This window comes from Saccopteryx bilineata, chromosome 7, assembly GCF_036850765.1.
Source record: "Saccopteryx bilineata isolate mSacBil1 chromosome 7, mSacBil1_pri_phased_curated, whole genome shotgun sequence".
Taxonomy (NCBI): Eukaryota; Metazoa; Chordata; class Mammalia; order Chiroptera; family Emballonuridae; genus Saccopteryx; species Saccopteryx bilineata.
In genome coordinates this window covers 57416923-57553956 of record NC_089496.1, presented here as the reverse complement: position 1 = coordinate 57553956, position 137034 = coordinate 57416923, and the positions used below count along the sequence as shown (strand labels likewise).

The 137034-nt window shown below is 59.1% G+C and overlaps 4 protein-coding genes across 5 annotated transcripts; 2 read left to right on the top strand and 2 right to left on the bottom strand.

Annotated features, from left to right (window-relative positions):
* The first annotated feature begins 51813 nt into the window (after positions 1 to 51813).
* Positions 51814 to 93970, top strand: ADCY1 (adenylate cyclase 1). Of its 2 annotated transcripts, none has more exons than XM_066238704.1 (20): positions 51814 to 52470; positions 57135 to 57284; positions 62148 to 62266; positions 64003 to 64114; positions 71802 to 71929; positions 73421 to 73579; positions 74660 to 74801; positions 76034 to 76189; positions 77991 to 78185; positions 78269 to 78366; positions 79241 to 79325; positions 80197 to 80286; positions 80618 to 80874; positions 81155 to 81281; positions 82071 to 82187; positions 82720 to 82866; positions 83297 to 83395; positions 86398 to 86512; positions 87965 to 88089; positions 89376 to 93970. In XM_066238704.1, the coding sequence occupies exons 1-20, from the start codon at positions 51814 to 51816 to the stop codon at positions 89712 to 89714; spliced, it is 3417 nt and encodes a 1138-aa protein (XP_066094801.1). In that variant the 3' UTR covers positions 89715 to 93970. The 2 variants fall into 2 exon arrangements, with proteins under 2 accessions (XP_066094801.1, XP_066094802.1); XM_066238705.1 differs by having other exon boundaries at positions 51845 to 52470; positions 80618 to 80856.
* Positions 93971 to 95027: 1057 nt separating this feature from the next.
* CCDC201 (coiled-coil domain containing 201) lies at positions 95028 to 96764 on the bottom strand (the record flags this gene model as incomplete). The annotated part of the gene is made up of 2 exons (XM_066240379.1): positions 95028 to 95127; positions 96279 to 96764. Coding segments are annotated over 2 exons (573 nt in total), but the record flags the coding sequence as incomplete, so codon positions are not given.
* A 12131-nt stretch (positions 96765 to 108895) lies between these two features.
* Positions 108896 to 113609, top strand: IGFBP1 (insulin like growth factor binding protein 1). The gene is made up of 4 exons (XM_066239570.1): positions 108896 to 109385; positions 110636 to 110790; positions 111948 to 112076; positions 112945 to 113609. Exons 1-4 carry the CDS (start codon positions 109028 to 109030, stop codon positions 113065 to 113067), a joined length of 765 nt encoding a protein of 254 aa, XP_066095667.1. The 5' UTR covers positions 108896 to 109027; the 3' UTR covers positions 113068 to 113609.
* Positions 113610 to 114974: 1365 nt separating this feature from the next.
* Positions 114975 to 122546, bottom strand: IGFBP3 (insulin like growth factor binding protein 3). Its single transcript, XM_066239893.1, has 5 exons — positions 122004 to 122546; positions 118723 to 118949; positions 118144 to 118263; positions 117127 to 117261; positions 114975 to 115862 (listed from the first exon to the last, which is right to left on the bottom strand). The coding sequence occupies exons 1-4, from the start codon at positions 122410 to 122412 to the stop codon at positions 117136 to 117138; spliced, it is 882 nt and encodes a 293-aa protein (XP_066095990.1). The 5' UTR covers positions 122413 to 122546; the 3' UTR covers positions 114975 to 115862; positions 117127 to 117135.
* Positions 122547 to 137034: the final 14488 nt, after the last annotated feature.

Here is a 137034-nt window from a genome sequence, read left to right as displayed (position 1 = left end):
GGAGCAGATGGGCGCTTCTCCTGTGTGCCCTGATGGGGAATCGAACCCAAGACTTCCACATGCCCGCTGATGCTCTACCACCAAGCCAACCAGCCAGGGCCGGGTTTGAGTTTTTATTTAATTTTTTATTTTTATAAATAAATTTTTATTTTAATGGGGTGACATCAATAAATCAGGGTACATATATTCAAAGAAAACATGTCCAGGTTATCTTGTCATTTAATTCTATTGCATACATTTAATCCAAAATCAGACTGTCCTCCGTCACCTTCTATCTAGTTTTCTTTGTGCCCTCCCCCACCCCCTCTCCCTCCTTCCCTCCCCCCCTCCCCCGTAACCAGCACACTCTTGTCCATGTCTCTTAGTCTCGTTTTTATGTCCCACCAATGTATGGAATCCTGCAGTTCTTGTTTTTTTCTGATTTACTTATTTCACTCCGTATAATGTTATCAAGATTCACCATTTTGTTGTAAGTGATCCGATGTCATCATTTCTTATGGCTGAATAGTATACCATGGTGTGTATGTGCCACATCTTCTTTATCCAGTCTTCTATTTTTTTTTTTTTTTTTTTTACAGTGGTTAAAGCCTTTAAGCAAACTCTTGGCCAATTCAGCAAGAATCCATAAAAAGATTAGGGTTTGAGTTTTTTTTTAATTTTATTTATTTATTTATTTTTTACAGAGACAGAGTGAGTCAGAGAGAGGGATAGACAGGGACAGACAGACAGGAACGGAGAGATGAGAAGCATCAATCATTAGTTTTTCATTGCGCGTTGCAACACCTTAGTTGTTCATTGATTGCTTTCTCATATGCGCCTTGACCGTGGGCCTTCAGCAGACTGAGTAAACCCTTGCTGGAGCCAGCGACCTTGGGTTCAAGCTGGGGGGCTTTTCCTCAAACCAGATGAGCCCACATTCAAGCGGGCGACCTCGGGGTCCCGAACCAGGGTCTTCTGCATCCCAGTCCGACGCTCTATCCACTGCGCCACCGCCTGGTCAGGCTAGGGTTTGAGTTTTTATCTGTTATCCGAGCACATGACAGGTCCTCAATCTAAAAGTTCATGTCTTCCATCAGGGAATTTGTTGTTTATTTTATTAGGTCTTCCCATTCCTCTATGTTTTCTATTCTCTCTACAATTTTCACATTTGAATATTGGCTTTTCTGGGCTGATACCAGATTTTCTCTGATTTTCCCATCTTGTCTGTCCTATTCATCTCTCTCTTTCTCTCTTTTTTTGGGGTGTGTGTGTGTGTGCTCTACTCTTTGAGAGATTTCCTCAACTGTAGTTTCCACCGTCTCCTGAAAATTCTACCAAGACCTCCTTTTGGCTTTTGAATGTTCCTTTTTTGTGGTATATGTATTTTCACGATTGCAGTAATTTCTTTTATCTCTGAGTATTTTTTTTTTGTGTGTGACAGAGACAGAGAGAGAGGGAAAGATAGGGACAGACAGACAGGAAGGGAGAGAGTTGAGAAGCATCAATTCTTCATTGTGGCGCCTTAGTTGTTCATTGATTGCTCTCTTACATGTGCCTTGACCAGGGGGGCTACAACAGAGTGAGTGACCCCTTGTTCAAGCCAGCGACCTTGGGCTCAAGCTGGTGAGCCTTGCTCAAACCAGATGAGCCTGTGCTCAAGTTGGCAACCTCGGGGTTTCAAATCTGGGTCCTCCACTCCCAGTCCGATGCTCTATCCATTGCACCACCCCCTGGTCAGGCTCTGTGAAGATTTTTGACGATCTGGACTTTTTTTCTTTTTTCCTTGTGTCATTGCTGTTATTTTTTTCTCTTGCTATTTTTATTGTTTTGGTTGCTATCTGCAGATATCTGTTCATATTTAAGCAAGATGGGGAAGGAAGGAACGCTGATGGGAATGCAAAATAGTACAGCCAGCTTTGAAGACATTTTGGTGGCTTCTTATCATCTAAACATACTCTTATCCTATGTAATGGGATGAATGTTTATGTTCCCTCCCCAAACTACTATGTTGAAACCTAGTGCCCAGGGTGATGGTGTCAGGAGGTGGGGTCTTGGGAAGGGATTAGGTCAAGAGGTTAGAGCCCCCATGATGGGATTAGTGCCCTTATGAAGAGATCTCAGAGGGCCCCTCGCCCCTTTTACCCTGTGAGGGCTCAGTAAGAAGTCTGCAGCATAGAAGAGCCTCTCGCCCCACCCTGCTGGCTCTCTGATCTTGGACTTCCAGCCTCCAGAACTGTGAGAAATAAATTTCTGTTGTTTATAAGTCACTGAGTTGATGATTTATTTTTTTGTCATGTTATAGCAGCCTGAATAGACTCAGATACCATGTGACCCAGCAGTCATGCTCCCAGAGAAGCTGGAAGCTTTTATTTTTATTTTTATTTTATTTTATTTATTTTTTTTTTACAGAGACAGAGAGAGAGTCAGAGAGAGGGATAGATAGGGACAGACAGGAATGGAAAGAGATGAGAAGCATCATCATTAGTTTTTCATTCCAACACCTTAGTTCATTGATTGCTTTCTCGCATGTGCCTTGACCACAGGCCCTCAGCAGACTGAGTGACCCCTTGCTCAAGCCAGCGACCTTGGGTTCAAGCTGGTGAGCTTTTTGCTCAAACCAGATGAGCCTGTGCTCAAGCTGGCAACCTCGGGGTCTCGAACCTGGGTCTTCCGCATCCCAGTCTGATGCTCTATCCACTGCGCCACCGCCTGGTCAGGCGAGAAGCTGGCAACTTAATGTGCACACGGAAACCTGCACAGGGATGTTTATAGCAGCTTTATAATTGTCCGAGCTTGGAAGCAGCCAAGATGTCCTTCAGTAGGTAGTGGATAAATCAACTCCGTGTGGCTGGCTGTGTGTGGACCTGGAGCTCAGCACCTCTTGGGGAGTCATGACCGACTCCCTGGATGTTCTGCCAGCTCATGCAGAGCGGCTGAACCCGTCTGAGGCCAGGTCCCACAGACTGCTGGAGCTGAGACAGACTCACCCTGCACTGAGACCCCAACCCACAAAGTCCAGTTGCTGCCCTGGGTGAACTCACAGAACGTATGGAATCCACACTGCTTCTGATGCCCCAGGTACACCTTCCCTCTGTGACTGTGGGCACTCCAACAGGGCAAACCCGCCCACAGCCGCACTGCTCTTACTGGAGAGTGAGGCCCCAGAGGGGGTGCGACCCCTACCCTGTTTGGGAACCATGGTCACTGTCATTCCTCCAGGCTCTCCCTGGGTGGAGAAGACACCCTCCCTCCTCAGAGCTTGTACCTTAGAAAGCATGCAGCTGCCTGTGTCCTCCTGTCTGAAATGAGTGTGTGGTCTTAGGAGACAGCACACACATCTTCTATCACCTGGACTGGAAATGCTACCAGGACGGGGCCATCGCTCTGAAGGGAGGTCATGCCCATCTTCCAGTTTCGTGGGAGGTGGGAGCCTAACTTAGAGCCCAAGTCTACCTCCAGTGGTAAAGGTGTGAGAGTTCGTTTTCCCTTCTGATAAAGGCAGTGAGCACACCCAGGCGGCCCCCCAGGGCCAGGGCAGGTGAGGGGGAGTGAGTGAGATGGGGTGTGAGGGACCTCGATCCTGAGCCCCTGCAGGTTCTTGATTTGCTCCTGTCCCACGTCCAACAATGTTCTGAAAGCTGCCAGACCCTAGGGCCTGTGGCCGGGTCCCTCCGACAGACAGACAGATGTGAAGTGAGTGGGTTCTCATTAGCAGCAGGTACCAGGCAGGCATCTTTTGGGTCCCGGAGAGGAGGCCGAGCAGCTTCGGTGGTCACTCCTGGCACTGGATTCCCAGGGACCCCCTCACTGAACCGAGTCCTCTGCAGAGGACACGCAGGTCTTGGAGAAGGCATCACCACAGTGGGGCAGGGGAGCTGGGTGCTGAGGGCGGGGGCTTACGCTGGGAGCAGGGTCTGTGAGCCCTCTGCACCCATGTTTTCACTGCCCGCCCGCAGGTGGGCAGGTGCAGGCATCAGCTGGGACCACACCTCCAGGCTCGTAACCCAGACCTCCTCCCATAGTCGGGGGCTCAGCTGTTCTCCAAGGTTCAGGGTCAAAGACTTGAGCCTTGTCAGACCAAGTCCTACCCGGCAAGTCTTGGGCTTCTCTGAACCCGCTTTGCTCCCCTGACACCCACTCTCACCCCAGAGGTCACCGCAAGTACCCATGGAGGCCAGGAGCCCTGGTCATGCTGCAGGAGCCCCCTCCCTGCACCTCCCTCAGGGGCCTGGGGAGTGGGACACAAGGAGAAGCCGGGGCCTCCTCCACAGGGCATCCTGGGCAGGTGTCCTGGGTGCTGGGTCTCGGACACTCACCTACTGTGGGGTCCACACATCTCATGGCTCAGCAGTGAGGGGCTGTCAGGCACGTGGACCTGACTTCATCCTGAGGCCAGGAGACTGTCCGGAAGGTGTGTGTGCCTGCGTGTGCTGGTGTGTGTGTGGGAACCTGTCCTATGGCCGGGATGGTGGCTTAACGGGACAGACTGAAGTTCTGGGGATGACGGTGCTGACGGTGGCACCAGTGTGGGTGTACGCAGGACCAGGGAGCTGCACACTTAGTACAGGCTAAGCTGGTGAACCTTCAGGGTACTTTGTGGCGATTGCAGCAACACTAACGGGACACTGATTGCTGAGAGTTCTGGCCCCGGGCAGCTGGGACACCGAGCAGGGCCAGAGCCCCTCCCTGCCTTCACTGCCGCCTTCGCTGCGGATGGAGAGGCCATGGTCTGCCGCCTGTCGGCAGGGGGAGCCACAGAGCCGCACGCCTGCCCGCGCTTGCCTCCCGAAGGCTTTGTGAGGAACCTGCCAGAACCAGTGCCCTCGGCCTCAGCGCCTCCACGCAGAAGCTGAGCCCGGGGTCTCCTGTCCGCGCGCGCCCCCTGCTGGTGGACAAGTCCTGCGCTCACAAGCCCCCCCCCCTTAGAGGAAGGTTACCTTAGTGTGAGGAAATGTTATTTTAAAACTATTGACAAGTAAGAAAAATTGCCAAACAAATGCCAAGCTAGGAGTGTGTCTATCGGGGCTGGATCAGGAGGGGAAGCCCCACGGCAGCTGACACAGGAATGTGACACAGAGAGTGGGGAAGGGGGCTGCAAAGGAGCAAGGGCCACCACTGCGGGGGGTGGGGACTGCACTGTGGAGTGAGCAGGTGCCCGTGCTTCCCAGGGCACACACTTGGGGGGTGGGAGTGGCTGTCCCTCCCTAGTGAGGGGCACAGGCGCAGGGGAAGCTGCCTCCCTCTGGATCTCAGGCAACCCTGGTGGGATCCAGCAATGGGGCCTCCCCCACCCCCTGTGACAGCCTCTGAGCTGGCCTCCCACAGCGGGCAGAGCTCTTGGGCTCAAATCGCTCACCGCACCGCCCACCTCAGAAGTTCCTGCAGGTCCTGGAGAGCGACCCCAGCACCTCAGAAGTTCCCGCAGGTCCTGGAGAGCGACCCCAGCACCTCAGAAGTTCCCGCAGGTCCCTGGAGAGCGACCCCAGCACCTCAGAAGTTCCCGCAGGTCCCTGGAGAGCGACCCCAGCACCTCAGAAGTTCCCGCAGGTCCTGGAGAGCGACCCCAGCACCTCAGAAGTTCCCGCAGGTCCTGGAGAGCGACCCCAGCACCTCAGAAGTTCCCGCAGGTCCTGGAGGGCGACCCCAGCACCTCAGAAGTTCCCGCAGGTCCTGGAGGGCGACCCCAGCACCTCAGAAGTTCCCGCAGGTCCTGGAGGGCGACCCCAGCACCTCAGAAGTTCCCGCAGGTCCCTGGAGGGCGACCCCAGCACCTCAGAAGTTCCCGCAGGTCCTGGAGGGCGACCCCAGCACCTCAGAAGTTCCCGCAGGTCCTGGAGGGCGACCCCAGCACCTCAGAAGTTCCCGCAGGTCCTGGAGGGCGACCCCAGCACCTCAGAAGTTCCCGCAGGTCCCTGGAGAGCGACCCCAGCACCTCAGAAGTTCCCGCAGGTCCTGGAGGGCGACCCCAGCACCTCAGAAGTTCCCGCAGGTCCTGGAGGGCGACCCCAGCACCTCAGAAGTTCCCGCAGGTCCTGGAGGGCGACCCCAGCACCTCAGAAGTTCCCGCAGGTCCTGGAGGGCGACCCCAGCACCTCAGAAGTTCCCGCAGGTCCTGGAGGGCGACCCCAGCACCTCAGAAGTTCCCGCAGGTCCTGGAGGGCGACCCCAGCACCTCAGAAGTTCCCGCAGGTCCTGGAGGGCGACCCCAGCACCTCAGAAGTTCCCGCAGGTCCTGGAGGGCGACCCCAGCACCTCAGAAGTTCCCGCAGGTCCTGGAGGGCGACCCCAGCACCTCAGAAGTTCCCGCAGGTCCTGGAGGGCGACCCCAGCACCTCAGAAGTTCCCGCAGGTCCTGGAGGGCGACCCCAGCACCTCAGAAGTTCCCGCAGGTCCTGGAGGGCGACCCCAGCACCTCAGAAGTTCCCGCAGGTCCTGGAGGGCGACCCCAGCACCTCAGAAGTTCCCGCAGGTCCTGGAGGGCGACCCCAGCACCTCAGAAGTTCCCGCAGGTCCCTGGAGAGCGACCCCAGCACCTCAGAAGTTCCCGCAGGTCCCTGGAGAGCGACCCCAGCACCTCAGAAGTTCCCGCAGGTCCTGGAGAGCGACCCCAGCACCTCAGAAGTTCCCGCAGGTCCTGGAGAGCGACCCCAGCACCTCAGAAGTTCCCGCAGGTCCTGGAGGGCGACCCCAGCACCTCAGAAGTTCCCGCAGGTCCTGGAGGGCGACCCCAGCACCTCAGAAGTTCCCGCAGGTCCTGGAGGGCGACCCCAGCACCTCAGAAGTTCCCGCAGGTCTCTGGAGGGCGACCCCAGCACCTCAGAAGTTCCCGCAGGTCCTGGAGGGCGACCCCAGCACCTCAGAAGTTCCCGCAGGTCCTGGAGAGCGACCCCAGCACCTCAGAAGTTCCCGCAGGTCCTGGAGGGCGACCCCAGCACCTCAGAAGTTCCCGCAGGTCCTGGAGGGCGACCCCAGCACCTCAGAAGTTCCCGCAGGTCCTGGAGGGCGACCCCAGCACCTCCACTTGGTTGCGTTCTCTTGTGGGTTGCACAGAGTGTCGTCTCTCAGGAGGGTTGCTGTCGGTATAGATGTGTGTCCGGCGAGTCTTGTCCGGCGTGTCTTGTCCGGCGAGTTGTCCAGCGAGTCTTGTCCAGCAAGTCTTGTCCAGCGAGTTGTCCAGAGAGTCTTGTCCAGCGAGTCTTGTCCAGCGAGTTGTCCAGAGAGTCTTGTCCAGCGAGTCTTGTCCAGCGAGTTGTCCAGTGTGTCTTGTCCAGAGAGTCTTGTCCAGCGAGTCTTGTCCGGCGAGTCTTGTCCAGAGAGTCTTGTCCAGCGAGTCTTGTCCAGTGAGTTGTCCAGCGTGTCTTGTCCAGCGAGTCTTGTCCGGCGTGTCTTGTCCAGCGAGTTGTCCAGAGAGTCTTGTCCAGCATCTCTTGTCCAGCGAGTCTTGTCCAGCGAGTCTTGTCCGGCGTGTCTTGTCCAGCGAGTTGTCCAGAGAGTCTTGTCCAGCGAGTTGTCCAGAGAGTCTTGTCCAGCGAGTCTTGTCCAGCGAGTTGTCCAGTGTGTCTTGTCCAGAGAGTCTTGTCCAGCGAGTCTTGTCCAGCGAGTTGTCCAGCATCTCTTGTCCAGTGAGTCTTGTCCAGAGAGTCTTGTCCAGAGAGTCTTGTCCAGCAAGTCTTGTCCAGAGAGTCTTGTCCAGCAAGTCTTGTCCAGAGAGTCTTGTCCAGAGAGTCTTGTCCAGCAAGTCTTGTCCAGAGAGTCTTGTCCAGCAAGTCTTGTCCAGAGAGTCTTGTCCAGAGAGTCTTGTCCAGCGAGTCTTGTCCGGCGAGTTGTCCAGCGAGTCTTGTCCAGCGAGTTGTCCAGAGAGTCTTGTCCAGCGAGTTGTCCAGAGAGTCTTGTCCAGCGAGTCTTGTCCAGCGAGTTGTCCAGCATCTCTTGTCCAGTGAGTCTTGTCCAGAGAGTCTTGTCCAGAGAGTCTTGTCCAGCAAGTCTTGTCCAGAGAGTCTTGTCCAGAGAGTCTTGTCCAGCGAGTCTTGTCCAGAGAGTCTTGTCCAGCGAGTCTTGTCCAGCGAGTTGTCCAGCGAGTCTTGTCCAGCGAGTCTTGTCCAGCGAGTTGTCCAGCGTGTCTTGTCCAGAGAGTCTTGTCCAGCGAGTCTTGTCCAGAGAGTCTTGTCCAGCGAGTCTTGTCCAGCGTGTCTTGTCCAGCGAGTCTTGTCCAGCGAGTTGTCCAGCGAGTCTTGTCCAGCGAGTCTTGTCCAGCGAGTCTTGTCCAGCGAGTTGTCCAGCGAGTCTTGTCCAGCGAGTCTTGTCCAGCGAGTTGTCCAGCGAGTCTTGTCCAGAGAGTCTTGTCCAGCGAGTCTTGTCCGGCGTGTCTTGTCCGGCGAGTCTTGTCCAGAGAGTCTTGTCCAGCGAGTCTTGTCCAGAGAGTCTTGTCCAGCGAGTTGTCCAGCGAGTCTTGTCCAGCGAGTCTTGTCCAGCGAGTCTTGTCCAGTGAGTTGTCCAGCGTCTCTTGTCCAGCGAGTCTTGTCCAGAGAGTCTTGCCCAGCGAGTCTTGTCCAGAGAGTCTTGTCCAGAGAGTCTTGTCCGGCGAGTCTTGTCCGGCGAGTCTTGTCCGGCGAGTTGTCCAGCGTGTCTTGTCCAGCGTGTCTTGTCCAGCGAGTTGTCCAGCGAGTTGTCCAGCGAGTCTTGTCCAGAGAGTCTTGTCCGGCGAGTTGTCCAGCGTGTCTTGTCCGGCGAGTTGTCCAGCGTGTCTTGTCCAGCGTGTCTTGTCCAGCGAGTTGTCCAGCGAGTTGTCCAGCGAGTCTTGTCCAGCGAGTCTTGTCCGGCGAGTTGTCCAGTGTGTCTTGTCCAGCGAGTCTTGTCCAGCGAGTCTTGTCCAGCGAGTTGTCCAGCGAGTCTTGTCCAGAGAGTCTTGTCCGGCGAGTTGTCCAGAGAGTCTTGTCCGGCGTGTCTTGTCCGGCGAGTCTTGTCCAGAGAGTCTTGTCCGGCGTGTCTTGTCCAGCGAGTTGTCCAGCGAGTTGTCCAGCGAGTTGTCCAGCGAGTTGTCCAGCGAGTCTTGTCCAGCGAGTTGTCCAGCGAGTCTTGTCCAGCGAGTCTTGTCCAGCGAGTTGTCCAGCGAGTCTTGTCCAGAGAGTCTTGTCCAGCGAGTTGTCCAGCGAGTCTTGTCCAGAGAGTCTTGTCCAGCGAGTTGTCCAGCGAGTCTTGTCCGGCGTGTCTTGTCCGGCGAGTTGTCCAGCGAGTCTTGTCCGGCGTGTCTTGTCCAGCGAGTCTTGTCCAGCGAGTCTTGTCCAGAGAGTCTTGTCCAGAGAGTTGTCCAGCGAGTCTTGTCCGGCGAGTCTTGTCCGGCGTGTCTTGTCCAGCGAGTCTTGTCCAGCGAGTCTTGTCCAGCGAGTTGTCCAGCGAGTCTTGTCCAGAGAGTCTTGTCCAGCGTGTCTTGTCCAGCGAGTCTTGTCCAGCGAGTCTTGTCCAGAGAGTCTTGTCCAGCGAGTCTTGTCCGGCGAGTCTTGTCCAGAGAGTCTTGTCCGGCGAGTCTTGTCCGGCGAGTCTTGTCCAGCGAGTTGTCCAGCGAGTCTTGTCCAGCGAGTCTTGTCCAGAGAGTCTTGTCCGGCGTGTCTTGTCCAGAGAGTCTTGTCCGGCGAGTTGTCCAGCGAGTCTTGTCCAGCGAGTCTTGTCCGGCGAGTCTTGTCCAGAGAGTCTTGTCCAGCGTGTCTTGTCCAGCGAGTCTTGTCCAGCGAGTCTTGTCCAGAGAGTCTTGTCCAGAGAGTCTTGTCCGGCGAGTCTTGTCCAGAGAGTCTTGTCCAGAGAGGCTTGTCCGGCGAGTCTTGTCCGGCGAGTTGTCCAGCGTGTCTTGTCCAGCGAGTCTTGTCCAGCGAGTCTTGTCCAGAGAGTCTTGTCCAGAGAGTCTTGTCCGGCGAGTCTTGTCCAGAGAGTCTTGTCCAGAGAGGCTTGTCCGGCGAGTTGTCCAGCGAGTCTTGTCCAGCGAGTCTTGTCCAGAGAGTCTTGTCCGGCGAGTCTTGTCCGGCGAGTCTTGTCCGGCGAGTTGTCCAGCGTGTCTTGTCCAGCGAGTCTTGTCCAGAGAGTCTTGTCCAGCGAGTCTTGTCCAGCGAGTCTTGTCCAGAGAGTCTTGTCCAGCGAGTCTTGTCCAGCGAGTCTTGTCCAGAGAGTCTTGTCCAGCGAGTCTTGTCCGGCGAGTTGTCCAGCGAGTCTTGTCCAGCGAGTTGTCCAGAGAGTCTTGTCCAGCGAGTTGTCCAGAGAGTCTTGTCCAGCGAGTCTTGTCCAGCGAGTTGTCCAGCATCTCTTGTCCAGTGAGTCTTGTCCAGAGAGTCTTGTCCAGAGAGTCTTGTCCAGCAAGTCTTGTCCAGAGAGTCTTGTCCAGAGAGTCTTGTCCAGCGAGTCTTGTCCAGAGAGTCTTGTCCAGTGAGTCTTGTCCAGCGAGTTGTCCAGCGAGTCTTGTCCAGCGAGTCTTGTCCAGCGAGTTGTCCAGTGAGTCTTGTCCAGAGAGTCTTGTCCAGAGAGTCTTGTCCAGCAAGTCTTGTCCAGAGAGTCTTGTCCAGAGAGTCTTGTCCAGCGAGTCTTGTCCAGCGAGTCTTGTCCAGAGAGTCTTGTCCAGCGAGTCTTGTCCAGCGTGTCTTGTCCAGCGAGTCTTGTCCAGCGAGTTGTCCAGCGAGTCTTGTCCAGCGAGTCTTGTCCAGCGAGTCTTGTCCAGCGAGTTGTCCAGCGAGTCTTGTCCAGCGAGTCTTGTCCAGCGAGTTGTCCAGCGAGTCTTGTCCAGAGAGTCTTGTCCAGCGAGTCTTGTCCGGCGTGTCTTGTCCGGCGAGTCTTGTCCAGAGAGTCTTGTCCAGCGAGTCTTGTCCAGAGAGTCTTGTCCAGCGAGTTGTCCAGCGAGTCTTGTCCAGCGAGTCTTGTCCAGCGAGTCTTGTCCAGTGAGTTGTCCAGCGTCTCTTGTCCAGCGAGTCTTGTCCAGAGAGTCTTGCCCAGCGAGTCTTGTCCAGAGAGTCTTGTCCAGAGAGTCTTGTCCGGCGAGTCTTGTCCGGCGAGTTGTCCAGCGAGTCTTGTCCAGAGAGTCTTGTCCAGAGAGTCTTGTCCGGCGTGTCTTGTCCAGCGAGTCTTGTCCAGAGAGTCTTGTCCGGCGTGTCTTGTCCAGCGAGTTGTCCAGCGAGTTGTCCAGCGAGTTGTCCAGCGAGTTGTCCAGCGAGTCTTGTCCAGCGAGTTGTCCAGCGAGTCTTGTCCAGCGAGTCTTGTCCAGCGAGTTGTCCAGCGAGTCTTGTCCAGAGAGTCTTGTCCAGCGAGTTGTCCAGCGAGTCTTGTCCAGAGAGTCTTGTCCAGCGAGTTGTCCAGCGAGTCTTGTCCGGCGTGTCTTGTCCGGCGAGTTGTCCAGCGAGTCTTGTCCGGCGTGTCTTGTCCAGCGAGTCTTGTCCAGAGAGTCTTGTCCAGAGAGTTGTCCAGCGAGTCTTGTCCGGCGAGTCTTGTCCGGCGTGTCTTGTCCAGCGAGTCTTGTCCAGCGAGTCTTGTCCAGCGAGTTGTCCAGCGAGTCTTGTCCAGAGAGTCTTGTCCAGCGTGTCTTGTCCAGCGAGTCTTGTCCAGCGAGTCTTGTCCAGAGAGTCTTGTCCAGCGAGTTGTCCAGAGAGTTGTCCAGCGTGTCTTGTCCAGAGAGTCTTGTCCGGCGAGTCTTGTCCGGCGAGTCTTGTCCAGCGAGTTGTCCAGCGAGTCTTGTCCAGCGAGTCTTGTCCAGAGAGTCTTGTCCGGCGTGTCTTGTCCAGAGAGTCTTGTCCGGCGAGTTGTCCAGCGAGTCTTGTCCAGCGAGTCTTGTCCGGCGAGTCTTGTCCAGAGAGTCTTGTCCAGCGTGTCTTGTCCGGCGAGTTGTCCAGCGAGTCTTGTCCAGCGAGTCTTGTCCAGAGAGTCTTGTCCAGAGAGTCTTGTCCGGCGAGTTGTCCAGCGAGTCTTGTCCAGAGAGTCTTGTCCAGAGAGTCTTGTCCAGAGAGGCTTGTCCGGCGAGTCTTGTCCGGCGAGTTGTCCAGCGTGTCTTGTCCAGCGAGTCTTGTCCAGCGAGTCTTGTCCAGAGAGTCTTGTCCAGCGAGTTGTCCAGCGAGTTGTCCGGCGTGTCTTGTCCGGCGAGTCTTGTCCGGCGAGTCTTGTCCAGCGAGTTGTCCAGCGAGTTGTCCAGCGAGTTGTCCAGCGAGTCTTGTCCGGCGAGTTGTCCAGCGAGTCTTGTCCAGCGAGTCTTGTCCAGCGAGTCTTGTCCAGCGAGTTGTCCAGCGAGTCTTGTCCAGCGAGTCTTGTCCAGAGAGTCTTGTCCAGTGAGTTGTCCGGCGAGTCTTGTCCAGCGAGTCTTGTCCAGAGAGTCTTGTCCAGCGAGTCTTGTCCAGCGAGTTGTCCAGCGAGTCTTGTCCAGCGAGTCTTGTCCAGCGAGTTGTCCAGCGAGTTGTCTGGCGTGTCTTGTCCGGCGAGTCTTGTCCAGCGAGTCTTGTCCAGCGAGTTGTCCAGCGAGTCTTGTCCGGCGTGTCTTGTCCGGCGAGTCTTGTCCAGCGAGTCTTGTCCAGCGAGTCTTGTCCAGCGAGTCTTGTCCGGCGTGTCTTGGAAGAGCTGGTTCCGCCCCCAGCGCCACCTGGGACCCCTCGGTCATCATTCACCGAGGCCTGGTGAACACCCACGCATCGTTGCTGTGTGCCCTGTCAACGGTCTCCGTTCCTCGCCGGGCCCAGCTCCCCCTGCTGGGACTTTCCTTGTCTGCATCTCCCACAGTGCAGACTGCTGCAGAGACCCTGCCTGGGAAAGTTTTCACTTCACCTCTAGTTCTGAAAGATACTCTTTTTGGGTAAAGAATTCTAGGTTGACGTGTTTTTCTTCAAATGTTTCTTCACTCTCTTCTGTCTGCTGGCATGAGCCTCAGCTCATTCTTACTTTCCTTCCTCTCTGTGTAAGCGTCTTATTTCTCCAGCGGCTTTGAAGGTGTTTTCTCCATCAGTGGCTTTGGGTGACATGATGTGACGTAGTGTTTATCCTGATTCTTGGGACTGGGGTTCACGGAGCCTCTGAACCTGGGGGTTTATACAGCTGTACTGATGGGTCTTGGGAAGGTTGGTCTGGACGGTCATGGGAGTAGATACATTGTAGAAACTGTCTGCATGGCGATGAGGATTTTGATGCTGTCTGAGATGGGCCGCAGACCGAGAGCAGAGACCGCTACCAACGTGGTGGGTGGGTGGGCCCATCTCTCTCAACGGCCTCCGCCTGTCCGGGCGGGCCTCCTACCTGCCCTGCAGGCCAGCAGCTCACCACGGCTTTCTGTCCCACTGAACCCAGGTTCCGGGTAAGAAGGGAGTTAGAAACTCAGCAGAAGCTGTTCCAGGCGTGGGCTCCGTGAGGAGAGCGAGGGGCAGGTGCGCCACTAGGCTTTCTGGGGGTGTGTCTGGAGGAGGGACTCGCGCCCACTCGTGAAGCTGCCCCCACTGATAATACCGTAGACATGGACATTAGGTTGTGGGGTGCCCGGAGACGGGAGCTAACTATAGCCCTCTCTGGGGGGGCCTGCCACATTGGAGTCATGGTCACAATTCCAGTGTGTGTGGGATTGATTCACTGGCGTTTTTAACTTCTACACTCGGCGCGACAATAGATTTACACAATGAACATTTGTCAAGGGTTTCAAGTCCTGGCTTTTATAGGTTTCCAGCTTTTCATGAGAGAAGACAGATTCTTGGAGTGTTCTGATCCACAACAATGTTGGCCGGTCCTCATGGACAGTTGGGATGTTCTGGGGACAGGCCTTGTTCCGCCAGTCTCTGTGTGAGACCTCTGAAGTGGCCTTAGGACTCCTTAGGGTCTGGAGCGTCATGCTGCTCACTTGCCTTACAATTCACGACAGTACAAAACATGCAGAGGGCAAGTAGGTGAAAAGACCTGAGTTTGAACCACAATTTTCTCACATAAAATAAAATAAGAATGTTGAGGCCTCGGGCCTGGGCAAGAGGGCTTATACCTACCCTCCCTGCCCCCCCCCCGAAAATAAAGCAAAAGGCAGCTGGGGGGAACTCTGAAAGCTGGGAGGAGGGAGGTGGACTGCTCTGGGGCCCAGGACCTGACGAATGATTTAGCAACAGGGGTCTTATACCCCTCACTCCCAACGGAGAAAGGTGACCAGGCCTTCACCCCGCAGCGGAAGGCAGGCAGCGGACGGCACATATGTTCCCCAGATCCAGAGGGAGACTTTCCTGTGAGAGCAGGTGGGAGTGAACCTGCCAGAGCCCCACTCAGAGGTTAGTGGCCCGTGGAGACGTTTTCCCTTCCCTCAGACCAGACAGTCCCTCCCCGCTGAGAACCACTGCCCGGCTGGCTGGCACTGGCACTGGCCGGGGTGCCCTCACCTGGCTGTGGACACCGTGCTGCGCAGTAAGCTTTAATGAGCTTCTGGGACACCTACAGTGATCCAGACAGTGTGTCTCAGGGGTGATAGATGGACGATCGATGAACAAACAGAACCCAGGACCAGACCCTTGGAAGTGAGCCCAGTGGGTTTTTTTAACAGAGATGCAAAAGTAGTTCAGTGGCTAGGAGAGCAGATCCCGCATATATATATATTTTTAATTTTTTTATTATTTTTCTGAAGCTGGAAACAGGGAGGCAGTCAGACAGACTCCCGCATGCGCCCGACCGGGATCCACCCGGCACGCCCACCAGGGGCCACGCTCTGCCCACCAGGGGGCGTCGCTCTGCCGCGACCAGAGCCACTCTAGCGCCTGGGGCAAAGGCCACAGAGCCATCCCCAGCGCCCGGGCCATCTTTTTGCTCCAATGGAGCCTCGGCTGTGGGAGGGGAAGAGAGAGACAGAGAGGAAGGGGGGGTGAAGAAGCAGATGGGCGCTTCTCCTGTGTGCCCTGGCTGGGAATCGAACCCGGGACTCCTGCACGCCAGGCCAACGCTCTACCACTGAGCCAACCGGCCAGGGCCACATATATTTTTAACTATATGGGGTTATGAGAGTGAGAACGAACCGTATCATGGACATTATATTACATTGTGCATCAAGTCATCAGGTTGGAAACCTCAAGCAAACATCATGTTGTGTGTCAATTTCATTGAAATAAAGCTGGAAGAATGAATAAATGAATGAATGAATGAATGGCCTGTGCTCCCTCTAGCCCTGAAGAAAGCCAAGTGTTTGTTACATAAAAAAATAAAGCATGGGGCCTGTTGGCTCAGTGGTAGAGCGTCGGCCTGGCGTGCAGGAGTCCCGGGTTCGATTCCTGGCCAGGGCACACAGGAGAAGCGCCCATCTGCTTCTCCACCCCTCCCCCTCTCCTTCCTCTCTGTTTCTTTCTTCCTCTCCCACAGCCAAGGCTCCATTGGAGCAAAGTTGGCCCGGGTGCTGGGGATGGCTCTGTGGCCTCTGCCTCAGGCGCTAGAATGGCTCTGATTGTGGCAGAGCGATGCCCCAGATGGGCAGAGCATCGCCCCCTGGTGGGCATGCCGGGTGGATCCCGGTCGGGTGCATGCAGGAGTCTGTCTGACTGCCTCCCCGTTTCCAGCTTTGGAAAAATACAAAAAAAAAAAAAAAAATAGAGCATGGCCCTGGCCAGTGGCTCGTGGATAGAGCGTCAGCCCGGTGTATGGACATCCCAGATTTGATTCCTGGTCAGGGCACACAGGAGAAGTGACCATCTGCTTACCCCCCCCACCTTCTTCTCTCTCTTTTCCCCTCCCACAATCTGTGGCTTGCTTGGTTCAAGTGTGGCCCCAGGTGCTGACGATGGCTTTGTTGGAGCAGAATAGTCTCAGGTGCTAAAAATAGCTAGGTACTCAAGCATCGTCCCCAGATGGCGTTGCCAGGTGAATCCCGGTCGGGATGCAAGCAGGAGACTGCCTCACTATCTCCCCTCCTCTAACCTAAAAAAATAAATAAAATTAGCCCCCCAAAACAAACAAACAAACAAACAACAGAGCAGTGTGGCTTCACAGATGTTTCTGAAACTGAGTCAATATATCAAATGGATTTATCAACCATGACTTTCGGATCTGGGAGTGCCTAATCAAGCCCTTGCTGAGACATTGGGGCTCAGCTTGCTTTCTGGGGCCTCGCAGCATGGGGAAGGCAGAGGTGAGAAACACAGCGTCTCTTGTTTATCTGTGAGACCTGGGGGGATCTCACTGCCAGTGCATTTGATTGACCAGCCAAGCCCCAGGTCTCTGCAGATAAAGAAAAACCAGAACATGAGTGACTGAAGGTGAGCTCCTCAGCCGCCATGCCGGCTCCTGGCCGCAGAGAGCAGGGGTCCTGCTTCAGGATGGAGCCTTGCTCTCCGAGCAGCAGCGGCTGGGCTGGAGGCCACAGGGGAGCTTTCTGCACAGCGCTACATGGGAAAGAGATTCTATTTTCAAACGCTGGCACCAGCCTCTTCCTGCTGGCAGTGCCTCTAATTAGTCTGAGAAGAGGACCAGCTCTTCCATCAGGGAGAAGTTTTGAGCAGCAGCCAGTGATCACCCTGTGGTCTCAGCGGCTGAGCTGGCCTGGGGCATGTGTGTCCTGCCCTCTCCTGGCTGAGAGCCTTCAGGCCTCACGCTGTACCTGTTGGCTCCAGCACCTGCTTCTGTTTACAGGTACCCTTACCGCCTCTGAATCAACTCAGAACTGGGAGATGGTGTGATGAGTAGTTTCTGTGTCAGCCTGGTTAGGCCACGGCACTCAGATGTGTGTTCAAACACCAGAGTAGATGATGCTGTGAAGGTATTGTTTAGGTGAGATTCACATTTAAATCAGTAGTTTTGAGAAAAGCAGATTATCCTCCACAATGTGGTGGGCCTCACTAATCAGTTGAAGAACTTATAAGACTGGAGTCCCTCCCAGTTTTGAAACCCTGAAGTTGCCAGCTTGAGTGCAGGCTTATCAGCTTGAGCGTGGGATCACTGGCTTGAGCGTGGCATCATAGACATGGCCTCATGGTTACTGGCTTGAGTCCAAGGTTGCTGGCTTGAGCAAGAGGTCACTTGCTCTGCTGTAGCCCCCCGTCAAGGCACATATGAGAAAACAATCAATGAACAACTAAGGTGCTGCAATGAAGAATTGATGCTTCTCATCTCTCTCCCTTCCTGTCTGTCTGCCCCTATCTGTCCCTCTCTCTGTCTATCTCTCTGTCTCTGTTGCAATAATAATAATAAAAAAATAAGACTTGGGTCCCTTGAGCCAAAGGGAATTCTGCCTCCAGGTGTCTGTGGACCTGAGATGCAGCACCAGCTCTGCCCTGGGCCTCCGGCCTGCCATCTGCCCTGCAGACTTCAGATGTGCAGTCTCCACAATGGCGTGAGCCAATTCCTTAAGATCTCTCTTTCTCATTCTCTCTGTATATGTGGTGTGTGTGTGTGTGTGTGTGTGTGTGTGTGTGTAGACCACACACCTTTGACCCATTTGTTCAGGAGTATCTTGTATTATTTACACATATTTGTGCATTTCCCAGTTTTCCTCCTTTTATCGGTTTCTGGTTTAAAACCATTGTGCTTGGGGAAAAGGCGTGGTAGGGTCTCAATCCTTTTAAGTGTTGTGGCCTCACACAGTCTGTATGAAGCGTGTTCCAGTTGCAGCTGAGAAGAGTGTGCGTTCTGCTGCTGTTGGCTGGCGTGCTCTGTAAATGTCTGTTAGGCCCACTGAATCCGAAGTGAGGTTCAAAGCCAATGTTTCGTATTGCTTTTCTACCCGGGTGATCCCTTCCCCATTGAAAGGAGGGATCGAAGTCCCCACTGCTATTGTATTGTTGTCTGTTTCTCCCTTCAGAACTCTTAGTGCGTGTTTGTTTGTTTATTTATTTATTGTTTTGGTATTTTTCTGAAGCTGGAAACGGGGAGGCAGTCAGACAGACTCCTGCATGCGCCCGACCGGGATCCACCCGGCACGCCCACCAGGGGGCAATGCTCTGCCATGACCAGAGCCACTCTAGCGCCTGGGGCAGAGGCCAAGGAGCCATCCCCAGCGCCCGGGCCATCTTTGCTCCAATGGAGCCTCGGCTGCGGGAGGGGAAGAGAGAGACAGAGAGGAAGGGGGGGGGAGAAGCAGATGGGCGCCTCTCCTGTGTACTCTGGCTGGGAATCGAAGCCGGGACTTCCGCACACCAGGCCGACGCTCTACCACTGAGCCAACCGGCCAGGGCCAGTGCGTGTTTATTTAGGTGCTCTCACGTTGAGGGCATATGTGTTTACAATTATTTTATCCCTTGACAAGTTGACCCCTTCATCATTATTACATAATGACCTTCTTTGTTTCTTGCTACCATTTCTGGCTAGAAATCTGTTTTGCTTGATACAAGCAGAGCTACCCCATGGGCTCCTCTGGTTTCTGTTGATGTGGAATAACTTTTCTCTCCCTTCACTTCGAGCCTGTGTGTGTCCTGCAGCTAAGGTGAGTCGTCCCGCCTGTGCCGGCCACGGGGTCCTTCCTGCCTCAGCCTCTGGTTTCCATGGCGCACCCCCGGAGGTGCGTCTCCATGGGGTCCCAGCATCCCTGTGGGTGGCCCCTTGGGGGTGGGCTCTGCAGTGGCCCCACTCCCGTTTCTCTGGTTTGAGACCAGCTTCTGGTTCACGGGAACATTCCCATCGTCTTTATTCCTACAAAGTTGGGGTGTGCAGAAATGCTCCCCAGCTCGGCCACAGCGACACCTTTGCCAGCACCCCCAGAGCACGGCAGCATTCCTGAAACTTTTCTCCAGGGTTTCACCTGTTCAAAGGGTGTCATTTCATTTTGTCCCAACCGCCGGGATCAGAGGCGGCAGCGGTAGGTAATGTGATGTGTGGATTGTCTCGGGTCCCCCTGAGGTCTTGGGAGAGCACAGGGCTTCCCTGTTGAAAAGTGCGGGCCTCCTTGCACATGTCTGAAAAGCGTGACGTCTAGGAGCTCCTGTAGCATCTGACACGTTTTTCTAGTGCTGTATTGTTCACATTAGATGTTTTTCTGGTGCATTGTAATGTTCTGGCCTCTTAAAAACCCGTTCTGTTTGGGAGAAACTGCCTCTCCCCGGGGTGGTCAATTCTTAGAGGCAGTGAATGGCCTGCTGATTGGTACCCCAACCCCCCCCCCCCCAGAGCCAGACCCCTCTCTGTTGTGCACCCAAGGGGAAGCATTCCTTTGCCTGAGTCATCAGGGCCAGGTGCCAGGTGTGGGGAACCAACCGACAGTCCAACAGCTTGCTGCTGAAAGCTATCCAACTTGCGGATCCCAGACTGCGCCCCCGGCCCTGCCTTTGCCGTGGAAACCCTGGCAATGCCGTGTCTCTGCCCCTCACAGCCCCTCTGCCTCAGGAGCTGTTTTTGGGGGTGCTGCATGCTGGGGTTTCTTGAGCCTCTCTGCCTCCTCTCCTGGCCGCACCGACTGACCGTCATATAATGGAACACAGAACACGTGACGAGACCAGAAGAGACAACTTCACCTGCTCCATGAAGGTCATTTCTAAGTGATGCTTCTCAAGAGTTTCGAGAGGATTTTGACAGACTGGGACATTTCTCTCCACCCAGGGGCAGTAGCTGTCACTCACGGCAGTTGGGTTCCGTGCAAACAGACCACACTCTCCTTGCAACTCAGCCTGATGTGTGATAAAGGACAATGAGACATTTAATAAAACTTGATTACAACCTTCTGGGAAGGGAGCCTGGCCTCTCTGCCTCCCTGACATCTCCTCTGTGTCTCCGGGTCTCCCCTGGGTCCCACCAGGCGAGGCGTGCTTGTGCCCACACAGAGCCATGTCCGTGCCCTTTGGAGAATAGGTGATATTGTGTCATAAACAATTCTGTGGTCTTTTTTTCTAGTTGTAACACCAGTGCATGCTCAATGAAGAAATATGGACACAAACCAGAAAGAAATGAAAGTCCCCTGTCGGCCCCTATCCTGAAGGAACCCTGCTGACCCTAAGTAATGGTCAGCATCCACAGACCCGTGCAGCTGGCTCTCAGGACAGGGTTGCAGCGTGCACAGGAAGTCTCTGCAACTTGACCGCATGTGGGAACTCGTTTCTGCTGCTACGACATGTCCAAGTTCTGCACAGTTATCCCAGGGAATGAGCACTGGGTCGTTTACTTAACCTATACCATATTTTTTTGACAATAAGTGAAAAATTCACCACGTGTAATGTTTATTTGTCATAAACAGACCTGTGGTGAGAAGCCTCGCATGTCCACTTTGAACACATCCACCATTGCGCCTGAAAACTACCTGTCTGTCCAGAAGCTCTCTTAGGAGGCGCTGTTCAAAGGCTTTGATGGATCTCTGGTACCATTTGATACCATGTTGCTTTCATAAATATTGTATCAGTTTGTACTCCTCCAAGAGTATGTCAGATGCTTCCTCACCTGCTGTGTTAACAGGGGATTAGCCACGCTTTTAATCTGCCAATTCAATAGGTGGGCGGGAGTGGGGGGGGATCATCTCATTATTAAATGTCTCGGTAATGTTTTGGGTGCTATGGAGGCCAAACATACAGTGGAGATTATCTTTTGAAGTCATCAACCATCTAAAATGTCCTTGTCCATAGTATTTCCTATTATAATTTGTAACTGGGAGGCTCATAATGAAGAACTAAAAAAATACTGATGCAGGGCATCCAACTTCAGCCAGAAGACAGCTCTCTGAATAACACCTCCCCCCTCCCATCATTAGGGGTGAAGCCAAGGACTTAGTGTTTTGCGACAGAAAGATGAACGGTCCAGGCAGACGGTTGGGTGCTGCAGTGACCCCAAAGTAAAGGGTGAGTGATTCGTTATTAAAACAAGAACATATTCCAGTGAATAGGCAGTGTGCTGATTCTCTAATAACGTTGTAGCAAACAGCTCAAGCTTGCTGGTTGCTAAAAGTTGACACGTTTATGTTCCCTGTCGATTTGACTTTGCTATCCCGGTGAGTGACTTTACAGATCACAAATTTCAATGCCACCATCTCTAGGCGGAATGGAGTTGCTACATTCTTCCAATTAATTAACCAACAAATTTAATTTCACACTACAGAGATTTGGAATAGCTACTGTTTACTAAAATTACTGTTGCAAATAATGAAATGGAATGTCTAAAGAACCAACATTTAGCATTGTCAATTAAGTGGGCTAAACGTTAATAAACGTAATACAGTGTGGAGAGCCATCTGCCGGGGCCTCGGCTTGCCAAGGGGCTCTCACCTGGAGCAGCCAGGCCCGGTGGCAGGGGACAGGGACGGGCCTGTCCTCCAGGAAGCAGTTGGCGATGGCAGCCACTTGTCTCAGAGAAATGCTTCCGCTTGAGTCTGTGTTTTTTTTTTGTATTTTTCTGAAGCTGGAAACAGGGAGAGACAGTCAGACAGACTCCCGCATGTGCCCGACCCGGATCCACCCGGCACGCCCACCAAGGGGCGACGCTCTGCCCACCAGGGGGCGATACTCTGCCCATCCTGGGCGTCGCCATGTTGCGACCAGAGCCACTCTAGCGCCTGAGGCAGAGGCCAAGGAGCCATCCCCAGCGCCCGGGCCATCTTTGCTCCAATGGAGCCTTGGCTGCGGGAGGGGAAGAGAGAGACAGAGAGGAAGGAGAGAGGGAGGGGTGGAGAAGCAGATGGGCGCTTCTCCTGTGTGCCCTGGCCGGGAATCGAACCCAGGACTTCTGCACGCCAGGCCGACGCTCTACCACTGTTGAGCCTGTGTTTGAAGGGAGCGAGCACACACCCTGGGACCGGACGATGACAAGAGAACCAGCTTTCCTTTTTGAATAGGTCGCACATCTGTTCGTGTGTAGACTTGTGATTCCAGAGGATGAATTTCTCTGTTGTTCAGCCTGTGGGCTTGGCTCTGCACTTTAGCATCCAGACTCAGGATGGGTCTGTGTGGGGCGGGACGGTCCCCGCCCTCTGGCTGTCAGGACGGACGCTGGTACGAGGCCCCTTTTGGGTCTGTGTGCCTCTCCTCTCCTCAGTCCACTCCTCCCCCACCCAGCAAGCCACCTACACGCCTCCTTGGACGCCGGGAACACTGGCTCGGCTGTGCCTGTGCCGCCCTGTGCCGGGACTCTCTTCTGTCCTGCGGATTCTGTGGCTCTGACTGCACCTCAGGGCTCAACCTGAGACCCGCCTGCCCGATGGGAAGCCACAGGACCATGTCACCAAGGGACAGTCCCTGCTCTGCAGCATGCCGGTGCATGAGCCTGAACGACAGCTCCACACGGCTGTGGGCCTCAGGGTCCCTGACGGAAAAGGAGACAGCTCCCGGGACCAGTGCAGAGATCCTGTCCTGTGCTAAAATCAGTGCATTCTCTGTTGCAGGGCTGGGGGCCGGGGGGGGGGGGTCGCCGGCTTCATCCCACGACTGGGGGACCAGCTCCCCCCCCCCAGATGTGGGGACTGCTCCAAGCACAGACATCACTGGTATTCCCTATGTGGGTTCAACTGACCTTTTTTTTCCCTTTTCTTTCACTAAGAAAGACTGGAAAATGTAAACGAGGTCACCTGATTTTAAACGCAGGCGATGAGGCGTTTCAGGGCCTTCCACTCACACCCACCCACGTACCAGCGGCCCTCTGGACGCGCTGACTTGAGTAAAACGATGAATTACAATTGCTTTGTCCTGAAACACAGACCTCGTGGCACCTTTGCTCATGGCCCCGTCAGGGAAAACAGGCGAGACACGTATTTTTGTGAAGGGGCCGCGCGTCTGCTCAGCAAACGCTCCACCTCCCGTCTCACCATCACGGTGCCGGGGGGAGCTCCTCGAATCCGGAGCGGGAGCCTCACCTGGGTGACTGGGCCTGAGTGCTCACCTGTGGCAGCACAGAGAGGACAGGAACCTCAGGGACTTGTGCAGAGCTGGCCCGGAGCGCATGCCCTGCAGGTCGAGAGGCTCTGGGTGCCGCGGCCCCGCGGGGACACGGGACATCAGGCTCCCCTTGCTCTGCCCCTCACTGGTCATCGCGCAGCTGGGTGTGGCTGCTCAGTGCCAGGCAGGTGGACAGTGTGTGCAGCAGGAGCACCTGGGGGCCCAGGGCGCTTGGAGGAAACCCCGCCGGTCTGTAGGGGTGCGCCGTGTGGGTCCCACAGATCACGACACCAGCAGCATGGTGGCTCATCTCTGAAGAGTAAGTGTCCACTGCAGGAGAAGGTGGGCGCTCCCCTCCCCAGGGACGTGCCGGGCCAGCCGCTCTGCTCGAGGACGCAGGACTCCAGGCTCAGGCTGCTCGGTGGCGGTGTCACCGGGACACCGTGTGGAGGCGAGCGATGTCGGTTACCTCCCGGCCACGCCCATCAGCCCCCTAGCCCGGGAGCCGCTGCCCACACTCACTCCGCCTCTTCTTTCCCCGGCTCTGGGGACGCCCTGCTCCTCCTCAGCTGGGGCCCAGAATAGTTGACGCTCCAGATGGCTGTGTGCTTGGCTCAGGGTCCTTCCATGTTTCTCTCCCAGCCTTCCTCCCCCGGCTCACGGAGAAGCAGCCTCGTGCAAGTGCAGCCCCCGGGCTGGGGCTGTGCCCCCAGCGCCTCCGCCCTCCCCTTTGCCCTCTCCTACATCTCGTCTTCTTCCTGCCCCCTCTGCAGCCAGGGGGCCCCTTGTCCTGGGCTGACCAGGCTCCTCCCAGCCTTCCTTGTGTCACGGACTCTGTGCCCCTACTTGGCCCGGTTGCTGTTTTTGTCCTGTGCAAGGTGAGAGGTGAGGAGCCGTCTCCTGTTTAAGCGATGCCAGATAAGACAGAGCAGGGCGTGAGGTCCTCAGTCCAACACGCAGGGCACGCTGGTCACACGGGCTTTATCAAAGCAGGCTGGCTTTCCCTGGGAAACAGCAGGAGTCTGAGGAACAGCCCTGGGCTCTCCGTGCTGTGTTCACACCTTCCCGCTCTGCACACGATCCTGTTTGTGGAACCCGGCAGCCACACTGGGGAGAGGCAGGAACACGCTGCGAGCCAGGGAAGACATGTCTCTCTCTGGGGAGACGACTAAAGCACCATCCACCTGCGTGTCCCCCGGACAAGCCGCGGGGACAGGGCAGGCACACCCACGGCTGCGCACAGGAAGACAGCGCGTTTCTGCCACGTCCGCCCAGCGCCAGGGACTTGCCTCCAAGTTGGCACACGAAGTGCAAAGACACTTCTCACTTGCTTTTCACTCCGAGGCCGCGGTGAGCTGATACCCGGCCACCTGTCCTACTGTTTCTTGTCTCCTCTGCGTCATCGTCAACGGGTCAAAGCGTCAGGGGCACAGACCGCAGGAGCGCCAAGGAAGTTGCTGGTGAGCGTAGGCAGAGCCACATGAGCCCTGGGGGTGGCGTGGGGCACGTGGCCGGTGAGGGGCAGGCGGAGGACCAGGTGGGCTCCCTGCCCGATGGTGGGGGCAGGTGAGGACCCCGCCTGGGGCTCCTCGGGTCTCAGTCCACACGCAGGGCCTCCTGCCCGTCCCCTCATGGCGCTGCTCACACACACAAGGGCCCACAGTTCCGTCTGTGAAGACTCTTTTCTTCACCTCATCGTCACAAGGCCCCTGGGATGTGGGCAGGACAGGGGACACCACCTCCCTGCCCACAGCAGACGAGAGGCGCTGGAGCTCAGCGGTCACTGAGGACGGAGCCCGGGCACCCATCCCTGCCCTCCGCCCAAACCGACGTGTTTGCCTCGTGTCCCCAGGGGCTCTTCAGCCGCTTGGTGAGCACGTCACCACGTGGGGGTCCCGTCCGGCCCCCGCCTCTGCCGCTTCTGCTGTCCGAGAGCAGTGCTGCCTGCCACTCGTCACAGGGGTCAGACGCAGCCCAGGGGTCAGACGCAGCCCAGGGGTCAGACGCAGCCCAGGGGTGACCCGCGTGGACGCCCCCGCCCGCCACAGCAGCACCACGCGATGCACTCGCTGTCACTGCAGGGTCCTGCCAGCCGCCGCCGCTGGGTCGCGGGAAAGCAAACAGGGGACAGCGTGGGTGTCAGTTCCTCTTTCAGGCTCGGGGAGGGTCCGGGACCTGGAGAGTGTGTGTCACTGAGGTTGGCTTGTCTGTGGGGTGGACGGGCTCCTGTCACGGCGTCCCTGGTGTCTCTGCAGCCGTTCTAGGCGGGCGAGGAGCACGGGCGTCTCAGGACGTGCCTGCCGTTTGGAATGACTTCTGGCTCATCTGTCCTCTCTCCTCGAAGGGCTTCCCACGGAGAAGGCGGCGTCCTTTCATTCCGGTCGTGGAAACCAGGAGGACGGCCCGACGTGCATCCCGGGCCGAGGCAGGTCCTGGGCGTGTGTTAGCCGTGCTCCTGTGCCCGTGAACCGGAGCTGGGTACGTGTCCCCATGTGCACATGCCGTGCTCCTGTGCCCATGAACCGGAGCTGGGTACCTGTCCCCATGTGCACATGCCATGTTCCTGTGCCCGTGAACCGGACGGAGCTGGGTACGTGTCCCCATGTGCACATGCCACGTTCCTGTACCCGTGAACCGGAGCTGGGTACCTGTCCCCATGTGCACATGCCACGTTCCTGTGCCCGTGAACCGGAGCTGGGTACCTGTCCCCATGTGCACATGCCGTGCCCCTGTGCCCGTGAACCAGAGCTGGGTACCTGTCCCCATGTGCACATGCCATGTTCCTGTGCCCGTGAACCAGAGCTGGGTACCTGTCCCCATGTGCACATGCCATGTTCCTGTGCCCGTGAACCAGAGCTGGGTACCTGTCCCCATGTGCACATGCCACGCTCCTGTGCCCGTGAACCGGAGCTGGGTACGTGTCCCCATGTGCACATGCCGTGCCCCTGTGCCCGTGAACCAGAGCTGGGTACCTGTCCCCATGTGCACATGCCATGCCCCTGTGCCCGTGAACCAGAGCTGGGTACCTGTCCCCATGTGCACATGCCACGCTCCTGTGCCCGTGAACCGGAGCTGGGTACCTGTCCCCATGTGCACATGCCACACTCCTGTGCCCGTGAACCGGAGCTGGGTACGTGTCCCCATGTGCACATGCCATGTTCCTGTGCCCGTGAACCAGAGCTGGGTACCTGTCCCCATGTGCACATGCCATGTTCCTGTGCCCGTGAACCAGAGCTGGGTACCTGTCCCCATGTGCACATGCCACGCTCCTGTGCCTGTGAACCAGAGCTGGGTACCTGTCCCCCTGTGCCCGTGAACCAGAGCTGGGTACCTGTCCCCATGTGCACATGCCGTGCCCCTGTGCCCGTGAACTGGAGCTGGGTACCTGTCCCCATGTGCACATGCCACGCTCCTGTGCCCGTGAACCGGAGCTGCGTACCTGTCCCCATGTGCACACGCCATGTTCCTGTGCCCGTGAACCGGACGGAGCTGGGTACCTGTCCCCATGTGCACATGCCACGCTCCTGTGCCCGTGAACCGGAGCTGGGTACCTGTCCCCATGTGCACATGCCATGCTCACATATGCACATACATGCACGTGCACACACACACGCATGTGTATGCAGAGAGGTGGAGCCCCGATGGGGTCCTTGTGGGCCTACTGCTGCCCCTGGTGGGCCTCACGTCCCCTGAGTCACAGGAAGCTGCGTGCCAGCTGCCAGGTGGGCCTCGCACTCACACAACCTGCCTGGAAGGCACACGCCCCACCCCCGCGCCAGGGGCACCTGCCTCTGTGAATGTAACACTTAACAGCAGGATCTACTGGGGCGGGTGTCTAGCATTTGTTCCCTGCTCCTCCAGGAGGTGTGACGGGGTGAGCGGCACTCACAGGGCGGGTCTGGGGCTCCCGTAGCCGCTGCCCGGTTGATTGCCTGTGGCCTCCTGGGGAGTCTCAACACCTTCCTCCTGTTGCCACTGGGGACACACTGAGAGCTGGATGCACAGGGACACTGGGCACAGGGCCACTCACGCCTGCCCTTCACCCAGGTCTCAGCCCCAGGGAGAAAGGGTGTCCCGCCACCTCACAGAGCTAGGCCCTGAGGTCCAGCAGGCCACACAGGAAGAGGAGGAGGTGAGTACAGCTCAGGCCCCCACCCCCACCGCTGGCACAGGCTGCCGTCCGGAGCCCCGTGCCTTGTAGCTGCCGCCACCCCGGAGCGTGGAGACAGACCACAGCCCCAGCACCCTGGAGACCCACAGGGACATGTATTCAGAGCCACGGGGCATACCCTGCTTCCAAAGCCTCCAGTCTTGGGTCTCATTAGCGTCACTGTTTATTTCTATGGCAACAGAAACAAGCCTCCAAAAATCAAACCCCACAGCCCAGTGTAATTGGTGAGGCGGTGTTGAGTCTTTGGGAGTTTTCTCTCATTCTCACTGTTCGTTATTGCAGCACACCCTCAGTAAGCCTGGGCTGAGGGCAGCGGCTGAAGGAATCGCCCGATGCATCCCTCGTGTCCGTTGTCAGGAGCAGTAGAAATATTCTCGGCAGACAGTGGGATGAGTCCCGCGTTGGCCTGACTCTGAACCAGGGAGGCGGCGGGCGTTGGGGTGTGGGCGTTGGGGCGTGGCCTCTGACAGCCGGTGGCCTCGGCGATGTCTCGTCTCATGACATGCGCTTCCCCGTTCTCCTCAGCCTCTCCCCAAAGGGTCCCCTGCACCCTGGCTTCTGTGCTGACCGCTCCTCTCTACCCTGTGGTTGACCCCTGTGTCGGTGGCCCTGGGCAGCACACAGAGCCGCTATGTCGGCTTTGAACCGTGAGGGGACTCGCACGGCTCTGGTTGTTTTGTGACCTGCTTCTCCCTCACACCTCGTGCCTCTCGGACCCCCCAGGCTGGTGCTGGTGGCTGCTGCTCATCCGGTTTCCCTCCAGGACAGTCGTTTCTGCTTGGAGACGGGCCGCTAAGCCCAGGGCCAGCTGTACCCAACTGCGGGGACACCACGGGGTGCCTCGCTGCGGGTCAGAACCGCTTCCACGCAGAATGACACCAGAAAGTGCCCAGTTCAAGAGAACAGTTGGCATTACCTAAGAAGTTAGAGGAAAGGGCATTGTTTTGTTGGATGGAAAAAAAAAAAAAGAAAACCATTAATAAATATTATGACATTTACATTTAACGAATCCCAATACTTGCCTAAATGATGTTTGTCAAAATCTGGAGTTTGGGCCCTGGCCGGTTGGCTCAGCGGTAGAGCGTCGGCCTGGCGTGCGGGGGACCCGGGTTCGATTCCTGGCCAGGACACATAGGAGAAGTGCCCATTTGCTTCTCCACCCCCACCCCCTCCTTCCTCTCTGTCTCTCTCTTCCCCTCCCGCAACCAGGGCTCCATTGGAGCAGGGATGGCCCGGGCGCTGGGGATGGCTCCTTGGCCTCTGCCCCAGGCGCTAGAGTGGCTCTGGTCACGGCAGAGTGACGCCCCCGAGGGGCAGAGCATCGCCTCCTGGTGGGCAGAGCGTCGCCCCTGGTGGGCGTGCCGGGTGGATCCCGGTCGGGCGCATGTGGGAGTCTGTCTGACTGTCTCTCCCCATTTCCAGCTTCAGAAAAAAAAAAAAAAATCTGGAGTTTGAAAGTTAATAAAAACTAGCAACAATAAGCTAATTAAACATGGCAGTTCAATAACAGTATATGAGACCGAGCTGGTAAAAGATATGGGAATAGGACAGTTTTGTAAGGATCGGAACATTTTAAAGGTGGTCGTTCTGCAACGGAAGTGGGTCGGCACACGAACAACTCTATGATCTGAGGAGCAATCATCTCCTGTCTCTGACTCTGAGCCCCCAGATGACTATCAAGTAGGAGGGAAAACTGGTCAGTTTGGATAACGGGTCCTGAGTCACATCGTCGCATCATCGTAAGAGCTACATCCAACACAATAGTGAACAAGTCATTTCTTTACAAGTTAGAAACCACAACGAAATACCACCTCACACAAGAAAACAGGGCTGTGTTTTCGGGAACAGGAAACAGCGCAGCAGCAGGGGACACGGTCCCCGAGCACCACACACAGAGTGACCATCAGATGCACCTCCCTCGCCCGGGAGGTGTGCTGCTCTTTTCATTTTCTTTTTTGCTGTTGATGTCTAGCTGAATGGGACGGTGGTCAGAGAGTGCGGTTTGCCACTCGAAATGCGTGGACACTAACTAGCAAGTGCTTCACAAGAATGCGTCTTGTCGAGTTGGTGGGCGCCATGCTCGGCAAATGCGCATTAGATCCGGTGTTGGTTCTGCCGTCTGTCCACATCTTCCACGTCCCCCGACTTCTCTGGTCCGCTTGACCCGCCTGTTCGGGAAGGAAGTGTTCCCTCAAAGACAGTGCGTCTGTCAAGCGCTCCGCATGCTCCGATCACCTGTCCCTGGGACAGTTTGAGGCTCCTCTGCCGGCACTCGCAAGCTTCGAGAGGTTACATTGTCTTGGTAACTGGAAACTTTCTTCATCTAAAGGTAATTTGATATTTAAATAGCAACATCAGCTTGCTTCTGGTCAGCATAGTCTGGCCTCTTCCCATTCCTGGTTCCTGAGGACCATGTGGGTGCCCTCCGATTTTTTTTTTTTTTTCATTTTTCTGAAGCTGGAAACAGGGAGAGACAGTCAGACAGACTCCCGCATGTGCCCGACCGGGATCCACCCGGCACGCCCACCATGGGGCGACGCTCTGCCCACCAGGGGCGATGCTCTGCCCATCCTGGGCGTCGCCATGTTGCGACCAGAGCCACTCTAGCGCCTGGGGCAGAGGCCACAGAGCCATCCCCAGCGCCCGGGCCATCTTTGCTCCAATGGAGCCTTGGCTGCGGGAGGGGAAGAGAGAGACAGAGAGGAAAGCGCGGTGGAGGGGTGGAGAAGCAGATGGGCGCTTCTCCTGTGTGCCCTGGCCGGGAATCGAACCTGGGTCCTCCGCACGCTAGGCCGACGCTCTACCGCTGAGCCAACCGGCCAGGGCTGCCCTCCGATTTTTGCCGTGTCTCTACAAAGCCGGCGATGCGGGCAGCGGTGCCAGTGCCTCACCCGGAAATTCCAGGACGTCAGGACTTCAGCCCCTCCCAATGTTTGTCATTTTTATTTTTCATTTTTATATTTTATCCAGCATTTTAGTTGATTCAGTCGGAAAGGCCATTAGGTACTTAATCCACTGGAATCAAAACTCAATTTCCTCTTTAATCCTTGCTCCTAGGACCTTTCTTTGGTTTTATAGAAAAAAAAAATCACATGAAATCCTACAAACTTGTATTTCTCTTAGCGGCCACTTCCTGGCAGTCTGCTAATGCAGCGCCCTGCTGAGCGTGCGCGGGGGTGGTGGGGGGGTAAGGGAGGGTGGACCTGGGAGCGGCTGGCGGGGGGGGGGTGCTTTGTGGTCATTAGTACACTTCCCTTGAATCTGTCTGGTTAACCTTACAGCGCCAAGTGGCGTATTGTTATACCGGTGTCATTGTGGTTTATAATTTTCCAATAAAGAGGCTTAGGACTCGTACCAAGGTCGGCCGTGAATCACCTGTGCTCTCTCACTGACAACACGTGGGGGACGGGTCCGTGCCTCTCCCCTCCTCACCTGGGCAGCGACTCAGCTCCCTCAGGCTTCAGTGGGCGCGGGCGGTGGGGCCGTGAGCTGTTTGTCCCACTCACGCCGGAGACTCTGGTGGGAGGAGGGACGGGAGAAGGTCCATCCAGCAACTTGGTTTCCCCTCTGGATTCACACAGATAACAGGTGACAGCAGACGAGCTGCCTCTGAACAAGACCTGAGCTCACACTCACCCACCACGAGTGCGTGTCCACGGCTGTCACGCCAGGACCGAGGCCTGTGTCCTTGACTGGAGTCCCAGTGTCTGCCCTACAGGAATTAGTGTTCCATCGGCAGTGAGATTTGGGGGCAGCCACGTGGATGAGCGGTGCTTGTGGTGACACTGGCACAGACTAAGTGCAGACCCCCTTTCCTGAAGCTCAGGACAGAGCCTGGCCTGGGGGTGGGGCCGGGACAAGAGCGGGTCTGCTCAGCCACACGGCCTGGACCTTGATGGGACCTCAGGTCTAGCAGGTCCCAGGGCCTTGGCGTCCCCTGTGGGACCACTATGGTGGCAAATGTCACTGGTTTCAGACCGGCAGACGCAGTGTGGGTAATTAAAACAGTGACCTCCAGACTCTGTGGCTGATGGGCTCTCATGGCAACGCTGGGTGCCAGGCTTTGTACATCCCACGCCTCGGGCTGCGGCGACCGGCCCATGCTCTGCGACCTTGTCCCCGCCTGCGCTCGTCCGGGGCCACCTCGGCCACAGGGAGGTGGAGAGGGCTGAAGGCTCACTCCCTGCAGCACCCGCCCGTCATCCTTCCACGGGTGGTCCAGCCAGGCCATTTTCTAGAAGCTTCCAGCTCCAGCAGCCCACCCTGTCCCCACGCCCTGCTCGCACACGCCCTGGGCTGGAACTGCCCTCCGTCCTCGGCTCTGACAGGACCGTGAGTCTCTTCAGGGCCAGGACCCCGCCCAACCCACGGGGACCCTCAGCTCCTGCCCGAGGCTGGTCCCAGTGAACACTCCGTAATGCTCGTCCAGTTGAGCCGGGGTTGAGTAGTTGCCCCGGAAACCGGGACGGGTCGCTCTGAGGTTTCTACCCCGACAGGGCGGCGTCTGTGGGGAGGCCGGGGGTTCCTGAAGCTGCGTCAGGGCAGCCACCCCCAGGACACTGGGCGGTCAGGACATGCCCCCTCTGAGCGCCAGCCTGACCCTCTCGCAGACACACCGCTGACTGCTCACATCAGCTCTGCTGAGCTTGTCTGTGAACAACAAGCGAGTGAAAGACTGCCCCTCAGAAGCAGAGCGAGCGTGTGACCGTGCCAGGGCCCGCTGTGTGCCGCACTGCCCCTCGCCGTGCTTGTGAAACGCCGCTTCGCTGCTCGCTGACAGAGGACGAGCTGAGACGCCCCCTGACCTGCACATGAACGTTCACAGGAACTGGGAAGGGACCCGCACTCCGCGCTCCACCAACTCACACAACCAGCTCATGAAGTATTTACGTCCCCATCAAAGATGGAAGTCTACTTCCGAGCCTCTCGGAGATGGAGTTCCCGCTGGGCAAGGTGACCCAGCTGCCCGGGCACGTGTCCGCTCAGCGTGCACATGTGTGTGCTGTGTGGTCCACAGACATGGGCCACCCCTCCCTGCCAGCACTAATGGCAAATGACAAGCCCTGGCGGTCTATTACGAACAGCGGTAAACACAGTCACCGAGCAGGGGGAGTCCGTGGTACCATCTGTCTTGACAGGTGCGAGCGAGCACGCGGCCTGGCACCTCGAAACCACAGACCGGCCGTGTAAACTCGACACTGCCCACAGACGGGCGAAACCTACTGTCCCCGTAGTGCTGTCCCTGGCCTGGGGGCTCAGGACAGGTGGTGGTGGTGCTTGGAGGCTTGAACCCTGGAAGGGGAGGAGCAGGGCGAGCCCTTCCCGCTCTGGGTGGGACGGGGCTGGAGACACGAGCACACATTAACCGACCACATCTCCAAAACAACCGTGCGAGCGTGTGTAAACAGGGTGACTCTGTGCCCCAATTTCCTCAGAACGGCCCTATTGTCCTGGAGTCCCATACAGCTTGTTACTTACCTTGAGTTTTAAGGTTTCAATTGTTCTGTTACAAACAACCACACCGCAATGTGCTGGGTGAGTGGGCAGCCACTGTGCCGCCCGTCCCGCGGCTGCTGTGGCTCGTCCACGTGTGGGGCGAGTGGGCAGCGAGCGATCTGAACCCCCGCTCATGGCTGCACGGGCCGGAGGCACAGTGGGGCCCGGACACGCACTGGCCCCGGGTCACCAGCCTCCGGAGGAAGCGTGAGCGTGAGCTTCAGGACTTGGTGGTCGTTCTCAGGACGTGGAGACTGAAGGAGGAGAGTTAAGATGGAGAGCGACAGGGGCTGCGTTCAGAAGTCACTGCGAGAAACGGGACCCTGTAGACCGACGGCCATCGTTCCGAGGGAATGTTCCACTCTTATTTCTGGGTCATTTGCACGGATGAAAAGTCAAGTCGAGTCAGTTAACACGTGACCTTCGTCTGCAGGAAGAGAACCTCTAAACCAGTTAAACCAGGTTCTGCTGGAGACGGTTCGCCCTCTAACTAGAAAGTTAATTCAGAGTGACTCTATTTTTTTCTTTTTCTTTTTTAAAGACTTTATTTATTTATTCATTTTAGAGACGAGAGAGAGAGAGAGAGAGAGAGAGAGAAGGGAGGAGCAGGAAGCATCAACTCCCATATGTGCCTTGACCAGGCAAGCCCAGGGTTTTGAACCAGTGACTTCAGCGTTCCAGGTCAATGCTTTATCCACTGTGCCACCACAGGTCAGGCATTTTTTTTCCATCCAGTTTGTGGGATCAACATAAGCCTTTTTGAAATGTATGTCACAGGAAATAAAACATTTGACATATTTGTACATGCAACTGTAAGTCTAATTTAAAAGTTGATATTAGCCCTGGCCAGTTGGCTCAGTGGTAGAGTGTCGGCCTGGCGTGCGGAAGTCCCAGGTTCGATTCCCGGCCAGGGCACACAGAAGAAGCGCCCATCTGCTTCTCCCTCCCTCCCCCCCTCCTTCCTCTCTGTCTCTCTCTTCCCCTCCCGCAGCCGAGGCTCCATTGGAGCAAGGATGGCTCCTTGGCCTCTGCCCCAGGCGCTGGAGTGTCTCTGGTCGAGATAGAGCAACGCCCCAGAGGGGCAGAGCATCGCCCTCTGGTGGGCAGAGCGTCGCCCCTGGTGGGCATGCCGGGTGGATCCCGGTCGGGCACATGCGGGAGTCTGTCTGACTGTCTCTCCCCGTTTCCAGCTTCAGAAAAAAAGAAGAAAAAAAAAAAGTTGATATTGAAGATAAAATACATTTTTTTGTGGCGATACTATGAACACACATGTTAGTGGCGTACCAGTCATAGAAAACCAGTGTTCTGACTAAAACAAGACAACAGGGCACAGGAATGTGCAGAAGTAGGCAAGGGTGGCCCACAGTTAGGACATGTATGTGGTCATTGGACGGGGTCGGCTGGGACTTGGCGGTGTGTGGGGGAAGCACCGAGTCCACGGGACAATTCAAATGTAGCGAGCGAGCCCCTGAGAACTGGAGACGAAGCCAGTGGAAACTCTAGGACCAAAGATACCATAGCTCAGGTCAGAGGGTCACTGGGGAGAATTAGCAGAAGACTGGGTGCAACCATGACCGAGTGACCCCAGAGGCCATCGGTGGGAGCCGTCAGACGGATGTGTGGGGACCAGGAAGATGAGGAGTCACAGAGCTGCCACGACAGAACAGAAATGGGAAGGTTTGAGCTCTTTACAGACAAGGACATCGACTTGGGCCCGTTTCACGGGATACCTGGGAAACGCAAACTCAGATGTCAGGATCAGATCGTAGCTGCATGCCCACGGGGGGGTCTTGCTTTTTTTTTTTTTTTTTTTTTTTTTTAGTGAGAGAGGAGGGGTGACAAAGACACAGATTCTCACATGCACCCCGACTGGGATCCCCCAGGCAATCCCTGTCTGAGGCTGATGCTTGAACCAATCAAGCCACTGGCTGTGAGAGGAGAAGAAGGAGAGAAGGGGAAGAGGGAGGGAAGGAGAAGCAGATGGTCGCTTTTCCTGTGTGCCCTGACTGGGGATTGAACTTGAGACTTCCACACACAGAGTCAATTCTCTATATACTGAGCCAACTGGCCAGGGCCATGGTTTACTTTTTAAAAATTTTTTATTAAATTTTTTTTCTTTTCTGAAGTGATAAGCAGGGAGGCAGTCTGATAGTCTCCCGCATGCACCCAATCTGGATCCACCCGGCACGCCCACCAGGGGGTGATGCTCTGCCTATCTGGGGTGTTGCTCCGCTGCAGTTGGAGCCATTCTAGAGCCAGAGACGGAGGCCATGGAGCCATCCTCAGCACCTGGGCCAACTTTGCTCCAGTGGAGCCTCGGCTGTGGGAGGGGAAGAGAGAGACAGAGAGGAAGGAGAGGGGGAAGGGTGGAAAAGCAGATGGGCGCTTCTCCTGTGTGCCCTGGCTGGGAATTGAACCCAGGACTTCCACACTCCAGGCTGACGCTCTACCGCTGAGCCAACTGGCCAGGGCTACGGCTTACCTTTCAATAGCAAATATTTGAAGCAACCTGAGTTTTCCCCTCTGGAGGAAGTTGCTAAGGTTGCCGCATTCCCATGTAACAATGTTGCACAGTTAACCATGCAGATTTGTCAAGGGAAGAGAAACAGCACCCGGTGTTAGACCTGGGCTCAGCGACCTTGGTACTTGAGTTCTGGCTGAGAAGGAATTCAGAGGCAGGACTCTAACTACAGGAGGTTTATTGGGAAAGGTGCAGAGGGAGGAGAAGTGGCTCAGGAAAGGAGGCACAGAAGGGCCCTGGAGCGGGAGGGAGGGAGGGAAGGAGAGAAGGAGGGAGGAAAGGAGGGAAGGAGGGAGGGAGGGAGCATGCCCTGGGAACCCTGACTTCTGACTGGGGGTTTCGGGGGAGGGGCCCACCCCAATAGAATCTTCACCAGCTCTCCAGGTGTGTCCTTTCTGGGTCGTGGGCTCCACTGGTCAGTCGGTGCCAGGGCGGGGCGTCATGGGTGGATGCAGCTTGTCCTGAGATCGGCTGTTTGCTGCCTCTTTGGGCCTGGGGTTGAAACACAAGTGAGGTCTAGACGTCGTCTCCAGGGCTCAGTGCCCACGGGCACGGTCGTGCAGGGCTTGTAGTTCTGCCCGTTGCTTGGCACCGGGGCTCTCTGCTCTGGTCACCCTCTGCACCTGGCCCCTCGTTCCTGCTCCGCGTGTGCCTGTCTGTGCTGGTTTATTTCATGGAGAGAGACCGGTTCTCTGCTGGTAGCATTAGAAGTACCTTGTTTTCCTTTATCTTTTCCCATCTCACGATTCATCCCATACGCATGACTACTTTTATTTTTAAAATTTTTACGTGTGCTGCTTTCTGAAAAAGAATGGTAATTTTATCATTCACATTTTTTTTTTTTCCTAACTGAGGGAGCTATATCTGACTTTTCTTTTTATGCCAATAGCCAGTCTGGGCACCTCTGCGGGTGGCTGCTGGCACAGAAATTACTTTTCCTGATGACGATTTAAAATGCATCGTGAAACATTCTAAATAAATTCCGGAGGGAAAAGTTGCATCTCATTTAAAGTAAACATCCCACTTCTGTGTTGTAATTCTGAACAACAAAGAGCTCACCGCAGGAGTGGGGAGACAGCCTCAGCCATCCGCTGACAATTACCTGGTGACAGGCCTGGGTTTTACTGTGACGCGTTATCGGCAGTCAATACCCACCTCTGTCCTCGTAGGATGCAGAAAACACAGGTTTTGAACATTCAGACTCCTGATCATCGCTGTTGCTATGGGAGATGTTGAGAGAAATAATTCAGTGGGACAAAATAATTCAATGGGACAAAATTCAAGTCTCTGGACTTGAACTGCAGGTTACAGACACTGACCACCACAGTCTCCCGTGAGGCATCCAGGTGTCCGCGGGTCGCACATAGGACAGATGGGGCCCTGAGCGGCTAAAGTGGAGAATGCCTGGCTCCAGGCCACCTGGTTGCCAGCCACAGGGCCCCTGGGGCCTCCGCGCCACATTCCTGATTGACTGACCAGCAGGGACCACCTTATGGCATCCTGTGTGGGGCGTCTATGGACACCCACCCTGGGGGGACGCTCGGAAGAGGAGCGTGATGAAGGGCCCTCCCAGAGTGGCCGGGGCCTGGACAGGGGACCGCGGCAGAGGGGACAAGCAAACGGCACCTGCTGTTTCCTGAGAGAACAGAGGTGAGGTTGTCGCCGTGCCCTGTGAGTGACGGGGACCGGGAGGAGCGTGGGCGTCCACAGGCTGTGGAGTTAGGGAGGGGGGCTGCACAGCCAGCTCCTGGGGACCAGACTGGGCCTGTCCCCCAGGTTCCAGTGTGGTGGGGATTCTGCTGGGGCCCTGGCGCGGGGGCCTGTCTGCTGCCCCCCGCCCACCACCCGAGACACGGACTGAGGACCGAGGGCTTTGACGTCGAGGGAACAACGGTCGCTCAAATCGCTCCCGGAGGCCGACTGGCCACAGAATGAATTCTACCTGAACTTCCTAACGTGTGAGCAGGAATGACTCTTACCGTCTCTGATTTAGGGGAAATTAATTAGGAGTTTGGCAGCCTTTCCCCGAGTTCCACACGTGGAGGCCTTCCTTCTGCTCCCCCGTCAGCACACTCCCAGGGCTTTGAAAACGCTCCCCTCTGCCAGCAGACAGCTGTGCCTCTGGGCCCAGGCTCGCCCACCGGAGCCGGCCGATTGGACCGCAGGTTGTGGCGGTGAGAAGCCCGGTGCCCAGAACGGGCCCAGGCCAGGCTGTCGCCACGGGAAGCCTGCTTCTCACGTTGGGGTCCGTCCTCGGCTCCTCTCACGTTGGGGTCCGTCCTCGGCTCCGTCTCAGACCTGGCGTCACCGACGTGTCTCTCCAGCCTGGGACTGCGGCCCGGGATGCCCAGGAGCACGGGCTGGGCAGAAGTCAGTCCAGGTGGTGGCAGTGACCTGGCCGGGATTGGGTAGGAGACGCCCTGAGAGCCTTCATCCCTTCTGCTCGGGCCAGGGGCTCGGGCCTCACTCACGGTGCTGACAGATGAGCTCTAACTGCCGAACTGTGCATTGTTGAGAAAAGCTGAATACAGAACACGTAGGGAGCAGTGGTGGGCGACGTCCGTTACCCGTGTTTACTCTCTGGGGTGAAGGTGGCTCAGAGCTTTCTCCTCTCGCACTGTTTGGAGACAAACGTGAGGTGTCACAGCGAGACGGGCTCTGCTTCAGACCCTATGGGGCCTCACGTCAGACACTGGGGGGGGGGGCTCTGTGTCCTCAAGTGGATGGTGCTTGTGGGACCTGCTGGAGGTGGGCAAACCCCGATTAGGGTCTCCTTTCTCCAGCTGCACCCCCAGGGGTCAGCCACACTCCCTGGCTGGTGCGGTCACGGTCACGGTCACGGTCACCTGGCCACGCTGGAGTCCTGGCTGTGCCCAGGGAGCGCAGGGCCTGCCGGAGGGCGCTTGGTGGCAGGTGGTGAGGAGCAGGTGTCTGCACGGTTTCTACGAGACAGAGAGACTGCACAGGAGTTTAGTAAAAAAGAAGAGCTTCCCAGCAAATACGCTCGATAAAAAGCACTCCCGGTCCTGGCCGGTTGGCTCAGCGGTAGAGCGTCGGCCTGGCGTGTGGGGGACCCGGGTTCAATTCCCAGCCAGGGCACATAGGAGAAGCGCCCATTTGCTTCTCCACCCCCACCTTCCTCTCTGTCTCTCTCTTCCCCTCCCACAGCCAAGGTTCCATTGGAGCAAAGATGGCCCGGGCGCTGGGGATGGCTCCTTGGCCTCTGCCCCAGGCGCTAGAGTGGCTCTGGTCGCAAGGAGCAACGCCCCAGAGGGGCAGAGCATCACCCCCTGGTGGGCAGAGCGTCGCCCCTGGTGGGCGTGCCGGGTGGATCCCGGTCGGGCGCATGCGGGAGTCTGACTATCTCTCCCCGTTTCCAGCTTCAGGAAAAAAAATAAATAAATAAAAAGCACTCCCCTCCCCGGGAATACCTGTCAGCTTGGTGGAATTAAACAGAAACACAGATGTGAGAATGATGTTAATGAGCGCCGTCCAGCTCCAGGGGCCTCTGGCCCGTCCTGGGGTGGGGTGGGGAGGAACCCACGGGCAGGGTCAGTGACAAGTTCACGCATCAGCAGGCGGAATTCTGCAAATGTGATTGCTCCCCGGGTTCATCTATGTGCTGAACGCTAATCCAACTCGTAAAAGGATTTGGGAGCGAGTGGAATATTCCAGGAAAACCCGCAGATAAGAGGAAAACATATGTGCGGCCGTTGCGGGGGATGGGAGACAGGCCCCTTACCCTTCGCTTCTTCCGCCTGGTCGAGGAAGGCGGATGACCCACAGCAGATGAACAGAGGAGTTTACATTCTAGGACACGTGCCCAGGGAATTCACGGAAGCGTGAACACTCCACGGGCAGTGAGGCAGAATGCGGTGTGAGTGGCATTCGGGACTGAGGACGGCCACCAGAAATGACCTCCTGAAGCAGGGGTCGCGCCTGATTCCCTGTAGGCAGGCGAGGGGGAGGTAGGAAGGCTTCCTGAGTTTGCTGGGCTTTAACTGTTTTGAGATTGAAATGATCTGCGTGTCGGTGGTGGTGGGGGTACATGCTGGGGAGACTCACTCAGACCCTGCAGGACGCTGGGGCTCTTCCCACGGCCTCTGCCCCTACACAGGAACCCTCAGACGCCAAGCACGGTGTTGGCGGCCTGACTCAGTGACCAAAGCACCCCCAGGACAGGCCGTGCTGTGTTACCCCGACCCTGGAGGATGCTGTCTGCTGGGCACTCAGGGCGGGTGTGACTTGAGAGATGAGGCTTCATCCTCCTTGTCTTCAGAGCATCCGCTTTAGCAGGTTGGAAGTTCTTTGTCTGCTCCGGAAATGCGTGGACAGCTGTTTAAAAGCAAAATGAGCCTCTCGCCAGCATGACCACCCAGGCGTGTCTCTCCCAAGGGCCCGGAGCTCCGCTTTGGCTTGTGGACTCAGGGCCCATCTTCCCAAGGTGTCCGTGGGAGGGAGACCTCGCTGGGCACCTGGCTCCAAGGTGCAAAGCTCCCCCCCCCCTGTTGTAAAGAGAGGGGACGTTGATTCTTCTCCTGTGTAGACCCAGCTAGCTGGCCCCGGTGGCCAACCCCACGACCAGGTGCGTCTGGGAGGGACTGTTGTGGGAAATGGTGCCGTCCAGGCTCTTGCTCAGGACAAGGGGCCGTCTGTCCCCGGGAACACGTGTGGCACGGGCTGTATCTGCATGGCTTCCGTCTGTGGGGCCTGTTGGCGCGTTCCTGGGGTGCGCGTCCCGCTCGGTTTCATCGCTTCTTCGATAATAAATGGTTTTCTTTTCTTTTTTTTTTTTTTTCATTTTTCTGAAGCTGGAAACAGGGAGAGACAGTCAGACAGACTCCCGCATGCGCCCGACCGGGATCCACCCGGCACGCCCACCAGGGGCGACGCTCTGTCCACCAGGGGCGATGCTCTGCCCATCCTGGGCCTCGCCATGTTGCGACCAGAGCCACTCTAGCGCCTGGGGCAGAGGCCACAGAGCCATCCCCAGCGCCCGGGCCATCTTTGCTCCAATGGAGCCTTGGCTGCGGGAGGGGAAGAGAGAGACAGAGAGGAAAGCGCGGCGGAGGGGTGGAGAAGCAAATGGGCGCTTCTCCTGTGTGCCCTGGCCGGAATCGAACCCGGGTCCTCCGCACGCTAGGCCGACGCTCTACCGCTGAGCCAACCGGCCAGGGCATAAATGGTTTTCTTAACCACCTCTGTGAAGAGCTTTTCTGGGTTGGGGAGGTTTTTGTTTTTGTTTTCACAGTAGGCAGTGGTGTCGTGGGCAGAGGCTCGGTCCGCGCTCCGCGTCCTGCAGGGGACCTCAGCGTGCAGACGGGACCAGAGGAACGGGTGTCCTGGGCCTCCACTCTGGGCTGCCTGGACAGCTGGACAGCATCTTCCGTGTATGTTTCTGCTGCCCTCAGGCCCTGTGTGCCCCGTGTGCTAAATAAAGGGGGGAGGTTTGAGGAGCATAGATATTTTGGGGTTCTTTATTAGCAAAGCTAAAGGAATTGCTGATTTTACAAGGAAACTTGGCTCTCTGAAGATTTTAATGCTAATTTTGCACATTTAGAAATCTTGGTCAGGCAGAATTTAAAGCAAAGTCCGAATTTCTGGGGCTCACTGAATCACAAATGTCCAGGCTCATGAAATTTGGACAAGACCCATGGGACCAGATTCCAGGACCCAGGTGGCTGCTGGTTATGACCCGGGGACTCAACCTCCTATCACCCAAACTATTTCCGACCTGCCCTCCAGCATCAAAAAACGGGAAGGCAAGGGCGTGCCTGCGAGGAGTGTGCTGCTCTCCAGGAGTGGATGTGAGACCCCCTCCCCCGGGGCCCGAACCCTGAGGGGGGAAAACCTTAGCAGCCCCCGAGGTGGAGAAGAGAGCCCCGTGCCAAACACCGCCCGGGGCCCCGCTGCTGAGCCACTGTTGGTGGAGGACACGGCTGCCCCACCATCAAAAAGACAGCCTGGAGTCTCTATTGAAAGAGAATTTTCGAATAAAGGAGAGCGGAGAACACAGCTTCTGAGAGACAAGAAAGCTGCCTTTAGGAGAGCAGGAGCCGGCAGGATGAGCTTGCTGTTCTGAAGGAAGGCAGGTGACATTGAGGGGAGGCGAGGACCGAGGGCCATCCTGTCCCCTGCAGCAGGCTGGCTACAAAGAAAGCAGCTTCCTCTGTGTGCTGAGTTGGCGGGGGAGGGGGCGGTGAGGATGTGGGGGAGAGGCTGCCTCAGACCGCAGGGGGTCGGGGACCAGAGGCCGGGAAGCCAGTGCTCCTGCAGCGTGAGGATGTTAAGCATCACTCGGTTGCTCCTGCAGGTGCTCGAGCCTCAGGACCGTGTCCGGATGGCAATGGCGTATTGGCAGAATATTTCGGCAGAATGCTGAGGGAGGGGGAGGGGCTGTGGGGTTTCCAGAGACTCTGAATTCAATGCACTGTAATGTTTGCAAAATGCAACACGTTTTAAAAGGTTGAGAGCCGCCGTGTCAGGCATTGAGTTGTAAGTGGCATTTTTCTTTCCATGCTGAGTTCACCTCTGGCGACAGGGAGGGGGAAATGTGGTGTCAGCGGGGGGGCGAGGGACAAGGAGCAGTGGACACGCTGTGTGGCCGCTGTTTAATTCGCCTTTCACACTGAGCACCTCCCCCCCACGGATCAAATATTCCCCTTCCCTTCTCAAAGCAAACCAGGCATCCCCGAGTCAGTGAAGGAAACGGATGCTGCTTCTCTGACGAGGGGAGGGTAGTGTGTCGTGAGCCGTGGGTCTTCCAGGCACGTTCGCCACACGTCTCTGGGAGAGCACAGCGGTTATGGGGTGACCGGCTCATTGCTGTCCTCTAAGAACGGACACCCTGAAATGACTGGTGTGGGCCTCCAGGCTGGGCCTCCCCGACAGGGCTGTTCCCTGCGAAGGACCCTCATTTACTTAGGGGCCCCCGGCTGGCTCTGCTGTCTGCCCCAGAGAATGGCCCTGGTTCAGAGCGGGCAGCTGTGCACACCACGCAGCCACATCCCCGCCCGCACTGGGCGAGCTCTCACTCCTCACTGCTTTCCCGTCCCCGGGCTGGAGTGGGAGCCAGGATGCTGGAGCTGTGCTGCCCACGAAGCCCGTGGATAGTGGGCCCGCCACCTGCAGCCCCGAGCTCCGTGTCCCCACCTGTCCCCACCTCCTGGACCGCACACTCACAGTGTAAGGCTGTCGCTGTGACCTTCACAGAAAAAACAGGTGTTGTCTGTGACGGACAGCATGACCGTCTCCACAGCTCAAGTTTCTCCCCCGATTTTGTAAAATAAGGTTTTCAAAAAAAAAAAAAGTGTGTGCCTCTCTACCTAATAAATAGTTTCAATTTGCTTGATTTCAAGCTTTATGGAAACAGCATCACCTTTTTCTGAGTCCTCCACATTGTTACATTGTTGCATGCACCTTGGCTGCGTTTGCTTGTTTACTTATTTATTTCAAAGAGAAGAAGAGGAGAGAGACACACACACACACACAGAGAGAAGTATTTATTAGTTGTTGCTCTTAGTTGTTGTGTAGTCATCGGTCACTTCCTGTGTGTGCTCTGACAACCGTGGATTGAACTTGCAACCTTGGTGTTTCGGGATGACGCTCTAAACCGCTGAGCTAACCTCTCCAAGGCCCATGTTTATTTTTATTATAATATTCCACTATACTGAAGCATCGTAGGAACCTCCCTTCTCCCGGGACTGGCTGTTAAGTTGACTGCTGTCTCTCTTGACTGCAGACGTCACCGCCCACACTGTCAGGTGCTGTGTCAGGTGTGTGTGTGAGACCCGCTCAGACTTTTGAAACCCAGGAGAGCCCGTCTGGGTCACCAGGTACGCAGACATTTAAATTGTACACGAGGATATTCAGTTCTTTCCCAGAAAAGACTGGGCCAGTGGGGGGAGGTTCCTTTTCATCATGGTCTCCATCAGACTTAGCTTTATTTCCAATCACTGTCTCTCTCCCTGAAAGTGCTTGTCCCATCTTTTTCGCGTCTGCAGGGCAGAGATTGTTGGTCTTTCCTTATCGGTTTGCGAGAATGTCGCGTATAACTGGGTCTTAGCTCAGCTCCAGGTGGTCCACGACCTTCCCAGTCTGTGACCGGTCTTTGACTTTTCACAGTTTCCTCGGTGAGCAGACATCTTTAAGTGCGATGTCGCCCAAAAATTTATGCAGTGAACATCTTGCTTTTGGGCATCTTGTGGACACAATCCTTCCCTGCCCCTCCTCTATTTTCTCTACAAAGGGCTTTCCTGTTTGCCTCTGTCCCAGGAAGATGGGCGACCATGGGCACCATGATGGGAGGGCCACCTTCCGGTTCCCCAGCATCAGTCATCGGATGCCTGTCACTTCCCCTGTGATCGATCACGCGACCTTTGTCACGTGTCCATTTCCCTCCTACAAGTGGGTCTGTTCCCAGGTCAGGCTCTTCCCTGGCCGACTGGTCATCCCACCTCATTCCTCAGCAGTTCGCTGTCCCCGGCTCTCCGCTCTTTTACAGAGTTTTAGAATCAGCTGGTCAGTGTGTTTGGGGACTGGATGGTGTCACCCTCGCTTGGCAGGTCACCTGGCAGAGAGTGCTCATGGGTGAGGTGTTTTCTTACCCCGGAACGTAGTGTTCCGTCCACTCATTCGGGTTTCTGGGGCAACTCCACAGTTTCCTAGTCTCGTCCCTATGTGTCATTAGAGGGTCCTAGGCACCCGTAATTTTTGTTGTTACTGTAAATGGGGTCCTATGGAAAGTTCTGTCTCTGTGTGTTTCAGAGGTATACATGTGTTGTTAGGTTTTTTTGTTTGTTTTTTTCTGAAGTGAGAAGCAGGGAGGTGGACAGACAGACTTCCGCATGCACCTAGCTGGGATCCACCTGGCATGCCCACCAGGGGGTGATGCTCTGCCCATCTGGGCCATTGCTCCATTGTAACTGGAGCCATTCTAGTGCCTGAGGTGGAGGCCATGGAGCCATCCTCAGCGCCCGGACCAACTTTGCTCCAGTGGAGCCTTGGCTGCGGAAGGGGGAGAGAGAGAGAGAGAGAGAGAGAGAGAGAGAGGAGAGGGGGAAAGGTGAAGAAGCAGATGGGCGCTTCTCCTGTGTGCCCTGGCCGAGAATCGAACCTGGGACTTCCACAGGTTGGGCCAATGCTCTACCACTGAGCCAACCGGCCAGGGCCTGTTGTTAGTTTTTGATACTGGTCTTATATCCAGGCACCGAGTTAAATGTGTGTCATTTCTAATAAGTATAGAGTTTGTTGAATTTTCTAGGTTAGAAACTTCATAATATTCAAGCAGAAACAGTTCAGCAGCTCCTTACGACTTTCTAATGTTTAAGCTTTTTGTTTTTTAGATGTACAGACTGTTTCCTATACTCTGCTCACTGGTGTGCACAGGTGTGAGTAAGTGTGCTCAAGTGTGTGAGCTGGTGTTGCAGGGGCTGCTCGCTACCACCCTTGGGGACCGGGCCCACACCCCTCGTGCCCCACAGCTGTGAACCACGCAGGTCTTCTGTCGGCCGGGGCCCTGGGGTGCAGGCACCTCTTCCTGGGAGCTGTAATTAATGTGCGATACGTGCACATCGGTCCCCGCTTGCTGACGCAGCAGGAGCCGCCTGTCCAGAGGAGGGGCCCGGGAGGAAGGCTTGTTGCACGTCCCAGCTCTCTCCGGAGGACAACAGACGGGGCAAGTGTCTGTGGACCAGACTTCCCGGGCAGCCCAGGGCTCTGGTCGGCTGTGACTCCTGTGGCCCTGGAGGCAGGGGCTTAGTGAGTGTGGAGCGAACGGAGGTGTGAAGGGCTTGCTTTTCCCTGGTCGGTGACCATCTTCCCAACCTGGAGAAGAAACCTCACAGCAATAATGCAGACCCTGTGCGTCACAGTGGCCAGATCCCTGTCCGCTGGGCAAACCTGGACTGAGGCGGGTTTCTGCCAAACCTCATCATATTGAATTATGTCCCTCTGATGATAAAAATCTGTCATAAACATTGTGTAACCTGCAGCAACGTGTAGATAAGAGGAGGAACACACTGGTGTTGCCCCCACTGGACGTGGATGCTGGCCCTGCACAAGTCTGCGGCGGAGCCCAGGGACCACGGGCGACCGAGCAGCCCACCCTGACCCTGGCCGCTGCTTGCTGCTCTGAAACTCTGGGCCCCTGGCACCGAGACCCCGAGAACCCCACCCTCGGGCACCTGCCTGTGGGAGCTGCACCCTGGGCTCAGGGCAGAGGGGCCTGGGAACGCATAAGAAGTGGCATGTGCACACACAGGAGCTGCCTGATGTTCCGGTCTCTCTCCCTGCCTCTCTCTCTCTCTCTAAAAAAAAAAAAAAAAAAAAAAGACAGTCACTGAATTTCGGGCTTCTGCAAAGACCTGATTCCCAAACACAGTCACATTCTGGGGTCCCAGGGGGACATGTGTATGGGGACTCTCGCTGGTGTCTGGAAAACACGGTTGGGGCCTCAGGGACCATCAAAGGTGCACAAGAACCAGCCCCCCCCCCCAAGCCCACCGCCTGGGCTTCCACTCTTTGGGCTGCAGCTGGAAGGTTCCCGGCTGCCTCAGAAGGGAGGCTGAGAGGTCCGGCCACGCGGGGACCGGACCGGATGGCGGGAATGCGACAACCAGCAGGGCGGGGCGGGCAAGCTCCTTCCGCTGGCTGAAAAGCTGCCTTAAGCCAACGAGAGGGCTCCCGCCTGCAGCTCTCAGCCCCTCCACACAGCGCTGCTCCTCCTCCTCCCGGGGTTCCCCGGGGTGCGGGGGTGCTGGGAAGACATGCTGTGGGCGGGGAGGAGGGAGGCAGGGGGAGGCGTCTGTTTTTAGAGCAAGGAACGGGTCGGGCCCTGTCCATTTTAGGGCACGCGCGCTGGGCGGGTGTGTGTGTGGGTGCCCCACGGGTCCTGGCAGGAGGCCACTGCAGTGGGCTGTGCGCCACGCGCAGCAGGGAGCTATTTCGAGTGGATCCCAGCACTTGGGGACAGATGGGACGTGGGGAAGGAAGGGAGGCGGGCGGGGAGGCGGCGCCTGCGGAGCCGGGGAGGCGCGGAGCGGGAGTGCTGGGTTCCGGCTCACGTTCCTTCCGCGGCGGGGACCGGCGCCGTCCCCCAGCGCGGAGGCTCTTCCGCGGGAGGAGGAGCCGGCGCAGCGGAACCCGCGGCCGCACCTGCCGCGCCACCGCCCTCGGCCGGAGCGCCGTCCCAGGTGCGCGCTGAGCGCGCAGTCCCTCCGGTCGCGGGTGCCGGATGCCTGGCCGGTGCGCCGGGGTTTGGTTTTCCTCCTAATCCCACACGGCCTTCCCAGCCTCACGCCTATATTTAACCAGTTTAATGAGATTTCTTTTCCAGTAATTCCTGAAACTGGTAATCTCTAATTGGGTCAAATTCTCTAGCCACAAGCCAGAGATCCTATTTTTAGCACAAATCCTGGGCTGCAGCTCCCGCCTCTGGGGCGCAGCCCACTGCCCCGCTCCCCGCAGACCTTATTTTCGGCTCACCTGGTACGTGCAGGGTGAGCCCCTCGGCCTCGACCCCCCAGGGTGGTTTGCACAAATCCACTTAATGCTGGCCAGCTTAGGGCCCTGTGTCACTATAAATAACTGAGCCCGCAGCAGCTTTGAGGCTGCGGCTCTGTCCCCATTGCGGATGGTCCCCCAGGGGGAGTGAGCACTGAGTGGGTTGTTTCATGAACTGTAAGGACCCCACGCATCCCTGGGGGATTCACGGAGAATCCCGCCCTTGACCTCGTTTGGCCAGGGGACCCCACCGCCTGCACAGTGTGAGGCCCTTGTCCGTGCTGACCGCCTGTCCCTGGCCTCCTCATGGCAGAGTGTCTCTGCCCTTCTCCCCACTGGACTGTGAGCTCCTGGCAGGCAGGGAGGGGCCTTGTCATTGCGCCTCTCCTGGGTGGTCCTGAAGGAAGCACGAGTGTTTCTGTCTTGAGTCAGGAGGTTGCTCACACCAGGGAAGGTCACCCACCAGTGCTGGGGGTCAATGTGCGTGTCCCTGGAGTCCATCCTGGGGACTCAAGGCCAGGAAAGCCCAACCCTGTGTCCTTACAAGCTGAGGGAGAGAGAAGTCCATGGGGAGTGGGCGCAAAGCACCCGGCTGCCACCCCACCCCCACTCACCAGGCTCCGGGCTCAGCATCTCTGCCCAGCAGGCCGCCCTGGACAGGAGGGTGGTCAGTCCATGCCCACCCTCCCTGGCTGTGAGTCTTTCTCTTTTTCTTTTTCCATTTTTCTGAAGCTGGAAACAGGGAGAGACAGTCAGACAGACTCCCGCATGCGCCCGACCGGGATCCACCGGCACGCCCACCAGGGGCGAAGCTCTGCCCACCAGGGGGTGGTGCTCTGCCCATCCTGGGCGTCGCCATGTTGCGACCAGAGCCACTCTAGCGCCTGAGGCAGAGGCCACAGAGCCATCCCCAGCGCCCGGGCCATCTTTGCTCCAATGGAGCCTTGGCTGCGGGAGGGGAAGAGAGAGACAGAGAGGAAAGCGCGGCGGAGGGGTGGAGAAGCAAATGGGCGCTTCTCCTGTGTGCCCTGGCCGGGAATCGAACCCGGGTCCTCCGCACGCTAGGCCGATGCTCTACTGCTGAGCCAACTGGCCAGGGCCTGGCTGTGAGTCTTGATAGGGTCATTCCTGACCTCAGTTTCTCGTCCACAGACCTCCACCTGTCTGGTCCCTTTCAGGCCCAACTCCCCAGTCCGACTGATTCCAGAGTGACCACACAGGGTCCTTCCCGAGACAGCCACGTGGGAGTGGCTCTAACCAGGAGCGAGGTGCTTGGGCAGCATCAGGGTCACGGTCTGTCCCCACGTGCTCTTGGGCAGTGCTCAGCCAGGCTCAGGGCCTGGCACCAGCCTGCTCCGGTCCACTCCTTCCCTGCACTTCCCGCACCTGGCCACGGCTGACGAGGACACCCAGGCGAGGACAGTGGCCACCGTGCCGCTGGTGAAGTTGTCACCCGAGATAACCAGGGACAAGTGAGACTGCTCAGTGGCGATTTCCCCGAGCGAGAGCTGTGCCCTCCGCAGCGTGGCACAGATGGGAACTGGCACAGTCCCATGTGAGCGATGTCCCTGTGCCCAGCCCGGGACAGGGCACGGACTTCCACTCTTGGAAATACCCAGAGCACACCTGCCCAGAATCTAATTCCTTTTGACTTTAGTAGAAAGAAGTTGCAACTTAGAGAAAACGGGAAGGGAGAGACATGCTCAGGCTCATGGGTGGTCGGGCGTGTGGCCACCTCGGGGAGGCGGCTCTTTTTTTTTTTCTTGAAGCTGGAAACGGGGACAGACAGTCAGACAGACTCCCGCATGCGCCCGACCGGGATCCACCCGGCACGCCCACCAGGGGCAACGCTCTGCCCACTAGGAGGTGATGCTCTGCCCCTCCGGGGCATTGCTCTACCGCGACCAGAGCCACTCTAGCGCCTGGGGCAGAGGCCAAGGAGCCATCCCCAGCGCCCGGGCCATCTTTGCTCCAATGGAGCCTTGGCTGCGGGAGGGGAAGAGAGAGACAGAGAGGAAGGAGGGGAGGGGGTGGAGAGGCAAATGGGCGCTTCTCCTATGTGCCCTGGCCGGGAATCGAACCCAGGTCCCCCGCACACCAGGCCGACACTCTACCGCTGAGCCAACCGGCCAGGGCCGGGGAGGCGGCTCTTGAGTGGGTGCCCACACAGCAGGGTCCACCATGGCCTCCATCCTGGGTCATCTGGACCCTTCTACCCGGCCCATGGCTGGCATTGACTCCTCACGGGGCCACTTGTTCCACCGATGACACAAACTTCCCAGGGACCCTGGCTCTGTGCAGGAGAGGTGGTGGCTCCATGTAGTTGCAGCTGTATCCGTGGCAGCACAGTGGTTCTGAGCCTTGAGAGCTTAGGCACCCGGTCTTCCTGCTGTGGCCATGGGGCCTCGGCCACCAGCCAGCTGCCTCCAACTGAGGCCAGATTTTGGCTTGAGGTGCCCCGTGCCCTGCATTTCAGCCGATTGGGCAGCGCCCCCCCCCCCCCATGCTTGGAGCAGAGCACATTCCACCAAGTGGCTCTCCTAGGCCTCCGAGCCTGGGCGGAGGCTGCAGCCACCTGTGCTGCTGAGTGTGGGCCTGTGTCAGCCGTCCAGGCTCTCAGTCAGGGGAGGGGCCACAGCTCCCGGGTCCAGGCTGAGGCAGCCGAGAGGACACTCTCTGTCCCTCTTGACCAGGCAGGTCTACTGACCGTTTGTAATCGTCGTCCACAAATTTGTGTGTGTGGCCCTGCACGCCCCACCACAGGCCCACCAGGGAAGAGCCAGGGGACACTGGGGCAGGGGGCCTGCAGCCTGTGTGGAGCAGCATGTCTGGCTTCCAGGGGACAGGAGCCAGCTGAGTCCGTGTGTCAACCGGCTTCACGGTTTCTCCCTTTCAGGGGCAAATCAAGCCTGCTGTGCGGGTGACTCGATGCCGGGAGAGCTTTGGCAAAGTTACCTTTACTGAACGTAGTTCCCGTTGAATACCAAACGCTTCTTTTCTCAACCAGCCTTTCGTCTCCACAGCGGCTCAGTCCCTGCACCGGGGAGCTCTGTGCCGAAAGAACAGGGCGGCCGTGGGGAGAGCTCTTCCGGAAGCCAGGTCTCCGCCCGAAGAGGAGGGAGGGAGTCTGGGTGCTCTCCCGCACCGAGGCCCTGTGGGGCGACCTCCTGGGCAGTGAGGGTCTCTGCCAGGTGCCTGACATTCAGTCGGCTCAGCGAGCTTCGCCTGCCCATCCCTGTGCGCACAGTGCCGTCGCGTTAGGGGCAAAACCATCTTTTCTGTGTGCACGGAGGCTCTCCTCCCACGAGAACCCCATGAGCCAATCCCAATCTGAGAGGGAAATGAGGCACAGAGAAGCTGGGTAACCTGCCTAAAGACACACAGCTAGGAGGGGGTGCTGGAACACCAGTGCGGACATGTGACGCAGGGGCCACACTCAGCCATGACGCCACACGTCCCCCGTGGTGGCTTGCCAGCGATCCAGAGAAATTGTTTTGACTTCTCCGAAGGCCAGGGCCCCTGACAATGGTGAGGCTCAAATACTGAGACACACAAGATAGTCAGTGACGAGAAGACAGAGGGATGTGGGAACCACGGCAGCACGGTCACACACGTATGTGGTGCATGTGTGGTGACGGGCAGGTGACCGAAAGTCCATTTTCCCAGTCTGACAGGCTCCAATGGGACTGATGACTTAATACTTGAAGAGAAGAATCCTGCAGACATTGTTACCACGTGGGAAAGCCGGGAGACGAGATGACAGAAGATGGCACTTTGCCACATCGGCCAGAAAAAGAGGTGGGGGCAGGTGTTCTGGTCAGTCACTCCCTTCCAGGGGCACCAGTTCCAAGAGAGGATGAGGACAAATGACCAGGTGACCAAATAGAGTGGAGGGCATTAGGGGGAATAGGGCCTGGGGGTGGGGAGGGGAGGAGGAACCCGGTGACCACCACGAATTTGCTGATGTGGACTGTTGGGCAGGGGCAGTGGACAGAAGTCCTGGCCCGAGTAAAGACTGAGCTGCCCCCTCTAGAACTGTCTGAGCTGAGATGTGACCAACCACACTGGACCTGTCACAGAAATGGCAACCTCGGCTTAACTGATACCAATTCCAGAGGAAACTTCAAACACATCTTAAGTTCTAACCCTCAGGCCCACCTAACAGGTGGCACGGTGGCCTCACGGAGATCCTTGGGGCACCCCATTAAACCCGGGTGTCTGGAAGTGGGAGGGAAGGAGCTCCCCCAGGGGGCTAGCTTCTTGGTTTCTGGTTTCACAGGACCCCAGTTCCTGGTCCATCTACATGGAGGAATCAGGGCCTCTGTTGAGAGTTCTCACCCTCGGCACCTCTCCTGGTGGAACACTGACACGGGGGGCCTCCTGTGTGGGGGTGGGACGGAGGCACGCATCTGAGAGCTACTGTGAGCAGCAAAGGAGGGAACAGATGAAACTCGGGTACAAAGCCCTATCCCACAGCGAGGGTAGTGCCGCCCACGCAGGGTGAGCACCCCGCCCTGCACGGGTCGCCTGGAAGGAGTCAGCTCACCATCACTTGGGTTCCTAGCTCAGTCTCGGGGCAGACTGCAGCGCCCCTCTCCCTTCCTGTCCCCCCAACCCCTGCACCAGCCTCACATCTGTTCCCAAACACTTCAGCACCGGCTCCCTGGGCACCCGGGAGGCACCGCCCCGGGACCCCTGCCTCCCTGGACCGGCTTCTTGGGACCTCAGCTCCTCGCTCCAGCGCCTGAGCTCCATACTCGCTCCCAGGGTTTGGTGGAGCCAGGGTCGGGCATGTCCACAGCCCGCCGCGGGGAGGGTTCCGCGCGCGGGGGGTCCGTGGGGCACGGAGCAGGAGGCCACCGCGGGCCGCCGCCTTCTCCCGCCCTCGGGCGCGGGCAGCGGTTCGAGCTTCTCCAGAATTGAGGGGCGTAGTTATTTTGGGAGAAGGGAGACATACATTCGGCAGGATTACCCCCCACGGGGAATAGCGCAGGATTTCAGCATTTTTAACGCCTCGGAAAGACGGCTCCAAAGGCGACACAGTGGGTCGCCCTGCTCACGGGTGGGGAAACGGAGGCACGGAGAGGCCAGGCGAGCGCCCAAGGTCACGCGGCCTGCCTTGCGGCGGGGGGCGCGGAGGACGCGGTGGGGACGCGCGTGGGCTGTGTGCGCCCAGCCAGGCGGCTCCGGGCTCGGCTGTCGCAGCGCGGTCGCCCGAGGACCGCGGCGGGGGCGCGGGCAGCGCCAGTGCGCAGGCGCGCGGGCGGGAGGGGACGCGCTCGGGGCGCGCGCGCGCGGGGTAGCCGGCGCCCCAACTCGGCCCGCCCGCCCCGGCGCCTCGCCGCCCGCCCGCCCGCCCGCCCCGGCGCCCCGGCCGGTGAGGGGCGCGCCCGCTGCATGGCGCTGGGATGGCGGGGGCGCCGCGCGGCCGAGGCGGCGGCGGAGGAGGCGGCGGCGGCGGCGGCGGCGCGGGCGAGCCCGGGGGCGCCGAGCGGGCGGCCCGGCCGGGCGGCCGGCGCGGGCTGCGGGCGTGCGACGAGGAGTTCGCGTGCCCCGAGCTGGAGGCGCTGTTCCGCGGCTACACGCTGCGGCTGGAGCAGGCGGCCACGCTGAAGGCGCTGGCGGTGCTCAGCGGGCTGGCGGGCGCGCTGGCGCTGGCGGAGCTGCTGGGCGCGCCGGGGCCCGCGCCGGGCCTGGCCAAGGGCTCGCACCCCGTGCACTGCGTGCTCTTCCTGGCGCTGCTCGTGGTCACCAACGTCCGCTCGCTGCAGGCGCCGCAGCTGCGACAGGTCGGCCAGCTGGCGCTGTTCTTCAGCCTCACCTTCGCGCTGCTCTGCTGCCCCTTCGCGCTCGGCGGCCCCGCCGGGCTCCACGCCGGGGCGGCCGCGGGGTCGGCGGCCGCGGACCAGGGCGTCTGGCAGCTCCTCCTGGTCACCTTCGTGTCCTACGCCCTGCTGCCGGTGCGCAGCCTGCTGGCCATCGGCTTCGGGCTCGTGGTGGCCGCCTCGCACTTGCTGGTCACGGCCACCTTGGTCCCCGCCAAGCGCCCACGTCTCTGGAGGACTGTAAGTGCCGCCGCGCGTCCCTCCTTGGGTCCGGGACACACCTGCCCGGGAGGGACCGGGAACCGCGCACGCGTCTACCTGTTGGGCAGCTGGGGAAACTGAGGCCTCTGTTTTGGGGCGAGCGTTCAAGGTCACTCAGCGAATTGGGGACACAGTGGAGCCGGCACCCTGGGGCTGGGCTCTTTTTCGAGTTACGGTCCACACGGCGCCTCTGGGTGTGGAGTGTGGAGACGGGAGACGGGCGTGGAGGGGCAAGGGTTGCCCCAAGGTCAGGCAGCTGGTGAGCGGCCAGGCGGACTGGGGTCGGGGTCCGCTGCCCTGGATGCACCCGTTCCCGCAGGAAGGACGGGGAAGGGGCGGAGAGCCGGCCCAGGCGGCAGGGTCCTCGCCCGTGGCGCGCGCAGCCCCGGGCTCCTCTCCTGTGCGCATCGGGGGCGGGGGCGGGGCTCGCAGCGTCCCCTCCTAGCCCCGAAGCCCCCGGGGACGTGGGGAGGGGAGAACGGTTTTGGATCTTCCCAGTCGCCATGGCGCCCTGTGGCGGACCCCTCTCGGGTCCAGAAGAACTGGGTTTGCCGAGGTCGCACGGGGCTCTGGTCCCTGCCGCCCCGGTTCCGCGGGGGCTCTAGTCTCGCTTGTAGCGCCCGAACTTAGACACCGTCCGCCGGGTAGGGCGGGCGGAATGGTGGCGGGACCCGGCCCACTGCCCCTTCCCGCTGGCGCTCTTTGCCGTGTGGGGCTTTCAGAGCTTCGCCAGCCCTTTTTTTTTTGCGGGGTGCAGCCCGTCTCCCCTGGGCTCCGCTTCTGCTCGGGGCTGCGTTTTTGTCAGAGGGTGGTGAGACCCGAGGCGCGGGGGAGAGAACGCAGCAGATGGAGATGGGGGGAGGGGTGCGGAGGGGAAGCTAGACGACAAGACGACCGGGGGAGGGTGGGAGTCAGACCGCCCAGGGAGGTGGGGACCGAGAGGGGGAGGCTCCCCCAGCCCGCCATGCCCTGGGCGCAGGGACGAGCCCCAGTTCCGGACCTGCATCTCAGGGTCCAGACAGGGGCGGATGGAGTACCTGGCAGCGGTCTGGGTGGTGGTGGGGGAGGGAGAGAGAGGGAATAGGGTGGAGGGCTGCAAGCCTCGGGGATGAGGAAGGAGAGGGCAGGGTTGGGTCAGGTTCAGAGGCCCTGTTCTTGTGCTGCTTCCGGTGGGGGCACCTGGCCCTGCTTGACCTTTGGCCGGGTCACTCCTGCAGCCCCCCCCCCCCACAACCCTCCTATGGGCTGTGTGTTTGGCGCCCACAGCCAGCGGCAACCCCCTCCCCCCAGGACAACCTCCCCAGAGGACCAGAAGGGAGGCAGCGAGGCCAGGTCAGCTGCGGGCAGGGGGGGCCACCGTGCTGGTTCCATTCAGGGCTCACTGTCGGCCGCCCCTTCTCAGTCCAGGCCGTTCCCTGCAGCCTCCACTCGTCTCTTTTAGAGAATTAAAAGATTAAAGGAGCGAGGGGACCGTCTGTCAAGGAGCCTCAGGCGCAGAGCTCTGTCCCGTTCCCAGGAGCAGGGGAGCCCCCTGTTCTAGGGGAAGGACCCACCCTGGGAGCGGGTCCTGAGGGAGGAGCCATCTGGGAGTCGCTGCTCCTGGATGTGCCCTCCCGGCCAACGCAGGCCCTTCCCTCGCTGAGTCCTGGCTTCCCCACCTGTGTAAAGGGCACCAGATGCCCTGAGGGCTTGGGGCGAAGGTGAGACACTCATGCTGGGAAAGCTCACTTTTGCAATCTCCTTCCACTTCTTTGAAACGCGTTCTGGTTCATAGCGGATGCAGGTGGTGGTGACAGGGACAGACAGTGCAGGGACGGGTGCAGAGGGGCATGTGGTGAGGGGGCTGGACGATGTCCAGAAAGTCCTGGGAGCCTGTGCCCATCCTGAGCAAGTGGAGAAGATGGCACCCACGTTTAGGAAGCAGGTCTGCCGCTCCTTCCTGCCCCCCCCACCTGCTGTCCGGCACTGCGGTCACTTTCTGACACCACCCTTCCCAGAGCTGGGGTCCTTCGCTGCCTGTATGCTGTCAGTGACCCAACACCCCCGTCTCAGCCACAGCTGCTGGCAGGGGACCTGTGTCTAGGCATGCTGCTCTGTGTTGTCACCCTCATCCCCGCCTAGGCCCCTGATCATGGGGACGTGTGCGCCAAGGCCAGGGAAACAGGTGTGCAGACAGCGTCTGCCTGGCTGTAGGCAGGCGGGCGGGGTGCGGGAAGCCCGCTGCTGTGTGATGTGAGCGCAGGCACCAAAGAGGAAGAGACCACACCCTTGCCCACTGGCTGCTGACCCTGGGGCAGATAGTGGGGCTCCTTCTCCAGCTGGACAGCTCAAACGGTGTTGACTGGGCAGCCGGGTTCTCAGTGGTCACCTGGCTGGGCCTCGTGTCCCCGGGAGATCATCCCGGCTGGCGTGGAGGGAAGGTGCAATGAAGGTGGGTGTGGAGCTGTGACAAGGTGGGGCTCCCAGGTGGCCCACCCCCCACTCTTCTAACAACTTCCTCCTTCACCAAACTATCCCGCCTTCCGGTGCGCCCTGTGCCCCCTCCCTGGTTTGTCCCTTAGCCCCCCTGTCCCACCCTGACCACAGTGGGGATGCCTGCCTTCCTCTTCCCTGCTATCCAGCCAGCGGGGGTCTCGCTCTCCGGAGGAGCCACGTCTGCCCGGCCCACGAGCAGACCTCTGGTGTCCTGAAGCCCTGTGCTGGGCTGACCTGGAGGCCTCGGCCCTCCCTCCGGACCTCTTGTCCTCCACCCGACCACGCACATCCTGCAGAGATGACAGCTGGGAACTCCAGTGCGGGAGCCTTCGGAGACGGGGTGCTGGGCGGGGTCGCTGCTGCCCCCTGGGAGGGAGGATGTCCCATGTGTCGTATGTTTTGAGTGTTCGAGCCGTTAAACGGAGGCCCAGAGCACAGTGGTTACGTGTCTGCTGGGGCTCCGTGCTCCGTGCAGTGAGGGTGCCCCCGCCAGGCCTGTGGGCGTGTTCCGCACGCTCCACACAGTTCAGATATTGACTGCAGAACGCACGGTATTGTTTCAGCCGCGCTGGTCTCCAGCTGCCACCAGTGTCCTCACAAACAGACTGGCATGAATGAGCATATGCCCCAACGCGGCAGATGGTCTCTCAGCAGACAGAGCGCTCCCTGATCATCACGGGGACCCAGCGCAGGCCCTCGGGCACAGCCGCCCAGCCCAGGGAGAGGCTGGTGCAGGCGTCACATGTGGGGTGACCAGCTAAGAGGCCGTACCTGGGCTGAGAGCGACTAGAGATGTCTAAGGTGACAACGAGAGTGATCGGGGTCAGATAGACATGACCAGGGTCACATGGGAATGATCAGGTCGTGTGGGGTATTCAGGGTCAACGTGGGCACTGTGTTTAGAGGGCTTCTGGCCACTCCTGTGCGCCCACCACAGGGGATAGCTGTCCCCCTCTCCGGCGGGCAGAGGGCATCCGTGCAGCTGTCTCCCCTTGTGTCTGTGGAGGTGTGTGCTCTGCACACTCTGACAGGTGTGTGTGAGACGCGGTCGGCTCTGCCCAGCTTGCTGCTGACAGTTTGCCCCCCAAGTAACAGGCCTGTCGAAGTGAGAGGCAACAAGCCCTTGTTTGAGATCAGTAACAATAGCGAGTTGGGAAGCCCTGATTCAGGCAGAAGCCCAAGTAACTGGACTAGGAGGCAAAGGTGAGAGGAGTTTGTGAGAGAGGCGAACAGTTACACCCACAGCAGGAGGGCGTTGCTATGGTGCAGATGGCATAACACAGTGATACAATTTCTAAACAGTGTTTCTAATTTTCAGTCCTGTAGTCATCCTATCTCTTTCTCCTTATCCTTGCTAATAGTTCTTTGGAAAACAATGTTGCTCTCTAGGCCGCATGCAAAGGTTACTTTGCCCTGTTTAACACCCACATTGAGAAATAAGACAGGCCGAGCGGTTCTCTGGGAGGGGCCGCTCGGGCTCCGTTTCCAAGTGGCTCGGTTCACAGTGTTTGCACGAGTTCACTCTTGTTTTCTGAGGACGTCAGTTGAGTGCTGAGGTTTGTAGACTCATGTCCCCCGGTCTGTCTCCTGCTTCCTTCTGTGGACAGCTCTACGGCCTCTAGATAGAAGTCACTGCCGACTGCAGCCCTGCATGCCCGTCCCCCAAGGGGCTTGTGTTTGAGCCTGTCAGTCACCTGAGAGCGGCAGACCTCCATACTCCCCCCCTCCATCTCCTCCCGCTGCCCCCCCCTGTGGTCCATGCCCAGGTGGTCCTCTCTCTCCCCTGTCCTTGTCCTGTAGCTTACCCCTGTCAGGCCGCCCTGCCCTCCACGCCATGGCCTGTGGCCCGGTGGCCACTGTGCTCATATTCTCCCGTGGAACCAGTCGTGAGCGGCGGGCTGTCGGAGTGGGGATTATTCTGGTTAGCCCGGGGGGAGCAGCGGCCCCGGAACTGGCCGGAGGAGCCCGAGTTTAACCGGTCGCAGGAGCCCTCCAGGTCTGCAGGGACGGGACGGACGGACGGACGGACGGATGTTGGGACAGCTCTCCTGAACCCGCAGGAGCAGGGGCCTCTGCCCCCCTTCCCTTCCCAGGCTGCTTGTCCAAGGGGGCGCGGGCGTGTCGGCCGGGCCGGGCCCCGCCCACCGGCTCTGTCCTCTCCCTTCCAGCTCGGTGCCAACGCCCTGCTCTTCGTGGGCGTCAACATGTACGGGGTGTTTGTGAGGGTCCTGGCCGAGCGCTCCCAGAGGAGGGCCTTCCTGCAGGCCCGGACCTGCATCGAGGACCGGCTCAGGCTGGAGGACGAGAACGAGAAGCAGGTGGGTGTGGCCGGGCCCCGGGTCCCCTCCGTCCCCCCGGCTTGGCCCGTCTCCATGGAGAGGCTCAGGCTTTCCTGTTTGCACACGGACGGGCCATGCTCCTCAGTGGTCTCACCGGCGGTCTCACTGTAGAGCTGCTTCAGTGTGAGACGGTGAGCGAGGGCTGGTCCTTTCCTACGAGTTCACTGGCCAGTCCCGAGAGTGGGCTAGTCAGTGTCCTGACCTGCTGGACCGTGTCTGTGGACAGAGGTGCAGCCTGCGGGGTCAGGCACAGGGCAGCTGTCTCCCGGGGTGGCACTGTCACTCCTCCTCGGCTCTCGGGTCCACTCCCGGCCGATTCCAGCCCAGGAACCTCTCTCTCTCGGGGACGGCTGGGGAGCATTCAGGCTCGGACGGGGCTGAGCCACCTTCGGGGCTTTTTAGCACCAGCGAGCACAGGTCAAGGCTCCCTGAGGATGGCCTGGCAGGCCCAGAGCAGCCTGGAGGGGCCCTGCACTGTGTCAGTGTGAAAACAGTCGTCCCCGAGTTACAGGTGAGGGACACCCCAACCATACAGTGTTGTCACCATCTCTGTTTTTATGTCTCAACTCATTAACAGAGCAAATCAACTCAGCTGCCGCTGCCGGAGTCTTCTCCGGGCCTGACCCAGTGAGGCGCACCCCAGTTCTGGGGAATGGGAAGAGGCTACCAGAATACACCCCAGTTCTGGGAGGAATTACGATAGATGCACCGTTTCTGTCTGGGGTCCTGTGGGATGCACCCAGCTCTGGGAGGGGTCCTGGGGGCCCAGCTCTGGACTGATCACGGTGTGGATGGGAGCCCCGTGGGCTTCTGTAGGCAGCAGGAGATGCTGAGCTGGGGCGCAGGGGCTGGGAGTGGGGCTCCTGCTCAGTCCAGCTGGGGATGGGCAGGAACAGGGATGTCTGGGGAACATGTGCTTCCGGTTGAGGGGAGGCCTTTGGTTTGTTGTGGCCGCTGGGGAGAGAGTCAGGACCTTGCACAAGTGGGGGGTGTCAGAGGCAGGTGTAGGGGTCGGCAAGGCGGGGAGAACTTGCAGACGGGCGGGCAGAAGTCGAGTGAGGACCTACCCAGAGGCACAGAGGCTTTGAGGGGTGGGGGGAGGTGACTGTGCTTCAGGGCGCAAAGCAGGTGTTTTGCAAAGCAGGCTGGGGCAGGGTTTGTGGGAGGGGGAAATGAGGGACCCTCTGAAATGCAGACATCCAACATTAGACCCCGCATCCGCCCCAGCTGCCGAGCCGTTCTGCGTGGGGCCAGGACTCTGCGTCCCCAGCTGGGTTCTTCCCAGCACCTCTGGGGCCTGCCTTGGCCGACTCCGGGGTAACCCCAGGAGGAGGGTCCTGTCTGCTGCCGTGCTAGGAGAACCCCCCTTCGTGGTTTAGGACTAAGAGCTCTGCTGCTGAGGGAGGTGGTTTTAAAAGAAAGTGCGACCTCTTTGGCTGACAGATCTGAGTTCTGACTGGTCTCCTGCCTGGTCCCCCATGGACGTGGACGGGCGTGCCTCCTGCAGCATTTCCCAGGGGACGTGTCAGTGTGACACCCTGGGCTTCTCGGTGCCCACAGGACTGGAGGGTCGGGCTTTTCTGTTCATGGGGCATTGACTTCTGGAAGGTTTTCTGCTCCACTGTGAGAAAGCTGCCAACGTCGTCAGGGTCCCTGAGGCTGGCCCTGTGACCGGCCTTGGGAAAGGAGGAGTGGCCGCTCCTCCAGGCAGCCCAGCCGCAGGACAGGGTCCTGGCAGGACGGAGGTGTTCTGTGAGGTGACTGGGACCTCTGCTCCACAGCTGAGCTAAAGGGGCTTGGTTCTGAGAATGGGGGCCGGCTTGGGGGATTTCACTGACTTGGGGAGGAGAATGAAATGAATGACAAAGTGGCCAGTGGCAGAGGGGGACGGGGAGGCTGGGGCGCAGACCCCACAGTCTCCAGCCTCCGCACCCTGAACAGGTTCACGCAGGGGTTCTGGGTCGATGGACACCCCTGGGAAGTGTCCCAGAGGCTGTGGCGGTCTGGCAGCCGTCCGGAACAGAACGTCAGAATCAGCTCTTTGAGATGGAAAAGCCTGGGACCCCGGATCAAGAAGAAAGAGCAGAAAGAAGAGTCCTGGGCTGGGATAAAGGCGGGTTAAAAATAGACAACCGCGAGATACTGGGAGTGATCAGAAGCCAGAATATTTGAAAGCTTAGACAAAATGGATAGATTCCCAGAATGGTGTCGGTTTCCGCAGCTGATTCCGGAAGGAGAGGAGGGCCCGGAACAGCCGACGACCGTTACGCTGACTCAGGAACTGAGAGCTGGTGGGAAAGGAAGCCCCAGGCCCGCTGGCGCTGCGGGGGTGGGGGGCACACAGGACTCCCGGGGAATGTGGTGCCACTTCAGGGATGCCCGAGTGGCGGAATCACACAGGACGCAGGCTTGCGGGATCGGCCTTGGTCACAGTCCAAGGGGTGGTCGGGCCGGACCGCCCTTTGCGTAGTGACCCCTTTCCCCGTCACATCCTGACGGGCACGTGGGGGGCCGTGATGAGCGAGGTCGCTGTGAACATTCGGGTGCGGCGTTTGTGGGGGCACACGGCTCCCTTCCTGGCGGGGACGTCTGGGGCCGCAGTTGCTCGGGAGCACAGGGGTTGCGTGTTTCGTTTGTGGAGAAGTTGTGAAGCCGTTTTCCAGAGTGACTAACGGGTCTCCTTCCCGACGGGTCCCGTGGGTCCGTCTGCACCCTGGCCGGCAGGCGGCTGCGTCACTGTCCTTGGTTGTAACAGTCCTGGCAGGTGTGCTGGGACATGTCACGGTGTCCCATGTCCCACGGTTTAATGTCCACTCCTTCCCTGCACTGACCGGACCCTTGAGGGCCGTGTGGACTGAACGAGGAAGTGGTCGGTGCTACACCGTGGGTGTGACGTTAGCTGGACAAGGAGATGTCCTTCTCTCTTCCTAACTTCCTGAGACTCTTCATCATGAGTGGATGTTGCAGTGTGCCCAATTTTTTCTTTTTTTCTTTTTTTTGTAGCGAGAGCTATGTGACTTTTTGTTTTTGTGCTGTTGACATGTCGAATGACACCGACGGACGTTTTGATTCTGAACTAGCGCTGCATCCCGGACCAGGGGCCCCGAGGCAGGTTGTCCTGTGTTGCTGATAATCGTGCTAAACATTTTTACATCTGTGTTCCTCAGGGGCACTGGTCCGGCGTTTTCTGGTTTTGTCCTCATGTGATTCTGGGGTCAGGTAACACTGACTTTATAGAATGAACTGGGATGTGTCCCGCGTCTCCTGAGGGAGATTTACTGCAGAATTAGTGTGAATTCTTCCGGAAGTGCTTGGCGTGTAAGTCCAGTGCTAGAGTCTCCTGGCTCTGGGGGCTTCTTTCTTATGAGCTATTGGAGGACGAATTCCGTTTCTTCAATAAATATGCATATTCACGTATTTTATTCAGAGGATTTATTTCATATTTGCTGAGTTGTTGCAGTGTGTGCTTTTCGAGAAACTGGTGTAGTTTTTCTAAATTGTCGGGCTTGTGCGTGAGGAGCTGTTGTGTTCCCTTCAGCCTTGTGATGTCTTTGGGGTCAGGAGTGACGTGTTGCTTCACTCCCGATCTTGTTCATCTGTGTCTCTCTCGCTGCTGGTTCTGCTAGAGGTTTGTGAGTTTTGTGGAGGGGCCGCTGGAGGGGCAGATGAGGCAGGGGTGCTTCTGCCCTTCACCCACTCTGGGTCCACCCCCTCCGTAGGATGGCCTCATTAATTCCTTGAGGGATTTAAACTCCATTCATCTTCTTTTTATTTTACAGGGACAGAGAGAGAGAGAGTCAGAGAGAGGGATAGATAGGGACAGACAGGAATGGAGAGAGATGAGAAGCATCAACCATCAAGTTTTTCGTTGGGACACCTTAGTTGTTCATTGATTGCTTCCTCATATGTGCCTTGACCGTGGGCCTTCAGCAGACCGAGTAACCCCTTGCTCGAGCCAGCGATCTTGGGTCCAAGCTGGTGAGCTTTGCTCAAACCAGATGAGCCTGTGCTCAAGCTGGAGACCTCGGGGTCTCAAACTTGGGTCCTTCGCATCCTAGTCCGACGCTCTATCCACTGCACCACCACCTGGTCAGGTTAAACTCCATTCTTTGATTTTCTTCCCAAAGCAGGTGGGAGGGGGTGTGAGAGAGACAGGGGGAGTGGGCCTCAGAGCTCGTGCGGCTGGACCGCCGAGGCCAGCAGGGTGAGGTCAGGGGAGGGCCCTGGGAGGGAAGAGGTGGCAGCGTCCGTCCGGATGAGGAGGCCGAGGCCTCGGAGGGCGGAGGGGGCCCCAGGGCAGGCTCCTGTGGGGAAGCCCGATGCTCATCCTGTCCTCCCGAGGAAAGAGTGTCCGGTCCTTGGAGACCAGGGCGACAGTGGGAGCCGAGACCAGGAGATGCCGGTCGCCTCCAAATCCGCTTCCTCTGCAGGGACAGGGGCCCCTGGCTGTCCTGGGACAGAGCCCCTCTGAGCCCAGCTCGGTAGCTCTCTCTCAGGGTGGGAAGTCAGGTAAGGGACAGGGCTGGCAGCCTGGGTTCCCTGACTGTGACCTGCCTGGAGAAGCTGGGGTACACGGGGGGCCTCCCAGCGGACAGGCGGGGACGTCACAAGTGGCTGGGTGTTCTGGAGGCACCTGCCCAGTGTTGTGGGATCGAGTGACCTGCACGGTGACCGTCCAGGCCTGGGCACCACCCACCAGGACTCAGAGGCTGGGCAGGGGCTGCAGGACTGGTCCACATGCGGCCGCAGATCAGTAGGGTCCACAGCCCCTTGCTTTGGGCGGATGCCCTCAGGCGGCGCAGGGAGGGCCCCGTGTAGCACCCACCTGTTTCTCTCACCCAGGAGCGGCTGCTCATGAGCCTTTTGCCCCGGAATGTTGCCATGGAGATGAAGGAGGACTTCCTGAAGCCTCCTGAGAGGATTTTCCACAAGATTTACATCCAGAGGCACGACAACGTGAGGTAAGGTGCGCTGGCCAGAGGCTGTGGGCCTGGGCGCTGAGGTGGAGGTGATGGAGGTGGTGATGGAGGTGGTGATGATGGAAGAGGTGATGGAGGAGGTTATGGAGGTGGAGGTGATGGAGGTGGAGGCGATGGAGGTGATGATGGAGGTGGAGATGATGGAGGTGGTGATGAAGGTGGTGGTGATGGAGGAGGTGATGATGGAGGTGGAGGTGATGGAGGTGGAGGTGATGAAGGAGGTGATGGAGGTGGAGGTGATGGAGGAGGTGATGATGGAGGTGATGGAGGTGGAGGTGATGATGGAGGAGGTGATGGAGGTGGAGGTGATGGAGGTGATGGAGGTGGTGATGGAGGAGGTGATGGAGGTGGAGGTGATGATGGAGGAGGTGATGGAGGAGGTGATGGAGGTGGAGGTGATGATGGAGGAGGTGATGGAGGTGAAGGTGATGGAGGTGGAGGTGATGATGGAGGAGGTGATGGAGGTGGAGGTGATGGAGGTGATGGAGGAGGTGATGGAGGAGGTTATGGAGGTGGAGGTGATGGAGGTAGAGGCGATGGAGGTGATGATGGAGGTGGAGATGATGGAGGTGGTGATGAAGGTGGTGGTGATGGAGGAGGTGATGATGGAGGTGGAGGTGATGGAGGTGGAGGTGATGAAGGAGGTGATGGAGGTGGAGGTGATGGAGGAGGTGATGATGGAGGTGATGGAGGTGGAGGTGATGATGGAGGAGGTGATGGAGGTGGAGGTGATGGAGGTGATGGAGGTGGTGATGGAGGTGGAGGTGATGATGGAGGAGGTGATGGAGGAGGTGATGGAGGTGGAGGTGATGATGGAGGAGTTGATGGAGGTGAAGGTGATGGAGGTGGAGGTGATGGAGGTGAAGGTGTTGGAGGAGGTGGGCAGAGGACCCAGTCTGAGGGCAGGGGGAGGCAGGTGTGGGTCAGCAGGCCCAGTGAGCACCTGCCTGGCAGGGAAGCAGGCCCCCGGGGTGGACGGTGGGTCTCAGGTGATGCTGGCCACAGCTGCTTCTTCCACTGCTCAGTGCCTCCCCTTCCTGTGTTGCTCAGAGAGGCTGGACTCTGTCCCTGAGCTGGGCTTGGGCATGGCCTCTGGGCTGGGAATGTCCTGTGTCAGGCTCCTAGCTGAGCACTCTTGCCATAGGTCCCGAGTCTGGGGCAGGGGTCTTCTTCGTCCGTCTGTCCATCTCAGGACAGATGTGGGGTGGGGCTGTTGCCCTGTCTTAGAGGTGAGGAGTGCCCTCAAGTGAGCTCGCCCCGGGCACCAGTGTTGTCATACTAGAGAGGGGCCACAGGGGACCAGGAGGGTGAGGGCCCATGGTGCGGGGTCCACAGTCCAGTCTGGGTGGCATGAACCTCACCTGGGGACACTTGGTTCCATTTAGTGTCATTGTGTCCTTGTGACCCACCAGCGTCACCACCTTGGCTCTGCAGACGGGGAAACGGAGGTTCAGCTAGTCAGGCGGGTGTGCAGGAGCCCAGCCAGAGTGAGGGGGCTGAGGCTGGACCAGGGTCAGCAGGGGCGCCGAGTGACTGCCAGCAGTCCACACCCCGACCGCAGTCTCCTCACCTGTCAAACGGGCAGAGGGGAGCCTTGTCTCCAGCCTGGGTTGAGGCAGGAGCGGGGACATTTGCTGGAAGGACACTGCGCGGCGGCGGGAGCGGTCCTCACCTGAGGCGGGCGCCGGGTGGACAGGCTCGCGCCCTGTGCCTTGCAGCATCCTCTTCGCGGACATCGTGGGCTTCACGGGCCTGGCGTCGCAGTGCACGGCCCAGGAGCTGGTCAAGCTGCTCAACGAGCTCTTCGGCAAGTTTGATGAGCTGGCCACGGTAAGTACAGCTGCGTCCCCCGCCACGGGAGCCGGGTCTGGGGTCCTGCGAGGGCTGTGGTCTAGACGACGGGAGTGGACTAGCCCCTGTGGCCACCCCCGAGCCGGGTCACTGCCCACTGACTCGTTCCCGGGGTCGTGTGCTGGGTCCGCAGAGGAGGAAGCATGTGCAGGTGTCCCGCCCGGGCAGGGAGGCCGCAGGGACCGACTCGCAGATACTGCTGGTCATCACAGCCCCCGGCCGCACGGGCCCTGGCGGAGGGCTGTGGCCGGGCCGGAGCCGGCCCTCCTCTCTTGTTCCGATCTCAGCGGGGAAGCGTCAGTCCTCCAGAAGAGTGACGTTCACGCTGCCGTGTCTGGGATGCTTTTTATTCTCATTTTGTAGCCTTTCTGTCCGACCCAGAGGTTGGCTTCTGTCCAGCATGTGGCTGCGTCTGTCAGGGTGACCGTGCAGCACTCACGCCACGTCTGGTCTGCCGCTGTGACGGTGACGCAGGCTGCGGTGAGGGCCCAGCGGCCGCCTTGCCGAGACGAGCCGGCTTGGGCGCCCTGTGTCGTCGTGATGTGCTGCTGGCTGGGGGTTGCTGAGGTTTTATTTAGAACTCTTCCACTTGGGTTCCTGCAGGATGTTACTCCGTGGTCTTCCTGTGCTGTCCACGTGATGTCAGGGTGGTTCATGCTGACCTCACGGGAGAGCTCGGGGGTGTTTCCCCCTGGACAGTTTTCTGGGAGAGTTTGTGCAGAATTGGTGTCATTGCATCTTGACGTGTGACGAGGTTCGGTGCAGAGTCCATCTGGGCAAGGAGTCTTATTTGTGTGGAGGTTTTTAATCACAAATCCGGTTTCTTTACGTAGGGCCACCGAGGTTGTTTTTTTTTTTTTTTTTTTTTAATTTTCCTTCCTTGTATGAGTTTTTGGTACTTCTCTTTATTTTCTAAGGAATCTGCCCATTTGATCTAAGTTGTCAGAATTATTAGGATAAAGTTGTTCACAATGTTTCCTGTCACCCTCAGATTTGTGTAGTCTGTGGTGACGTTATCCCTCCCCTTCCTGTTTTAGGTCATTTGTGTCGTCCATTTTTTTTACTGATCATTCTGGGTACAGCTTGGTCCCTTTTATCAATTTTTCTGAAAGATGTTGCTTTGGGTTTCATTCGTTTCTCTATTAACCAGTTCTTGTCTATTTGCGTTATTTTGTTTCCTTTGCTTATTTTGGTTTTAAGTTCTTTTTGTGGTTCCTTAAGGTAGAAACTCAGGCGTTGAGATTTGTCTCTCTCCCCCTCGCGCTTTGTGGAGTTAGCGGCATCCCCAGGTTTCTGTGCTGTTGTATTTATTTATTTTAAAATTTTATTTTTTGTATTTTTCTGAAGTTGGAAACGGGGAGGCAGTCAGATAGATTCCCACATGCGCCCGACCAGGATCCACCTGGCATGCCCACCAGGGGGCGATGCTCTGCCCCTCCGGGGCATCGCTCTGCCACGACCAGAGCCATTCTGGCGCCTGAGGCAGAGGCCAAGGAGCCATCCCCAGCGCCCGGGCCATCTTTGTTCCAATGGAGCCTTGGCTGCGGGAGGGGAATAGAGAGACAGAGAGGAAGGAGAGGGGGAGGGGTGGAGAAGCAGATGGGTACTTCTCCTGTGTGCCCTGGCCGGGAATCGAACCCGGGACTTCCACATGCCGGGCTGACGCTCTACCACTGAACCAACCGGCCAGGGCTGTGGTTTATATTTGTTCAGTTCAAAACACTCTCCACTTTACCTCTCCATATTTTTTAGGTCTATGGATTATTTTAGAGGTCAATATTTTGGGGGGGACTTTTCAAAGGCTCTCTGTTCTTTAACTTCAAATTTAGTTCTATTGTTGGTAAGAAAACATATTTTTAGATTTGAATCCTCTTAAATTTACGCCCGGAAATAGCCTACTCTGGCGAGTGACCCATGTACGCTTGAAGATGACAGTGTACTGCCCTTCCCAGAATGCGTGCTCTGGGGTGTCCCATGTCCGTGGGGTCACGTACATCTCCCACACCCTACGGCTTCCCGGTGGCTCGCCCTCTGCCCAGCGCGGCCGGAGTCCCCCTTCCTTCGGTTCTGCTGATTTTTGCTTCACACGTTCTCAAGCTCTGTTACTAGAGTTGGAAACATTTCGGACGGCCAGCTGCTCTGGGTGAACTCACTCTTTCTTCATGAGGAGACTGCCCCCTCCTCCCCCCATCCTGGTCATAGTCTCCACCCTGTAATCTCATTCGTCTCTTCTCAGTAGTCATTCCCGCGTTCCTGGGGTTCCTGCCAGAAGGCATGGCTTTCCCATCCTCTTTTATTAATTAATTAATCTTTAGTGAGAAGTGGGGAGGCAGTGACAGACTCCTACATGTGCCCGACGGGGATCCACCCTGCATGCCCACCAGGAGGTGATGCTCTGCCCATCTGGGGTATGGCTTTGCTGCAACCAGAGCCATTCTAGTGCCTGAGGTGGAGGCCATGGAGCCATCCTCAGCTCCTGGTGACAACTTGCTCTAATCGAGCCCTGGCTGCAGGAGGGGAAGGAGAGAGAGAGAGAGAGAGAGAGAGAGAGAGAGAAGCAGGAGGGGGAGGGGTAGAGAAGCAGATGAGTGCCTCTCCTGTGTGCCCTGACCAGGAATTGAACCCAGGACATCCACATACTTGGCCAATGCTCTACCACTGAGCCAACCAGCCAGGGCCCCATCCTCTTGTCTTTGATCTGTTGGCGTCTTTTAATGGAGACTGTTTAGAGTGTCCGTTTTGCTCTCTGATCTAATCGGACACCCTCCGCTGTAAGGGTGGTGCCCCCACGGCCTGCGTCATCCACGTGGTTGGGCTCAGTCCGTCTGCTGTCCACTCTGCTCCGTCCACCGCATCTCTGTTCCTTCCCCCTTCCCTCCGCCTTCGCTTGGGCCTCCGAGGGGGTGTCACCACTCCCTCCTGCGGCCTGAGTTGGCATACCAGTTGTGCCTGTTATTTTAGTGGTTGCTCTGGGGTCTGCCATCGCACGTGTGACAGGGTCCGTCTCAGGGTTCACCTTCTGTGCATGTGACTCACAGTATTGGCTGACTGAGGTGACATGCCTCCATTACTCTCTCCTCCGCCTTCATGCAACTGTTACAATTTACTTTTTCTTGTGTTACCTGTGCTGTTCTATGTTACTTTCTGGTGTCATCTCAGGCTTCCTGTGTGGTCCCCACTTCCTGGCTCCTCCTTCCCTTAGGAGCAGGCACGTGGCCTGTTTCCACGTGTCCTTCTGAAATGGCTTCCCCTGCTTCTGGGGTGTGGCCCCGCTGCTGCTGCAGGCTCCGTGTTCTGCGACGCTCCTTATTTGGTCCTCATGTTTTGGAGTTTTCTTTCCCTGGGCATAGAATTCTAGGTGGACAGGTTCTTCCCTGGGACTTTAAAGATGTGGCTATGCCGTCATCTCTTGTGTGGTTTCCAAGGAGGAGTCTGTCCCTCTGCACAAAAGACGTCCTTTCTCGGCTGCCGCGGTGGGCCCTGCCTTGCGCCTCTGAGCCGGGTGCCCGTGACGCGCCTGGTGCTCCTCACGTTCCTGCGCTCACCATGCCCTGAGCTCCCGGCCCTGCAGGCTGAGAGTTTGCTTGTATTTGGGAAAAAGCTAGACGCCACCATTTCAAATGTTTTTATGTCCCTTCCTGGTCCTTTAGGGACACCAAGTGTCCCAAGGCTCAGGTGAGCCTTTTACGTCTTGGATTCTCTTTGTTACTGTTTCATTTTGGGCTGTCGCTGCGGCTGTCCCGAGCTTCCCTGTCCTCTGTCCTGCCGTCCGCCTGTCCGTGCGGCTTCCCCGCAGAACTGCCGTCTCTCCCCCAGCACTTCAGCTCTGCCCTTTCCCCCAGTGAGGGTGACGGCAAGGGAGCCCCAAACCAGGATGCCTCCTTTCCTTGTCTACCACTTTCCCCTTTGCTCCCCTGCGCACGGGGGTGTGCTGTATGTATTCAACATGCATCTCGTCTGGAGTCCCGTGTGAGGAGCACGTGGGACGTGTTTTCCGCCTTGTGCCGTCTCGTCCTCTTGCCCGGGGTGCAGGGTGGCGCGCCGTGCCCGCGGCCTGAAACAGCACACACAGCGGCGGGGCAAATGCAGCGCTCCTCACGGAGGCCCCGTGGCGCTTAGACAAACACGGCCGTGTTTGCCTTGGTCTGCAGAGTGGCGGGCGGCGTGTTTGTCCCTTGTCCACGGCCGGCGGCTGCAGGTGTGCACTGATTCCTGACCTTTCCCCCACTTATCTGCTCCCATTCAGACCTGCGTTTGCTCCGATGTCCACATCTATCAAGGAAGCTGGTCACGTCCTTTTGAATGGGTGGAGTGACACCCGTCTGGGCCTCAGCCTTGCCCCCCGACCTGGGGGCTGGGGGATGGGCCTGGCTGGGTGGCAGTCTTCTCAGCGGGAAACTGAATGGACGGGATGGTCCCGGAGGCCGTGAAGCGGCCTGGAGGGCTGTGTGCTGGTCGTGGGGATGAGCCCACGCCCTGTCGTGGCTTCCGTTAGCGGGCCCCCTGGACCAGTCCCGGCCCCACTCCTCAGGGTGACAGGCAGTGAGAACCTGTCCTTAGCTCTGTCCTTAGCATGACCTCATCCTTCTGGGGCTGTTTCTAGCGAGAACCTGTCGCTCTGTCGTTCTCAGCCCCAGTGCTGTGGCTGCCGCAGGTGGCAGGGGACGGGAAACTCAGGACGGTGCAGGGGGTACACACACGGAGGCCTGGGCACTGTGTCACAGGGCAGTCAGGGTGAGCAGGAGCGGAGGGCCCTTGTTTTTTTTTTTTTTTTTTTTCTTTTTTTCTTTTCTTTTTCTGAAGCTGGAAACGGGGAGGCAGTCAGACAGACTCCCGCATGCGCCGGACCGGGATCCACCCGGCACGCCCACCAGGGGGCGATGCTCTGCCCATCCCGGGGCTGCTCTGTCGTGACCAGAGCCACTCTAGCGCCTGGGGCAGAGGCCAAGGAATCATTCCCAGCGCCTGGGCCATCCTTCGCTCCAATGGAGCTTTGGCTGCGGGAGGGGAAGAGAGAGACAGAGAGGAAGGAGAGGGGGAGGGGTGGAGAAGCAGATGGGTGCCTCTCCTGTGTGCCCTGGCCGGGAATCGAACCTGGGACTTCCACACGCCAGGCCGACGCTCTACCGCTGAGCCAACCGGCCAGGGCCCGGAGGGCCCTTGTTGATAGATCACTAATGTATTTCAGGTGTACCGCACAGTGGTTAGACGTGTATATACCTTTATGTAGTGACTGCCCGAGGCCAGTGCCCACCTGGCGTCATTCAGTTATCACAACACGATCAACTCTGTTCTGCATTCTTTATAACGGACCTGATTTCTCGCTTTAGTAGGAAACCGCTTGCTGAAAAGCAGGCAGCTCTCGGGAAGTGTAAGTGCCCGGGGGTTGCACAGGGGCCACCTGTAGACGTCTTCCCTGGCCACCAGGAAGCTGCTTCTTCAGCCCCTGGGCCTGGAGAGGGTCACTGCCAGCTGCCCCTGCACCTGCCCAGCCCTCAGGTGCCCCCAGGTCCTAGAGCAGACCTGCCTCCCAGAACCCTGTCCAGGTGTCGGCCTCTGGTCCTGCCGGACACCTCCGCCCTGTTTCAGGGATGGCCTCGGGGGCCGGGCACCAGACCAGCCGTGCGGCCTCCTCTCGCTGTGGAATTCCGCACCTGGGGCCGTGGGCAGGTCAAGGCTGGCTGGGCACTCTGCTTCCTGGCCACCGTGGCTGCCACTCAGGCCGGGCCGGGGCCCTGAGTTCACCTGGGGGCGGCTAACCACACCTGAGGGGCAGAGCAGGGGGACCCCTCTGTTCCTTCTGCGTGCGCTCCTCCCTCCCGCTCCTCCCTCCCCCCTCCCGCTCCTCTCGCCCCCTCCTCCCACCTTCCTCTCCTTCCTCCCTCCCCCTCTTCCCTCTCCCTCCTCCCCCCCTCCTCCCGCCCCCTCCTCCCGCCTTCCTTGGCTTTGGCCAGGGAGCAGCTGTCCAAGCAGCAGGACCACTCCCCACGGGGCACTCCGGACGCCGACTCCAATATTTACAGGGAAGATTTTAAACTAAAACATCGAGACTTTTGAGAAACGTGTGTTTTGGTCTCTTAAGCTTGCTACCAGATGCCAGGACACTTGAGATTAATAAAACTAGATGATGCATTTTACCGGCCTGATCTGTTCTGGGCCGTGTCGGTCTCTCTGGTGGTGGTGGTGGGGGGGCAGGCAGGGAGGGAGGCAGCTCTGTGTCCAGGACAACCGGACGCTGGTGTGCCCTGACCAGGTGCCCGTCGTCTGTGCTGACCATCCCGCTGAGGACGCTGCTGTCCCAAAGCCCCACCAAGAAAGCGGTGGGCTTGCCGGCCCGCGACTCCAGCCGCATGGGCAGCCGCCAGCGTCACCTGCTAGATGTTCTTACTCGTAGATTGGCCTCACCAGGGAGCAATGGGCGTGCTTGAGGCTGGGGGGTAGTGGCACATGCTGCCTGCACCCCAGCCCTCGGCCTGCAGCCCCTTCTGCCTATGGGTCCTTCCTGTGGCCTTGCACTCGGAGCGCCCACTCCACTGGCCGCACAGCAGCCTCCCTTCCCTGTGGGGCCAGCCCACAAGGACTGCGCAGTCAGCTCGCTGGCGTGAACGGGGACGGCAGGGTTAAGCAGACGCTGTGGGCGTGTTCTCTGAGCTGGGTCCGGAGCTCAGCTCCAGGACACCATCTCGGGCTCCATGACGGGCGCCCAGCGCAGGAGCGGACACGGTGGACGGCAGACGGGCGTTAGAGAAACGTGGACACAGAGCCACGCGTCTCACCAGGTGTCTTTGTTCTGAGAGACGTCGTAACTCATCAAAGGTGTTACTCTGGTTCACGGGTGGTGGAGTGGCTGTTGTCTCGGGAGGCGTGCGGCGTTTGGGAGGATTTCTCGGCCGTGGCTCCTCGGGCTGGGTCCCACAGCGAGGACCCTGGCAGGGGGGCTGTGCGGTCCTCAGGGTTGGCAGAGGGTGGACCGACACGTCCCAGATCAGCCGTCTTGGTGCTTTCCTGGGAACAGAGCTACTGCCACAGCCGTGCTTGCGGCTGAGACCCTGGGCTGCACCGGACAGGTGGCGGCGAGCCTTAGCCGTTCTCCCTCCACCCCCAGCCGGACGGCCAGGTGTGTCCTGAGAGTCACTGCACGAACGTGAGCGTGGAGCTCCTGCGTGGGGAGGTCAGGGCTGTGGCTCAGCAGGGCAGTCCTCGGGGAGAGCTGCTCGCACATCTGTGGACGCGGACCTGGGGCTAAAGCCGCCAGGACAGGCGGATGCCTGCGGCCTGCCCTTCCCGGGGTGGGTGGGGGAGTCTAGCTTGTCCCAGAGGCATCACGTGGTGACCCTCGTTGTGGCCGAGAGGGGCAGAGAGCCCGCCTCGGGAGAGGAGCTGGCTCCCGGGCCTGGGCAGGGTCTGCGGGGTTGGCCCGGGCGCTGAGCGGCGGGCAGACGGACCCAGTCTGGCGGAGACGTGAGGGGAACGGTGCCCCAGGGCGACCCTGATCACCGCTGTGGGGGCCACTGCCCTCCTGAGGCCGCCCTGCCTGCGGGGAGCCCCAGGGGGCGTCCCGGGCCTGGTGAGCCCCGGGTCCTGGGGTCAGTGGTCACCAGCATCGAGCTGGCGGGAGGCGTGAGCAGCTGCAGCGCACACACCACTGACTCTCGTCTGTTCCAAGGAGAACCACTGTCGTCGCATCAAGATCTTGGGGGACTGCTACTACTGCGTGTCCGGCCTCACCCAGCCCAAGACCGACCACGCCCACTGCTGCGTGGAGATGGGCCTGGACATGATCGACACCATCACGTGAGTGCCCTGGGGGCCTGGTCACACCCGCCAGCACGCTGGGCCCTGCACCGCCCCGGGGCCCCCTCCGCAGGCCTGTGCTCCCCCTGCTGGTCGGTCCAGGGGGGTCGGTCCAGGAGGGTCCCTGCGCCGTGGTGGCCGAGAGCCCACCGCAGGGCGAGGGGCCGGCTGGAGGACGACCCGCCTGGTCTGTGGAGTCTGGGCCCCTCCTCTGAACATTGGGGGGCTGTGTTTCTTTGTGGTAATCTCAGGAGGTGCCCGCTGTGCCCCGGTCAGCAGGAAGAGATCAGCCTCACAGTACGGCCGGGTGAGACGGCCAGGAGCTGACTGGGGCCAGCTGGCTCGCCCGACAGGGACTGGTGCCTGTCCTCCCGGGCCGGGGACCAGGCTCAGGTGATCTCTGCAGAGAGAAATCCTGGGCCACGTGGCCCTGGCCTGCCATTCCTTTGGCCAGCCTTATCCGGCCCTGGTCCTTGTCAGGGATGAGGACAAACACTTCCGGGCCTCCGTCTGGTTAGGGAGGCCTGGGGGTGGGGGGCCCGTCTCGTCCACCGTCCCTGACGCCTGGCTGCCTGCACAGGGCCTGGGCCTTTGGGGTGCTGCCTGGTCCCTCCCTCCCGTTTCCGTCTTGGTGATCCGAGTTCTGCGGAGCAGGAAACCGTTCTAGGGCGGGGGCGTCCCTCCCACAGTGTCCCCACATCCTCGGCGATCCCTCCCCGGGGCTGTGGGGCTCACGCTGTCTCCCCCTGGGGCTGTGGGGCTCACGCTGTCTCCCCCCTGGGGCTGTGGGGCTCACGCTGTCTCCCCCAGGGGCTGGGGGGCTCACGCTGTCTCCCCCCTGGGGCTGGGGGGCTCACGCTGTCTCCTCCAGGGGCTGGGGGCTCACGCTGTCTCCCCCTGGGGCTGGGGGGCTCACGCTGTCTCCCCCAGGGGCTGGGGGGCTCATGCTGTCTCCCCCAGGGGCTGGGGGGCTCACGCTGTGCTGTGTCTCTGAGCCGGGAGGGGCGCGGGCCCCTGGGTCCCTGGTCCCAGCTCAGTGCCCACATGCGCCGCCGCCTCGTTTTCACCACCAGGGGGCAGAGTCACAGCCTGCATCCCACAAAGTCCTCCTGTAGTTCAGGTCCCGCGAGCCTGGCTCGGGCCGCCCCACCGGTCACTCTGCAGCCTGTGCCCGAGTCCCGGAGCTGGGGGTCAGACCCTGAGTTCCCCAGGCTCCTGTGCCGTGGACCTTGTCAGATATTCCCCATGGAAGTCGTGCTGTCCCCGGCCACCCAGCAGGCAGGAGGGCCTGGACCAGGTCGTAGGACACAGAGCAGGGTCATCTCGTTCTGGGGCCGCCCTGGGCGGGGAGGAGTGATGCTGCAGGACGTGGCTGCTGGCCGGGGGCAGGGACCAGCGGGGGCCCCAGCCGGGGGTGTTGGGCTGACTAGGTCAGGAGACCCCGCACTCCACGCCTCGGGGCCGCAGCTCACGCTGTGGTCCGTGTTGCAGGTCCGTGGCCGAGGCCACCGAGGTAGACCTGAACATGCGTGTGGGGCTGCACACCGGCAGGGTCCTCTGCGGCGTCCTGGGCCTGCGCAAGTGGCAGTACGACGTGTGGTCCAATGACGTGACCCTGGCCAACGTCATGGAGGCCGCGGGCCTGCCTGGGTATGTGAGACGCCTGGGGGGGGGCCCAGGGGCCTGGGGAGCCGTCCTCCAGTCACCGGCGGGGGCTCCGGGGCTTGGCGCTGACTCTGGTCTCAGTTCCTGCCCTGTGGACAGGGTCGGGTGAGGGCCCGGGGTTACAGGTGCCCCTGGCACGGTGGGTCTCCTGGTCCCTGCACGTCACACGCTCTCCAGTGACAAGCACCTGCTTTGGCCTCATGGTCTTCTCACCATCCACAAGCTGAGGCTTGGTAGTCCGCAACAGGCACCCCAAGAACGGAGTGGGGGGTCCCTTTTCCTGGCGCTGCGGCGGGCTGCAGGGAGTGACGCGGTGCCCCACCATGTCCCCTGCTGGAGGGGGGCCGGGACGTGCCCAAGGCAGCTGCAGGGACCAGTGTGGTGTCCAGGTGACAGCAAGAGTGACACCTGCTCACACCCACGCCTGCTTGCACACCCACTCGCACACCCACACCTGCTCACACCCATGCTTGCTCACACCCACGCCTGCTTGCACACCCACTCGCACACCCACACCTGCTCACACCAGGCCTGCTCGCACACCCACACCTGCTCGCACACCCACGCCTGCTTGCACACACATGCCTGCTCACACCCATCCTGCTTACACCCCACGCCTGCTCGCACACCCGCTCCTGCTCACACCGTCTGCTCGCACACCCAGGCCTGCTCGCACACCCAGGCCTGCTCACACCCACGTCTGCTCGCACACTCAGGCCTGCTCACACCCACGTCTGCTCGCACACCCAGGCCTGCTCACTCCCACACCTGCTTGCACACCCTGGGGACGTGGGGGGACCTCTGCCTGCCCCCACTGCCTGCCCACAGCTAGGCGCTGGGCTGGGGCTTCTGCCTCGGGGCCTCGGGGACAGACTCCTGTCTCTGTCCCCTCACGACCACTCCGTTCCCACCGGCCCGGCTGCAGCTGCTCTGCCGCCCCCTCCCCGCCGCCCACCCTTCTCTCCCCCGCAGGACCTCGGCCTTCCACACGGACCAGATGAGCTGGGGGCCACCGGACTCTGAGCTTGGCCTCACGCTGGTCTCAACTCTGGCTCCTCCCTGCAGGAAAGTTCACATCACCAAGACGACGCTGGCGTGCCTGAACGGGGACTACGAGGTGGAGCCGGGCTGCGGGCACGAGAGAAACAGCTTCCTGAAGGCGCACGGCATCGAGACCTTCTTCATCGTGCCCTCGCACCGGCGCAAGGTGCGCCAGATCCTGCCGCGGGCACGGGCCAGCCGCGCCCCTCGGCGTCCCCGCCCCCGCACGTCCTGTCCTGGGCTGTCCTCTGCGAGTGTGTGCGTGTGGGGGAGGGGCCCGCACGCCGAGTCACCTCTGAGCCCTGGGTCCCCCGTGGCAGGGTCCTCCTGCGTCCCCGCTGGGCCTTCCCTGTCCGTGGGGCTCAGGGTGGGAGCCACTCTGCACACAGCAGGGTTGTGACCATCTTGTGTGCCCAGGGACAGTGGTCAGTGGTGTGGACAGGAGGGAGGGTGACCAGGCCACTTCCAAGGCTCAGGTGAGCAGTGTGGGGCTGAGGAGGGAGGTCCGTGAGGAAGTGCTGGGTGGGTGAGTGAGCCCCAGTACCCTGCCTGGGTGCTGCCCAGCCCTCAGCAGAGTCCAGCAGCAGAGTCGGGTGGGGTGACGGTGTGAGTTCAGGCAGGGAGATTGGTACAAGAAGTCTGGGGTGAGAAATAGAAGGCCCCAGCTGATTGGCTCAGTGGTAGAGCGTTGGTCCAGCATGTGGAAGTCCTGGGTTCGATTCCCGGCCAGGGCACACAGGAGGAGCGCCCATCTGCTTCTCCACCCCTCCCCCTCTCTCTCCTTCCTCTCTGTCTCTCTCTTCCCCTCCCGCAGCCGAGGCTCCATTGGAGCAAAGTTGGCCCGGGCACTGAGGATGGCTCCATGGCCTCCGCCTCAGGCGCTAGAATGGCTCCAGTTGCAATGGAGCCATGGCCCAGATCAGCAGAGCATCACCCCCTGGTGGGCATGCCGGGTGGATCCCAGTCAGGTGCATGCAGGAGTCTGTCTCTCTGCCTCCCTGTTTCCAACTTCAGAAAAATACAAAAAGAAAAAGAGAGAAAAAGGAACAGAAAGAAAAGGTGATAGGCAGGAGGAGTCTTGGGGTGTAAGTTGAGAACTGAGTGCCTTTGTAGGAGTCTTCCGAGGTCAGTGGGGGGGACCATGGGTGACATTCACCAGCACGTGCTGACCCAGGCCGGGGCCCCCTCCTGCCCCGCTCTCAGCCCCTGATCCCAGCTGTCACTCTGGTTTTCAGAGGCAGTGGGTGTAGTCGGGAGCGGGTCTGGGACCACATTGTTGGCCGACGCCGGCTGGTCCCCAAAGCCTGGTGTGCAGACGCCACCGTCCCGAGGTGGCCACGCTGAGGCCAAGTGGCGTCTGCGTCTGCTCACGTGTGCCTCTGCTGCGTGTCCGCCCAGATATTTCCAGGGCTGATCCTGTCGGACATAAAGCCGGCGAAGAGGATGAAGTTCAAGACCGTGTGCTACCTGCTGGTGCAGCTCATGCAGTGCCGCAAGATGTTCAAGGCGGAGATCCCCTTCTCCAACGTCATGACCTGCGAGGACGATGACAAGGTAGGCCCCGCCCCCTCGCCGTCGCGGAGATGCCGCTCAGAGCCGGCCGCTTCCGCTTCGCTGCGGGAATCTGGGTCTTTGCCGGCGTGGTTTTTCAGCCTGGCATTCCGCGCAATTATCGGTAAATTCACCTGTGACCCCGCCGCTGTCTGACTCTGGCCGTGAAGTGCACGTGGCCAGTGTCTGTCACTCGGCCCGGAGCCTCTGCAGTCACAGGGGCTGCCCTTCCACCCCGGGGGCATCTGGCCCTCCCCTCCTGTGCCAGCTGCTGTCTGGTGTCCCACGGGCCCCTCCTGGGTTGAGACCCTCTGGTTGGTGCATTGGCCTCCTGCACTGACCTGACCGGGCGTCTCCTGCAGGCGGCCTGCACGGAGTCCTGGGAACAGGATTTGTGGTTCTTGGGGTGATCAGGGTGGCCTTCAGATCCTCTTTTGGTCTCTGCTGGGGACGGGGCAGCGTCCTGAGTGCCTACTCCGACCACATGTGCTCGTGTCTGTGACCCTGGCCAGATGCCCTGTCCCCTCCAGGGAAGCCCATCCTCTGGGGGCAGGAGAGCCGTGTCCTGGCAGCTGGAGTGAGGTCCAGCCACCACGACTTTGAGAGCGTGGTCCCCACGTGTTCCTGGCTAGTATATATGAGGAAACACCCGTTTCCTTCTTGCGTTCACCTTGTGTCCTGTGGCCTAGGGGAGCCACGTGCTTGTTCTCGGAGTTCTGTTGTGTTTTGTTTGTTCCATGGCGTTTCCTGTGGAGACTGTGGTGTTGTCTGTTGTGTTAGCCTGGGGTGTCCAGGGGTTCTCGGAGCAGGTGAGTGGGGCAGGGGAGAGGGGAGCAGACCACCGGCCTCGCCAAGGGCCTGGTACCACCGACTGTGGTGTCAGCTGTGGGTGTTCTTCATCAAGCTGCCCTTCCTCTGTGCCGTCTCTGGTTAACGTGGACATCACACAGGGAATTGGGGAGAGTTCCCTCCTCTCCTGTTTTTGGAAGAGACCATGTAGAACGGGAGTGAATTCTCCTTCAAGTGTTTGGTGGGATTCTCCCGGGAACCCACCTGGGGCCTGGGAGGTTACTTTCTCAGGAACTTAGAATCACGAACTCGGTTTCTTCCATCACCGCAGGGCTGTTCAGATCCTGTCCGTGTTGGGTGACTTGTGCTGGTGTGTGTGTGTTTCGAGGCGTACGTACCTCGTGGGTGGAAGCTGTTAAATGGATGTATCTGGCCGTGACCAGGTGTTTCATTCTTGTCCTCGTGACGTCTGTGGTCTGAGGTTGCGTTTCCCTCCTGAATTTGTTCCTCTTTTTGTCACACTTGCCACAGATTTGTTGATTTCGGTGATATTTTCAAAGAGCCAGCTTGTTGATTTATGCCTCTGTGCTGGGTACTGCCCCTGCTGCCCTTCTGCTGTCCCCTGCCTCCCGCTGCCCCCCCCCCCGTCCCCCGCCACCCCCCACTGCCCCCGCTGTCCCCTGCTGCCCCCCACTGCCCCCGCTGCCCCTCGCTGTCCCCTGCTGTCCCCTGCTGCACTGGTAGGAAGTCCTGTAACCCTCCCCATGGTGTGCCACATAGTTGCTGTGTAATTCCAGCTATAGATGCAGAAACTCCGTCACCGATGACAAAATAACTCACCTGGGCATCACTGCCAGCAGCTGGTCCCAAACCCAGCCCAGCCCCAGAGGCTGTGCGTGGGCCGGGGTGTGTGTGTGTGTGTGGGGGGCTGGTGTGTGTGTGTGTGGGGGGGTGAGACCCCCTTCCTCAGCGCCTGGTGACCCGGCAACCGCCTTTCTCTCCCCGGTGCCCGCAGCGCAGGGCATTGAGAACGGCCTCGGAAAAGCTCCGGAACCGCTCATCCTTCTCGACCAACGCCGTCCAGGCCACCCCCGGCACCCGCGTGAACAGATACATCGGCCGCCTCCTGGAAGCCCGCCAGACAGACCTGGAGATGGCGGACCTGAACTTCTTCACCCTCAAGTACAAGCAGGCCGAGCGGGAGCGCAAGGTGCGTCCTGGAGCCCCGCGGGGGCAGGGCGTCCTGGGGTCCCCTGGGGGCCGCGGGCGCTGACCGGGGGGCTCTGTCTGCAGTACCACCAGCTCCAGGACGAGCACTTCACCAGCGCCGTGGTGCTCGCCCTCGTCCTGGCTGCCTTGTTTGGCCTCGTCTACCTGCTGATAATCCCGCAGTGAGTGTGACCCCCATGTGGTCGCGGGGCGGGCAGGGAGGCTGCTGGGGATGCTTCGTGCCCCGGCGTCTGGGGATATCACCAGCCGCACACCGGCTCGCCTCCGACCTGAGGGGCTAGTTCACCTGGCGTGACCGCGGGCTGTGCGGCTGCTCGCTCCAGGGTCCTCGTCCACATGCGCCCACTGTGGCCACAGCCTCAGGGAGAGTCCGCCCAGGGCAGCGGTGGGCACTCTGGTTTCTAGGTGCGGGACGTTTTTGGAAACATCAAAAGGAGAAAAACATAACCTCTGAAAAGGAAGAAAAAAATAGCGATTTTAATAACATGTACTTGTCACGAGTGAAAGCGAGGAAGACCCAAGAAAATCTCCGCTTTTCCTCACTCACGTTTCCTAATTGAACCCCCCGGAGTGGAGGACTTCTCTGCGTTTCTAGAAAAGAGGCCCTCGCTGCCCCGCCCACGCCGCGCGCCCACGCTGCCCCGCCCACACTGCGTGCACACGCTGCCCCGCCCACGCTGCCCCGCCTACGCTGCGCGCCCCCTGCGCCCCCTGCAAGGCCCGCCTGCGGCTCCAGCTTTTCCAGAGAAGCTGGTCCCTGTCGGAGCCCAGACGGTGGCCGCAGCCCCATCTGCACAGCCCACCCTTCCCCGTGAGGACCGAGAGCCACGCTGGGGGGACGACGCAGGGGGAGAGGCTGGGGCTCCTGGCGACCCTGGCTCGGAATGGAACCAGCCTGCCCAAGTCCTCAGAGACCCGTGCTTCTCCCTGGGGGCTGGGGGGCCGGTTCGGGCTGGCGAGGGGGCACCTTCCCCGGCACCTGTTGCGCACGCCTCGCCAGGCCCGGCCTCAGTGACCACACATCTTCTGTCCTAGGAGCGTGGCCGTCCTGCTCCTGCTGGTGTTCTGCATCTGCTTCCTGGTGGCCTGTGTTCTGTACCTGCATATCACCCGGGTCCAGGTGCGTGCGTGCGTGTGTCCTGTGCTGTGCCTCACCCCGGCAGGCACCTGTGCGGGCTCCACCTGCCCTCTGGGTAGCGGAGAGGCCTTGGTCCGCTCGCCCGCCGGCCCGCCCGCCCTCCTGGCTAGGAGAAAGTGCTGCGCGAAGAGCAGGAGCTCCCTAAGCCGACGTGAGCCTGTCTTGTACACAGCTGGCTGTGCTTCTCGGGCGCTAGAGCCACAGCGGGGGAAGTAAGCCCGCCGGGGGCGCTGAGTGGACAGGCTGCGGCTGTTCTTCTCCCATTGGCCGAAAGGGTTAAACCGAGCCGCCGCGTGGCTCAGGCACAGGGTGTCACCCCAGCAGAGGGAGGTCCCTTGTTATCACTTTTATTCCTGATTTCAAGAGCGTGAGTCTAAAAAAGGACTCTGACTTTTATCCATGAAATTGTTGAATAGTGAAAAAGATCTTTGAAACAGACTTAAAATAAAATGTCTGAGAGCATAACAAAAATTATACAAAACCTGCCTGAAAAAAAATGATAACGCTTAAGCACGAAAATACCAGGTAAATGGAAATCCTCACTACTTACGAGTCACCACAGGACTCAACGTTATGAAAATGTCAGGTTAATCCATTCGGTTGGTTTTAGTGCCGGCGTCACCGTGCGGGGGACGGGGGAGGGGGGGCATCGCTCTTTTTAACTTAAAGATACCAGGTTTTCCGGCAAGTTTCCCAACTGGGAGAACCCGGCCAAGACCCGAGCGAGCGGGACGAGCGCGGAGAGACTCCCGCACGGAGTCCCCGCTCCTCCGTGCTGTGAATGATCTGCGCTGGACACGAGGCCCCCTGGAGCGAGAGGCTGTTTAGTTTAAAATGGTCTCGCTCTGCGCAGTGTTTCCCAGGGTGCCTGACCATCCAGATCCGCACCGTCCTGTGCATTTTCATCGTCGTCTTGATCTACTCCGTGGCCCAAGGATGCGTGGTGAGCCCCTCAGACACTCTACGGGGTGGGGCGCAGCGAGCGGACGCTGCGTGGGGCTGAGCGTGGCGAGCGGACAGTGCGTGGCGAGCGGACAGTGCGTGGGGCTGGGCGTGGCGAGCGGACGCTGTGCGGGGTGGGGCGTGGCGAGCGGACGCTGCGTGGGACTGGGCGTGGTGAACAGACGCTGCGCGGGGTGGGGCGTGGCCAGCGGCGAGGTGCAGGAGGAGGGGCGCCTGTGCAGAGCCACGAGGTGGCCGGACGGGGAGGAGGAGAGGTAGCTCTGGTCTTGAGTGAGTCCCCTCCCCTGCTTCTTGCCCTCGGTCCCCTCCAGGTGGGCTGCCTGCCCTGGGTCTGGAGCTCCAGTCCCAATGGGTCCCTGGTGGTGGTGTCATCCGGAGGCCAGAACACAGTGCTGTCCGCACCGCCCTGCGAGTCGGCGCCCCACGCGCTGCTCTGCGGCCTCGTGGGCACCCTCCCGCTCGCCATCTTCCTGAGGGTGTCCTCCTTGCCCAAAATGATCCTGCTGTCTGTGCTCAGCGCGTCCTACATCCTGGTCCTGGAGCTCAGCGGGTACACGCAGACCGGGGGGTAGGTGCGCCTCTCCCGCCGGAGCCGACCAGCGCTGGTGTCGGGGTGTCCGTGCCTGTGGCCGCATGTTCTGGTCGCTGGTTGGGGAAGTGTTTGGTGTGGTGGCTTCTCCGTTTCAGCCCCAGGTGTGGGAGGACCCCGGGTTCCGGGGATACGTGGCTCATCCTGGTCAGTCCAGGTGCCACTGTGGGGTCGCGTCTGCGGGGGGCTCGCTTCGGACGTGCCTCGTGTTCAGTGACAGCCTCGGTACTGACCGCATTTCTTCCTCATCTTCCCTAAGGGGCGGCGCCATCTCTGGGCGCAGCTTCGAGCCGATCGTGGCCATCCTGCTGTTCTCGTGCACGCTGGCCCTGCACGCCCGACAGGTGGACATTAAGCTGCGGCTGGACTACCTCTGGGCTGCGCAGGCAAGAAGAGCCCTTTTTGGCTTCCTTGGGGCGGCTCACAAAGGAGCCCCTCGGGCAGGGATCCCCAAACTACGGCCCGCGGGCCACATGCGGCCCCCTGAGGCCATTTATCCGGCCCCCGCCGCACTTCCGGAAGGGGCACCTCTTTCATTGGTGGTCAGTGAGAGGAGCATAGTTCCCATTGAAATACTGGTCAGTTTGTTGATTTAAATTTACTTGTTTTTTATTTTAAATATTGTATTTGTTCCCTTTTTGTTTTTTTACTTTAAAATAAGATCTGTGCAGTGTGCATAGGGATTTTTGTTCATAGTTTTTTTTATAGTTTGGCCCTCCAATGGTCTGAGGGACAGTGAACTGGCCCCCTGTCTAAAAAGTTTGGGGACCCCTGCCCTAGGGAGTGGGCATCAGCTGGCTGTGAGGGTGGGCGTAAGGAATGGGACCGGGATCAGAGGGCAGGCAACACAGGAAGGCTAGAGGGACAGCTCAGTGGTTGTGTGAGTAGTGAGTTCCTCACCCCAGAGGCACACTGCAGCACCCACTGCTCTCTCTGTCCCTGAGGGCTGGCCTGTTTTCTCTGTCCTTCAGCCTGTGTGCTCAGTTAGTGCCGGTCCTCAGCTTGCCCACTTCTGTGGCCAGGAGCTCTGAGCCCAGCCTTGTGGGGAGACCGCCACACCTGGTGCTGGGCTCTGGTGGGGCAGGGACGCCCTGTGTCAGGGCCCGGGTGGGCAGGGGCTCGGGGTGTGGCCACGCGGGGTGCTGGGTGAGACCCTGATGCCCCCTGCACCCCAGGCGGAGGAGGAGAGAGATGACATGGAGCGCGTGAAGCTGGACAACAGGCGGATCCTCTTCAACCTGCTGCCCGCCCACGTCGCCCAACACTTCCTCATGTCCAACCCCCGCAACATGGTGAGCACGCCGCCCACCGCGGGGCTCGGCCGGGCGCTGAGAGGCAGGGCGGGTATGGGGGTCCCAGGTCCTGCTCGTTACCTGTCCGTTCAGAGTCTCACTCGGCCACCCCCGAGGGCTGGCAGGCTCCTGGGAGGAATGAAGGTCCCAGAGGAGCGTCCTCCCGTTAGTCCCGGGAGAGAGCACAGCGCCACCGTCCCCGTGCTGAAGGGCAGCGGGAGGACCCTGGGCAGCGCTGCGGGGCCGGTCAGAACTCTCCATGGACCCAGCTGCCCAGTAAAGCCCTGGCCCACCGGCCCGCAGAGCAGGACTGACAAGCACTGAGAGTCACGTTGACCAGCCGGGCCTGAACTAGCTCCCAGTGCTCATTTCCGTCCTGGCCGCGGCCGCAGAGCCTCTTCCTGGCGCCTCCCCGGCCCCCCCACGCCCGCTGCGGGCTGCGTGACCCTGGGAACCAGTGCCGTCTGAGCCCCCCACATCTGTGGTCCGGCCCTGCAGCAGCCCCGTGGCTGACCTGACCTCTGACCCCCAGGACCTCTACTACCAGTCGTACGCCCAGGTGGGCGTCATGTTCGCGTCCATCCCCAACTTCAACGACTTCTACATCGAGCTGGACGGCAACAACATGGGCGTGGAGTGTCTGCGGCTGCTCAACGAGATCATCGCCGACTTTGACGAGGTGAGGGCGTGCCCACGGAGGGGCCGGGGCCGGACAGGGTGGGCGCTTGCGTCTGTGCTGCTGTCACCCCGGGTCCAGCTGGGTCAGGGGGCGGGGCCGCGCGGGCGCTGGGCCGGGAGCCGGGGCTGCGTCTGCCCCGGTGTGTAAGCACGGGCACGGTTGCGGCCTCACCTGTGGGCTGAGCGGCAGGCTCCTTGTGTCAGCCACGCCTGCGTCCCTCTCCCTGGGGGACCCTGCTCTCGTGGGGGGGGGGGCGTGAGCTGGAGCACGGGGGCTCGTTCTGCGTGTTCGCCTGGCTCCGCTTCCTCAGGCCCCCAGACCGTGCCTGGTGGTCCCAGCAGAGACGACACCCGGCATTCTGGACGTCTGCTTGTCACGGCGATTTGTCTAAAATGTGACCTGACGTTGAACGGTTCTGTTTCCAACCAAGCTCATGGAGAAGGACTTCTACAAGGACCTGGAGAAGATCAAGACCATCGGCAGCACCTACATGGCGGCCGTGGGGTTGGCACCCACCGCCGGGGCCAAGGTGAGTGCTGACGGGGGGACCTGCCCCGGGGACCGTCCCGGCTCTGCCCCCAAGCGCCCTGGGGCTCTGGCGGGCTCCCCGCTCGGCAGAGGGCTGCGGCCTGTGTGCCACCTTGCTGGGGACCAGCTCTCAACAGGCACAGCCTCCTTACTGCAGGTCAGCACAGAGGGCTCGTCCAGGGGTCCCACCCTTTCCCAGTGCACAGCTGAGAATAGGGTCCTCAGGTCCCCCCAAACCCAGAAAAAAGGGCAGGAAAAGAGAGGAAGATGTGAATAAAGAATGCAGTGAACGGAGAACATACACGACTGTGGGAGGTACGGGTCCAGCTGTCCCTTTAGGTGGGGGTGGTAACCACAACAGTCAGAAGACAGGCTGACAGAGAGGCTTAAAACACAGACCCACTGGCCCTGGCCGGTTGGCACAGTGGTAGAGCGTCAGCCTGGTGTGCGGGAGTCCCGGGTTCAATCCCCAGCCAGGGCACACAGGAGAGACGCCCATCTGCTTCTCCACCCCTCCCCCTCTCCTTCCTCTCTGTCTCTCTCTTCTCCTCCCGCAGCCAAGGCTCCATCGGAGCAAAAAGTTGGCCCGGGTGCGAGGATGGCTCTATGGCCTCTGCCTCAGACACTAGAATGGCTCTGGTTGCAACAGAGCGATGCCCCAGATGGGCAGAGCATCGTCCCCTGGTGGGCATGCCGGGTGGATCCCGGTTGGGCGCATGTGGGAGTCTGTCTTTCTCTGCCTCCCCGCTTCTAACTTCAGAAAAATACAACCCCCCCAAAAACAAAACAAAACAAAAACAGACCCAGCTGGGTTTTCTACAAGAAACACGTTTTAAACGTAAAGACACACAGAGATGCATTAACAATAAAAGGGTGCGAGAACCGTGTTGGCAACAGTGCCCAATTCATGCAGCATCGTGGTTTCGGACGGAGCAGACTTCAGGTCAAGGAGATTCACCAGACGGAGACAAGGGTCATCTCACCACGTTGTCAGAGTCACCTTCCAAGAAATAACAATCTCCACGTGTCTGCTCTGAGCAGGGACTCGGGACATGGGAGGAACAGCTGGTAGGATTTTCAGGAGAAGAAAAGTGAGAAGAAGGAGACGAACCCACTGCTCGCGGTGACGCTCAGTGCTGGGCGGACCCCACGGGCTGGAAATCAATGAAGATCGTGGAGCCAACCAGCAGTTACAGCAGAGCCGCGGGATGTGAGAGTCGTCTACGCAAGATGGCGGCTGCCCTGCCCACCAGGAGCCAGGACCTGGGAGATGAAGCTAAAAACACATGGCTCCGTATTTCCATGCTCCCCCGCCCCCCAGTTAAACAGCCGCCGTGAACCTAACTGCGCACAGGGTCTCTGTGAGAACCGCCGGTCTCGGGCGCGGGCTGTCCAGGTGGGGGGGTCCTCGTGCCTGCGTGGACACACCCAGGGCTGTTAAAGTGCCGGTTATCCCCGGCTGACCTGTGGACTTTAGTGCGATCCCAGTCGGAAGTCCAGCGGGATGTTTTGTGATATCAGCTGACCGAGCCTGAGTTTATGTGGAATCCAGGGACCCAGGACAACGCTGACCAGTAACAAAGTGGAGGTCGGCTGTCACCCGACTTCAGGGCTGTGTATGTCTGTGGTTAGTCAATGGGAACCCTTCCTGTCCCGGGCTCAGTGTCTGCAAACCTGAGACTGCTCTGAAAAATGTCAGTGACTCTTTTATTTATTTTTATTTATTTTATTTTAGTGAGAGGAGGGGAGGCAGAGAGACAGACTCCCGCATGTGCCCCAACCAGGATCCACCCGGCATGCCCACCAGGGGAGGATGCTCTGCCTGTTTGGGGTGTTGCTCTGTTGCTTAGCAACAAGCTCTTCTCAGCACCTCAGGAGGCCATGGAGCCGTCCTTAGTGTTTGGGGCCAACTTGCTCCAATAGAGCCATGGCTACAGGAGGGGAGAGGGAGAGAAGCAAGAGGGGGAAGGATGGAGAAGCAGATGGGCGCTTCTCCTGTGTGCCTTGACTGGGAATTGAACCTGGGACATCCACACACCAGGCCGACGCTCTACCACTGAGCCAACTGACCAGGGCCTCAGTGACTCTTTTAATGTTTTGTTTTTGTGTGGTTTTTTTTTTTTTTTTTGTGACAGAGAGAGGCACAGGAAGGGAGAGAGATGAGAAGTATCAATTCTTCATTGTGACATCTTAGTTGCTCACTGATTGCTTTCTCATATGTGCCTTGATGGAGGGGGAAGGGGGCTACAGCAGAGTGAGTGACCCCTTGTTCAAGCCAGCAACCTTGGGCTCAAGCTGGTGAGCCTTGCTCAAACCAGATGAGCCCAGGCTCAAGCTGGTGACCTCGAGGTTTTGAACCTGGGTCCTCTGCGTTGCAGCCCGATGCTCTGTCCACTGCGCCACCGCCTGGTCAGGCAGGCCTCAGTGGCTCTTTTAAAAAAAGCTTTTGTTTGCCAAGTTTGAGGACTAGTAAAATAACCCTTAAAAAAGAAAAGTGAGAAATCTCGTGTGTGTGTGTTTTTTTTTTAATTTTAAATGTATAGTTGTCATTGTTTTGCAGAAGAAAGGATCTTTTAACAGCACCAAGCGATGGCAGGTGCCCAGGCAGGGATGGAGCGAGGGGGGGGGCTGCTTCTTGGGGGGGGTCTGTGGGCCTGTCTTACTCGTTTATGACGTGGCGATGATGGGGGCCTAGCAGGACCGGGGGCACCTGGTCTCCCGCTCACAGGGCTGCCCCCTCGCAGCCTGGGCTGGGCCTGGGCTCAGCCGGCCTCTGTCTCCATCTCTCGCCCGTCGAATGGGGTGTGCAGAGCGCCCCGAGGCAGCCGGAGGGTTTGGGTTAGGGTGCAGACCAGCCCGCCCTGGGGGCACAGGACGGGTCGCCTCCGGGGGCTGTCGTGTTTATGTGGGGTCCCGAGCCCTCCAGGGCTACAGGTTGGGCCCCCCACCTGCTCCGCGGCCCCTCGTTCCGCTAACGTAGAGCCCACGTCTGCTCACATCCAGGCTAAGAAGTGCATCTCCTCCCACCTCAGCACGCTGGCGGACTTCGCCATCGAGATGTTCGACGTCCTGGACGAGATCAACTATCAGTCCTACAACGACTTCGTGCTCCGTGTGGGTACGTGGCGCTGTCTTCCTGCACCCACGCCGGGGGCTGGCGGCTGGGCCCTCCCCCGGGGAGCAGGGGTCTCGACAGAGGAGGGGGACATCGCCAGAGGGACAGCGTGGGGACGCAGGGACAGCTGTCCCAGAAAGCTGGGTGTTCGTGTCCAGCTCACGGAACACACAGAATTCTTGGTTTTCATTGAGACGCCCCTCTGAGTCCACACCTGGCTGGGGGAGGCGCTCTGTGTCCTGTGGCTGACCCCTAAGGCCGCCCAGTCCTGTGTGGGGGAAGGGCTGGGGGAGGGGTCCTCGTCCTCTGGCCCCTCCCCCTCCGCCTGTGAGTGAGGAGGGGAAGCTCTAGGAATCTGACCACCTTCTTGACTTTTACAAAATGGTAGGGTCTGTTTTAGTCTTAAATTCAGTTTTTTTTCTGAGATGAAGACAGTACCGGAAAAGTTCCTACTAGTTCAGGATAGAGTCAAACAGGAGATTGATGGTTGTTTCAGAATTTAAGCGTCTATTTTGCCTTAAAAACAGACCAGAGGGCTGGGTCAGCATGTGGGGGCGGGAGCGGGTGACCCTCAGTGGGTGGAGTTCGGGTGAACTTGAACCAGCTCTGCGTCCCCCCCCCCCCCCCCCCCCCCCCCCCCCGTGTGGGCCTGAGACAGACGGGCGGAAGCTGGTGCCTCCCTTGGGCCGTGGCAGCAGACCCGTCTGAGGGTTCGTCAGGGATTCCCCCAGACAAGCCCAGACACTGTGACATTGGCAGGTCACAAGGCAGGCTGGACCCTGGCTCAGTCTCGTCCACGTGGACCGGGGCATCCTGTCGGTGGTGGGGTTCCCTCTGACCCCCAGCCACGGAGGTAGTGGTCGCCCCGGGGCTCCTCTCGGGGTCCCACGTTTACCTGGCCGTGGTGGAGCTCACACTGCAGAGTTCTGCCCCCCCCTTCCCCGGCCCCACTGCCCAGGTTCTGGGGGGCTGACTAGACTCGTGTCTGTATCGTTACTGGTGCCACTGGCTGAGCTAGAAAGAGCAACATGGGAGAACGGGATGGGAAGACGGTTCTACGGTGATGGACACTTCGTGTTCCTCCCGGGCCCCCGGGCCCTGAGTCCCATAAAGAGAAGGGGCTCCATCCCCCCAAAGCATCCCGAGGTGCTGTGATCAGTTCTGGGCCTCTCACCCCAAACAGCTGTGAGGCCCCACCCAGGTAGCAGGCAGGAGCCCTGATCTTTCCGGGGAGGGCTCTCCAGGGGCACAGGTGGTCCCACCGAGGGAGCGGTCAGCCTCCGGGCAGGACTCGGCACGGACGCTGTCCTCGGGTCAGGACGGAGCTGCACCCGTGAGGCAGGGGCTCCTGCTCGGGGAGCATTGAGCTGGGTGACCCCAGGAGTCCGTGGTCCAGAAGGGGTGGTGCCATGCCCTGGAAGCACCCCCCGAACCCCACGTGGTGGTATCCTCCAGGCATAAACGTTGGCCCCGTGGTGGCTGGAGTGATCGGGGCTCGCCGGCCGCAGTATGACATCTGGGGAAACACGGTCAACGTGGCCAGTCGGATGGACAGCACCGGGGTCCCCGGCAGAATCCAGGTCAGTTCAGTCCCAAGTCCACCAGGCAGCAGCACCGTCCCGCAGGCCGAGACCCAGGCCAGGGATTCACTGACCAGCGGCCATGGCACGCTCGGGTCCGCACGGTCCCGGTCAGGCCGGCCACGCGTGTCCGCACGCACTTCTGGGTTCTTTCGTTGGAGGGACGCTCACTGAGGACCTGCTGCATGTTTCAGGGGCCAGGACAGGAGCTGGTGGGACAGGCCAAGTCCTTTGTAGGGAGGCACTACTGTCCAGTGAGGGGCAGGGTGGCGTGTGGGCTGGCTGGCTGGGATGACCGCCCCGAGGATGCAGGAGCCGGGTCCTGGGTGGATAAAGACACCAGAAATAGGCCACGGGGGGGGGGGGGGTGTCTCCTCCAACGTGCTGTGGACACTTCCCATGGAGTCCAGGGCCGGCAGGAGGGGGCTGCTGGGCTTGTCCCATCAGGGACCCTCGGAGTCCCCTGTGCTGTCGTCCTTCCCGGGAGGGGCCAGCGTCACGTCCTTCCTGGGGGGGGCCAGCGTCACGTCCTTCCCAGGGGAGGGGCCAGCGTCACGTCCTTCCCAGGGGAGGGGCCAGCGTCACGTCCTTGGGGGGGGCAGCGTCACGTCCTTCCCAGGGAGGGGGCAGCGTCACGTCCTTCCCAGGGAGGGGGCAGCGTCACGTCCTTCCCAGGGAGGGGGCAGCGTCACGTCCTTCCTGGGGAGGGGGCAGTGTCACGTCCTTCCCAGGGGAGGGGCCAGCGTCACATCCTTGGGGGGGGGGCCAGCGTCACGTCCTTCCCAGGGGAGGGGCCAGCGTCACGTCCTTGGGGGGGGCAGCGTCACGTCCTTCCCAGGGGAGGGGCCAGCGTCATGTCCTTCCCAGGGGAGGGGCCAGCGTCACGTCCTTCCCAGGGGAGGGGGCAGCGTCACGTCCTTCCCAGGGGAGGGGCCAGCGTCACATCCTTCCCAGGGGAGGGGCCAGCGTCACGTCCTTCCCAGGGGAGGGGCCAGCGTCACATCCTTCCCAGGGGAGGGGCCAGCGTCACGTCCTTCCCAGGGGAGGGGCCAGCGTCACGTCCTTGGGGGGGGCAGCGTCACGTCCTTCCCAGGGGAGGGGCCAGCGTCACGTCCTTCCCAGGGGAGGGGCCAGCGTCACGTCCTTCCCAGGGGAGGGGGCAGCGTCACGTCCTTCCCAGGGGAGGGGCCAGCGTCACGTCCTTCCTGGGGAGGGGCCAGCGCGGCTGCAGGAGGAGCGGAGGCCCGGATGTTGCCTGACGGTCACGGCCACCTTCCTGCCCACAGGTGACCGAGGAGGTGCACCGGCTGCTGCGGCAGGGCGCGTACCACTTCCTGTGCCGTGGCAAGGTCAGCGTCAAGGGCAAGGGCGAGATGCTGACCTACTTCCTGGAAGGCAGGGTTGACGGAAACGGCTCGCAAACCAGGTCCCTGAGCTCGGAGCGGAAGATGTGTCCTTACGGGAGAGCTGGCCTCCAGACCAGACTGGCTGTGGGCCGCCCTCCCGTGACCCCCATGGCCAGCCTCCCGGTTGTAGCCGGGCTTGGGGCTCTGCAGGGCTCGGGGCTCGCCCCCCGGCCCCCCGACCCGCCCCCGCCCCCAGGAGCCGCTGGGAAGGAGGCTTAGTGGAGCCCATGCTGGCCGCTGGGAGCACAGGGCGGAATGCTTGGGCCTCGGTCGCTCCAGGAGGACCAGCCCGGCCAGCAGAGCAGGGCCGGGCCAGTGGTCAGGCTGGAGCAGGGGCGCTGTCCAGGCAAGACCCAAGGCAGCTGGGCAGTGACTCGGGGAGGGCGACCCCGCCTGCACGGACACGAGGCTTTGCGGCAGCTGTGACGGCCCCATCCTGTCCTCGGTGCAGAGGGAGGCCGCAGCCCAGGGTGGCCAGGTCAGCACAGGCTCTGGGGACCTCCAGTGTATCCGCCGGGGCCGCAGGCTGACGGAGCCACGTGTGGCTGGTTGGTTGTGAGCAGGCCGCACGAGCCCGGGGCGGCGGTCAGGCCTTGCTTCTGGCTGTGAGGGAGGGCTGGGACCAGGCCCGCGGGGCCCTGGACGTGTGGCCTGGGGAGAACTGAGGGTTCCCGGTCCCGCTGTGCGGAGGGAGGTGTGGCTGCCCATTTCTCAAGAGTCGGCTGTGCTGAGAGCCAGAGGCAGGCCTCTTGGATGCTGGGCCTGCACCACACGTTTGTTGTGACCAGTGTGTCCTGTTCTGTGTGGGCCCCCCAGCCCTGCCCGGAAGCCCGGGCGCCCTGCTCTGTCCGGTCACTGTGCTGGGGGGTCAGTGCTTTCCGAGGGGCCTCTGGGTCCCTGTATGTTGAATGGCAGTGCCAGGCTTCGTTGACTTTGGAAACAAGTGATGCTTACCGGACGTTTTCTTGGCGGGCAGTGTGCTTCGGAGTTTGCGGTGGTCAATCTCCAGGTCCCCGTGCGGTCAGCAGGGACAGTGACTGCACCTGGGTCTGTGGTGTGAGACGTGGCCTCCTGTTTGGGGAAGCTGTGACCCCCACTCAGCGGGGATGGCACCAGGTCACGTGGGTGGGCAGTGGGCGGGATGGGACCGCCCTCCTGAGGACCTCTGTGTTGGCCAGCGACAGCCATCGCTCCGTTCAGAAGCAGGTGGGTGGACAGGACGCGGCCCCCCGCCCCACTGAGCTGTGACGTTGTTGCCGCATAGCAAAGGGCGCTTTGCAGAGAGGGGCGTGCAGGTGGGACGCAGCTGGGGAGAGGACCGCGCTATCCAGGGGCTCGCGTGACTTGGGAAGTGGGGGAGGGCGTCAGGGTGGTCAGGACAACGCAGAGCTGGGCACGGTGGCTCTGGGGCGAGGGAGCTGCCGCTGCCACCGCGGAGGTAGCGGTCATCATCCTACAGCCCTGGGCGCTGAGTTTGGCCAGATGTCCTGTGAGACTCTGGGTGGGACCTGGGTCCACTGAACCACGTGCACAAGGCCGTGACAGGCGGCGACGGTTCTGCCTGGCGAGGTCCCCAGGAGCCGCGCGCCCGCCATCAGCAGCCCCGAGCCCGCCTGCCCCTGCGAGGCAGGACGCACAGCCACAAGCCCCTGGGGTTGAGGAGAAGCACCTCCTCTCGTTTGTGATACGACTGTCGTGTTGCCTTATTTACTTTTGATCTCGTACAACGTCCACGCGCAGGTGCGAGGGCCGCCAGCGGGCACCCTGGCCGACTCGGAAGCTCTGTAAATAGCTCGCCGGTGCCGGTGCCCTCGTCACTCCCACCAGACGAGGGGCAGCCGCCCCGACGCGTGATGCTTCTAACGCATTGCACCCCTGCTCGGCCGTCCTCGCCCCTGTGGCATGACCCCCGGCGTCCCCGTGTGACCCTGCGCGTCCCTGCATGACACTTGCATGCCCAGCCTCAGTAGAGCAGAACGTAGCCTGAACTTCCAGACGCTTCCACAGACCGCCGACCTGGGCCGGTGCCCTCCGCGGTGTCCGTGTGCAGACCCAGCCACCCAGACCTGCTGTGTCCTCCAGACTCCAAAGCCACCAGGGCTTTCAGAGGCCTGGTGTCCCCAGAAGCAATAACTAACTCTAAATGCAGAGACGGGTCTGGCCCTGCGTAGACTGCTGACTCTGAGAGAGGCAGGTGCCCACACTGAGGGTGCTGTGGGCACCCCCACTTCCCACCTTCCTGCAGACCCAGCTCGGCGGGCTCTTCTTGTGGGGTTAGCTCTCTGCACCTCGGGCTTGGGGAGCAGGGGCCAGTGTGAGCCCGTCCGGTCATCTTTGGGGCTGTCCCATCGTCCAGGACACCTGTCTCCGTGGCCGACAGGCCGCCGTGGGCTCTGGCCTTGGGCGGGACCTGCCAGCCTCCAGACGCCAGGCCTGTGTCCCCGGATAGGAATGCTGTGCGTCTTCCCGACCACCACCTCCAAGTAGCGTCCAGCCCTGCCCCCTCTGGCACTCAGAGGGAAGGGCCGGGTCAGCCCGAGTGTCGTGTTCCTGGGACCCGTCTTGGTTCTGGTGTGTGCCTCCTTCTGTGCTGGGTGTCCCTGTGACCCCCTGAGTCACAGGATCCTGCTGGCCTGTTTTGTGTGGTGGGCCCTGTCCGAGACATGTGTGCACAGCCGGTCAGCCAGGGGCCGCCCGGGGCAACAGGCTGCCGTGGGCTCTGGGCTTGGGCTCTTCTGATTCTGGAAACATGCAGCCCGTGGGCTCTGTGTGTGGTGACACCCGGTACCCGACTCGCCCGTCTTGTCATGGTTTCCGTTAACAAAAACAACAAACGTAAAAAAACCAACCACCCCAAACCCAGCCTTTCTAGAGGCAGCTGTTTCAAAGGGCCGGTTTGGTCTCGAGGAGCAGGCTGTGCAGCTGGAAGCCTGAGCCAGCGGTCCGTCCCTCTCGGTCATCACGGCTCCAGGCTCCCCAAAGAGTGGACGATGACGTGACGTTTCCTCAGGGGGTGTTGGGCGCAGTCACCTTTTCAGGACCTCAGGCCGAGGGTGGGTCTAGGTCACACGCCGGGCTGTGTGCGAGGACAGAGCTCAGTGGGGGGACCGCACCCCGTGCTGCTGGCATCAGACGCGACCGAACGGATGCCCCACACGTCACACACCTGGGTGCAGGTCAAGTTCCTGACTCCTGGTCAGAGCTGCCCGGGGTCCTTGTCACCTGCTGGCCTGCTGTAGGGGCTCAGTGTCTCTTCTTCGGGATGAGAAGGCACCCAGGAGCAGGTTCACAGGGATCATGATGGTGGGGAGGAGTTGGGGACCCGAAGAGAGGTGTCTGGCCGTCCCCCAAACCCTGAGTCTCATGGTACTGGCAGCTTAGACTTCAGGAGTTTCAGGCACTTACTGAAAATCGACGTTTAGATGGAGGGGTAACCCAGACCAACCACCAGGAGCCCTGTCCGGCCTCTCGGGCCTCACCGGGCCGGGCGGTCTGCGGGAATAGCCACCAGACGCTGCGTCTGGGCCCGACACGCCCAGGGCACGCCAGCCAGCCAGCCCTCGTCTCTGCCTCCCACCAGCAACACCCCCCAACCCCGGGCACGAAGCACATGTCTCAGGGGACCGTCCCCTCGTCCCGGGAACCCCGAGGGAGCCTGCTGCCCCCTCCCACAGTGGGAGCCCCTCCCAGCACTGTCCTGCGGGGGAGGGGGCAGTTTGCCTTCAAGCCCTGGAAACACCGTGGACACCCAAGCCATGCGCATGCGGGCCGCGTGCCCTGCCTTCCCGAGTGTGTGACTTCAGCTCCCGTCTGGAATCACCCAGCATGCACAGCCAGGGGCAGCGCCCGTGGGCCATCTGCTGGCTGGCTGCAGAGCGCCCCCCACAGGGCGTCCCCGGCAGGGCGGGTCCTGGAGCCGAGCTCCTGCGCACGCCGCACGCCCCGTTCACACCAATCGCACACCGCCTTGCACAAGCGAAGATACGGAATGTAACCACCTCTTAGCGGTAGAACCCTTCTCCTCTAGGTGAGGACCACGCCTGCCGTGGGGTGTCTGTCCTCTGTGGGAGCGGAGTGTGGAGGCCTGGTAGGGTCGTCCCTCCACAGGGACACGGAATGGTGGCACGGGGCGTGGCCTCCCCCCAGGACAGCTCAGTGAGCATGCTTTGTTACACGTGAACACGGATGACGGAATGACAACCCGGTGTCACCTCCCCCCTGGTAGATTTGTATGATCAATACGGGTCTATTTTTATGTCAACTGAACACTGTAGAACACCCTCCCGTCTTTTCCAAGATTGTTAAACCTTGAGACAAGTCATTGAATAACTCGTCCTATTTTTATTTTAAAAAAACAAGCGAATGGACTGAAATGTTAAATGTGAATGTACGTTTCTTAATCGCAACTTTTCTACTGAGTGCACTAGCCTTTCTGGAATCTTATTTAACAAAAAGTAAAGGAAAAAAATTGCTTGACTAAACTCGTGGGCATTTTAATTGACAAGCAGATGCTGGAAGGACACTGCTGCCTGTGTCTGACCCGCAGGGCACTCTGTGGTCAGTTAGGGCGCCCCCCCATACGCTCCTTCCCTGCTGAGGACCCTGGAAGGGATGTGGTGTTTCCAGGGAGACGGGGTTTGCTGTCAGCATCCCATAGTCCAGAAACCCTGACCTTGCCCGCCTGTGCCACCTACGTGTCCGGTGTCCACCCAGCACGAGAGGGTTTGGGCGCCCACTTAGCCTGCCCCAGCAGCGAGCTCGGCCGGCCGGCCGGTGTTCCTGAGAGCAGCTGGGCTGCCCGACAGGCCCGGACCAGGGCACAGGAGACATCAGCAGGTTTTTAGCAGGAGAAAGACAGACGGTGTCACACACAGTGAGGGGCAGATGAGAACATCTATAAGAAGACCCAAGACCCAGCTCTGAACTTAGGGCCACAGTGCGTCCCAGAAAGACGGGTCTTGGGGTGCTTTCTGCGTCACTGAAGCGGAGGGGACGCCTGTTTCTCCTTCTCCAGAGTGTGAGGGTCAGAAATGCCTCTGACCCTTTGGGGGTCCGGGGACTCCGTGCTGGGGAGGGACAGCCCCCACTGAACAGCACCTGCACCTGCAGGTCCCAGAGACCCTCGGGTTAGGAGCCCTGGCTCGGGGCTTTTTCTGGGGTGACATCCTGAGGCCACGATGTGGGCTGCTACCGCCTTTGCCCAGCCTGAGTTCCCTGGCCTGGATCTGCGAAGACGGCAGGGAGTCCTGGACGCTTGGAGGAGCAGGGGCGGGCGGGGCTATGCCGGTGGGCGGGGTTATACCATGTCTGGGCACCTGCCTGCCCCCCCCATGATGGCGCCTCTCAGGACCACACTGGGATCTGAGCAACAAGAACAAGATCTTTATCAACAAACAGCTCCCACCCTACCCGAGTGCACACTGTGTGTGTGGGAGGGTCACATCCCGAGGACGGTGTGGGTTTGCAGGCAGAAGGGTGGATGGAGGGGCAGGTGGACGGAGGGGCGGGCGGGCGGAGGGGCGGGCAGCTGAAGCACGCTCTGCGGTCACTCGTCCTGCATGGTGAGCTCGTGATGGGTGGCCTTCTCGATGCTCAGCAGCTGGCGGGCCTCCCACTGCCTCACGCGCTCTGTCTGCGGGAGGGGCGGGCTCTCAGAGGGACGCCTGCAGGGCGCTGGCTCTCGCTGGGGGGAAAGCCCACACCGCAGACCCCACCGGCCAGCGCTCAGGCACCGTCTGGGTGGTGAGCTGGAGTGGCTGGAACAGCCCGTGCGGACCCCACGCCCAAGCAGGGCGCTGTGACCCCGTGATGGAGCCAGCAGGCCCAGGACAGCTGTGAGGACAGGCAGGGTCAGGACCCGAGGAGCTGAGTCTGACCTGGGCACAGAGAGGTGGCCAGGGAGGGGAGGGAACAGGACCGAGAGGGTCAGCTGGGGGTGTGGGAGGGCTGCTTCTGCAGACACAGTGTCTGGCTGGCAGTGGACAGCCCATGTCTCAATGTTACCCAGAGGCCCCTCTTCCCACAGCTGCAGGGGAGGGGGGCCCAGGACAGTGCGGGGGATGACAGGGCAGGGTGACCTCTTCTGCTGAACAAGACAGGGGCTCAAACGGAGCCTGGTGGTGTTGGGGGGGTGGAGGCAGACCACACGGGGTGTGTGTCAGGGCTGGACCTCAGAGGACAGGCTTGGAGGATGCGGGAAAGGAGGTGGCCCACCCCTCAGCGAAGGCAGCCCCTCCAGGGCTGGGCGGGCGGGGCAAGTGGTCTCCCCAGCAGGCAGACCCTCTCAGAAAACTTCTGGGACAAGATGTTGGTGGGACACTGGGGGCTGGAAGCAGAGCTCAGAGCAGGACAGGGACCCGGGACCCTCCCACTGACCATGACATGGGACCCTTGGTGACACTGGGGGTGGCTGCAGGAGTGTGCAGGGACACAGGGCAGTGAGCGGCTGTCTGGGGCTCCTACGTCACCCTGTCTTGTCCCCAGGGCCCGGGAAGGTCTATAACAGTGTGCTGAGGAGGCTGGGGAGGGAGGGGGTGGTGGGGCACATATTTTAATGGCACAAGCGATGGGTCCTCCCTCCCAGAGAGGGGTCCAGACATTAGAAAGGTCACCTGGTGCCTGTGACCACACCATGCCCGCACCAAAGTCCTTCAGTGTGAGAGAAGGGCTCTTGCTCCCAAGTGTCACAAGCTACCTCCCAGAAGACCCAGACCTCCCGGGGACGGGGACAGGGACAGGGCCAGGGCTGGGGTCAGGGCCAGGGCCAGGACTGGCAGGGCCTACCACAGCCGCCAGCCTCCTCCGGCCCCGCTGCCTCCGCCTGGCGGGGTTTGGGATCCCCGGCAAGCCCACGTTTCCCGTCCAGCCTCCTGGGGACTCTTCCTGAGGCTCCTTTAGCTGTCGCCGTCCCCGCCGCTGCCGCTGGCTGACCTCGGCTGGCCCCGGTGGCTCTTCCTCAGGAGCCCAGGGGTCTGTGTTGGGTCCTAGCTGCCCGTTGGACTCCTCGGAGGCCCAGATGGTAGAGAGCCGCCTCTTTTGTTCGGGGGATGGCAAATGCTGCGAAGAGTGTGCAGGCAGTGGGGACCCCTCCCCAGGGCCCCTCCCCCAGCGGTAGGAGATGCGGCCCAGTGAGCTCCCACGCCAGTGACGGGAGCCTTCTTCGGGGGTGCTGTGCTTTGGGACGAGGACCTCCTCGTCCTCGGAGGAACTCCATTCAGAAGCCTGTGGAAACGGAGCACAGAGGTGGCAGGGATCTGAGCCGATGGACAGTCACTGAACCCCGTTTGGAGGTACACATATTGTTGTGGGGGGGAAAAATGTACAAAGCGTCAATGAAATCAGCTTCAAGCGTAAACTCGACATAGAAAAGCAAGATCGTGGACAAACACGGCAGGTGTGTGCGCCTGACATGCAGTCACGCAAGGCGGGGGCCATGTCCTCCAGGCAAGTGTCCCTGTTCAGCACTGGGGGCCGCCAGGTCTCTCTCTCTGTCTCTGTCTCTCTGTGTCTCTGTCTCTGTCTCTGTCTCTCTCTCTCTCTCTCACACACACACACACGGCATGCATGGGAATGGCACAGGCCCATTTGCTCCTAATAGGAGCCGTTCTGAACTCACCTAACGAGCTGAACGGGACCGATAACTGAGCTGGTGACCTGGCCTATTCTTTCACAGAATCATATTGATGTAACGGGGAGCTCCAGGTCAGTTCAGTGTTGTCCTGCAAACAGCCTCAGGACAGAAGACAGGTGCCACACCCGGAGGAAGTGTTTCTGTTTTTGTTTTTTCCCCCCTTGTTTCACGTTGTTGGGACCGGTTGGTCATTTGGAAAAAACCCCGGAACAGCGGCAGACCCATGTCCCTAGCTCCTGTCTTATCGTAAAATAAGTGACAAGGCGTTGTGTATTGTAGTCTTTAAACACTCATCGCTTACTCAGAAAAAGAAGAATTTAAAACGCCTTCCATCACATCCTTTACCAAGAAAATTCCACTCGGACATAAAATTTAAGTGTAAAAAAAACAAAGGCATAAAAGTCTTGGAAGGAAACACTGGCCACTCCTCCGTGCACTGGTCAGAGGTCGGCCTCCCGATAACTCACAACCCAGAAGCCAGGAAAAGGGAAAATAAAGCTAAACGAAAATAAATATCATCTGAGAAAACCTCTGTGCAGCACAGCAGGGGCTTCAACAACTTCTTATCTCTGGGCTTTTGTTTTTTAACACGCTGATAAGAGCTCCACATTTTGGGTAGAGTTTTTTTTTTTTTTTAAACGGAGGACAAATAAAAATCTGAAGACATTCTAGAAGCAGCTAAAAAACGGTGTTTTCCTACCGGAGGCTGGGCAGAGGGCAGCGGTCACCGGGTGACCGGGTCTCACCCACGTGTGAATAAAGAGCCCTTTGGTCTGACGAGGGGACAGAAGTCCCCGACCCGGTGGGGGTGGCCTCCGGGCTGCAGCGCAGGGTCCGAGGTCGGGTCCGCACTCACCTGGGGACATTACCTGCACTGCACCGCCGCTCACCGGAGCCTGAGCACCGCTGTCCCTGGTCCCAGCTCTTCCGCCCCCCCCCCCCAAAGGCCCAGCGGACACGCGGCAGCGGCAGGGGGGCGGTCCCTGGCTCCTCCGGGTCCCCTCGGCTGCTGGGCTCGCCCTCTGGATTTGGGCCGGGCCCAGGGAGGTGGGTAGGGGTCTTGGGACAGAGGGGCTGGGGGCGACTCGGGGCGGGGCCCGGACCCAGACCCCCGTGTCAGTGTGGAGCCACGACTTGGTGGGCCGGTGTCCCCAGCGCCGCCCCTCCCCCCTACCGGCGCGCTCCCCCCACACCTGTGCCCCCGCACTGGGCCCACCTGCGCCCCCGGCTCCATCCCGCTCCCCGCGGCTGGGCGCCCTGAAATACCGGCAGCCTCCCCAGCGCAGGCCCGGCCAGGTGTGCGGGAGCTCACCTGTAGAGAGTTTCCACCTGACGACCCCGTGCTGCGCAGGCGCAGAAGGCGCAGGGCGGGCCACGCCCAGCGGGGCGGCACCTGGTGGGTTCCCGTCTCCCCTGCTAGGAATTGGGGTGCCCGTGGCCTCTCAGTGACCTTCCCCAACCGCTCGGTGTGCGGCCAGCACCCAAGGCCTGGGGTCGCCATCCCAGTTCAGTCCCCAAGGCAACAAGGCCAAGGCGTTCCATGTCGTGTCCCGAGGGCAGCGGAGGGCCTCGGACTGTGGGGGCTCAGCGTCCACACTGCGCAGAGCGCTGTCCCCTGACCATCGGGGGAGGGCACTGAAGAGGAAGCGATGCAGAGGCCGCTGTGAGTGCGGTTCTTACACAGCCCCCCCCCGGGGGGGCTGTTACTCCCAATAACCCCCATCTCAGGGAGGGGACCCGGGCGGGGGTAGGGGGACTGCTCAGGGTCATTCAGTGGTGCCTGGCCAACCTGGCTGAGCACCCGGCCCGCCTGATCCCAGAGTCCCTGCTCTGGCTACTCTCGTTAGAAATAGCACCTTAACACTGGACCCTGGCTGCTGGGTCGCTCTGCTACTTGGGGCGGAAGGATTTTGTCACCCGCTCTCTCCTTTCTCTGTACATTGAAGAGAGATCTGAGGTGCTATACCAACCCTTTGAGTCCCCTGGATCCTGGGGCCCCAGGGTTCCGAAGGCAGGGGCCTCCATCATGGTCCTGTCCAGTCAGTATGGACCGCTCAGCCCCACTGTGCCCAGTCCCAGCGGCAAGGGGCCTCCTTACGTGCTGCCAGGGTTCCCCAGGACAAGACCCTCTGACTGCAAGTCATCGGAGGCCAAAGGGCGAGGGCACAGGAGGCCTTTGAAAGAGGGGTCCCATTTCAGGAAGCTCAGGCGGTGACCATCCCGGTCTCTGCTGTCCCGGGACGGGGCGTCATCTTTAAGAGCCCATTAGTAACAGTGAGCAGAGCCAGGAGAAGCATGCTGATTCCCCAAATTAGGGCGCGTCCCAGAGCAGAAATACTTTGCAGCCAGTAATCTGTGTGTGTGTCCACATGTATGCACATGTGCACGTGTGCACACCCATGTGTGCACGTGCCTGTAGATGCACACCTATAGACAAGATGTCCGTAATATGTGGAACAGAAAAAGGCTGCACAACTGATGGTCTAGTGTGATGTCATTTCAAAAACTGCACACACACTACAGAGACATATACATATCCCAGGTGCACACACATCCCGGTGCACACACGTCCCAGATGTACACACGTCCCAGGAACACACACATCCCAGGTGCACACATGTCCCAGGAACACACACATCCCAGGTGCACACACATCCCAGGTGCACACACATCCCGGTGCACACACGTCCCAGATGTACACACGTCCCAGATGTACACACATCCCAGGTGCACACACGTCCCAGATGTACACACATCCCAGGTGCACACACATCCCAGGTGCACACACGTCCCAGATGTACACACGTCCCAGGAGCACACACGTCCCAGATGTACACACGTCCCAGGAACACACACGTCCCAGATGTACACACGTCCTAGATATACACACGTCCCAGGAACACACACATCCCAGATGCACACACATCCCAGATGTACACACGTCCCAGGAACACACACATCCCAGATGTACACACGTCCCAGATGTACACACATCCCAGGAACACACACATCCCAGATGCACACACATCCCAGATGTACACACGTCCCAGGAACACATACATCCCAGGTGCATACACGTCCCAGATTTACACACGTCCCAGGAACACACACATCCCAGATGTACACACGTCCCAGATGTACACACGTCCCAGATGTACACACGTCCCAGGAACACACACATCTCAGGTGCATACACGTCCCAGATGTACACACATCCCAGATGTACACACGTCCCAGGAACACACACATCCCAGGTGTACACACGTCCCAGGTGCACACACGTCCCAGATGTACACACGTCCCAGATGTACACACGTCCCAGGAACACACACATCCCAGATGTACACACATCCCAGATGTACACACATCCCAGGAACATACACGTCCCAGATGTACACACGTCCCAGATGTACACACGTCCCAGGAACACACACATCCCAGATGTACACACATCCCAGATGTACACACATCCCAGGAACACACACATCCCAGGTGCACACACGTCCCAGATTTACACACGTCCCAGGAACACACACATCCCAGATGTACACACATCCCAGATGCACACACATCCCAGGTGCACACACATCCCAGATGTACACACGTCCCAGATGTACACACGTCCTAGATGTACACACGTTCCAGGAACACACACATCCTAGATGTACACACGTCCCAGATGCACACACGTCCCAGATGCACACACGTCCCAGATGTACACACATCCCAGATGCACACACGTCCCAGGAACACACACATCCCAGGTGTACACACGTCCCAGGTGCACACATACACACAAATCCCAGGTGCACACACATCCCAGATGTACACACATCCCAGGTGCACACATGTCCCAGATGTACATACGTCCCAGATGCACACATACACACACATCCCAGGTGCACACACGTCCAGAAAGAGAACAGGAGGAAGATGGCAGTTTGGCACTATCTAGATGGCAAGGTGATGGGCAAACTTGATTCATCTGAAAAGAAAACATTTTCTAAAAAGAATGTGTCATTAGTAAGGAATAATAATAAAGTGATGGAGCTCACCCAGCACTGTCCATCTTTCCCAGATGGGGAAACCATGGACCATGGAGGGACAGTTTGTCCAGACTCCCAGAGCCTGGCAGGTGGGGCTGTCTGGACAGCATCCCAGTGTCCTGTTTTCTCACTGTCCCAGGCCACCCCCCCAGGGTCCCCTGACCTCCCGGCCTGTAGGCTCAGTGCTTTGAGGACAGCGAAGGCTCTTTGGTTTGTGTTTGTGAATGGAAACATTGTGAAACCCACAGTGCGTGTCTACAGTCACATTCGTTTGGCATGGTGTCACTTGTCCCCAGTGCCCTTCCCCACCGCACCAGGCAGCCCACTGGGGAGAAGGCAGGGGCTGGGGTGCAGGACCCTGTGGTGGGGGCTCCAGGCTCCTCCTGTGGCAGGAACGGGGACCCCCACTCCTCTGAGCATTTAGGGAAGAAATTATACTGATTCTCTTCATCTTCCAGGACATAGAAGTGGGGGAAAACAATCCCTAACCCCGTTCTATGAGGCCAGCATCACCCTAATACCAAAACCGAATGAAGACATTACAGGAATGAAAAACCAGACTCACATCTCTCACGGACATAGATGCGAAAACCCCCCACAAAATATTAGTCAATCAAACCTACCAGCAAAGCATGAACAGAACTCTGTGCCACAGTCAAGGGGGATTTACCCCAGGTGTACCAGGGTGGTTCAACAGTCAAAAGCCAATCCATGTAATCAATTATATCAACAGGCTAAAGAAATACCACACAAATATTGCGATAGATGCAGAAAAAGCATTGGAAAGATCTAGCATCCATTCATGATCAAAACGCTCAGGGAAAAAAACTAGAAATCTAGTGGACGCTCCTCTAGGCACTTGATAAAGAACGTCTACAGGAACCCTGCAGCAAAATCGTACTTCATGGTGAGGGTGAAGTATGTAGGCTTCAGTCTGTGAGTGTTGTTTTCCCACTAAGATCAGGGACAAGGCGAGGATGAGCCCTGTCACCATCACTTTTCAACATTGCACTGCAAGTCCAAACAAAAGCAGTATGAAAAATTAAAAAAAAAAAAAAAGGCTTGACCTGTGGTGGTGCAGTGGATAAACCGTCGACCTGGAATGCTGAGGTCGCCGGTTCGAAACCCTGGGCTTGCCTGGTCAAGGCACATATGGGAGTTGATGCTTCCAGCCCCCCCCCCCCCCCCCGTCTCTCTCTCCTCTCTCTCCCTCTCTGTCTCTCTCCTCTCTAAAAATGAATAAATAAAAAAAAAGCAGTACGATGATCGATCAGGAAGAAAGAATGAAATCCATTTATTTGCAGATGACACGACAGTCTACGTAAAAAGTTTGGAAGATTTAAAAAAAACAAAAAAACCCCCCAAAAAACCAAACAAAGAAACTCCGACTGGAACTAAGTTATTGTAGCCACGTTGCAGGACACCACAGACACACATCTGTTACCTAAAGTGTTAAAAACAACAACAAAACTCTTAAAACAAAAAACAAAAACAAACAAACAAAAAAACCATGCAAGAAGACTGACTGATGGCCAGAGGCCTTCACAGAAACACCCCCAAAAGAGAGAGACAGATGGCAAAGACGCACCCGAGAAGCTGCCTCTCACGTCATGTGCCGTCGGGGCAGGGCGAGTGAAAACAGAGACGGGTGAACAAGCCCAGGGGTGGCCCAGCCCAGCCCCGACCCCTGACGCTGACGCTGGGGGAAGCCAAGGGGACTCTCAGGCACCGTGGTAGCTGCGGCCCCTGAGAGGCGCTCTGTGAGGTGGGGGAGACACCCCCTGAAGGGCTAGAGACTGCAGTGCAGGAGGCTGTTCCCCCCACTTTCTTGGCCGGGTCCTTGCCCTTTGCCCAGGTCAGGGAATAGTGGACGCCACAGCCGAATGCACCTGCAGAATGAATGGGGGTGGGCAGGGGTCCCGCTGCCCCAGGGCACGTCCGGTGGGGCTCGGAGAGGGGACCTGGTGTCTGGGGGCGCTGATGGGGCCTGTGCACACACGGAGGATCTGGGGCTCGGGGAGGGGACCTGGTGTTTGGGGGCGCTGATGGGGCCTGTGCACACACAGAGGATCTGGGGCTAGGGGACCTGGTGTTTGGGGGCGCTGATGGGGCCTGTGCACACACGGAGGATCTGGGGCTAGGGGACCTGGTGTTTGGGGGCGCTGATGGGGCCTGTGCACACACGGAGGATCTGGGGCTAGGGGACCTGGTGTTTGGGGGCGCTGATGGGGCCTGTGCACACACGGAGGATCTGGGCTGTGCTGACGGGACACTTTGGTTCTCCACGGGGTAGGCAGGCCTTCGGTTTGGAGAGCTCGGGCACCAGACCGCAGGCCGGCCTTGGCACTAATAAACATCGTTCCGCGTCAGTCCAGGAGCACAGACAAACATGTTGTTGTTTTTTTCCCCCCAGATTAAAAACAACTTCCCTTTGAGGGTCCCCTGGGTGGCGGCGTGAGCTCCCTTTGAAAGCTTGGCTTTGCCCTTGACCCCTGCATTGTTTTTGCAGAGCCCGGATTGCCCAACCAGCCGCCGCTGGTGAGTAAGCGCAGGGGGTGCGGAGGCAGAGCTGGAAACAGTGAGTGACGGAAGGTTCCGCGCGGTTTCATCACCCAGAGAGCACCCCCGCCTCGGCGGAGACCTGTGGGGGCAGCGCGCATGCGTCAGGGCTGACCGTGCGGGGACGGCACTCACCCATCTCACAGGCAGGGACCCCGAGGCCCCGGACCTGGGCGTCACTCACCCATCTCACAGGCAGGGACCCCGAGGCCCCGGACCTGGGCGTCGGGGTGCCAGCACCGGCGGTCTCGCTAAGGGCCGTGGTGCCGGTGCCGGTGCTACTGGGAGGGCGTGACTTCTGAGACTGGCCCCTCAGCCGCAGCGGGAGGCCCCCAGCCCCACGGACCCCACGGGCCCCACCACCGGGGAAGGCATGTTGTAAAGTGATTGGCAAACACTGAGTGGGGCCCGTTCATGTTGTGCACCCCCCACCCCCACCGGAGTGATGCACCCCGCTCTGCTTTTCTGAGATGAACGGGGTTTTCTTCCTCTGCAGGCAGAGACTTCATGGGGGGGCATGTACCCACCTCTGCAGCTCCGGGGTAGTGCAGCCGATATCAGTCCATAAGTGGCAGTCACTGAAAACTCCCCTGTGGACCTCCAGCCACCTCTCAGCCCTGTCCTCTGTGCGCCCCGGCTGCCCCTGAGCTCCCAGGCACTCTGGCCCCCACCCACCTCAGCTACCTGCAGGCGTGGAGTCAGGAACAGCTGGTGTGTGCAGCCCTGTCTCCTGAGCGGGGCCCTGGGCAGGGTCCCCTGGCCACGGTGGTGCGGGCAGCTTGCTGTCCACACGTGGCCCCGTGCTCCCACCACCCTGCTCTCTGCCCCTGTGTCCAGGGGGCCTGGCTCTCGGTTTCCAGTGGTCGGGTGCCCACCAGTGCCCCGGGCATGCTGCTGGGCAGGGGCCACTGTGAGCCTGCCCAGCCCGGTGGGAGACACAGGTTCACGTTGCCCTTTAGTGTGACCGCAACCCAGCCTGTCACAGGCTCCCGGAGCGCAGCGGGGACCCCTCAGTCTACCCGAGAGCCACCAGGAAGGCTTCTCAGAGGAGAGGACATCGGGTGGGTCCTGAGGGGTCAGGGGCAGAGGGGAGCGCTGGGGACCCCCGAAGGCGTGAGGACGTGGCCAAGTCTCAGAAAGGCACTCGAGGGGACACGGCTGTGCGGGCGGCTCCGTGGTCCTGGGTCCTCCACCGGCTCCTCTGAGACGCCCCATCCGTCCCTCTACCCCAGGACAGCTGCGTCCCGACTCCCGCTGGTCCTGGCCGCAGGGGGCCCACCCCATCTGCATCCCCACCCTCCGTCCCTTCCTCATGGCATTGACCGCAAACTGTCTTCACGTGTTGAACTATTTGTTGATTGTTTTTCTTCCTCCAGATCTTGGCGGGCAGGGTGAACTCTTGTGTGCCGCTGACCCTTGGCTCTGTGCCGTGTCTGGATGGCGGTCAGTGCCTGGCCCGACGGTCACTGGAACGCGGGGTCTCCTAACTGGTCTCTGGCCTGACGGTCACTGGAACGCGGGGTCTCCTAACTGGTCTCTGGCCTGTTGCCTGGACATTTGTCCCTCCTGACCACTGATGCTCAGCCCAGCCTGTGCCCTTCCAGTAGTGACTGGCTGCCTACCCGCAATGGACCCTTTCCTCTGGTCAATCCCTGAACCCACCACCCTCTGCCCAGCTTTCCCCGTGGCCGCCTGCCCACCCAGGCTGCACCCCATCAGAGACCTGCCTTGGCCGTACCTTCTCTGGGCAGCGCCAGGCATGGCTGGGTGCCTGGTTCCTGCTGGTCCCTGCCATGCCGTGGGCCGTCCACGGAAACCTAACCCCAGGGCCAGCTTATACTTAGCCCCGAGCAGAGCATATTCCTGTGACACTGCGCTGTGACCAGCCGGGGCATGGCTGGACCGCCCTTCCCTCACGCCTAGCTTTGTACTTGCCACACTGAGGGGACAGCTGAGGGGACAGCTGAGGGGACAGCTGAGGGGACAGCTCGCTCCCTGGGATGTGCAGGAAGGGCGCAGACAGGGCCCAGGGGGCCGGAGGGGCCGGCAGACGTGCTGACTGGCAGGGTGGTGGGAATTCGAGCGTGAGGAACAAGGAGGAGGAAGTCTCGGAGGAACGACTCTTTTTCTGGGACGGGGAGAGGACATGAAGGAGTCCACAGGGCGAGGATTGGGCGGGGGGGAAGCTGGAGCTCCAGGGCAGGGGTCCCCAAACTACGGCCCCCTGAGGCCACTTATCCGGCCCCCGCCGCACTTCCGGAAGGGGCACCTCTGTCACGGGTGGGCAGTGAGAGCAGCACAGGATGCAGATGCACAGATGCATCCTGTGCTCCTGGAGGACTGTCTGCGGCTCTGCCGCAAAGCGCAGCGTCGCTCACGCACTGCACTACTTCCAGTGACGCAGGAGGCACGCGTCACGGCTCCGGAAGAGCGTCATAGCACTGGTTACGGCTAGCAGTGACAAGTATGGAACCGGACATTGACCATCTCATTAGACAAAGGCAGGCCCATAGTTCCCATTGAAATACTGGTCAGTTTGTTGATTTAAATTTACTTGTTCTTTATTTTAAATATTATATTTGTTCCCGTTTATTTTTTTACTTTAAAATAAGATGTGTGCAGTGTGCATAGGGATTTGTTTATAGTTGTTTTTTTTTTTATAGTCCGGCCCTCCAACGGTCTGAGGGACAGTGAACTGGCCCCCTGTGTAAAAAGTCTGGGGACCCCTGCTCCAGGGTATGCCGCCCTGCACTGTGGGGTCCCACAGAGAGCGCCCCTTCCCCTGCTCAGACCCTGGGGTGGGTTGGGCTGGGCTCAGGACGATCCCAGAAATGACCATGAGCACAACCACCTCACTGTGACTCAGCCTGCTACAGGCAGGGCCACGTATCTCGCAGGACAGACAGGTGGCCCCCAGGCCCCCAGGGAAGGTCCTCTCTTGGCATGTGGGGTCAGGGAAGGGGGCAGAGGGGTTGGGCTTGGTGGCCGTTTGTTTTGCTGCTAGATGAGGCAAGCAGTGGAGACATTGGGAAATCGACCCCCCCCCCCCACCACGGGAGTTTCCACTACGTGCCAGATGAGCCAGACCTCGGGGAGGGAGGGTGTAGCCTCCCAGGCAGGAGCACAAGTGGGTGACCGTGGCTGGGCACGAGCAGGTGACCCTCTTTCACTGACATGAAGAAAACATTTCTGGGTACACCCTGATTCTGCGTGGAGCACACGCTCTTCCGGAAGTGAAGTCGGGTGGCAGCCAACATCAGCATCGGTGCCAACCCGGTCAGAAGCATTGGTCCACTCCTAAACCGACACCGAACTTTGCTCTCGAAAAATAATGACGAACATGACCCGAAACTTGCAGCTGTCATCCGTTTTACCACCTGATTTTGATCGCCGTTGAGGAGACGCGGTGACCTTCCGTGGATGCATCCAAGGCCCGGGGGCGCCGTGGCCGGAAAAGGAGTTAGTTAGCACGTTAATTTTAATTGGATTATTCTTGAGTAAGTGCCTGACGATACAAAATGCAGTTTTACCGGATAACATAAACCCAGGAGGGTTAAACCTGGGGAGCCCCATCTCTCTCCCAGTCTCCTAATTTTGCACCCCCTCCCTCCAAGGCACTGATAACAGAGGTTCGATCCACTGAGATTGACGGTGACCAGTCTGTTCCTAGCATGTATGACAAATATATATATATACACAGACGACGGCACATTCTGTACCTTCTCATTTTTACTTCACTTGGAAATTTCACTGAACTTGCATTACTTTCCCCAATTCCGGAGCCTCTTCTCCCTCAGTAAATACACAGCAGCCTCGTTTCAGGGACCAGGTTCCGGCGAAAGCACCTGCAGCTCCCGGGGACAGTGGGGCCATCCGTTCTTGCAAGGGAAGAGACTATCCGAGGAACAAGAATTCTCACTAAAGAGGAGGCCTTGGTGTCCGATTCCTAATAAACATTTGGCCCAAGTCAGAAAGTCAGAGGCGGCCTGGGGTCTGGGAGTCCCCCTGCACCTTGGCCCTCTCTGTCCCTGGGCCCCCAAACTCTCTTCTGTTTGGAGGTGCAGTTAACAAATCAGTCGGTGGTCTGGGTGGGCCTAGGGAGGCCTCGCTCTGGGATGGACTGTCTGTCTGTCCCTTCCTCCCTCCTTCCCTCCCTCCCTCCTGGGAACGGCTGTGAGACTGGAGTTCCCTGGGCTGGGGACTGTGATAGGGACCTCAGTATTGTGTAGAGAGAGTTAGACTTAAAGAGGAACTTTAAACTTGCTTTGAGTAGCTGCTTAGAGTAGAAAATCCCCAATAGTCTGTACAAGGAAGTTAAGCGTTGACCGGAGCTTGCCTGTGGCCCTAGCTTAGAGAAGAAAATTTTTACTAGCCCAACTAGTGAGATATCTTGACTTAAATCTTGCCTACAGAATCAGGATGTAGTTTTATGCTTTTAGCCTTGCAGCACTTACAGGAAGAAACTGTAATCAGCTTTAGAACAAAAATGCTTTCTACCGAAATGTTGAGAATGTTGGTGCATACACATTGTAACAGCTATGACTTCGTGGTTTATTCCCTTAAATACTGCTCTCTCCCTAGGCTTGGGGCTGTTAGCTGTTTCTCAGCTAGCAGTTGCCAGCCAGCTAATAAAGGCTTTTTAAATTTATAATCAATTTGGGCTCCGATCAATAGTTAACTCGTGTTCGGTCCATAACAGGGACCTCCTTCCCGCAGAAGGAAGGTGCTGCTGGGCTTACCCCCTGGGACGCAGCCAGGCCAGCGGACACCTTGGTCCTAAGTGGTCCTCCCCTCCTCTCTCTGGGCCTTGGTTTCCCTACTTGAAACAGCTGTGTGTGTGTGTGTGCACGCTGACCTCCCCTGGCTGACCTCTAGGGCTCTCCCCAGCTGAGCAGGGTTCCTTCAGAACAGAGCCAGCAAGCCCTCCTCCACCTGGCCCTGCCCTCCTGGTTACCACTGCACTTTGGCTCCAAGTGGGAACCCCATCACAACAGGACAAAACACTTTACCCTCCTTCCACCCACGCTTTGCGCAGGGCCTTGAGCACACGAGCAAAACAAACTTATTTTGAACACTCTCGGTGAGCGCACACGTCTGCCAATCATTAACCTCCGGCGACCGGTGACCCGGCCCCCCGAGCCCTTCATAAGGCGCGCAGCGCCCAGCCAGCAGCCACAGCTCAGCGAGCACCGGCAGCCGCCACCGCCCAGCGAGCCACCAGCAGCGAGCACCGGTCCTTGCGCGCCACCACCCCACGAGCCCCGAGCGCCGGTTCCTGTCTGCTACTCCTGCCGACGATGCTGGCGGTTTCCACTGCCCCCACCTGGCCGCTCCTCCTCCTGCTGGCCGTCCAGCTCGGCGCAGCCGCGGGCGCTCCCCAGCTGTGGCAATGCGCGCCCTGCTCCGCGGAGACGGTCGCGCTCTGCCCGCCTGTGCCCGCCTCGTGCCCGGAGATCTCCACCTCTGCCCGCTGCGGCTGCTGCCCGATGTGCGCCCTGCAGCTGGGCGCTGCCTGCGGAATGTCCACTGCGCGCTGCGCCCGCGGACTCACCTGTCAAGCGCTTCCTGGGGAGTCCCGGCCCCTGCAAGCCCTCCTCCGCGGCCAGGGCACCTGCAGGCCTGAGTCAGACGTCGCGCCCAGCGACGAGGCCACAGGTACGGCCATCCCTCCACCTGATCCCCTCCCCTGGGATGGATGAGCAAGCCTGTGGCAGACAGGGTCCACCAAAGCCTATAGCCAGTGCGGGGCACACCTGCCCAGTCCCAGAGCTTGGGGCCAAAGCCTGCAAGACCCCCAGCACTGCATGGCCCTGTGGGGGGTGCCCCAAGGCAGGGAGGAGAAATGAGGAGAGAGCACAGAACAGCGGCAGCCCATGAGATAGGTACACACCCAGCGGTGAGGGTGGAGGGTGGGCGGGAGTGTCACTCACGGGCCCCTGGCTGTCCTCTCTGTGGGACCTGGGCAGCTGGAGGCCTGGAGCCTGGGGTGGGAACCCTCCCTGCGCCCCCTCTCCCTGCGCCCCCTCTCCCTGCGCCCCCTCTCCCTGCGCCCCCTCTCCCTGCGCTCCCTCTCCCTGCGCCCCCTCTCCCTGTACCCCCTCTCCCTGCAGTGTTTGGAATGTCTCCTGTGGAGACAGTCTGTGCTTCCCAGTTGTTTACAGAACATGTGAGAGTTTAGGCTGAAAATTTCGCCTCATGCAAGCCACAGACAACAGTGTCTGAATTCAGCGGGGATTTATTTGCAGTGGGAAACAGAGGGCCTGCTTCCTCTTTCCACCCACTTCCTACCTCCCAGCTCTCCCACTGGAGTCTGTGGAAGGGTCCGGCCCTCCTCGAAGGGGACAAGGGGCTTCACTGCTGGTTCTCTGTCCCCAGAGTTAATAAAATACGGTCTCCCTGGTCCTTAAAGGCAAGGGTTCCCCAGGGATCCCTCGGGAGGAAGAGGGAGGTTCTGTCAGGCACCCTTTCCAAACCTGTGGGCGATCGGCAAGATTTCTGCGGGTCCTCCCACCCCGGCTGGGGGTGGCGGAGAAGGCCGCCCTGTCTGTGGGAAGGCTGAGCCCCTGAGGGGGAAGGGGACGACTGCGACGAGGACCCCCTCCTGAGTGACCCCAGCACCAGCTCCCATGGAATCGCTAGAACGCTCCCTGCGTGTGTGTGTGTGGGGGGGGGCAGGGGAAGCTGAGGCTGGGGGGTCAGGGACTGGACCACCATAACCGGTGGCTTCTCCGGGGCTCTCCCCAGCCTGGCAAAGGTGCAGGGTCTCCCTCTCCCACTGCTGGGGAAGTGGAGTCACTGGGCACCCTTGCCAGACCCCCAGCTCAGACCTTCCCAGAAGCCGTTGGGGGAAGGGGAGGTGCAGGTGCATCAGGAGGGCTCACCCGGCCCTGGTGTTCCATTTTCAGATGCCCAGGAACCCATGACATCAGGGAACATGTCCCCCAAGAGCGAGGAGGTGACCCAGGGGCACTCCGGCGAGGACCTGCCCCTCCTCTGGAACGCCATCAGTAACTACGAGAGCATCAAGGCACTGGACCTCTCCGACATCAAGAACAGGAAGGTGAGACCCGCTGGGCCCCGCAGGCGCGTGGGGTTCCCCCCCTGGCGCTGAGCCCTGGACACAGACACGCCCCCAAAGCCCGGCCAACACGCCTCAGCGGAGTTCTGCCAAGCTTTTGAGACAAGGACGTAAACTCTCAGCAGAATTTCCTGTGGATAAAAAGAGAGGGCAGTTTCTGCTGTGCAGCTTAGATATGTTACTTCACCTCTCTGTGCTCATCTCTAACTAAGAGCAGCAGAGAGGACCCTGTCTGAAGGGCACCGAGTTTACTATCCTGAAACTGAGCTCAGGACTTCACAGAGCCCTCCCCTGCGGCGTCTCCTGCACCCCTTTAAAAATCGTCGTCGTTTCAGACGTGTAACGTAAAATTTAGCGTTTTCACCGTTTTAAAGCACAAAGTGCTGTGGCAGCGAGGACTGTGTTCGGCAGCCATCACCACCGTCCATCTGCAGAACTTGATCTTCCTCGAACTCGAATCGGCCCCCCCCCCCCCCCCCCCCCCGCCCCAATCGGTGACCCACCCCACCCAGCCTCTCCGGCGCCGTCCATTTTTAATTCTACCACTTGAGGGCGACAAAGAACCGAAGTTGGGGCGGCTGGGGCTGCGGTGTAGGGAGGGGACACAGAGCACTGGTTTCCCCACCTGCACACCCGGGACCAGGCGGGGACCCAGCTGTGCTCTAGACGCCTCGGAATTTCACCTGACACGCTCGTTCTTGCTCAGATCACCCGGACGAACGCCTTCATCCTCCCCCGATGGGGCTCACCTTGTCGGGGACAGCCAAGTCGTTCATGGCTGTAGAAATCTCGGTGGCTAAATCCAACCCTTCAGAGAGGGAGCCGTCCTCTCATCCACCGGGTGTCTGTCTGGACCACTCTGGCCCACGGGGTCGGGAGGAGGAGGGCAAGAGGGTGAAGGGAAGCTCTCAACCCCCCTCCCCGGGGGTGTTTGGTGCAAAGGTCGTGGGCCCCGACCTGCATCTCGAACACCTCGGGACAGAGCCACGCGGCCCTCCTGCCCACGGGCGAGAGGTGGAGGCCCAGAGGAAGTCCTGTCCGGGCCTCCCCCGAGGCGCACAACACCTCTTCCGTCTGTCGCCAGGGCTGGGAATTCAGTTTTGCTCATTATTCATCCCAACATCCGATGGCTGTTTCAGGGTCCTTGCCAGCGGGAACTGTATGAGGTGCTGGAGAGACTAGCCAGGGAGCAGGAGACAGCGGGGGACGGCCCTTACAAGTTCTACCTGCCCAACTGCCACAAGAATGGGTTCTATCACCACAAACAGGTACCTGCCCCCCCAAGAATGGGTTCTATCACCACAAACAGGTACCTGCCCCCCCAAGAATGGGTTCTATCACCACAAACAGGTACCTGCCCCCCCAAGAATGGGTTCTATCACCACAAACAGGTACCTGTCCCCCCTGCTCCCCCAGGCCTTTCTGCTTCCCTCCAACATGCAGTGAAAGTCCCACCACCCGGCCTGTGAAGGACGGTCCGGCCTCCTGGCTCTAGGAGCGGACAGCCCGGGACAGGACACCACGCTCAGGAGGGGGCCCTGGGCTGAGCGTCCTCATAGCCCCTCCCTTTCTAGAGACAAGTCGGGTCTCACGACAGGACCGGACGAAACAGCCCTGCCAAGGAGGTTTAGTGTCCTGTTTAGTGTGAACATCCCTTGCTGCTGTTCTCCCCACAGAGGGGGCAGGAGACACAGTAGCACTTTCTGGACTGGCTGTAATTAGACACAGTAGCATTTTCTGGACTCGCCAGGCGATCAAGGAGGTAGAAACAAACCAGACTCGGTCTCAGGAGCGGGTGAGGGCTCCGTGGATCCCGGGCTCTGTGGATATTAGGGAGGAAACAGAGGACAGGGTCTGTTCCTACCAAGGTGGGACTTCGTGGCTAAAGCAGCGAGGCCCTGACGCAGACAGCCGTGCACACAGCGTGCCGCGTTGCACACGCGTGGAATCCTTAGCTCACTGCACACTTGACCTTAGTCTCAACTTATGAGGAGACCCAGGCAGGGGGCGGGTTTGCCGTCGCCCGTGGTCAGAGCTAGCGACGGGGGCCCGTGGTCTGAGCTCCCGGCCGGCTGGCCGCGTGCTCTCTGCGTGGTGCTGGGCAAGCTGCTCTGACCCTGCCTCTGGTCTTTGCAGTGCGAGACATCCCTGGACGGAGAGCTGGGGCTCTGCTGGTGTGTGAACCCCTTGACCGGGCTGAAGATCTCAGGGTCCCCGGAGGCCCGAGGGGACCTCAACTGCCATCGGAGTTTTCTGTGAGAACAGAAGCAGCACGACTGATTCCTTCAATGAAATATTTAAGTACATAGTGTATTTATATCCCAGAACACACTCACTTATCTATATGTATATGTATTTATATAGAGGAACCACTTTATACTCCATGTGTCCTACTTGCTACCTGAAGCCGTTGTTTATTTATTCACTTGTTTTCTATACAGTAACTTGTGCTATAATAACATATATCATGAGACACTTCTCGCCACGTTGTATCTAAATACTTGTGTTTTAGTTCTTCAAAGGTCTGTGCTTCTGTTTGTAAAGAGCTTGGGAAAGCCCTGCCCTAGGAAACGCAAAATCAAATGTGTCGCCGTGATTTTTTTAAATTTTTTTCAAGCAACTCGATGACTTTACACCAAAAGGATCCACGAGCCGCGGTTGGTGTAAATTTGCAGGGAAAGTTGAGGGTTGATTGTGTCATCACAGCCAGATGTGGCGATGTTGCTACATGTGAAGACATGCTTTGGATACCTTGTCAAACACGCTTGCACGGTGCAAGAAAATAAACACCCTACTTGGCACATTGTTACTGCTGTGGACAGTTTGTGTACCCGCCCCTTCTGCAGGCAGCTCTCTGGTCCTGCTGCACGGGAGGGTCTGCTTCATCGAGGTTGGCCCCAGACCAGCATCCCCCACTGCCCAGCGGTGTCCGTCACCCCAGGGCTGGGTCCTCCCTCATGCCTTCTGTTGCCTTAATTCTCCGTCGGCCCTGTCCCCTCCACTGGTAGATAGGCTGGGGTTTCTCCCGTCTGATACGCAGAACAGACACTCCTTAATTAGCTCCCGCACTCTCTCCTCTTCTGTCGGTTGTCGCCTCCGTTCTCTGCAGGGCTGGAGCGGCCTCTGTAGGTGGACGCCCTGCTGGCCCGCCTGCACGGCTGAGCCCTGAGCACATGGTCCCCCTGCTCCCTGGATCCCTTCCTCCTCCGACGCTAACCGGCTTGCTCTTCCCGACTCTCTGTCCCTATCTTGGCCGGGGGGTGGGGTGGGGTAGGGGGGGGTGGCCAAAGCCTCTCATCACCCCAGGTCACCTCCCTCCAACTGCGTAGCTCCCAGCTTCTTCTGCGGTCTCCCTCCCGCCTCTGACCCCACGCCTGCCAGTCTCCCTCTGCCAAATCCCCAGGAATGACCTGAGAAGTCCATGTCCAGCGTACGGACACAAAATCCTCCACAAATACAACTAGCAAACGGACTCCAGCAACATGTGAAAGTAACAGCTCCCCTCCCTGAGCAGGGAGGCCCCCGGCTCCAGCTCTCCCTGCTGGGCCTCGTGACTTTGCAGGTGCCCCCCTTCCCGCCCCCCAGGCCCCAGGCTGTGCTTCCTGGCTCCCATGTCACCTCCCAGGTCCCCCCGCCCTTCAGAAGTCCCAGCGCCAGGCTTCTGAACACGTGGTGCTCACTGCTCAGCACACACTGCTGTGATAAGGACCTGACTCAGAGGCTTGGTTGAGAGCTCGGGAGTGACTCCACACCCGAGTTCTTGAAACAAAGTCTGTCCTTCGATGCCCTAAAGGGACAGAGTCAGAATCCCGCCCAACGTGTCCAGGGGTCTCCTCCTGCTGCGTCCCTTCTCCAAGCAGAGACCAAGGGGCAAGGCCGCCTCACGCCGGTGTGTCCCTCCGTGCTGGACAATTGAGACAAAACCCAAGTGCAGCGAGAGTCTCAGAGACGCCCCTTCTGATCAGCCGCAGCCTGACGCCCCCCCCCCCCCCCCCCCCCCCCCCCCCGCCTCCGTGATGGACTGCGGCCGACACCCGACCTCCTGGGATGTCACCGGTGGGGCCGTGGGCCTCAGTTTACAGTGAAGCTCCGACTAGGAGGACATCACCTCTCCAGACCCCGAGCCGGTCACTGACACGGGGGCAGCGCTTTTTTTTTTTTTTTTTTTTTTTACGGTAAAAACTTTATTAACCCATCATAAATACACAGTGAGACCAATTTTTCAAAAATATGTGTTTTTTTTTTTTCCTGAAAACTTGATTAAAAAAATAAAGAAAAGCTAATAATAGGGTAGGCATAATGTCTGGAGATCCCTCCGTCCGGAGGAGGCACGCCTCTGGAAATGGTGGCCTGGTGCTCGCCCCCCCAGCCCCTCCGCCCCTCGGTCCCCCTGCCCTGCAGGGGCCGGCAGCAAGCTGCGTCCTCAGGAAGCTGCCTCACGAACCATCCGCTACACAGGGGCCCAGGCTTCCAGAGAACGTCCTTGGTCTTTGTTTGAATCAGCAAAGCCTCCACCTCACTGTCTTCACGTGTCCCCAAGCAGGACAGGCCCCTCCGAAGATAGGGACTCTTCTGGGTGGAGGGAATGCAGCTCTCTGCTGGTGGCTGGGGCGTCTGGATGCGCGGACACCTGCGTGCAGGGGCCGCCGCTCGCCCGGGCTCGGGTCACGGGGGGGACGGCGTGTGTCTGCTTCAGCGGCAGGGGTGCTAAGGCGTGAAGCTGAGTAGCGGCCGAGTTGGCCAGCGCGGGGGTCCAGGACGGTGACGGTGGGGGGAGGGGTGCTCAGCGGCACTGGGCTCGAGTTTATAAGCAGTTTCAAAGGAAGCGACAAGAAAAATCACGCAGTCTCACTGGCTACTGGGAAGCAGAAGGCCACTCAGGGTCACCCCTTAGAAAAACCCCAGGGATTGCCAACATCACGTTTTAAACTTCGATTAAAAAAAAAAAATCAATTCACCACAGGAAAGAAATAGGGATCGAGGCAGTAGCCAGACGCTGGTCGGGTCCTTGGCCGTCTTTTGTGCAAAACAGGTGCATTGCAGCTCCGCACGGACTAAAACAAGCAGAAAAAGAGAGAGATTGAATCAATTCCCCCCCTTGGCAACAGAATGCCCCAGCCCGGCTCTGGGACCATCCCACGGGGACGCCCAGGGCCCCCCAGTTCACTGAGCAAAGAGCTTGTCAGGCCCTGGCCGGTTGGCTCCGTGGTAGAGCGTAGGCCTAGCGTGCGGGGGACCCGGGTTCGATTCCCGGCCAGGGCACACAGGAGAAGCGCCCATCTGCTTCTCCACCCCTCCCCCTCTCCTTCCTCTCTGTCTCTCTCTTCCCCTCCCGCAGCCGAGGCTCCATTGGAGCAAAGATGGCCCGGGCGCTGGGGATGGCTCCTTGGCCTCTGCCCCAGGTGCTAGAGTGGCTCTGGTCGCGACAGAGCGATGCCCCAGAGGAGCAGAGCATCACCCCCGGGTGGGCAGAGTGTCGCCCCCTGGTGGGCGTGCCAGGTGGATCCCGGTCGGGCGCATGCGGGAGTGAGTCTGACTGTCTCTCCCCGTTTCCAGCTTCAGAAAAATACAAAAAAAAAAAAAAAAAAAAGAGCTTGTCAGGTGCCTGTGACATTCTCACCACAGCCGCCCTACAACCAGAACTGCTCTTTCCAACATGCAAGGAAAGAAAAACCTAACTAAAACAGGAGATTTTCTTCTGTTTGCTTTACATGTGTCCCGAGGAGAAAGAAAGGAACTATATTTATTCTTTTCTTCCCCCCACATCGATAACTCTCCCACGTATTCAAAGACAATACCAAAGACGACAGCTCTCTTCAAAACGGCGGTTTCAAGTGTGTCTTAGATTTCAATCAACTTGATTGAAATCCAAGGAATCACAGATGATCAGAGGATCCGTCATGTATTTTACGGGGGCAGGGTGTGTGTGTGTGTGTAAAAAAAAAAAGAAAAAAAAAGACATCTTTAGTTCAGAAACCACGGTCTGTAACAGGGTCTTCTGGGCTGAGGGGCTTCGTCTCTGCAGGTGGAGGAGCCGGCGGGCTCGCCGGGAGGAGCGCGTCCCTGAGGAGCGTGCGCTGTGTGTGCGCGCGAAGGCGCACACTGCCGGGTCGTTGTGATGACGGGCAGCGTCTGAGACAAGAACACCCCGTTCCTGCTCTCCGGTTCTGGGGCTGGGGCCTCCCCCCCCTTCCTCGGGGGTCAGGTCTGTCCTGTGTCCGTCCTCCATCTGCAGACCCACCCTCCAGCCCCATCCCTTCCGAGAGGGACAGCCAGGGCAGAGGCCGTGGACCCCGAGCCACCCGGCCCCGAGCTTACGTGGCTGCGTCACTGGCTCTCCGCGTTGTCACACTGCAGGTCCCCTTTGCTGCTGGTGTTGTAGCCGGGGAGGGGCTGCCCGTAGCGATCCACGCACCAGCAGGTGCCCCGTTTCCTGCCTTTGGACGGGCGGCACTGCGCAGAGAAGAGAGGGTGGGCGTGAGCCCCTGGGGGCTCCCACTGGGGAGTGGGGGAGCCCTGAGGCAGGGACGGGGGCCCCAGCCGCATGCAGAGCAGGCCGTGAGGAACCCAGGTGTCTCCCTGCGCTACCCCAGGAAGGCGCCCCGGAGAGGCAGCCAGGTGTGCCTGGCAGGTGGCGGGCGCTGGTACGGGGGCAGGGTGGTTTTGTGTCCCTCGGGGTCTGGGATAAACACACTGGACCTGTCGGCCCTGAAGGCCTGTGTGCTGGGGAGGGGACGGCAATGTCCCCTGGGCCCCGTGCTCGTCAGGTCTGCCCCTCAGAGCACACCTCGTGCTGTAGACATGCTGGGTTCTCAGTGTGACTTTGCTGAACAGTGACAGATGGAAAACAGGTGCGACAAGGAGGCCCAGGGACTGATGGTCACTGGAGAAAATGGGGCTCTGAGGGAGGCCACTGTGACAACATATTCTGTGGCTAATTCTGTGGATACCGTGACGGAATTGTCTGATTAGAAAGCCAGACGGTTGTCACCGGGACCTGTGGAGGTGCAGTCCCTGTGGCTTCAAAGACCTCCGTGTCCTATGCGTGTGGACCTGTCACAGCTGGTCACGGTCAGAGGGCTTGGGTGGGAGGTCTCAGGGCAGCTTGCTGTCACATGCCCTCAGGCCACTCGGAACTTCCTGCCACAGTGAGTGTCACCCCGCGACGCTGTGGCAGGAAGGCGCCAGCCTGTCTGTGTCCCTTCACGGCTAACACAGGGGGACAGGGCGCTGCTCGGACACAGGCGGGCGGTGCCCGGGCTGCAGCCGGGACGCGGGGCGGCTCCTCCTCGTCCTGAGGGCCGAGAGGGACGGGACCCGCGCGGACACGCTCACCTGCTTCCTCTTGTAGAAGCCCTTCTTGTCGCAGTTGGGGATGTGGACGCCCCCGGGGCTCAGCGAGTTCTGGAACTTGAGGAGGCTTAGAGTCTCCTCCATCTCCCGACGGCAGGGCCCCTGGGGGGGAGGCAGGCGGTCACTCCCGAGCTCAGCTGCCTCCTCAGATCAAGCCCCGGCCGCCACGGAGCCCGCCCAGCGGGACCTGCAGGGCGCCCCTGACTATCTGCTGCCTGGCTCAGTTGTCATGGCTCCCACGAGGATGCCAACCTGGGCCCCATCTCTTGCGCGTCCCCAGACAAGGCCTGGAAGTGGGGACAGTCACCCAAGGCCAGGACACTCAGAGAGAGACCAGGTGAACGGGATAAAGCCAGTTCATGTGAATGTTTCTCTTTAGTGTACAGGCTTGTAAACACACCAGTATTTAAAACCTGGGCCCTCCTGAAATCCCCTAGGGAAGGGTCACTGACTGGTCACTCTCCCGTACATTAGGAGGGGCTGGCAGCTGCCCCTTGCACACTGGATGGGGTCCCCAGGGCCCGGCCACCCTTCACCAGGAATGTAGAAACTGGGTCTCACATATTCCGTCTCCAGTTTGGACTCGGTGGAGAAGTTCTGGGTGTCCGTGGTCTGGGCCTCATAGTCGACCTTGTAGCGCTGGCTGTCTCTGTTCTGCCCTTTCTTGATGGTGTCCATCTTGACGTGGCCGGGGTGGAGCATGGAGTCGGGGACCCGGTGTGTGTCAGGGAGCGCTGGGCTGTCCGTAGTCCCCGCACCGGGGTCTTCCTCTGACTCACTGCCGTTTGCTGGAAAGACACAGGGATGAGAGGGTTAACAGCAAAACCCTCAAAATCTAACGACTGAGCCAAGCCACAGCTCCGTGGAAACATCATTCCACAATCCCAAGTGTGCTCCAGAATACACCTTGGTCAAGCGTCACCCGTCACACTGGTAATAACGGTAGTGGTTTTGCCTTGAGATGCATCTTTTAGAATGAAAAAGTAGGTGCCCAGGCAGCTTGCAGGTGTCCCCTCCTCCCCTAGGAGGAGGCAGAGCTGAGGCTGGACAAACGCCCCCCCCCCCCCCCGCCACACACTGAGTCAGAAGTGCTGGGTGAGGCAGCCCAGCAGGAATTCTGACTGGGGGGGGGTGCTGCTGGCCGGACTGCCACCAAGCAAAGGGCTGCACTTGAATTCTCTCCACCCCACAAAGCGCTCCGCTGCACCTGTGAACTCGGGAGGCGTGTCTGTGGGTGCTCAAGCCCCCCACCCCCACCCCTACCCCCGCCCCACTGTCCCTGAATCTTGGGGCATCTTTCCAGGTGAGTCTTTCCTCCCTGTGGGCATGTGAGCACATGTGAAGCTGGTGTGGGGCCAGGGCAGGGACACGTGGCTGGGGGTCCCCTCTTTCTCCGGGTTTGCACAGCCAGGCAGTGGCCATACGGTCACTTCAGTCCGACAAGCAGTGCTCCCAGGCCTCCCGGGCCCTCTGGCCCTGAATCGGTTCTGCCTGGGCAACCCCACGCCCCGGCTCCTGCTGAACCTCCCTTCACGGTAGTGGCCTGCCGGTGCCGGGAAGCCTGCCAAGGCCTCTGGCGCTGGGATCCGGCTCAGCCCTGCAGGCGGGGAACGCTCCCCTAGTGCTAAGCGGGGCAGGGAGACAGCGGGCTCCACCTGCACGTGCTCCTCTGTCCTCTGGACGCACGGGGCACAGGCCCAGGCCGCACTCAAGGGGGACACGGGGCGGGAAGTCCCTTCTTTCTGGGTCTCCATGTTGTTCCCCCCACACCCCCCCAAAGCGACCCATGAGGGGAGGAGTTGCATAGACCCCAGCAGACCTGGTGCTGGAGGCACAGTAGTCTGGTCCAGTGCCCATGGTGTGTAGGCTTTTAATAGGTATGATTTGGTTTCTTTTAGAACAACTTTTAAATAAGATATTATTTATTGATTTGAGAGAGAGAGAGAGAGAGAGAGAGAGAGAAAGAAGGGGTGGGGAAAAGAGAAGTATCAATTCATAGCCGCTTCCTTTAGCTGCTCACTGACTGCCTGTCGTATGTGCCTTGACCGGGCGCGAGCACAGGGTTTTGAACCAGCGACCTCAGCGTTCCAGGTCAGTCCTTTCTCCACTGCGTCACCACAGGCCAGGTTAGGATTTGGTTTCAATTTCCTTTCATCTTTCTTTCTTTTCTTTCTTTCTCTCTCTCGCTTTCTCAATTTCTTTCTTTCTTTCAAGTGCTGGAGCAAAGGAGATGCTAAGAATATGCAAATAAGCATCTCTGCAGTTCTTTTCCAAGAACTCTGAGTAATTTCTTAAACTTCCTTGGTTTCTCTGTAACATGCCTGATGACTCAGGTGTGAAGAGGAAACTGTTCCTTGCAAGCAACAGAGAATTTTAACTTTTGACTGTCATTTAAAATTACCCCCACCCCCCACCCCATATGGAGTTTCAAAGTCACTTAGAGCTCTTTGGAACTTTGTAATAAACCACACCCATTCATAGTGGTCATTAATATACCCCATAAAGTAACTAAGAAAGACAGTTGTCTATGAAGACGTCTCAGATCTCCTCCTGAACTTCGCAAACTGCACAGGAGCAAGGAGGTGCAGGCACAGCCAACGACAAACACTCCTCGCGACTTGAAGTCTTCCTGGTATGAAACCGAGACGCCTCAGGCCACTGGGGGATTTTGTCTTTCCACCAATCCGGGAACTGGCCCTTTCTCTGGGAGAAACAGGGCCTGCACTGCCTAGTAAGAACACGCCTCTCCCCTGTGAGGATCTGCAGACGCAGCGTGGATGATAAAGGGACTCTCCCCTCCACCTCCAGCTGGTGGCTGGAGGCGTGGGCAGAGTTCTCCTAGCCTTCCGCGTGGGTGTGGGGACTCCACTCCCCGCGCCAAGGAAGGCTGGCTGAGCCTGCTCCACGTCAGGGGGACCGGATGCCAACTTCATTTAACTTCTAATTTAAGGGGCCAATGCCGAGTGCTTCACCCAGCGGGCGGGGATCTTCCTCTGGGTCTCTGGACGCATTCCTTCCACTTCACAGGGTCGCAGCAAACAGCCCAGGGGCTTCCTCTGCCCCCCCCCTCTTCCTGTTGTAGAAGTCCGTGGACCCACACTGCCCGCAGCCCCAGCTCCTGACATTCGTGTGAGCGCCCCACCGTGGCGGGGGGAGGACGCAGATGGTGGCTCCCGGCTTTCAGCCCCCGACCTCCTCCCTGCCTCCCTGGGGGCCCTCGGAGAGTCGCTTCAATCAGAAGTTCAGGTTGTCCGACCGCAAAAGTCACTGATACCTGATTCCCACTTGGCCCGTTTTGGGTCACCCCGAGATGAGTCACTGATGTGCAAACGTTACCATGATAAAACACCTGCCTGCTCACCTTTCACGTCTAATTCCGCCCCTCCCCCCGCATTCTCCGCGTGGACACGCTCGCTCCTAGTTGGCGGAACCGTGGCCACACTGTAGAGCCGGCAGCACAGGCCACGCCACGTCCCCCTGCGCTGCGCGGGCTCAAGGGGGCTCGGAGTCTCCCACGTCCAGGGTCTTCCCATTGACTACCAACCTCATTATCCGCTCCCTCCCCACGAAATCTGCGACCCATTTTCGTCGGAAGCGCTTTGCAGTTTGCAAGAACTCAGTACTCAGAAAACGGAGAGGCTGGCCGTGGAGGGTTCCTCCCGCCGGCGCCCTCGCCTCGAGGGGCCTCAGCCTCCCCAGCTACAACCTTGGGGGCGAGGAGAGCAGCGAAGTCACCGCAGGGGCGCCGCCCACCCCCGGTCGTTGGCCGGAGGCGCTGCGGCGGCGCACCTGGTGCCCGCGATTCAATTGGAGCCGGGGCGCACCTGGCGCGGGCAGCTCACCTGGTGCGGGCAGCGAGGGGCGCAGGGGGGCGCGCAGAAGCTCCGCGGCGGTGCCGTTGGTGCAGAGCCCGAGGCCTTTCAGCAGCGCGCGCAGCGGGCGCGGCTCACCCGGCTGCGGCTGGCAGCGCAGGCCCGCGCCGCAGCGCTCCGTGTAGACGCCGCACGCCTGGCCCTCGCGCAGCGCGCACGTCAGGCAGCAGCCGCAGCCGGGCTCGCGCACCAGCTCCACGCACTCGGGCCCGGCGGGCGGCGGCGCGCACTGGGCCAGCGCCTGCGCATCGCACGGCTCGCAGCGCACCACGGGACCCCAGCCCGCCGCGCTCGCGCTGGCCCGCCCCGCGGGCGGCCCTCCGAGCGTCGCCAGCGCTATCAGCGCCGCGGCCAAGAGCGTGGGGTGCTTCGGCTGCATGTCGCCCACAGTGGGAGTCCGCTGCTCAGCAGACCGGAACGCACGGGGACCGGGTGACAGCGCGCGGCGCGAGGCTGCGGGAGCGGAGCAGGCAGCGGTCAATCTAGAGCGCCGCGCCGCCAGGCTCGCATCTGGGCGGCACAGGCGCGCCGGCCGCTATATAGAAGCTGAAGTGGCCGAGGACACGCCCCGGAACGGCGCGCCGGGGGTGGGGGGAGACGGGGGCGGGCAGGCGGAGGGGAGGCTCCAGGGTCCGGTGTCTCGCCCGGGGGTGCACAGCGCGCGGCCTCCCGAGCACCTGTTCCTCGCGCTCACGCCCGCCGCCCCGCACCACGAGGCCCCCAGGAACCCGGCGCTCCCATCACCCACCAGCCCCGGAGCCTCGGGCCACCCCAGTGCCCCGCCCCGGCCAACCTGGAGTCTCCGCCGCCCTTCCCGGTCTGCGTCCCCGGATGAGGTCGTGCGCGGCGAACCTGCAGGGGGTAACTGTCCTGTGCCGCTCCTGACCCGTGTGTGCCTTGCAAAGCTTTCTAAAATTCAAGACCTGGGCTCGGGGAATTCGTGGGACATTTCTGAACGAGAACAGCCGACTCTAGTCGGGTCTTGGGAAGCCGAGGACTTGGGGTTTCATTTGCACCGGCGGGGCCACTGGTATCCCCCACATCCGGCCCCACGAATGCGTGTCTGCAGGTGGGCGCGTGGCCTTTGCCCCTTCCAGGGTCTCTTCTCAATGCGGTGAAGGCTCCCTTTTCCTGTGTCCCCTCAAGTCCCCAGTGGGCAAAGTGGGCCAGCGTGGAACGGTCCCGAGCAGGGCTGCTCAAAGATTTGACATGTTTGGGTGTTCTCCCCGGTGATGGTTTCAAACAACTTCTATCCGCAACAGAGGGACAATAAACACAGTGAAGGGGCCCCGCTGAAGTGTCATTAATGACTGATTTTTACTCTCATTTTCCCGGCCACTTGGCATCCCTGCACCCAGTTCTCTCTGGTGCATTAAAGCGGAGACCTCAGGGTTCTTCTGTTCTGTGCAAATTAAACACTGCGCTGAGGTGCAAGTCCGGAGGCGCCGCTCGCCCCTGAGGTCGGGGTGAATCGCGTTCCCTTGCTGCGCGCGGCCTTTTCCGTGTCGTCTGAGCGCGCTTTCCCCAGGTGACCGACAGAGGACGCTAGTGGTCCAGCATCGAATCAGGAAGTACACTTTCCAAGGCTATTAACCAAGACCTTGTGGCTCAGCCCTGGGAATCCGCGAGGCCGCAGGGGAACGGACTTCCTCGCAAGCTGTTTGGACTTGGACCCTTGCCCTAGTCTAGCCTGTGCATAGGTGTCTTGGGGAGCCTTTCGCAATTTGCTGTAGAAACGGCACATCGGGGTCCCCTTGTGCTCCCCCCTCTGCTGAGACCAGCTCGGCTGTGGGGGTGCACGAGAGGAAGGCGCCTCAGGACTTAAAACACACACACACACACACACAGGACACAACACAGAGAAAAGATGGGTCCAGGGGATTCCCAGCCTCCAGGACTGAGAGCCCAGATCTCTGCAGCCTCATCGTGTTTACTGGTCTCTTTGCTCATCAAGCAGATCAGCAGAGCCTGGGTCACATTAGTCTACAGTGGACTCAGGTGCAGAGAAAGATGACCAAGTGATGCCCCCCAGGCAGGTAGGAAAATGGCTACAGGGATCAGCTGCTTCCTATAAACAATCTTATCACTTCCTGCTGGGGGGCAGGACATGGTGTTCTGAAGTCCACACCAAAGACTTGTCTCAAGGCTGCAGTTTAATCTCTCAGCCATTTTCCTAGCCCCCCCCCCCCCCCCCCCGCCACACTAACAGACACGGGTGGAGCCGACATTCATCCTTGTCACTGTTGTCTCTGTGTATTGTATGTACGCATGCCCTGCTTTCCCTTTGAGAATGGGAACACCAGGGTTCTCATAGCAAACAAACAATGTATAAACAATAGTGATACTCGAGGTTCCACAAGAAGCAGCGAGCCAAGACAATGGGGGCCGCCCCCCCCCTTTGTGCACGCTGGGCCAGACGCCCCAGTCACCGGGGACTGTGCCAGAGCGGTCCTGGTTGCCCCCCTCTGTCCTTGCCCTCCCTGTAGCTTGGTGTTATCTGCTTTCACAGCCAAGAACAGCGTCTCTGATTTCACTGGGAAATTAAAGGAAACAAGAAATCCCCCAGGGTCACGAGGTCGCAGGTCTGCCTCTGCTCAGCACAGGGTTATGTACAGGCCGGGCTGGTCACTGGTCAGCGTGGCCCCTTTTCCCAGAGTGGTCATCTGGGTAGTGGATCGGGGAACCACGGACAATGTCTAAGTCCTACTCCCTGGCCCTGCTTTGCAGCCCCAGCCCTGCCTGGCCTGCGTTGGGAGAAAAGGCTCGTGTTACACTCCAGTCCCTAGGAGGCGGCCACGCGCTGGGACCTCGCCCAAGGGAGACCTGGGAAACTGGCGGTTTCATTGTAGTGCGCATGTTCCATAGCCACATTTTATAGCGACTGTCAGCGCCCTGTGGGTGAAATCTTGCAACAGCGCAGTGACTCGGGGGCAGTGATGTGGGGAGACTTGTGTTTCAATATTTAGTCCTTTAAAAGAATGTAAATGACTAAATAACCCCACAATGTAATTATTTATTACAAGGGAGGACTTGGATGGAACGAAACTTAATTGTATGATATGCTGGTTAACTGTATCAGACTTTTTTTTTTTTTTTGTATTTTTCTGAAGCTGGAAACGGGGAGGCAGTCAGACTACCACATGCGCCCGACCGGGATCCACCCGGCATGCCCACCAGGGGGTGATGCTCTGCCCATCTGTTGTGACCAGAGCCATTCTAGCGCCTGAGGCAGAGGCCATGGAGCCATCCCCAGCACCCGGGCCACCTTTGCTCCAATGGAGCTTTGGCTGTGGGAGGGGAAGAGAGAGACAGAGAGGAAGGAGGGGGGGGTAGAGAAGCAGATGGGCGCTTCTCCTGTGTGCCCTGGCCGGGAATCGAACCCGGGACTTCCACACACCAGGCCGACGCTCTACCACTGAGCCAACCAGCCAGGGCCTGTATCAGACTTTTGATCAGTCTGGCATTTGTGGTTATTAGTGTAAACTAGAGTGGGTGGTGGGAATGGTGGTCTCCACCTCCCCCCTCCCCATTGCAGGTACTTTGCCTTAAAAGCTTGGTGATTATAAAGCGACACACATCGGAGTGACAGCTGTTCATTGAGTGTGGGAGCTGACGCTGGCATCCTTCCCGGAACTCCGGCTCCTGAAGTCTCTCACCGGACTCTGTGATCCTAAGTGGATATCGGAGAAAGGTGACCCTGTCTCTTCTGCGGAAAACCCCAGCTTTTTCTAAAATGGATGCGAATAACTTCCCAAACCTTCCCCCTGCAAGAAGCCTTCTCTTCTTCAGGACACTTGACGAAAAGCTTGCATCCCATAAAATAAAACTGGGTGAAACGCAAGGAACTTTGAAAATCCAACGTGCCGAGAACATCCTAATCCAGTAAAGAAATATATTTTTTTCTTAGCTTCATGAGGAATGGACTTTAGTTGGGATATTAAACAGCCCAAAAGAAAACCTGTTGTTACGGAACAAAAATCCGCCTTCTCAATTAGGCGATGATTTGATTATTCGTTCTCTTCAAAGACCTTTTTTTTAAAAAATATATTTTTTCAAAATTATTGATTTTTTAGAGCGAGAGGAAGGGAGAGAGAGAGAGAGAAACACTGACTTGTTGTTCCACTTACTCATGCCGTCATTGGTTGGTTCTTGTCTGTGCCCCGACTGGGGATGGAACCCGCAAGCAACCTCCCTCCGCGTGTTGGGACGACGCCCTAGCCAACTGAGCCAGCAGGCCACGGCCCAAAGGGCTTTCTGCTTTCAGATAAAAAAAAAACAAAAACAAATAACAGTTAAAACTAGCTGCTCATTCCTGAAGTCCACGCCTGAGCATGAAGCACAACTTTAATTTGTCATTTTGCCTTTTTTTTTTTTTTTTTTGCCAGTTTGAGTGGGACCTGCGCTCTGGTACAGTTCTGGCCACTCCGGGGAAAGATCACACCCGCGGGGCCCGGGCTGGGGGCTGTCCGAGGGGAGGCGGAGGGGTTGGTGTTTCCTGGAGAACAAGTCCGATCAAGGAGACAAGGTGCGTCCTTCGGAATGGACAGAACGTCCCAGCGAGCCGGCCCTTGAAGGCCGCTCTGCGGCATTGAGCCGTGGTGTTGCGTCTGACGTCGGGGTCCCTCTCCTGTGCCCTCTGCCTGGCAGCTTCAGTGCCCCCTCCCCAGGCTCCGTGCAGACCCTAAGCACAGCACTTTTCTCGAGGCATCGCTCATGTACCGACGTGCCAGGTTGTTTGCCATTCAAATAAGGCAGCTCAAGGGTTTTTGGTGTATTCGCAGAGTTGGGCAACCATCCTCATCATCCTCATCATCTAATTTGAGAACATTTTCATCACTTCCCCCTAAACAAACAAACAAACAAACAAACAAACAAACAAACGGAACAGAACCGTGGCTCCACGGGCAGACACCCCCGTTCCCTCCTGTGGTCTCCTACGTCCTGTTTCTACTGCGGCTGCCCGTCTGTGGGTGAGTCCTCTCGTGAGTGGGAACCCCGTGTCCCCTGGTTCTTTGGGAGTGAACCGCACTTTTGCACAGACAGGATTTACTCAAAACGCACTGGGGTGTTTGTGTCGAATAAGGGAGGGCGGCCCTTCTGCGTCTCTGTGCTGGTCACATGGCTTCTCCATGTCCTCCTGTCTCCTTGAGGAACTGGTGGGGGAAGGGCACGGAGATACAGGATAATAACAACTTTCCCTCCCTGGTTCTGCTTCTCCTGCACCTGTTGTAAACAAAACAGAAAAAGAAGAGTCTTCCTCACCCCGGAGCAAACAGCTCCGTGTAGACTCGAGTTCAGGGAACGAGACGAAAGCAAAGAAGTGTTGGAAGGTCTCTCAGGAGAAGTCAAGCAGTGGATACAGTCTTGGTTTTAACCGTTTCCGGTCGTGAGGATGCTCTCTGTCTCTCTCCGGCCACGTTCTCAGGAGCGCAGGGACAGGTCCGGTGGGGCTGGAGGACCCCGCGGCCACGTGGGGAGGTGGGTGATGACACCCAGGGACCTCCGGCCGGTGAGAGGCAAGGCTCCCCCAGACCAGGGGCCATGGTGCGTTTGTGCAAAGCGGCGGGGTTTACGTACTGAGTCCGTGGGGTAGACTGGTTGTTTCCCACATTATCAGGGGTGTTATCGAATGGAGTCTCATGGGGACCGACGGTAGGGTGGGGCAGGTGGGAGTCACCCCGATGGGCGGGGTCTGTCTGGCTGCTCTGGGCAGGAGCACCCAATCAGTCCAGCGAGTCCTTCGAACGTCCCGTCGATGTCCCTCCCTTGCGCCTGTCCAGGTGGGGCCCACCCTCCGAGTGCCTGCCCTGGTCTGCTTCTTTTTCTTTCCTTCCCAGCCTTGGCATCTCTGAGCAGAACGATTGCGTCTCTCATGAAACTCAGGAGAGGTGAGTCTCGCTCTCCTACCTGCCAGGTGCTGGGCAGGTGCTGGACACAGTGGCCGAGGCTGACGGCCGCCTCGGGCTGGTGGAGCTAAGGTCCCGTGGAGCAAGGGTGTGCAGAGGAGCAGCACCAAGTCTCGAAGCCGCTGCGGAGAAGGCGCCGCTGCGGAGAGGGCGCCGCTGCGGAGAGGGCGCCGCTGCGGAGGACGGGCCGGGCCGGGGCAGCTGTTTCCACAGGACTCAGGGGGCGCATCTCTCGTGAGGGGCGTCCACACAGACCACAGGAAGTGAGGCGGGAGCCGGGCACACCAGGGAACACCGGTGCCTGCATGGTCAGTGAGGGGAACAGCAATCGGCCAACGCGGAACAGCTGGCACGGAGGGAGTGGGTTAGGAGACACGGGCAGAAAGGGCTCCGTGAGCCGGCTCATTCTAGTCCGGTCTCCGACCAAAGCACGCCCCAAGCTCCGGACTCCCCGAGCTCCCTGCTGCCTTCACCTGGGCCCGGCGAGCCTCATGCGTCAGAGAGGAGAAGCCTTTGGCGCTCGTTCCTTCCGCCCTGGGTCAGCTGCAGGCCGCTGCCAGCATTCGAGCCGGGACCCCTGACTCGGCTTCGAGCCTCGCTCTGGCTGCTCTGCTGAGACCGGGTCCCGGATGGATATCCAAGCGTGGGAGCAGGGAGGCCAGTCAGGAGTCCCGACCAGCATGCAGACCCATTCCTGGTCAGCCCTGGCTTGCACGGCCACGCTGCAGGTCCTCTTGTCTGTGCCTTCTCACTGAGCCCAGAGTCGGACTGCTTGTCGCCCCTTTCCCCGCTCCTGGCCCAAGGCAGCTCACGCCCGATCTCATCACGGCGCCTGGTGTGCGTCCTCCGTCCTGCTGACGGCTGCCTCTGGGTGCAGCCACTGCTGTGCATTTTGAAAGGTGAGTTGGGGGAGGGGGGCCTTCTGTCATTGAAAATGGCAGTGCTGGGAATCCCAGGCTCTGTCCCCCCCCCCTCCCCCCCACTAAAGCCACAAGGAAGCTGGCAAAAAATGTCAGAAGAAACCTCTCCAAATCCTGGGATCTAATCCCAAATTCACTACAGCGAGGAGGGCGAGGGGGGCGTGATTCACGAAAGGAGGACCCCCTACACCAGGGGTCCCCAAACTTTTTACACAGGGGGCCAGTTCACTGTCCCTCAGACCGTTGGAGGGCCACCACATACAGTACTCCTCTCACTGACCACCAGTGAAAGAGGTGCCCCTTCCGGAAGTGCCGCAGGGGCCGGAAAAATGGCCTCAGGGGGCCACATGCGGCCCGTGGGCCGTAGTTTGGGGACACCTGCCCTACACTCTGGTGTGAGGGGGGCGCGTGGTGTTTTCACTTACCCGCCTGAGGTCCTCCACTTCCCAGCTCTGCGGTCACTGCCGGGATGGCGGCCAGCGTTCCCAGTGTGACCTGTTGGTGCCGAAGGGGACAGACACCAAACCCGGCTCTTCAATCATTAGGGTCGATGTTGGCTCGGTGGCTCCCGCAGGGAGTGAGGGTGGTGGGGTTTCCTCCACTAGCTCTGGAAACCTCTCAGGGCTGCAGCAGGCTCCTGAAGGGTACTTGTCACAAGCGTTTAAAAGCAAACGTCCCCGCGGCATCTGCCGGAGAGAAGGCGGGACAGAGGGGACAGACGGGCAGCTGCAGACAGACCAGCAGGTGTAGGAGGAGGGCATGGAACCTCAGAAAGCTTCCCCACGTACCAGGGACCTAGGGGCGCCACACGCAGGCCCAGGGGAGGGGCCCACTCAGAAGAGACGGGGGGAGACCCTGCAGTGTCGCCGCCGGCTGACCTCTGGGCTCTGTCCTCCGGCTGACCTCTGGGTTCTGGCCTCCGGCTGACCCCTGGCCTCTGTCCTCCGGCTGACCTCTGGGCTCCGTCCTCCGGCTGACCCCTGGGCTCCGTCCTCCGGCTGACCCCTGGGCTTTGTCCTCCGGCTCACCCCTGGGCTCTGTTCTCCGGCTGACCTCTGGGCTCCGTCCGCCGGCTGACCTCTGGGCTCTGTCCTCCGGCTGACCTCTGGGTTCTGGCCTCCGGCTGACCCCTGGCCTCTGTCCTCCGGCTGACCCCTGGCCTCTGTCCTCCGGCTGACCTCTGGGCTCCGTCCTCCGGCTGACCCCTGGGCTCCGTCCTCCGGCTGACCCCTGGGCTTTGTCCTCCGGCTCACCCCTGGGCTCTGTTCTCCGGCTGACCTCTGGGCTCCGTCCTCCGGCTGACCTCTGGGCTCCGTCCTTCGGCTGACCTCTGGGCTCCGTCCTCCGGCTAAACCCTGGGCTCTGTCCTCCGGCTGACCTCTGGGCTCTGTTCTGGCTGACCTCTGGGCTCTGTCCTCAGCTGACCTCTGGGCTCTGTCCTCCGGCTGACCTCTGGGCTCTGTCCGAGCGAGAAGCAAGTGCTAAGGCAGAGCTAGGAAGGGTCTCGCTGAGCACGAAGGCGTGTCTAGCCACAGCCAGTCAGCACAGACCGGAGAATGCTTTATTCTGTCGGCTTCAGGCATCTGAGGAAACAGCTGTTCAACGACTAGATGACCAGTAAACTAACAGAACTGAGACTTCAGTGACCACATGGCAAAAAACAGCCACGGTGAGAAAGAGTTTAGAACACACACACGTGCAGTCCTCGGTGATGGTGGAGGTGGTGGAGGGGAGGATCGTGATTTCCAGAGTCACTGCATTATAGCATTCAAAATGTCTGTTTTCAACAGGAAATCACAACATGTGCCAAGAGACCAGAAAGCAGGGTCCACTCGCAGGGAAGAAAGAGACGACAGACATGGCTCCTGAGAAGGCTCTGACGCTGGGACTCGCGATGAAGAGAATGAGAAACGCTCCATCTGGAATGTGCTCAAGGAGCCACAGGGAAACCATAAACCAAGAACGGAAACTGCACCAGGAAGGCGACGCGTAAACAGAGACGACCAGACAGAAAATGCCGGACGGGGCCAGGCAGACGTTCTGGGGCCGGAAGGCACCGTGTTGGAGACGAGGCGTTTGTTAAGAGGAATCCGGCATCAGACCTGAGCAGGAAGAAGAAAGAACAAACAAACCTGGAAACGGCTCACTGTCGAGTGTCCAGTCTGCGGAGCAGGAAGGAGGAACAAAGGACCGTGAACGGGTCCGGAGAGACCCGCAGGTCACCATCAAGTGTCTCGGCAGGTGCACGGGGACGGAGCAAAGGGGCAGAGGAGGGTTTAAAGAAATAACGGCCACAGTCACGTGAGCCAGTTTCTTCCACTACGTCCAATTCACAGATCATATATAAACACGTATTCGTAGAGATAAGCAATAAATAGATCAGTTAAGAGCATGGCCCACAGAACTGTATTTTTGACCAGCTGAATAGGTGGCTGTAATCCAGAAACCCTGGTCTAGAGCAGGGGTCCCCAAACTACGGCCCGCGGGCCACATGCGGCCCCCTGAGGCCATTTATCCGCCCCCCCTCGCCGCACTCCCGGAAGGGGCACCTCTTTCATTGGTGGTCAGTGAGAGGAGCACGTTGACCATCTCATTAGCCAAAAGCAGGCCCATAGTTCCCATTGAAATACCGGTCAGTTTGTTGATTTAAATTTACTTGTTCTTCATTTCAAATATTGTATTTGTTCCTGTTTTGTTTTTCTTACTTTAAAATAAGATATGTGCAGTGTGCATAGGGATTTGTTCATAGTTTTTTCTTATAGTCTGGCCCTCCAACGGTCTGAGGGACAGTGAACTGGCCCCCTGTGTAAAAAGTTTGGGGACCCCTGCTCTAGAGTATATGTTTTTCTAAAGGCAAGAACCTTGGGATAAGGTCAGGTTGGGAACGGGGCAGAAAGATGTCCCAGGATTCTGTGTCTCAATCTCTTCTACCGGGGGTTTTCCTGTAATTATCCCCACAAGATATATTTTTGGGGTGCTCGATGATGTCCCAGAGGTCTCTGAGTCGCAGCAGGTTGAAATGCAGGCCCACCTCTGAGGACGAGTTTCCCGTTCTTCTCGGGCACAGACGACCTGGCCGCAGGAGAGGGGTCTGCCGTGCTGGTGGTCGCTGCTGACCCGGTCTGCGGTGCTGGTGGTCGCTGCTGACCCGGTCTGCGGTGCTGGCTGTCGGTGCTGACCCGGTCTGCGGTGCTGGTGGTCGCTGCTGACCCGGTCTGCGGTGCTGGCGGTCGCTGCTGACCCGGTCTGCGGTGCTGGCGGTCGCTGCTGACCCGGTCTGCGGTGCTGGTGGTCGCTGCTGACCCGGTCTGCGGTGCTGGCGGTCGCTGCTGACCCGGTCTGCCGTGCTGGTGGTCGCTGCTGACCCGGTCTGCGGTGCTGGTGGCCGCAGGAGAGGGGTCTGCGGTGCTGGTGGCCGCAGGAGAGGGGTCTGCCGTGCTGGTGGTCGCTGCTGACCCGGTCTGCGGTGCTGGTGGTCGCTGCTGACCCGATCTGCCGTGCTGGTGGTCGCTGCTGACCCGATCTGCCGTGCTGGTGGTCGCTGCTGACCTGGGGCGGGGGAGGGGGGAGGAGTGGAAATGCCATAGCACCTGCTGTCACCAAGCTGCGCTCCTCCCCTGGCCGCTGTCACCAGGCTGTGTCTGCCTGGTTGTGGGGCCGGGGGTTGGGGCCGGGGCGCAGCCGCAGATCCGACGGAGGGAGGACGCAGGCGAGGAGCCCTGGGCGGCGGGCGGCCGGAGGTCTCCTCTCAGTTCTCAGCTCTGTAAACAGAACCGCGCCGCGTCTGCCTGGGCCACAGCGTGAGCTCTCCAAAGTGTCACCCACCCTCAGGGACACTTCGACAGCCACCACGGTCATGACAGGCAGGGAGGCTACGGGGCGAGAGGCTCCAAGCGGGTGGGGCCGATCTCAGTCTGACCCCCTGACTCGACGCTGAGTGGCCGAGCGTGGCTGGAGTCTGAGGCCAGGGCGGTGAGCAGGGTCACCTGCTGCCCCGTGGAGGGTGGTGCCCTCAGGAGGCGACCTCCTCACGTGGTTTCCCAAGTCTAGGGCGGTGTCCTGTGGCTCAGCGGGCCTCAGAGCAGAGTCCCCACCCCGGTCAATTGTGTCTTCTCTCTTCTCTTCTTGGCCAGACCACACACGTAGGCAAACTTAATTTTCTCAGCTCCTTACGTGTTCAGATTTCCCCTGTGGACTTTGTGTGACTTCCCAGGGTCTCTGAATCAGCTCGGGACAATCAGACCCTAATACCATGAACAAAGATTTGAACGCACGGCTTTCCTTTTATAAGACAGGACGAGCCGCGGTCAGATAAATATGCCACATGGCGTTTCGGTCCCTGCTGGCAGCGCTATTTATGATATATATATATATATATATATATATATATATTTCCTGAGGATTTGTCCTCCGTTGTCGAAGATAAAAAAAAGACACGCTGTGGTTTGGTTCCAGAAAGACTGTCATACACACAGAAGAGAGCGCCCAGGCCCCGCAGACCCTGCTGTTCTGAATTTGGGACGCTTGCGTGTGGGATGAACGAAAGGCCATCGTCCGGGCTCCGGTTTCCACCCGCTGCGGCGGAACGAGGGTGAACGTGGGCGACGTGCACACACGCCACGTAGGCACTGCCGCGTGCCCAGAGCGACGGCACCTTCTCCCCGCGGGTCTCTCTCAGGTTGACTTTAACTGAGACACATTTTCTGGAAAGAGTCAACGCTCTTCAAGTTCAGAGAGAAAAAAAAAATGTGGTGGTTCAAAAAGCGGGGGATGAAGAAGAACATTAGAAAACGGAAAAACGGGCTGAAGTTCAACATCACGATGTGAGCGAAGCCTAAGAAGGTTCCGAGGCATCAGTGCAGCCCGCTGGGCGTCTCCACGCCAGGTCGGGGCCAGCCATGTCGGCGCCCTGCGAAACGGCCCTCGCGCGGTGTGAAGCGGAAGGAAGCAAGCCGAGTAACCTCGCGACCTGCCCCGTGCGCTGGACACCCGGGAGGGCTGCTGGTGCTGGTGTAGTTTGAAGCTCAAGAGCCCAAGGGCCAGTGTGCGGACTCCCGCCGGGGCTGAAGGCTGCCATCCCCGGGCGCTGAGAGCGAGAGATCGATTTCCCAGCGCAAACAGTTTGCTGGAGAGTGAGTTCAACCTTCCCTGCCTGGCCTTTCCGGCTCTTGGGGCCCTCGCTGCGTTGATTGACGCCCACTCTGGGGAGGGCTATCTGCTTCACACAGCACACCCGTTCAAATACTAACCTCTTCCAGAGACACCCCCCCTTCCTGGACACCCCAGAATCATGTGTCAGCAGCTGTCTGGGCGCCCTCAGCCCAGGGAAGTTGACACACAACATTCAGTGTTGGATGGCACTTAATAATCCCAGGCCTCACCGTGGGAAGAGCCCGGGAGGATGGTTGAGTCCAGGGTCCTCCTTCCCAGGTTTGGAAACTGGTACTGAGTGAGGCATCACAGGCTTTTCAACGTTAGACCGACTGTCAGGGTGGGGGTCTGTTCAAGGAATGAATCCTGGGCTTCTCGTTCCCTCTACAGGAAAACTAGGAGGCATGTCCCTCGTCACGATACAAGCGGTCCTTGCAACACGTCCGGGAAAGCCCCCGTCTGTTCTCGTCCTGCGGGCTGCGGGCCTGGCAGAGCGTAGGGGTAACACCCCAACCTTCCCTTACGAGCCCCACATGTCACCGGGGCTCCTGGGACCACAGAGCCTGTTCCTTTCACATCGTCGGGATTTTAAACAACGGGGGGTGTTCTCCTGAGATACGATTTGACATCGAAATCGTTTTACTTCTGAATTAATGTCCCAGGGTACAGATACCACCGGAGTCTCTATAACAGAAACTCCCTTCTCCCGTCGCGACGGTTGGGAGTGATCTAACCAAATAAGCATGCGGAACATGTCCCTGAAGACGCAATGTGGTTTCCATTGATTTGAGAAAAAAACAAAAAACCCCCTCAAAACAGAAATGAGATCCACCCTTTCCTGGGAGCCCGTGTGCGTGTGGAGCATGAGAACCCGCTCCGCTGGACGCCTTGAGCCGGCTTTCCTGGAAATCTCCTTCTAGTAATGCTCTGTCCCAATTATGCACGGATGCTTTCTCAGAAGAGCCCCTTACAAGTTTAATTGGAGCTGAAATTGTAAATGAATGAGCTGCTGGCTTCAAAGACTTCGGAAACTGTGTCGTGAGGCCCACATGGCAACTTTAGAACGAGCTTGATTGACGTGACAGCCAGGAACAAAGGCAGGGCCAGAGGGCCTGTGGGCCATGGTCGCCGCGGAGACGCACGGGGGTCACCAGCACCAGGGAAATAGCAGGCGCGCGGCTTTTAGCCTCATGGATCGAACTGGTTCAGACAGAAAGAACCAAGAAATGAGCCAGCGTCATCGTCCACACGTCTTACCCCACAGGGTGTGTCCAGGGGTGACGTGACAGGGTCATCGCCAGGATCCCACTGATTTTGCAAACTCAACACCAAAACCTGGACAAGGGAAGTGCTTGGTGAGGTTCAGCGTGAGTGCTGCTGTGTCCCCTCTCTCCTCTGGGGCTCCCATTATTGGTATATTGGTTTCCTGGATCCTTTGGGGCTCCCATTATTGGTACATTGGTTTCCTCTCTCCTCTGGGGCTCCCATTATTGGTATATTGGTGTCCTGGATCCTCTGGGACTCCCATGATTGATATCATTGGTGTCCTGGATCCTCTGGGGCTCCCATTATTGGTACATTGGTGTCCTGGATCCTCTGGGGCTCCCATTATTATTATTTTTAATTATTTTTATTTATTTATTCATTTTAGAGAAGAGAGATGGAGAGAGAGGGAGAAAGAGAGAGAAGGGGAGAGGAGCAAGCAGCGTCAACCCCCATATGTGCCCTGACCAGGCTGGGGCTCCCATTATTGATATCATTGGTGTCCTGGATCCTCTGGGGCTCCCATTATTGGTATCATTGGTGTCCTGGATCCTCTGGGGCTCCCATTATTGGTATCATTGGTGTCCTGGATCCCCTGGGGCTCCCATTATTGATATCATTGGTGTCCTGGATCCTCTGGGGCTCCCATTATTGGTATATTGGTGTCCTGGATCCTCTGGGGCTCCCATTATTGATATCATTGGTGTCCTGGATCCTCTGGGGCTCCCATTATTGGTATCATTGGTGTCCTGGATCCTCTGGGGCTCCCATTATTGATATCATTGGTGTCCTGGGTCCTCTGGGGCTCCCATTATTGATATCATTGGTGTCCTGGATCCTCTGGGGCTCCCATTATTGATATCATTGGTGTCCTGGATCCTCTGGGGCTCCTAATATTGGTATCATTGGTGTCCTGGAACCTCTGGGGCTCCCATTATTGGTATCATTGGTGTCCTGGATCCTCTGGGGCTCCCATTATTGGTATCATTGGTGTCCTGGATCCTCTGGGGCTCCCATTATTGGTATCATTGGTGTCCTGGATCCTCTGGGGCACCCATTATTGATATCATTGGTGTCCTGGAACCTCTGGGGCTCCCATTATTGGTATCATTGGTGTCCTGGATCCTCTGGGGCTCCCATTATTGGTATCATTGGTGTCCTGGATCCTCTGGGGCTCCCATTATTGGTATCATTGGTGTCCTGGATCCTCTGGGGCTCCCATTATTGGTATATTTGAGACTTGTTTGGAGGTTCTAGCAGGGGAGCGCATCTACTCGTATACCCTTGACCGAAGAACGGTCCTCTCCTCTAGCGGGGAAGGTCGTCCTCTTCGACCGAGCGCGCAGCTTCGGGAGGGACGCACATGGAGCGGTGAGGGAGGAAGGGGACACCCGCCTAGCCAGCCAGATCAGCCGAATCAACCCTGGCGATCAATGGGGTGACAGATGTTGCAGCCAGATCGCCCTCACATCCATTATTGGTATATTTGTTTCCTCTCTCCTCTGGGGCTCCCATTATTGATATCATTGGTGTCCTGGATCCTCTGGGGCTCCCATTATTGGTACATTGGTGTCCTGGATCCTCTGGGGCTCCCATTATTGGTACATTGGTGTCCTGGATCCTCTGGGGCTCCCATTATTGGTATATTGGTGTCCTGGATCCTCTGGGGCTCCCATTATTGGTATATTGGTGTCCTGGATCCTCTGGGGCTCCCATTATTGATATCATTGGTTTCCTGGATCCTCTGAGGCTCCCATTATT

Excerpts from the sequence above, each read along its gene's own strand:
- ADCY1 (XM_066238704.1), top strand. The coding sequence starts at position 51,814 with ATGGCGGGGGCGCCGCGCGGCCGAGGCGGCGGCGGAGGAGGCGGCGGC. Across the intron at positions 76,190-77,990 it reads CCTGCGAGGACGATGACAAG|CGCAGGGCATTGAGAACGGC; the intron begins GTAGGCCCCGCC and ends CGGTGCCCGCAG. Across the intron at positions 81,282-82,070 it reads ACTACCTCTGGGCTGCGCAG|GCGGAGGAGGAGAGAGATGA; the intron begins GCAAGAAGAGCC and ends CCTGCACCCCAG.
- IGFBP1 (XM_066239570.1), top strand. The coding sequence starts at position 109,028 with ATGCTGGCGGTTTCCACTGCCCCCACCTGGCCGCTCCTCCTCCTGCTG. Across the intron at positions 110,791-111,947 it reads CCGACATCAAGAACAGGAAG|GGTCCTTGCCAGCGGGAACT; the intron begins GTGAGACCCGCT and ends TGGCTGTTTCAG. Across the intron at positions 112,077-112,944 it reads GGTTCTATCACCACAAACAG|TGCGAGACATCCCTGGACGG; the intron begins GTACCTGCCCCC and ends TGGTCTTTGCAG.
- IGFBP3 (XM_066239893.1), bottom strand. The coding sequence starts at position 122,412 with ATGCAGCCGAAGCACCCCACGCTCTTGGCCGCGGCGCTGATAGCGCTG. Across the intron at positions 118,950-122,003 it reads CCCCTCGCTGCCCGCACCAG|CAAACGGCAGTGAGTCAGAG; the intron begins GTGAGCTGCCCG and ends GTGTCTTTCCAG. Across the intron at positions 118,264-118,722 it reads CCAAACTGGAGACGGAATAT|GGGCCCTGCCGTCGGGAGAT; the intron begins GTGAGACCCAGT and ends CCTCCCCCCCAG.